Source organism: Petromyzon marinus, chromosome 19, assembly GCF_048934315.1.
Source record: "Petromyzon marinus isolate PM22_M1 ecotype Great Lakes invasive population chromosome 19, UKy_Petmar_22M1.pri1.0, whole genome shotgun sequence".
Taxonomy (NCBI): Eukaryota; Metazoa; Chordata; class Hyperoartia; order Petromyzontiformes; family Petromyzontidae; genus Petromyzon; species Petromyzon marinus.
In genome coordinates, this window is record NC_133685.1 from 2,228,197 (window position 1) to 2,355,000 (window position 126,804).

At 49.4% G+C, this 126,804-nt stretch overlaps 2 protein-coding genes, 1 long non-coding RNA gene and 1 pseudogene across 3 annotated transcripts; 3 read left to right on the forward strand and 1 right to left on the reverse strand.

The window, feature by feature from the left end:
* Positions 1–3,402: 3,402 nt before the first annotated feature.
* LOC116943933 (uncharacterized) lies at positions 3,403–13,401 on the forward strand (annotated as a pseudogene).
* A 5,930-nt stretch (positions 13,402–19,331) lies between these two features.
* On the forward strand, positions 19,332–45,891 carry LOC116943932 (uncharacterized). The gene is made up of 2 exons (XM_032957296.2): positions 19,332–20,404; positions 32,738–45,891. The coding sequence occupies exons 1-2, from the start codon at positions 19,804–19,806 to the stop codon at positions 32,974–32,976; spliced, it is 840 nt and encodes a 279-aa protein (XP_032813187.1). The 5' UTR covers positions 19,332–19,803; the 3' UTR covers positions 32,977–45,891.
* A 17,187-nt stretch (positions 45,892–63,078) lies between these two features.
* On the reverse strand, positions 63,079–67,819 carry LOC142925133 (uncharacterized). The gene is made up of 2 exons (XR_012942221.1): positions 67,729–67,819; positions 63,079–63,227 (listed from the first exon to the last, which is right to left on the reverse strand). It is a non-coding gene; the product is annotated as an uncharacterized LOC142925133 (long non-coding RNA).
* Positions 67,820–80,878: 13,059 nt separating this feature from the next.
* LOC103091810 (homeobox protein Hox-A5) lies at positions 80,879–94,121 on the forward strand. The gene is made up of 2 exons (XM_032957295.2): positions 80,879–82,222; positions 86,920–94,121. Exons 1-2 carry the CDS (start codon positions 81,568–81,570, stop codon positions 87,171–87,173), a joined length of 909 nt encoding a protein of 302 aa, XP_032813186.2. The 5' UTR covers positions 80,879–81,567; the 3' UTR covers positions 87,174–94,121.
* Positions 94,122–126,804: the final 32,683 nt, after the last annotated feature.

The following is a 126,804-nucleotide window of genomic DNA, read 5'->3' on the forward strand; positions in this document are numbered from 1 at the left end:
GGGCTGCCCACGGGGTTCGCCACCACCCGCCCCCCGTAGTGCCGGCGGTCATTGACTGGATACGCGAATTAATGCGTAAGATTAGAAATTATTGTTCTAATAATATATCGATTAATGAATGAATTAAATGCCAGACTGTTTATTGCTCATTTAGTGACCGAGTGAATGATCCAATAACCGAATTGATACAGTACTGGCCAAATTAATTACATAATTAATAATCCACTTATATTGTTTGACATTATTTAAAAATGAATTAATGAGCCATCGAATTGATGATTGAATAAGGATGATAATATGCTATTGGGTTATGTAATACCAATTTAATGAACGCTTTAATGGGTCCATGAATGAGTCGAACCATGAATGAGTGACCCATTGGCGGCTGATCATAGCCTCTCGGTTTACAAGGGGGAACAAGACGGCTCTTGAGTGCTTTCTGCTATAAAAATGTCAATCGTCTTTCTGATCAAACGAGTTTGGGTGGGGCGGCGGTCATTACCTTCGGCGGTGGAAATTCCACATTCCTATGGCAGGGGCGGGGGGGGGAGTAATATATCAATATGAAAACTACAACTGTTCACGTTTCAAGTTGATTTTGTGTAACCAGCTAGGAACTCGAGAGACCAGGGTGAGTCGCATTTGTGGCGTTCGTCTGCCAGTAAATGTGTACCCTGACTTCGGCACGCAACGATGTCACGGGATCTTTAACGTCACACTCGGTGAACCGGGCACCTGCCGACTAGCATGGTGGGCCGTTGTACGGCGCGAAAGAAGTTCAACATACGCACGGTGTGTGTCATCCGCAGTGCCAATGGGGCTGTCGACTGGCACAATGTGACACTCAAAGACGATCAATCCGCTGCTGGATGAAGCCCTGCTGGGGAGAGCTCGCGAGAGAGAGACGCGGCGAGAGATGGCGAGAATGAGGCACACGGTGAGGTCGCGTTGGGGTCGAGGCAGCGGCTCGGCAAGCAGATGGGGGCGGTGTCGGCTGAGCGCTGCTCACCTGGGGCAGGTGAGGTCTCTCGCCGCCCGCTGATTTACGCCCCCCCCCCCCCCCCCCCCCCCTGTCTGGCTCTGTGCCCGAATTGCGGCCTCCAGCGGCTGCGAATCGACGCACGGCGACGATTTCCGACTCCGCGCCGCTCGGGGGGCCTCGCGGTGCCGGGCCCCCCAGACGTGAGCAGACATCGCCACGTGCTGACGTCACGGTCACGAACAAAAGACAAAGGTGCCCCCCGTGTGTGGCCTTTAACAGACTGTTGGGGCAAGTGCTGTTACGGGTGGGTAACCCAGAACCGCGCCCGCCCGCCTTTGTCTCCCCAATGGCGATGCTTATACACCGCACCGGGTTTCCATTCTACTCAGTTGAAGCGGAGTCGACCTATGGGAGACCCCAGGACCGGTTCAGATATTCGCCACTGTTATTGAGCGGGAATCGAACTCGTGTCGCCGGGTTCGTCGCGCAGTGCGCTAACCGTTGCGCCACCGCTCCCCACGTCGACGCTGTCACACGCACCGCACTGCGGTTTGTTCTGATCAAAGGAAGGGATGCTCGTGTGTGTGTGTACACACAGATGTAAAGTGTAAACAAATACGTGTGCAAACACGTGTACACATACGTTATGTGTAAACATAGACCGTGTGTGTGTACTTATAGACACGCGTCTGTAAACATAGCAACGCGTACACGCGCGTGTGTACATATAGACACGCGCGTCTGAGTAAACAGGTACACACGTGTGTGTGTACGCGTAGGCACAGATGTGTGTGTCTGCGGAGCGATAGTTGTGGTATAGTTCCCTTCATGTGTCTTCGTGTACACACACAGTACGTGTGTTACACACAGACACATTTATATACACAAACAAACACACATTTGTGTGTACACGTAGGCACATTATCATACATCTAAGCGTATTTGTGTGTGTCTGTACGTCTCCATATACATTTTGTCGCTGTACATTTGTGTGTGGCTGTATTTATGTTCCACTGATAATTTTCCATTATTTTTTTTAATCAGACTCACGGACTCGCAAACTTGTGTAGACCATTCTGGAAGGCAATTCCGATTAAAGGCGCAGCCCTGTAATTGCTTGCTCGCGTTACTGTCGGCCGATAGGCGCTTCAGCAAGACAGCCATCCATGGGGCGTTTTGGCCTACTCTTCCCCCCTGGCCGGTGCGTCTCAGAGGAGGTGGGAGTACCCACACTTTACCCCACCACGGGCGACCGGTCTGGGGATCGAGTAGCCATCGTGTGGCGCCCGCTTCTCTCCGTATTTGTGTGTAAACCGCTGTGTGAGACGAGAGGCGACGGAGAGAAGTGAGAAGCTGGGTGGAGAGTGCGGTGCGCTCGCCCCGTTACACCGCCACGGCCACATCCCCTTGGGCGAATCTACCAGACAATTGAAGACCCGTGTTGTTATTACGTTGTATAACACTGCGCAATATTACATAGGTAGGCTTTCGCGACCAATATTATTCACAATAAAGGTGCTTGGGCTAGATCGCGTAACTATAGATGTGTCGTAACCCTCCACCACCCGACACAGCCAATTAGAAAGGGATTTGTCACGTAAACAAACGCCAAGTCTTTTGATTTAAAGCTTTCGTAACTGCAGGGATTCATATTCTTGGTTCTTTCGGTAAAGTCACGTAGAAAGGAAAGAATAAAATTATAAAAATATAAAACAAAATTCTCACGACGTTTCGACTGCAACACAAGCAATCATCATCAGGTGTGAAACCCACAGCAAGAAAATGTTGATAAAAGTGGCCACCTTTTTCAAATTTTGATGATTGCTTGTTGTTGCAGTCGAAACGTCGTGAGAATTTTATTGTTTTATACTTTTATTATTTTATTGTTTCCCTTCTACGTGGTGACTTTACCGAAAGAACCAAGAATACAAACGCCAAGTAGTTACTACTTCAGCCACCGGTGTGTTGGAGAGTAAATCCACAACGCTATCATTTTGACTGCGACGTTCGCCGGTAATTTTATCCCGATGATGCTGGATTAAGTTACCAGCGAAACGACACATTTATACTTACGCGATATAACCCAAAAACCTTTATTATGAATTACATATTGTAGTGTGTGCAACAATTAAAGGTTTGCTTTGCTGGAGGGACTGACGGACGCGTCCAAGGAGACGTGCGGGCTGCGAGATTTTCGCTGTCAAAGATGAACCACGGTCCGAGATCCAAACCCTTCAACTCCAACTCCGCGGCTTCCCCAAATCCACGAATTTCATCATCGGAGTGGCCGGAGGGGGTGGGGGCTGAGTTTGAGGGGGGGGGTATCCCCCACACACCCTCCTGCCCCCCCCCTCCCGGCGCATCGTCACGTGGCGGCGCGGAGCCAATGGGGACGCGGTGCGTCGGCGGCTCGCGCCGATATGAAGCGGCGCGGCGATAGGCACGCACGCGCTCGCACGCGCGCGCGCCCGGCACCACGTGACCACCGGCACGACGCGTGCACAGGTGTACACGCGCGTGTCTGTGTGGCTTCTGTGTCCACGTGTGTACATCGGGTCGCCCAGGGTTCACGTTCGCCACTTCCCACCCTCCCTTCCACCTCCCTCCATCCCCGCACTTATACCTGTGGGACCCAGGTGTACGCGGGCGTGCGTACGCGAATGTGCACAGGTGTTCTCACGTGTATACCGGGGGCTGCTGTGTCCACACGTGCATAGCTTCCCCCCCTCCGCCGCCCCCTCCCAGGTTCTGCGTAAGCGCTGTCCACGGTTTGCACGCGTGTACATAAGTTGTACACGCGCATTAGCACTCGTGTCTACACGGGGGGAGTTGCTCCTCCGTCCGCTGGAAACGATGTTCCTGCATGGCTCTGGCGGTGGCGTTGGAGGTGGCGGCTGTGGTGTTGGTGGCGTCCTCTGGGACGAGTCGAGGAGGCTCGGCGAGCACGATCAGGGATTTCCTGACCCCAGTCGCAACCCTTGGGCGTCCCCGTTCGCCGAGGCCCCTACTCCGAGCTCGCCAGGAAGGCGCTGCATAGCGAGTCACCTGTGCACCTGCTATATCGCTCATCAAAGTCATCAAAATCATCAGCATCAACAGCAGGACGGAGCACTGAGCAGATGTGCGGATGTCCAGGCGGTTCAACCACGCGGATACATGGGGTTTGATGTGGATGTTGTGTCCGAACAACAACAACAACAGCAGCAGCAGCATCATCCGCAGATCGGCACCACTCCTGCCCGACAGCTACCGCCCTGGGCTGTGTACGCGCCGGGTACCTGGCCGGCCCAGGTGTGTGGTGGGTACAGGGAGCGCGCTCAGCCGTCCCACCTGTGGAAGGCCGCCATCACCGCAGGTACACACACAACCTGTACGTGCGCTCACCGGTCACCCACAAGAACGAAATAAACACTCGCAGCGACTGTCTGCTGCTCAAATTGAGCCACATCGAGGCGTGTGTGTGCTCCGTTTCTGTTCACAACTCCATGCAGGGCCAGTCGTGGACATTCCGCATTCCTATGGCGGGGAGCGAGTATCTCGGTTTGACAGCCGCTGCTGTTTCCTCACCCACAATGTATTTAAGTATTTTATCGACCTTGGCGGAGTGGCGTATTTGAACTCGCAACCTTGCGATGATTGTGAGCCGCTCGCTCTGCCGCTCACCTCGTGTCCCGGCCACCGCGACACAAGCTCCTTGCACACTCCACGTGCCAGCTTAAACACGTGCCACTGCATTGATAATACTGCACTACCGTATCGATATTGTAACGGTAGCGAGATGTTAACTCCCTCGCCCGGTATACAAAATCAGAATATTTCTACTGGAGTAATCCCATGAGCTGTAAAGCTCCTTTTCACAGATGTCTAGTTGCGGCGGATAAGAACGTTACAACAACAACAACAAACAAATTACAAGAAAGGTAAACATCAACCAAAAACATCCACATGAAGTCACCTAAATAGGTTCAAAGAAAAGAACAAAAAACTACGACGTTTTTCCCCCCTATCCTGATGACGACCGCTTATGTTGCGGTCGAAACGTCGTAGTTTTTTGTTATTTTCTTTTAATCTATCAACGTGACTTTACCGAAAGACCCAACGAATATGAATTCCTGCTGTCTCGAAAGCTTTAAGTCAAGATTCATACACATAAAACTAAACCATCCCCATCCTACCAGGAGGTCGTTGGTTAGATCCAGATTCTGACGCCTGTGTAATTGGAGTTTGCGTGTCTCTCATCACGTGGTCGCTTAGAGTATTTGGCTGCTATAAATGTTGACACGGCAAGCCAGGTCGCTTCTGAAAAATAGATCTGTAGCTAAATGGGTCTTTCTTACCTGGTAAAATAGAAAATAGTTTCTAGTTTAGTATTACAGTTCTTACCACCGCAGTATTAATCAGGGCGGCCGTTGGAATTAGAACCGCGAACTTATGTCACGTCACTACATAGTTATCGCTTTACAGTAGATAACACATCCAATACTTTAATTAAAGTTCTGTACTGTACAATTGGTATACTGCAGTACAGTATTGCGTGTGTATATATTTAGTATATTTCTCGCGAAAGTCCACGTGTTAAGCCTATGAATATACCGTAGACATGAGGAGTGTTTACGAAGTGCGTTTCCAGTCCACTCCCAAATATATAATATACACAAAAAAATTACAATCATTATTAAAAGCGCAGTAAACTAAAAAAAAATTATCAAACGTAAACTCTTTTTAAAAAAACGTAATTTTTCACAATTGGTTTTATTTTGGATTAGGTTGCGGTAGTAAAAAATAAAATGTCGTGTAATAAACCCTCCACCACCCGACACAGCTAATTAATAAAAACTCACTCGCGATCTGAGCTCCTGTTAGCAACCTGACGATGCTGGCTGTAATCTCCAGCGAAACGTCGTTACCCATTTAAACGTTGCGAGATGCCTCCCAGAGCGCCATCGATTGTGCTGAAACCGAAGGTTTATTTTTACCACGGTTTTATTCGCGTGGCCAATTTTTTTACGAATTGGCTCTGTCGGGTCGAGGAGGCTTTTTAACGACGCGCCTTTATTTTACACGACCTCCGATTAGCCCCGCACCTCCGATTTTGCACGGTTGGCTACGCACGGTGCAAAAAATAAGTTCTACACGTGTACGAAACAAACCAACTGCGAATCGTAATATTGGTAGTGAAATCCTACGCGTAAAATAAAATGTAAAAACACTTTACATGCGAGCAGACTGCTTGCTTGATGGTCCAGCATAGCTTAACCTGAATTCGGGTTTGCAATGAGACATTGGGAATGAGAGTTGATGCTGTGTGTCCATTAGTATTTTCTTAAGGCATATTTCTAGCAAGTTATACCTGTACTTATTTTACAGGGGTTTAAAAAACAATCAGAAAAAAATAAATTAACTTCATAGCAGTTATTCTGTTCATCATTTCCGATTCTCGAGACGCATTTTCAGGAGTGACCTGCGTTGATATGTTAGGCAAATGTCTTAATTTAAAAGGCAAGAGCTATTAGCGAGTGACATGCATACAGGCACGCGCACAGGCAAACAAAGATCCCCCGTATAGCCTTCGACAGACTCTTGTGGCAAGTGCTGATAGCGAGCACCTACGAAGGCCGGCACAGCACTCGAGGGGGTGGGTGGCCAGCACCACGCCAGGCTGCCTTTTGTCTCCGAGTGGCGATGTTCACTACACACTGCACAAGGTACTCATTTGAGGCTGAGTCGACCTAGGGGAGGGCCCAGGACCCGTTAAGATAATCGTCACTGTTGTTGGTCGTGAGTGGGAATCGAACTCGGGTTGCCGGGTTTGTAGCGCACCGCGCTAACGACTACACACACACATATATATGTATACACACAGAGATACAGATACTGTGTATAACACACACACATCAACTTGTAACAGTTAACAAATACAGTATCTTCATGAAATATATTCAGGAAAAGCAACCTTATCTGCTTATATTATGGTTTTGCTGATCTTTTTTTTTTAACGTAGATCCTCATATTGATAGTCACACATCCTTTGGATCTGCTTCACCCTTACGGTGTGGTTACTATTCATATTTATATCGATAATATTCTCATGCTTCCTCTTGCTGTCTACCGTGTTGTAATCCCCAACACGTGCACCCCTCTCCCTCTCTCTGTGCGTGTTTCTTTGCGCACTCGTTCAGCTGTCGATCCAGTCTCTCTAGTCCAGTGTTCGCGCGCCTTCTGACCCGTGTCAAAGCGAAAAGCGACAATGCTGACAACGCGATTCGTAATTTACTATCGGGGGTCGGATCGCCGTCCAAGTAGAAATGTGTGTCGTGCACCCCTCCTCCACCCGACACAGGCCATTGTCACTTAAAGGTTTCGGCTTTATAAAATAAAAATGAAAACTTTAATCAGCATTGTCCACTCCACTCGGTCTACCCTGATATGCCAAATTAATGAACTAAAACTAAACTTTAAATTTTACCAGCTAAGGCCCACTGAGCTATGGAAAGCTCTTTTTCAGAAGCGACTTGGCTATCACAAATGATAGCTCAACAAAGTGGGCTTATCGCGTGAAAATGTCTAGCAGCCAAATACTCTAAGCGCGTGTTTCTAAGTAGACTGGGCTCTGCCATGGGAAGGTGGAATGCCTCTGCGCAAACGAGCATGGAATGGTGCTCAACCCCGTTGGCATCTGAGTCAGTTGTGGGCATTCCATGTTTCCACGGCAGGGCCCAGTATATTAATTAGACGAATAAAGTGATCGAGTGAAATGGAAAATGATGACACTTTTTTTAAAACCTCAAGAGTAATGTGTGTGTGTTGAACTTCTTTCGCGCCGTACGTAGCCAACCGTGCTAATTGGAGTGCGCAGAGAAAGGCAGATAGATGCGCGCTTGGACTTGGTTTGAGAGGCCCAACTGGGAACATAGAAACACTGTACAACAATAGGAATAATAATATCGTATCCTCCAGATTATAAGACGCACCTCAAACTTGCGCCCCGTGTCAATAAAGTTATACAAATCTGATCACGCGCACCCACGCATATACAGCTACCGGATTATAAGATGCTTTAAACACACATGGTGAAAAAAGTGCGTTTTAATTATAATTGAGAATACGATAACGGGATTTCAGTTTCTAATAATAATATTAATCCCAAATAGTAATCTCTCGAGGAATAATATCGGTTGTAAAATTGGTCTTGGTGTTTTCAATCCAAATTGTATTCAGATTGCGCTATCGGCGTCCATTTGGAACTCCCATGGCCATAAATGGGCCGCGGAAGATGAGACCGCAGAACTGCCTTTGAAGTTCCATCTCAATGGACCTCTTTATCTGCCATTGTGGGGACACGCCCTTAAATGCCCTTCGCAGAAGAGTGCTCATTGCCTGTCAATCAACCCCTAATGTTTCCCCATCAGAGCTGGAATAACCAGAAATTTTTACCCAAATTTACTGAGTCCATCAACTCGTTACACTCTAGAATTCGGTTTCATGCCAACTCTATGTAAGTCTAGGTTTCTACGTAAGTCTGTGGGTCTCTAATGCCAGTCATGTGTGACTGCGCTCAGACCAACTCGCTACGATTGATAACTCGGTTCAATCACTCTGCTTGGGCGGCTGAAACTCGGATTCGAACCCAGGTCCTCGTCCATGCCGGCTCAGTGTCTCTAACATGGCCATTATGAACACGACTAATGAGAGAGAGAGGAAGGAACCCAGAACTAGGGCTTGGACCAAGGTTCTCAGCCGTTTTCGTGTCTGCGTCTCTGACACGGTCGTTAACGACCTTTAAACACGTCCATTATGAACCTGGCACTGCCATTGTAAACCTCCTGAGAGAGACCCAGCTAAGGGATTTGAACCCAGGTTTCAACGGCGTCTTGGACACGCCCATTATGACCCCCCCCCCCTCTTGAGCCCACGTGGCATCGTGCATGGTGATGGTCAGCAGAGGGCAGTGAAAACCAACTCCATTGTTGTACTGCACTCCTGTGCCCGCCTTCGCCAGCGCACACGGACCAGCGCGTTTGTAGTGTGGAGGATCCAACCCCGTTGGGTGGAGCGGTGGCGCAGTGGTTAGCGCACTGCGCTATGTTTCCCGGAAGACCTGAGTTCGATTCCCGGCCACAGGTGGAACGTGAGCGGAGCAGAGTTGGCCTCGGAACCGGTCCTGAATTCCACGCCCCCTCTCATCTTCACTCACCCCAGACGTGGTGAAGCATGGTTAACATGACCACTGCGAACAACACGACTCTCATCTAGCAGTGGAATTGCGCGAATTCAGAGGTGGCCGGTTTGATCTCCCGTCGCGGCAGTGGAAACAATGGGCACTTGTTAACCCCCCCCTCCCGCCTCTGTCCACACAGCAGTATACTTGGGTCCTCCACACTGACTCGATCGACAGGGAGCATCTGGTGGGGGTAAAGTCTAGGTACTCCCACCCCCGTCAAGACGTCTGGACATCGTGGAAGAGTAGGCCAAATTGCCCTCGAGAGTAGCTCTCGTGAACTGCCTCGTGGAGGACTTTCCGCCAGCATGAGACGACGTTTCGGACAATTGCCTTATTATTACATATACTGTACACGAGCCATGTGCCACGGTGGCTAGGAGATGTTACTTCCCTTGCCTGGTGTACAGGAGGTCGTGGGTTCGATCGCGACCCTGACGCCTGCTGCTGCTGTATATTTGGAGTCTGCGTCTCTCTCTCCCCGTGGTCGCTTGGATTTGTCTCCGGGTCCTTCGGTTTTTCCCTCCACGCGTTCAGGCTGTTTGGCTGCTATAAATGTCCACGTGATAAGCCACTTCGTTTAGCTGTCTCATTTGTGGCAGCCAGGTCGCTTATATTAAAACAAACCAGCTACATAGCTCAGTTTGTAGTTCCCCTCCTAACGCCCCCCCCCGCCCCTTCCCGTACGTTCCTCGCAGGGGAGGAAGGGTTCCCTGTGTTCGCGGGGGTCCAGCAGGAAGGGGGTCTCCCGTACCCCGCGGACCCCGTGCCCCGGCGTTCCCGCAAGAGGCGGGTCCCCTACAGCAAGGCGCAGCTGCGGGAGCTCGAGGCGGAGTTCGGGGCGAGTCGCTTCGTGAGCCGCGAGAGGCGGCGCGGCGTGGCGGCCAGTACCCAGCTCAACGAGAGGCAGGTGCGGAGTGGCTCCAGGGCGGCCCACGGTCTTCAGGGGCGACGGACAGCCTGTAGTGGCGATGGTTTATAGTCCACGGGGGCGACAGTCAAATACTCTGTAGGGGCGATAGTCTTTAGGGGGCGACGGTCTATAGCAGGAGTAGCTAAACTCCGTTTCCATATACCAACAATATTGATATGGTCGAGAGTCGGGATGAGTTAAGGATTTTAAAACATCGAATTTTTTAAGGGATATTTTTGGACCATTCTCGTTGTGCGGTAACTCGACGCGTTTCCGTGCTCACAAAACGTGCCGCCGCTTTTGTCAGAGAACAGTCGTAGCGCGTGACGTCATAACAGAGTGGTCTTCAGGTAACGACACATTTCATTGGTTCAATCAGAAACAACCACAAAAAGAAACGTGATCATCCACAATGCGGGTTATGATATTTAGGCCCGGAATTTTCGGAACAACCCGAACTTCTAGAGGCACGCGTGGGGTGGTCACGCGGTCGGGTGGGTTAGCGCTGCAGCCAGCTGTGCAGTGACGCATTTGGAAATCTGCGGCAGCGCCCCGCAGGCGATTCGTGTGCGGCTACGCTGCCAGGGGCGAGTGTCCCGTTGGTGCTCCAGGGTCCGCAGATTATTCCCGTGTGAAATAGAGTTATGTTGAAGTTATCTGGGACAGTGTTTGCTTTTTTTTCAGGGTATCGTTGCAGATGCAATTAGGAGGTGGAGGAGGTTGTGATGGAGGAAACGTGTGTGCTGGATGGGAGAGAGGCATTGGAGTGGTCTCCACATACTCTGACCACCACGGGGAAAGAGCGAGGTCGCTGTGTGTGGGACCATCTGGCCAAGGGTCGACAGTGTAGGCGAGAAGTGGTAGCATCAAGGGATTTGGCCACGATGACACCTTGTTTGACGTGTGGTCATCATGATAATGCGATTCAAATTAACGATCACATTTTAATCGATGATATTCCAACAGGTCACCATCTGGTTCCAGAACCGGCGCGTCAAGGAGAAGAAGATTGCCGTGCGACGAGTGGGGTCCGCTTCCGGGGTCAAATCGAGTTCCCAGGGAATCGGGTCCCCATGAAACGGGGGTCAAGCAGCCAAGCCCACCATTCAACTACCTTGACGTTGTGTGCCACGTGGTCGCTCACCTGTGTGCCACGTGGTCTCTCACCTGTGTGCCACGTGGTCTCTCACCTGTGTCACTTGGTCTCATCTGGCATGTCGTCACACCTGTGCGTGACGTGTTCACACGTGTGCCACGCGACCTGTCTCACCGATGTGTCACGTGGTCTCAAACGTGTGCCACGTGACTCGCCTCGCCTGTGTAACACGGCAACCTCACCTGGGCGATGGTCACGTGACGCTGCAAGAGAAGGCTGTTGTTTCCAATGGTTGTCTGGATGGGAGCTGTTTTGCATGTATAATTTATATTTATTTCAGGTATATCACAAACATTAGTCCGCTTACCAACGTCTGCATAGGCATTTTATGTTTTATTTTTTTAAACGTACAATGTGTAAATGGTATTGGTCAAATATCCGAATGCTTAAAAAATATGACAGCGCACATTACTCAATTGGGATCACACAGCAGCAGCAACATCGCCTTCTACTGCAAAAACTCGGCCAGACCCTCCTGAAAACGAGACTTGAGACTCAGCGAGGGCTTTCCTGGGGTAAATGGGCATCACAATAATTACGAAAATGGTATATGTGTATGTAACTATGTACGTATATATTTTATTTTCCATATATTCTTCCTATATGCGGCGGTTATGCCGGTTCATTGATTAATCGATTCTTCCGCTTGATGTTACGCGCATGGTACTGCGCGTGTGAGTACCTATTATTATCGATTTACATCCTTTAGGATAATAACAAAAACCTAACAAGTATCACTGCGTTTTAAAAAGTTAGAAAAATACATAATAGGCGACTTTACGGGCAATGACCCTGATGAGGGGCCATCGATGGCACTTATGGAGACAAACTATTGCCCGAAACGACGCCGCTTTGTTTAATTCCATTCGCTTCAGGGTAATGATCAGAACGAAGGGAAACAATAGACATGAGTCGGCCGAAACAAACGATATCGAACGGTGACGATCACGTCGCCTGCGGGGTGAACGAGAGACTGGGTCGTCCTCCCGGGGTGCATTTCCGATCGTTTGACTGCCACTCTGCGGTTAGCCTCGACCCACGGGGCCATCCCTCAACTTCCATAAGCCGCGGGTGTCTTGCGTGTCGCGGTCGCGAGGTGAAGTCGGTAAAACGTCGCCAATCCAAGGGATGATGACCGGCGGTGGTCTCGGGCAGCGGTTCTCGGGAGGACGATCCCCGCCACCACCAGGGACTCCGCGACGCTCCTCCACGTTGCCCGCGGTGGCTGTGATGCAAATGCGGCTTGATCCGGACATTAATGACAATGCCAGTGCCTTTTTTGTGTCGGGCATGAATTAATATTTAACTTACTATATTTTATTTTATAAATGTTTAAGTTAGGTAAACTACTTTGATTCAACTACCCGAATCGTAAGTTCTAAATGTCACCCGTAAAAAAAACAACTTATGGCTGTGTAAATATAACAATGATTTTGATTTAAAGCTTCCGTGACTGCAGAGATTCATATTCTTGGTTCTTTCGGTAAAGTCACGTAGAAAGGAAACAATAAAATAATAAAAATATAAAACATTAAAATTTTCCAAATTGTTCTTGCTGTGGGTTTCACACCTGATGATGATTGCTTGTGTTGCAGTCGAAACGTCGTTGGGATTTTAATGTTTTAGATTTTTATTATTTTATTGTTTCCCTTCTACGTGACTTTACCGAAAGAACCAAGAATATATAAGAATGATGTTCCGGTAATATGAATACTTTGCTATTGGTGGTATTTAGAGAGAGAAGTGAATGCGTTTTGTCAGGGCTGTAGGCGCTGGCTGGGGCGGTCCGCCGGCCCAACACAAATTTGTGCGACACCGCTCGAGATTCACGACGGAGTGGCGGGCAACGGAAGTGGAACTCAGCTGAGCCGGGGGACGTTCACGGGCGGAGATGGAGCGGTGAAATCAGCTCCGTGTGCAGGAGGGAAATTGATCGCGGCCTGGCATGGCACGGCAGGGCCGCGAGGGATGGCGACAGCTGTGGAGGGGGGCTCTCGTCCAGCAGTGGAGAGATTATGGTTGACGATGATAATGATGGATAATGACTTTGTGGATACTGAGGGTCACGTTGAGGAAGGCCAATGTTGTGCGGCACTAACCCCATTGTCTCTTTAATAAACGATTTGCTTTGGGGTTAGATCACGTAAATGTATAAATGTGTTGTTAAACCCGCCACCACCCGACGCAGCCAATTAGTAAGGGCTGCACACCGGTGCGTTAGAGGGTAAACCCACAACATGTATATGTATCATTTATTTTTACGCGATCTAACCCAAAAACTAAAACCGCTTTATTACGGATAATATTTCTCGCGAAAGTCTACTACGATGTGTTAAGTTGTCTCTTTGCCGATGGCAAAACCGCCGATATGTCTGCTGACCCAGGAGGATTCCGATGAGCTATTAAGCTCTTTTTAACAGATGTCCAGTAGGTGGCACGGGGTCAGAACGTAACAACAATACATAATATACAAATAAACACGGTAGAAGTGCAAAGTATACAGAAGGTAAACAAATCACTTAAACAAAAATATCCAAATTAAACTAAACTTTTTTTTTCTTACCAAATAAACCCCACTGAGCTTATTTTTCAGAAGCGACCTGGCCACAGATGAGAGCTCAACGAACATTTAGAGCAGCAAAATATTGCAAATAAAACGGGGGGGGGGGGGGGGTTGGTCCGCTTTGATCTCTTATCCCAATAAGTGCCGCTTACTTGATCACACAACTAGTTTGGTGATGCTGATGCGTTGGCAGCGGTGAACAAACAACAACAGACACTCCACTTTCATCAATAATAACACTGCCTCAAGACGCTTGGTACGTTAATGGTAATAATAACTTTAAAATGTTTAGTTTTATATTCAGAATTCTAGATTTAAAGCTTTCGTGACTGCAAGGATTCATACTCTTTGGTTTTTTTCGGTAAAGTCACGTAGGTAAAATAAAATAAATGAAAACAACTAAATTAAATCACGACGTTTCGGAGGCAATTTTGCTGTGACGGATTTCCACCTGAAGACGGAAGCTTGTGTTGCCTCCGAAACGTCGTGATTTAATTTAGTTGTTTTCATTTATATTATTTTACCTACGTGACTTTACCGAAAAAACCAAAGAGTATACATCAAGAATTGTCGGCGTCGTTCAAGGAAGGCGTCTCTCACAATCGTTGAGGAAAGGCGGTGGCGGTAGCTGCAGCCAGGCGGTGAGGAACCGACACCACCAACAATTGTCCGAGTTCTGCGATCCCCTACATAAGTTCTGATCATTTTCAGCCAATTAAAACAGCGTCCATATATGTTGGAGGAACCCGGAGCACGCGGGGGGCGGGGGTGGGGGGTTAAACACTTACTTAGACTCAGCGCCACGGTGGCTAGGAGATGTTAACTACCTCGCCTGGTATGAAGGAGGTTGTGAATTCGATCCTGACCCTGACGCCTGCTGTATATTTGGAGTCTGCGTGTCTCTCATCATCACCATGATGGCTAGGAGATGTTAACTATCTGGTCGGGTATGCAGAAGGTTGTGGGTTCGATCCTGACCCTGACGCCTGCTGCTGTATATTTTGAGTCTGCGTGTCTCTCATCATCACCATGATGGCTAGGAGATGTTAACCATCTGGTCGGGTATGCAGGAGGTTGTGGGTTCGATCCTGACCCTGACGCCTGCTGTATATTTGGAGTTTGCGTGTCTCTCCCCGTGGTCGCGTGGATTTTTCTCCGGGTCCTGCGTTTTTTTACCCTTCACATTTAGAATCAACGTCATCGCGTTCACAGTATTTGCATGCTGGACATTGCCACGTGATGATGATGATAAGCCACTTCATTGAGCTATCATTTGTAATAGCCAGGTCGCTTCTGAAAAATAACTCTGTAGCTCAGTGGGTACCTTACCTGGTAAAATAAATTTTTTGGTCATAATTAATAGATTCACACAGAGATTTAGACAGGCACAGTCGCGACGATTCACCACTCCGCTACTCCTGACGCGGCCATCTGGGACTCGGCCATCGCAATGTCGAATGACAGCTGTTGCTCTATACATCAACATCAGCCGCACTGAGAAGAACGTGGAAGGCACAATAATTATTATTGTTTACTTGTGTATTTGTTTGTTGTTGTTGTTTTATGACCCGCTAAACACGAGCTCCTCCCCGCGCTCCGAGTCAACAAAAGGGAGCCAGGAAGCGTCGCTTGGCTGAACACGTGATTAGGGGGCCCTAAAACAGCAGCCAGAGTGGAGATGGCTCCATAAAGCAGGGGAGGGGTTGGGGGGCTGGGAAGGGGAGGGGGGGTGCTGGAGGAGGTGTGGTGGTCATCACGGAACAAGGGGCGGAATGTGGGTGGTGGTAGGGGGGACAAAGACAAAAATCCCCCGTATAGCCTTAACAGACTGTAGGGACAAGTGCTGTTGACAGTCCTTCCATGCACCTCTGATTAGCACGGTTGGCATCGTACGGTTGTGAAAGACGTTCGGCATAATACATACAAGGCCGACACGGCACACCAGGAGGTGGTTGGGCTGCACCTACGCCCGCACGGCCGCTTTTGTCCCCCAAGTGGCGATGCTTAAGACACCGCACCAGGTACTCATCTGAGAATGAGTCGACCTAGGGTAGGGGGCCAGATCGGGTAGGGGGCCGGATATAATCGTCTCCGTTGTTGGTGGCCGTGAGCGGGAATGGCACACTGGTCACCAGCTTCGTGGCGCAGCGCGCCAAGCGCTGCACCACCGCTCCCCACAAGTCGAGCGAGCGATTCCACGTAGGCACGAGGAGACAGAGAGGGAGGTGGCGAGAAGGGGGAGGGGGTGTGGGCATCTTTACCGAAAGGGGGGGGGGGACAGGTAGAGTCTTACAGATCATGAATGGGGAGAGAGAGGGGAGGCACGTTCTGTTGACGTGACAACCCTTACTAGTTGGCTGTGTCAGGTGGTGGCGGGTTTTAACGACACATTTATATATTTACGCGATCTAACCCAAAAAACCTCGACTATGAATGATATTGGTCGCGAAACCGTTCCACGTGTTAAAGAGAGGGGAGGGCGGAGGAGAGGGGAGGGGCTGGAGGAGTGGGTGGGGGCTGTTTGGGGGATGCAACTGGGACCACTGCTGCACAAAGACGTGCGGTGGGAGGGAGGGAATGTTGGGGGCGGGGGGCGGGGGTGGGGAGGGGGTTGCGAGGAACGAGGGGAGGGGGTGACCGTACGGACCTGGCAGTTCTTACGGCAACAACACAGCAGGCGGGTAGGGTGAGAGCGGCGCTGCAAGGTGTAGTCATCATCAGGCTGGTGGAGCGTTGTGGAGAGACGATTTATCAATTTCATGCCAAGATTCGCTCTTCTCCTCCGTCCATGCCCACCTTGGCTTCAAATGACTCGCGATTGTAAGTCGATGTCACCCCGGGGTCGAACCTCGCTTAAAAAAACAACAACAACCACAACAACAACCACAACAACAACAACCACAACAACAACCACAACAACAACCACAACAACAACAACCACAACAACAACAACCAAGAGGCGAGGTCGCGAGTCTCAGCGGACCGCGTTGACTCCGTCCCCACGGCGAAGGAGGACGCGAGGAGCGGCGCTGCAGCGGAGGCGGCGACCCCGCGCGCACCTGCACGCATCATGGACAGCAGAGCGGATTGGACGACTGAGCGGGGAGGATTTGGGGACGGGTGGTGTGGGTCGAGGTGGGGGGGAGTCGCCCCTGGCTAGGGGGTGGCCACTCGAGACTGCCCACGGGGGCCTGAAGCAACCAGCGACTTCATTTCATCTGCCCCGCGACTCGCACGGGGACCCACGGTGACATGGAATCGGCCAGCTAAATTATTTTTAGTGCACGCAGCTTAGCCGCACTTTGTTGGGTACGAGAGAAGGGACATTTCCGATGGTAAAGATTGTTTTTGGATTAAATTGCGTAAATGCAATAACACGGACGCGATCTAACAAAAAAAAAAGATTTGTGACAAAATATTGGTCGGGAAGCCCACGACGTGTTAAACATATTTTCGACCTGATAGCAACGCTGTGTTTATAATTAAAGCGAGCTCAGTCACTTCTGTCACGGGCTGACGAGGTGTCTCTTGCGGTCGCTGAGGTCTCGCGTGTTCGTGCGTGGTGCTCGCTCAGAGCGCTTGCCCGCACGGGGATCTTGGTCTTTACTCTTTGGTTCTATCTTCTTTGGTTCTTTCGGTAAAGTCACGTAGGTAAAAAATGAAACAAGACGTTTTACCTACGTGACTTTACCGAATAGAACCAAAGAGTATGGACCCTTGCAGTCACGAAAGCTTCAAATCTAGAATCTTGGTCTTTGGTTTGTCAGTCACACCGCTTTGTTACTTTTCAAAATCATCATCATCATCATCGTCGCCGTCGTGGGCCCTTCAAGAGCGCTCCAACCTGCTCTCGTTCGCCGCTTCATTCCATCGACGAGTGGAATGAAACAAAGAGCGCAGCTGACGCTTGGATGAGATGCGCGTTGCTTCGCAGTGGCGTTGAGAGGCGGACTGAGGAACGTGGCGGGCCTGGGGCAGGAGGCGTGCTGGCGAGGAGAGACGATGCCATGGCGGTGGAGTGAGGAAGTCCGCGTAGCGATGGTGCAAGGTTCCAGCGTGCGACGGCTGGTTGGAGTGTGAACATCGCAGGCTCGTGAAGATGCGGCCGTCGGATTGGGGAGATCATCCAGCAGTGGATTGGCCACGACAGACGAGAATGTTGATGATGAGTGGGTCCGAACCGAAATCAAACCACGTGCAATCCTAGTGGCCCTTTGGAGAAACAAAAGGGGTACAGTTAGCGAGCGCCTATTGATGCCCCCCCCCTATTGATAAACACAGTCACCCACAGCGTGTGCCCCCCACACTCGTGTTTTATCGCCACTGTCGGTGATCAAATTCCAGTTGAATTAATTTAGCGCGGCCTTTGCTGGGGACGCAACTACTTTGCATATATGCAAATGGTGACCTTATATGGGACATCTCTGCTGATTTAGCGACGCGCTTAACGAGCGCCACGTGACCTCGGTGGGTGGGGGGTGGGAGAGTGGGACGGGGGAGGGGGGGCAACCAATTTCCCCCCCCCATCCCCCAACCCCCCACCCTCCTCCCCCTCTTCCACCGCCTCCGCCCCTCGGTCCCATAAAAAATAATGGGCGCATTGTGGTCGGGAACGAGACGCGTGAACGGGAGACGGGACTCACACGGACAGAGTTGAGTGGGGTTAGTGTTTGACACATTTTACATGGTATACATTGATCCTCGTACACAAGGCAGACATCTACATGCAGCGTTAGAGACGCATGAACACAGCAGAGTTAATTTATTTCAGTTGTATTTATTAGGTATAACCCTGTGAGCCATGCGGCTCTTGACTCGGGTGCATCCGCAACAAAACAAAAACAAGACACATCTTAAAGTGACTACACGCAACAGAAAAAAAATCCTGGAAAAAACAGCAAAAGTCTTCCAGAAAAAAACCCACCGCATTTCAACGCTGTGTCCGATAATCCCAGTGGGATGCAAGCCAAACAAAACAGAGCAGGCGAATGAGTTCAGATTCAACGTGTGCGCGTGTGTGTCTATATATGTGTGTGTGTATAATACACGGGCAGGTTTCTAACCGAGTGAGAACGTAGCCAGGTAAGTTAGTGATGTGTACACAAGGACTAAAACAAACATGATCGGAGCTTCATTCCCCGCTCGATATTTTCCGGAACGCTGCCGAGGCTGGCCTGGCTTGGAGTATGGATTTTTGCCGGCGTAAGGCACTACCACGAGAGTACAAAGTGCACCTATGCATAATAACCCGAACACCTTTATAACCCCCATAGTCCTACAATTCAATTCACGCGTTTAACATGCATACCAAAACAAATAAACAATTTGTAATTGCGAGAGAAGGCCTGGCAGGAGATGGGTTACGCGCTGGGTGTCAAACGACTTCCCGACTGAAATTAAGCATGGAGTAAATAAATAAATAACCACATCCCGGTAACCCCCACCCCCCCTGTAACCCCCCCACTCCACCCACCCCTGCACGGGGGTGTAAACGAGGGGCTGGGAGCGTTCGTTTCTTAGTTGGGCAGGCGCGAGGAGCCCTGGGCGGAGTCGTTGGGTTCAGAGTCGCGCGCGCGTGCAGCCAGCGAGTGGCGTCCGTGCCGCCGGTGAAGTGTGGAGGAGGCGCGTGCTGCCGCCGTTGCCGGAGCGCTCGGTTCGGGCAGCGTTTGTGCATCGGGGAAGAAGTGTTTCTGTCTCTGCGGTTATACAACGCGAGCCCCTGGCTCGTGACGAGTAGGGCGTGCGAGCACAATTGGGAGCGAGTGCTCGTGAGCAAAGAGCGGCCATCGTCATCGCCATCAGAGGGGAGGGGGGCTCGCTCCAAAAACACTCCACCACGCTCCTCTCGGATTAGTGGGTCCGACCTGAGCCCCCACCGCCCCCCCCCCACGGCCACATCCCCCTTGCCCCCCACCCAGACCCCCCCCCCCCCACTTACTCGTGACGGCGGTGTCACAGGAGTCCCGCGACCATGTCCGGACCCCTAAAGGGGGTCGGCCCCCCCCTCCACGCTCGCTTCTACGCGGACGCTGCACCCCGCGGGGACCCCTTGGACAGCATCTCCCTCCCGGCGCTCCTCCAGTCCAGCGAGAACCGCCGCATCGCCGCCTTCCAGCTGCCAGACTTTGAACCGCCTCCTCCTCCTCACGCGGCGTGTGGCTTCCAGCAACACAAGGGGGGCCCCCCCTGGACTCAGCCGGGGCTCTACGGACCCCCGGGAGGAGGTCAGGACCCCCCCGGGTCGTCGTGGCTCGAGTCTCTCACGGGCGGCGGCGGTGGCGGCGGCGGCGGCCTCTACCCCGGGGTCGGGATGGGGTCCCCGCAGGGTTCCCTGGCTCCCTACGGGCTGGCGTGCCGGCCGGGGGGATGCGGACCCGCGCCGGGACTCCTGCAGGTCGGCTCTGACGGAATGAGCGTGGGCCGCTTCGACGCGGAGTCGCTGCTCTTCCGTGGGGTCGTCGCCGAGACCCCGGACCCCGTGCTGGGGTCTCACGGGGACCCCTACCCCGAGCACAAGGGGGACCTGGCGGGCCCGGACCCCGGAGAGGAGAGCCGGGCACGGCTACAAGCGAGTACGTCAAGCGGCCCGTGCGGTGGTGGTGGTGGTAGTGGTCGTGGTGGTGATGATGGGCGACGGAACGTGGTGGAGTGTTGTGTGTCCCTTATGTAGATCGTGTGTCTGTGATGTAAGTCTATTACGCATCTGTTGTGTGTCTGGAACGTGTTGCCATGGTGTGTGCGTGTTGTGTGTCTCACTGGCGTGTGGATGATGTCGTCTGTGTTGCGTGTCGTTTCTGCTGCATGTCTGTTGTGTGTGTTATGTGCCTCGTGTGTCTGTTGTTTATATATTATGAGTGTGGTGTCTATTGTGTACATTGACATATATATGATGTAGGCATGTATAGTATGTATGTGCATGTCTCCTTTGTGTATATGTAACTATTGCACATTCGTTATATCACGTGTCTATATGACTATATGCTTGTTGTGTGTATTCTGTACTGTTATGTGTTTGGTATTATGATGATATACATGATGTGTATCTGATTTGTGCTTGATATGCGCTTGCGGTGTGTGAATCATGTTTCTGTTATGTATGTGTCTGTGATCAATCCATCATAAATCTCGTAAATGTCTGGCACACGTCTGCTGTGTGTCTATTAAGTATTTGATGTGTCTTGTTATATATGTGTGTGTCCGTTTTGTGTGTGTTGTTATGTCTCTGTTATGTAAGTATGTGTCTGATACGTGTCTCGCTATTGTCTATTGTGTTTATGTTGTGTGTCTGTTGGTCTCATTACAGAACTCGGATGCATGTTACGTGCCTTCGATGTGTACGTTATGTCTTTAGGTGTGTTCATTGTGTACATGTATCTGTTGTCTGTCTGGTCTGTGTCGGGATTATCCATCCGTATCTGTGTGCGGCTGTCTGCTATCGCCATGTACTGCCTCTGGTGTGCCTTCGACTTCTCATGCCGTGCATGTATCGGGTCTGTGTCTGCTTAGTATATCATGTGTATTATCGATCTGCTGTACGTCGATTATGCTTCTGGAATTGCCTGTTGTAAATCATGTTTTGGTGTAAATAATCGATACGTTACGTAACGATCATGGGTCTGGTTTTGGAATGGTTTATGCAGCAGTTTCTGTGTGTGTTATGTATAATACCCAGTGTGTCTAATGCTTCTATTTTATATTGATCTGCTGCGTTTCTGCTTTGTTTTCGTTCTGTGTAAGTTGTTGGCTGATCTATTTGCGTATATTGTGTACGCTTATCTTATTGTCGATGATATATTATGAATTTGCTATGTATTCCATGTATATATAAAGTATTGCGTGCCTGTTAATTCACATGTCGTATGTATTGTGATATGTATATCTGTTGTTTTGTCAAATATTAGCGTGGTATTCGGTTGCGTCGAATTTATGCATCGAATATATTGATTGCAGTACAGTATTTACCTTCATTGTATATCTTATATATGTGTCTAGAAGGTGGCTTGTGCATATTATGTTCCTTATCGAGTGTATTTGTCTCTTATGTACTTCGTATCTCTCGTGGATCTGTCGTGTATTTGGTATGAATTTTGCCCGAGCGGTACATGTTTGCTGTATTATGTTTGGTACTGTACTCAGTAGCTACAATCCTACTATATTCAGAATATTTTGTTTTTATCCTGGAGGAATCCGATGAGCTGTGAAGCTATAATGTCCAGTATTAGTCGCTACTTACACGTGGATTATAAAGAACACAGAGAGAGGGGTAGAAAGAGGAGCGCGTGGATGAGAGAGAGAACACGCGCGCGAGTATGCGAGATCAATCGATAGAGAAAGTGTAGCGAGCCGGTGCAGAGCACGTCGCCCGAATGGATAATGATGGTGGTGGTGATGATGGTGGTGATTATGGCAGTGGTGTTGGTGCTAGTGATGATGATGGTGGTGATGATGATGCTGGTGGTGGTGGTGATGATGATGGTGGCGGTGACGGCGGCATTAGTGATGATGGTGGTGATTATGGAAGTGGTGATGGTGCTAGTGATGATGATGGTGGTGATGATGATGCTGGTGGTGGTGACGGCGGCATTATTGATGATGGTGATGATGATGAAGGTGGTGATTATGGTAGTGGTGATGGTGGTAGTGATGATGGTGGTGATGGTGGTAGTGATGATGATGGTGGTGATGATGATGCTGCTGGTGGTGGTGATGATGGTGGTGGTGATGATGATGGTGGTGGTGGTGACGGCGGCGTGAGTAATGATGATGGTGATGTGGGCAAGCGGCCGAGACTAACAACGGAGTGGCGGTCAAAGGAGTGAACGCGCCCAACAAGACGTGCCCCGCGGAGACGGAGCGTTGAGATCGTCTCAACGCGCGCCGGTCCACGAGTTTGAGAGACGGCCACAACAATGGTGGTGGGGTAGAGAGAGGGGGAGGGGGATCATCCAACAGTGGATAGAGCAGGCTGTTGTTGATGATGATGATGGCGACGTGCCTATCATGCATCTGCTCGTTCACTTCTATTTGGCGTGCCCGCTTCTCGTCATGCACATGCCACGTAGACGTTGTGTATCTACGATCTGTTACGCAGCGATTTGTGTCCTTTGTGTATCCGTTACATACCAGCTGTTTGGATTGCGTCTATTTTGTATGTATCTTTTGTTCCGTTTGGTACTTGCAACGCGTCTGTTGTGTATTTGCCATGTGTGTCTAGTGTACTTCATGTATTAGTTGTACAATAACGAATATATATGTGTCTATTTGTTATGCATCTGTTTCCGTGCGCTGTTTGATAAGGTTATATTATGTAATGGAGTGTTAACTACCTCGCCTGGTATGCAGGAGGGCGTGGGTTCGATCCCGATCCTGATGCCTGCTACTGTGTATTCGGAGTTTGCGTGTTTCCCTCTCTCATAATCATCAGGGTGGCCAGGAGATGTTAACTACCTCGCCTGGTATGCAGGACGTCGTGGGTTCGATCCCGACCCTGATGCCTGCTGCTGCCGCTGGGTATTTGGAGTTTGCGGCGTTCTCGTGGTCACGTGGTTCTGTTTCGCGTTTAGAGTGTTTGGATGCTGTCCACTTCGCTTCTGAAAAAGAGGTGTATAACTCAGCGGGTCTTAGCTGCTTAAAAACAAGGTTTAAATAGTTAGTTTACATGTTACATGTCCTGTATGTGTCCATTATATAATTGGAATTGTTATGTATCTGGAATTTGCTATACGTGTGTATAGTGTATGTTGTAGAATGCTTGTGTGCCTACTACGTGTCCTCTGTGTATCTGTTGTGTATAAGTTGTGTATATGATGTGTATATGTTGTGTATGTGTTGTGTGCTGTATATAGGGGAGATATGGAATCAGCGGGTCTTAGCTGCTTAAAAACAAGGTTTAAATAGTTAGTTTACATGTTACATGTCCTGTATGTGTCCATTATATAATTGGAATTGTTATGTATCTGGAATTTGCTATACGTGTGTATAGTGTATGTTGTAGAATGCTTGTGTGCCTACTACGTGTCCTCTGTGTATCTGTTGTGTATAAGTTGTGTATATGATGTGTATATGTTGTGTATGTGTTGTGTGCTGTATATAGGGGAGATATGGAATGCGTTCATGACCACCATCACTGACGTGGACTTAGAAGGGGACTATTCATTGCTATTATTATTATTAAATACCGGTATGTCAAGAGTGAAGTCGGCTATATTGGTACTCGCGGTTAGAACTATAGCAGTGTGGGAGTAGCGGATAAATATAAACAGAAGTGACACTGAGTCCGCTGGTCAATCTTCATCAACTTTGGGTGGATCTCCATCAACGTGGAAGTTCCACTCATTGGTTCCTCCGCCCGTGTTGCGAACTCGGTCAAGCAAACTCTGTTACGTCTCATCCACTACTGTGTGTTCAACCACCACACACTGAAGCTCAAAACACAATCACTCACCCCTACTCACTCACCCCCTTACTCACTCACTCCCCTACTCACTCACCCCCTACTCACTCACCCCCCTACTCACTCACCCCCCTACTCACTCACCCCCCTACTCACTCACCCCCCTACTCACTCACCCCCCTACTCACTCACCCCCCTACTCACTCACCCCCCTACTCACTCACCCCCCTACTCACTCACCACACCAACACGAAACAAAGATTCCCCCTTATAGCCTTAAGAGACTGTTTGGGATAAGTGCTGTGAAGACCGGAACAGCACACAGGGTGATCAGCACAACGCCCGGCTGCCTTTGTCTCCCGAGTGGAGATGTTTGTACACCGCACTAGATACTTATTTGAGGATGAGTCCACCTAGGGGAGGTCCAGGACCGGTTTAGATAATAGTCGCCGGTGTTAGTCGTGAGCGGGAATCGAACTCGCGTCGCCGGGTTCGTAGCTTACCACTACACTACCGACAACACCTCACTCACTCATGTACATTCTCACCTACTCACCACACTTCCGGTCGCAACAATACACTCACTCACCCGCACACTCACTCACCCGCACACTCACCCACTTACTCACACACGCACTCACCCACTCACTCACCCGCACACTTACCCACACACTCACCCACTCACTCATCCACACACTCATCCACACACTCACCCACTTACTCACACACGCACTCACCCACTCATTCACCCGCACACTCATCCACTCACTCACCCACCACACTCACCCACCACACTGCCGGTCACCTCACTTCTTCTTTCTGCGTCTTCACTTCCATTGCTCCACTCTGGAATTACATCTTGCCACCATCGTCTCTTAGTTTTCCCCAAATTATTGTAGGAATAATAATAAGAACCTTGCGCTATTCAAGACACCTATTAACGCATATATACCAACTTTAATAGTGCTGCTTGTTACTGGTCGCTTAGTGTTTTTTTTATAAATGAATCCAAAAAAGATTTGGGAATGTTTGGAAACCCAATTGTTCTGTCAAATACTCAGTGCAAGGAACCCTTAACCCTGAAAAGGAACATGTAGGGACATTGTACATGTATTTGTAAGGCGCCTTCCACCAATGTCTCAAGGCGCCTTGTAAGATCAAGGATAAGGAAACATCAAAGAGGGCCAGAGAAGTGAAGGAGAAGAAACTGACTTTACAAGATGCAGTCTTAAGACGAGACATGTTGCTCTGTGCCAGATATTAGTTGACAGATCTCACGCATGATCCTTGGTTTAAATAGAGCACGCAAGTAAACACACATGTGAACACAAGTAAATACACAACTAGACACACAAGTAAATACACAAGCAAACAAACACGCAAGTAAATACGCAACTAAACACACAAGTAGACACAACTAAACACACAACTAGACACACAACTAGACACACAAGTAAATACACAAGCAAACAAACACACAAATACGCAACTAAACACACAAGTAGACACAACTAAACACACAAGTGGACACACAAGTAGACACACAACTAGACACACAAGTAGACACACAACTAGACACACAAGTAGACACACAAGTAGACACATAAGTAGACACAACTAGACACACAACTAGACACACAAGTAGACACAACTAGACACACAACTAGACACACAACTAGACACACAACTAGACACACAACTAGACACACAACTAGACACACAAGTAGACACACAACTAGACACACAAGTAGACACACAACTAGACACACAACTAGACACACAACTAGACACACAAGTAGACACAACTAGACACACAACTAGACACACAACTAGACACACAAGTAGACACACAAGTAGACACAACTAGACACACAAGTAGACACAGAAGTAGACACACAACTAAACACACAACTAGACACTAAACTAGACACACAACTAGACACACAACTAGACACAGGAGTAGACGCAACTATACACACAACTAGACACACAAGTAGACACACAACTAGACACAAAACTAAACACACAACTAGACACACAAGTAGACACACAAGTAGACACACAACTAAACACAACTAGACACACAACTAGACACATCTAGACACACAAGTAGACACACAGGCAGACACACAACTAAACACCAATGTAGACACACAAGTAGACACACAACTAAACACACAAGTAGACACACAAATAGACACACATCTAGACACATCTAGACACACAACTAGACACACAACTAGACACACAACTAGACACACAACGAGACACACAACTAGACACACAACTAGACACACAACTAGACACACAAGTAGACACACAACTAGACACACAACTAGTCACACAACTAGACACACAACTAGACACACAACTAGACACACAACTAGACACACAACTAAACACACAACTAGACACACAACTAGACACACAAGTAGACACAAGTAGACACACAACTAGACACACAGCTAGACACACAACTAGACACACAACTAGACACACAACTAGACACACAACTAGACACACAACTAGACACACATCTAGACACACAACTAGACACACATCTAGACACACATCTAGACACAACTAGACACACAACTAGACACACAACTAGACACACAACTAGACACACAACTAGACACACAACTAGACACACAACTAAACACACAACTAGACACACAACTAGACACACATCTAGACACACAACTAGACACACAACTAGACACACAACTAGACACACAACTAGACACACATCTAGACACACAACTAGACACACAACTAGACACACAACTAGACACACAAGTAGACACAACTAGACACACAACTAGACACACAACTAGATACACATCTAGACACACAAGTAGACACACAACTAGACACACAACTAGACACACAACTAGACACAACTAGACACACAAGTAAATACAGAAGTAGACACACAACTAGACACAACTGAACACACAAGTAGACACACAACTAGACACACAACTAGACACACAACTAGACACACAACTAGACATACAAGTAGACACACAACTAGACACACAACTAGACACACAACTAGACACACAACTAGACACACAACTAGACACACAACTAGACACACATCCAGACACACAACTAGACACACATCTAGACACACAACTACACACACAACTAGATACACAACTAGACACACAAGTAGACACACAACTAGACACACAACTAGACACACAACTAGACACACAACGGGACACACAACTAAACACACAACTAGACACACAACTAGACACACATCTAGACACACAACTAGACACACAACTAGACACACAACTACACACAACTATACACACAACTAGACACACAACTAGACACACAACTAGACACAACTAGACACACAAACACACAACTAGACACACAACTAGACACACAACTAGACACACAACTAGACACACATCTAGACACACAAGTAGACACACAAGTAGACACACAACTAGACACACAACTAGACACACAAGTAGACACACAAGTAGACACACAACTAGACACACAACTAGACACACAACTAGACACACATCTAGACACACAACTAGACACACAACTAGACACACAACTAGACACACAACTAGACACACAAGTAGACAAACAACTAGACACACAAGTAAGCACACAACTAGACACACAACTAGACACACAAGTAGACACACAAGTAAACACACAAGTAGACACAACTAGACACACAACTAGACACACAAGTAGACACACAACTAGACACACAACTAGACACACAACTAGACACACAAGTAGACACACAACTAGACACACAACTAGACACACAACTAGACACACAAACACACAACTAGACACACAACTAGACACACATCTAGACACACAACTAGACACACAACTAGACACACATCTAGACACACAACTAGACACACAAACACACATCTAGACACACAACTAGACACACAAACACACATCTAGACACACAACTAGACACACAACTAAACACACAACTAGACACACATCTAGACACACAAGTAGACACACAAGTAGACACACAACTAGACACAACTAGACACACAATCAGACACATAACTAGACACACAACTAAACACACAACTAAACACACAACTAGACACACAACTAAACACACAACTAGACACACATCTAGACACACAAGTAGACACACAACTAGACACACAAGTAGACACACAAGTAAACACACAAGTAGACACAACTAGACACACAACTAGACACACAAGTAGACACACAACTAGACACACAACTAGACACACAACTAGACACATAAGTAGACACACAACTAGACACACAACTAGACACACAACTAGACACACAAACACACAACTAGACACACAACTAGACACACATCTAGACACACAACTAGACACACAACTAGACACACATCTAGACACACAACTAGACACACAAACACACATCTAGACACACAACTAGACACACAAACACACATCTAGACACACAACTAGACACACAACTAAACACACAACTAGACACACATCTAGACACACAAGTAGACACACAAGTAGACACACAACTAGACACAACTAGACACACAATCAGACACATAACTAGACACACAACTAAACACACAACTAGACACACAACTAAACACACAACTAGACACACATCTAGACACACAAGTAGACACACAACTAAACACACAACTAGACACACAACTAAACACACAAGTAGACACACAACTAGACACACAACTAGACACACAACTAGACACACAACTAGACACACAAGTAGACACACAACTAGACACACAACTAGACACATAACTAGACACACAACGAGACACACAACTAGACACACAACTAGACACACAACTAGACACACAACTAGACACACAAGTAGACACACAACTAGACACACAACTAGACACACAACTAGACACACAACTAGACACACAACTAGACACACATCTAGACACACAAGTAGACACACAACTAAACACACAACTAGACACGCAACTAAACACACAAGTAGACACACAACTAGACACACAACTAGACACACAACTAGACACACAAGTAGACACACAAGTAGACACACAACAGGACACACAACAGGACACACAACTAGACACACAACTAGACACACAACTAGACACAACTAGACACACAACTAGACACACAACTAAACACACAACTAAACACACAACTAGACACACAAACACACATCTAGACACACAACTAGACACACAAACACACATATAGACACACAAGTAGACACAGCTACAAGTTTGCCCAGGATCTATGTGACCGAGTTAGTTCTTCGCCGTGGTGAATTTCCAGCCGGAACAGTCCAGAAGGCTGCTCCATCTCCTCGCCTGTAGAGCTCCGCAGGTTTTGTCGTACGTGTTATTATATCGTTTATTGTTAAATGTAAAATCACAGGTCCCATGATTACTGTTGTTACATTGTTTTATAGCTTTATTTTGGTGATTCGAGAACATATGGTTAATCTAAATTGTCTGATGGTTGTTGTTGTTGGCTTGCACCACATTGATTTTTGCACACAGCGTTTTAATAAGGTTTTTTTTTGTGTTGAATCTTTACTGGTTTATTCCACTATGTTTCTGTTACACGTTGTCGCTTTAAGATGTTCTGTGTTCAAATTTTGTTTGTTGCAGTTGCACCCGACTTAAGAGCCGCATTGCTCACAGAGCTATACCTAATAAATGAAACTTGAAAACTGGAACCAAACACGCGCTTCTTAAGAGTATTTGGCTGCTATATATTTACACGCGATAAAGCCACTTCGTTGAGTTGTCATTTGTGATGGCCAGGTCGCTTCTGAAAAATAGCTGCATAGCTCAGTGGAGCCTTAGCCAATAAAATCTAAAAAAGTTTCGTTTCTAGTTTCGTTCTCACTGCACCAAATATTCCCATAAACCTGTTCGTTTCATGACGATGACGATACACGTATGTGTATATGTACAATCATATAGGATCATTATGTATAACACAGGCTTTAGCGACCAATATTATCCATAAGAGGTGTTTTTGGATTATATCGCGTAAATATATGTCGTTATACCCGCCACCACCCGACACAGCCAACTAGTAAGGGTTGTTACGTAAACAGAACGTGGCCAATTCGTCACGAGTACAGCACTAACCGGTGTGTTGGAGAGCAAATCCACAACATTTACAATCTGAGTACGACGTTTCTCCCAGTAATTACAACTTGCTTCATCAGGCGACAGCCAGATTTGTGGAGAAATCCTCTTGTTAGTGTTATGTTACGGATAGGCGTACCTTGTGCTGTAGGTTGAGTTTATTTTATTTGTTACACAGATTATTTTAATTATTATAATCCCGTTGCCGCCACAGTTTCCCGACTCTTTGAAACGGGGAGATCCGTGGCGCTGCGTGAGTGCAGCAGCAGCAGCAGCAACACGAACGAAGACATCGACCTCGCAGAGAACGAGTACGCAGAATCCTTGGAGGAATATTGTGCAGAGAACAAACGAGGTGTTTTTATCCATAAGAGGTTTTTGTTTGGTTAGATTTAACCCAACAAAAATATATATATTATGAATTATATTGGTCGCGAAAGCCGACGTGTTAAACGGAGGCGTTTTGGACATTCCGAAATGAAACACACGCGAATCTAAAAGGAAGAGTGCCAACATAAATATGCGAGCGAGGGGAGCAAGAACAAGAACGTTAGGTACATGTGCAAGTAAGCGCTGTGTCGGTCTAATAGGGACGTGAACAATGGGGACTGAAGGGAGGGAACGAAGCTGTAGTGGTCGTAGTAGTAGTGCCTTACGCCGATTACATCTTACTCCGCGGCAGCCTAGCAGCAGCGTCAACGTGAAAAAATGTCGAGTGACAAAATAATCCTTTGTCCAGGAATAAATCGAATGCACGGGTTAAGGAACGAATACGTTCGGATTTTGTGGACAGGGGGCAGGGGGATGTGATGTCCGATGCTGCTCGTAAAGCGATGAGCACAGTGAACGGTACCTCCAATCGAGCACGGCTGGCTACGTACGGTGCGAAGGAAGTTCAACATAACACGCGGACCCTTAATGTTCGCGGACATCCGGGCAACGCGAGACGTCGCGAATATTAAGGGAGGTGTTTGCGCTCGTGTGTTCGCGGATAACTCGTGCGTCGCACTCGCCAGGGCGTGAGAACAAACGAACTTGCCAGATTCGTCAACACAACGGTGGCTTGATTAGGTGAGCAATGCTATGAAGAAGGGCCATTGCCCGAAACGTCACCCTGTTACATTCGTTTGCACTTTAAGCCCCCCCCCCCACCCCCCAACACGCACGCACACGGCAGTGGCATTGACACGGAGCGTGTTGGGTTTATTTCGTCGTCGTTGTTCGTCCGTGCTTTGTGCACCACCACTGCCATCGCAGCAGCGTCATTAAATATGTTTGTGTACTCGGGTTAGTGGAGTATTACAAAGACGAAGATCTCCCCTATAGCCTGCAACAGCCTGTTGGGGCAAGTTCCGTTGGCGAGTAGCACCTATGAAGGCCAGTATCACGCTCGGCCGCCTTTGTCTCCCCAGTGGCGATGTTTACACACCGCAGCGGGTACTCATTTGAGGCTGAATCGACCTAGGGGAGTCCCAGGACTGATTGAAAATATCGTCACTCGGATAATGAGTCAAAAACACGACTGCCTTCACGTGGTTGTCTGTCCACTTAAATCGCTAAGTGTTTTGTACACACCCCCTTAGAATCTCAGCAGCATTGGTTCAACACGAGCACACTCGGCACGGGTTTTGACTTTCAGCGTCTCATCAGCAGCGTTAGGCTTGCTTGAACCAATGCCGTGTATGGTGAACTACCACATGGATTGACAGGGGCTCATCTCTGTTCGATGTCGGTCCCATAGCTTGACAGATGGACACACAGAAAAACCACGCACTCACAGAAGGTCCGTGGGACTGATGGGATGTCTAAAGATAGGTTGGTTTGTGTCGAGGGACAGGTATGTGAAGGCAGTGTATTGTCCATTTATTTCATAGTATCAGCAGGCGATACTCCAGTCCTCACGGTATCCGCCTCGCCTGCCCGTGTACCATCTCGCCAGAGAGTCGGTAGTACAATTACCATCACTACCACCGGTAGTTCATCAGTGTGGCACACGGCAGGGTGGCTGGCCATTGTGATGATGTACCACCGGTGGTTCATCAGTGCGGCACACGGCAGGGTGGCTGGCCATCGTGATGTACCACCGGTAGTTCATCAGTGCGGCACACGGCAGGGTGGCTGGCCAGCGTGATGTTGTACCACCAGTGGTTCATCAGTGCGGCACACGGCAGGGTGGCTGGCCATCGTGATGTACCACCGGTGGTTCATCAGTGTGGCACACGGCGGGGTGGCTGGCCATCGTGATGTACCACCGGTAGTTCATCAGTGCGGCACACGGCAGGGTGGCTGGCCAGCGTGATGTTGTACCACCGGAGACTCCCGGTCCTCACGGTGTCCGTCTGTCCTGCTCCCTCCTCCCCACAGGCGACCCGTCGGCCCACTGGCTGCACGCGCGAGCGGGCCGCAAGAAGCGCTGCCCCTACTCCAAGCAGCAGACGCTGGAGCTGGAGAAGGAGTTCCTCTTCAACATGTACCTGACGCGGGACAGGCGCTACGAGGTGGCGCGCGGTCTCAACCTCACCGAGAGGCAGGTGAAGATCTGGTTCCAGAACCGGCGCATGAAGCTCAAGAAGATGAAGAGAGATAAAAGTGATGATCTGTAAACAACAACAAAGGGCCCACGCCGTCGTGCGGCGCTCACTCCGCACTCACTCTCCACTGCTACCCTCGACGATGATGATGATTATGGTGGTGGTGATGGCGAGGAGGAGGAGGGCGGCAAAGGCGCGGCTCTGCAATTGCAGGGCTCGAGACACTGCTGGTGGAAGGGCCTAACACCCGCGCCAGTAGCTCTAAGAGAGCGAGAGAGAGACCCGCCAGGGAGGGCATGTGCGCGTGTTTTGGCCTAGGCTTCCACATCTTATAAGGCGTGGGAGTTACCCACACTTTGTCCCAACACACGCAACCTGCCGATCGACTAACTATGGCGAACCCGTTTGTAGAAGACTGCTGGATGGAGAGGGTTGGGGGGGGGGGTTAAGAAACTCCCTTTAACTGCCGCGTCCGGAGATAGAACCGCACCGAATCGCACTGGATTTGCAAGTCCACACTGCGCGACAACCAACCATTACACCACACAGCAGCGTTCCGGTATGATCCTCGTTGTCCATATACCGTAATGACACGGATTTAGTACGACTGTTATCAACTGCAATTGCAATTAGCGATACGGCAAATTACATTCTGAGCGTTATTCTCATGGGGGCCCTTCTAAGAGCAGCGCGCGAGCCAGGCAGTTGCAAGTGCTGCTCCTTTGCCACCTGCTTGTAATTGATATTAATAGTCGTAGTTTTATTGTTGTGGTTGCCGTTGTTGTTGACGAGTAGAGTGCTGAAACTACTGTCGCTGTTTGTTTTGTTTACCTGATCTCGACTAACTTATTCCGGCGTGTCTACGAGTGGCCTGCGCGAGTCGTCTGTGGCGCGGGGAGCGGTGGCGCAGTGGTTAGCGCACTGCGTTCCCACCAGCCCGCGGCGACGCGAGTTCCCCTTCTTCCCCGGTCAGGATTGACGCGAGTGGCGCGACTGATGTCTGAACCGAGCATGGGCCACCCCTACGTCGACTCAGCCTTAAACGAGTATATGTGGATGTGTGATTCTGTGTGTTTATGTTTGAGTATATGTGTGCCTGAGTCTGTAAGTGCATACGTCTACGTGTGCGTGTTTGAATGTGTTAGTGCAAGTGCGAGTCTCTGTGTGCGGGAGTTTTTGTGTAAGTATGCGAGTTTGTGTGCGTGAGTCTGCGTGTGCGCGTGTCTGTGTGTAAATGCAAGAGTGAGTCTGTGTGCGCCGGAGTCTGCGTGTGTAAGTGCGTGTGTAAGTGCATGTGTGGGTCTGTGTGTGGGTCTGTGTGTGGGTCTGTGTGTGGGTCTGTGTGTGGGTCTGTGTGTGGGTCTGTGTGTGGGTCTGTGTGTGGGTCTGTGTGTGGGTCTGTGTGTGGGTCTGTGTGTAAGTGCATGTGTGGGTCTGTGTGTGGGTCTGTGTGTGGGTCTGTGTGTAAGTGCATGTGTAAGTGCGCGTGTGGGTCTGTGTGTGGGTCTGTGTGTGGGTCTGTGTGTGGGTCTGTGTGTGGGTCTGTGTGTGGGTCTGTGTGTAAGTGCATGTGTGGGTCTGTGTGTGGGTCTGTGTGTGGGTCTGTGTGTGGGTCTGTGTGTAAGTGCATGTGTGGGTCTGTGTGTGGGTCTGTGTGTGGGTCTGTGTGTGGATCTGTGTGTGGGTCTGTGTGTGGGTCTGTGTGTAAGTGCGTGTGTAAGTGCATGTGTGGGTCTGTGTGTGGGTCTGTGTGTGGGTCTGTGTGTGGGTCTGTGTGTGGGTCTGTGTGTGGGTCTGTGTGTGGGTCTGTGTGTGGGTCTGTGTGTGGGTTTGTGTGTGGGTCTGATTGTGGGTCTGTATGTGGGTCTGTGTGTGGGTCTGTGTGTGGGTCTGTGTGTGGGTCTGTGTGTGGGTCTGTGTGTGGGTTTGTGTGTGGGTCTGATTGTGGGTCTGTATGTGGGTCTGTTTGTGGGTCTGTGTGTGGGTCTGTGTGCGTGATTGTCGACGGAGTGAGTGGTAGAGAATTCTATCGCTGCTGCCAAGCGCTGCGCAGAACCGTGACAGCTCACGGCCCCTAGCGACTCCCCCCACCCACCTCCCTACTCCGCACCTTCTCAGAAATACCACGACTCGGAGATCGATATTAGATTTTTACTTTAAAAACAAATATCCGTCTCATTTGTACCATCGGTATCGTTGTGTTTTTGTGCTACCGTCTCGTTAACGCCGTTTCGTTTGTATTGTTCGTCTCGTTCGAACCGCCTCGTTTGCGTCCTCCATCTGTTGTCTCTCGTCTGTCTGCCTCGTTCGCACCCCGTCTCGTGTGCATCGTTCGCCTGGCGAGCGAGGGCTCTTTCGTTTCTTGTGTCACCTCTCGGTCTCTCGGTCTCTCCCGTGCGCTGCGCATCTCCCAGCTCGTCGACTCCTTCATTCGTTCCACCAGCCTCGCCGTAACTTGATGAGCGCGCACAATAACCCCACGTCTATACATCGGCTGCAATACGTCGCAATATTCGATAATCCGCGCGATTGTACCACGAGAAAGCGTGTGAAGAGGAATGCTCGTCACGTGCCTACCGACAACCCGCAAGGCCTCTGCGCCTCCAACTCCACGTGGCCCGGCCGTTGTACCGCTCCACGTGGGCACCACGCTCGCTCCTGATTGGCAGAGGCCTGTGGTTTATTTCACGGAGCCGGTGTTTGTTCCCATCGTGAACCGGGCGCGACCCGGGCTCGGTTTACATGCGGCGCGATGCTGTTTGTAACGACGCTGAAAGTCCTCGACTCAAGCGCTTGAATGATTCACAAACGCCTCCTCCTACCTCTGTCACCGCGTGGAGCCAAGCAGTGGCGGTGGCTCCAGAATCCAAGTTGAGGAGGCTTTGAAACTAAAAAAAACTTCACTCCGGGTTTTCCCCGGTCTCGGTTGATAATCAGGCGGGCAGGTGGATTCAATTGAGAAACTCCAAATGCGCTTCGGCACCGTGGATTCGTCACTGACGCGTGCAGGTTACTACTCGCTAACAGCACTTGCCCCAACAGTTTGTTAAGGCTATACGGGGGAGATCATTGTATGTATCTTTGTGCATGCACAGGTGTGCGCACAGGTGTGTACGTGCACAGCACACACGTGCACAGCACACACGTGCACAGCACACACGTGCACAGCACACACGTGCACAGCACACACGTGTGTGCACACAAAGATACATACAAAGATCTCCCGCGTATAGCCTTAACAAACTGTTGGGGAAAGTGCTGTTAGCGAGTAGTAACCTCTGAAGGCCGGGACGGCACACGTGGGGGGGGGGGGCACCACCACGCCCGGCCGCCTTTGTCTCCCCAGAGCTAATGTTTTTACACACCCCACCAGGTAGTGGTTTAAGGCTGAGTCGACCTCGGGGAGAGCCCAGGGACCGGTTCAGATATTCGTCACCGATGTTGGCTGTGAACGGGGATCGATCTCCGGTCGCCGTGTTTAGTAGCGCAGTGCGCTAACCACTGCCCCACCGCTCCCTATAATATACAAAGATCCTCTTATAGCCTTACGTACACACACGCGCACCTATCCTGTATACATAAAGAGACATATACCTATATATACACGTACACACACATACATGTAGGCACTCTACTGCATACATTGCTATATATATATAAACTAGGGTTGTTCAAATCGATGTTTTTGTTGTTGCATTAGCGGTAACCGCATGAAAAACCGGTAAAAAAATCGGTTACCGGGTTTCCGCATATATAGAGTAAATATAACATTTGTACCTTTTGAACGTAAAAAAAACTAGTGGGAAACATTTTTTACCACTCGGCGACTTGGGCCGCCGTGCGGTTTGTCCGTTCGCGCGTGCCGTTTGGGGCACTCGCTACTAACATTCCACTGGTAACGGTTACCGGTTCGTGACTTTAAAAGAGCGGTAATCGATTATGAAAAACCGGTTTACCGGTTATCTGATAACAACCCTCAAATAAACTAGGTCACGGCCATTGAGACAAACATCTCAGTGTTTTGAACGTCTTAACTTTCCATATATGTGTGCTATGAAGGAGAGCCATTTATATATTTTATAATTTAAAGCCACGCAGTGTTATTGATGAACGCGTTGAGTTTTTTTTAATTGTCAACTGCGCTTTTACGATACTGCTAATCGCAGCATCTGCAGCAATCATCGCCAGGTTATTTTGTTTACATTTTCCAAGGGTCAATCTGCAGCGAGTTGCTCGCAACTCGATCGACTGGAGCCGTTCGTGAGACGCCGAAAGGGCGCGTGCTGACGAAAACGATGCATCGATCGGATTCGATTTTGTTTTTTTCTTGCTCGCGATTAGTCACATCCATTTGTTCGTGCGTGAATCGATTCGTTGCGGTTATATAAGAGAACCGCATACTTATTCGATGACGGTGATGATGATATCACACAGAACACATGACGAGACGGAGGGGGCAAAAACGATAACGATTAAGTAATCTATTCTTCCAACCAATCGCTCGCCGGTTCATCACCAACTCTGCAGGCGATGACTTGTGCTCAGCTCAATCTCGATCCTTCGATGTGACAGCGTCGATTGCACTGATCCCTGAAGGAGCTCCTCCGTGTGCACACGGATGCTCTATTTATAATCACGTGACAGCTTTCTCTAAGAAGTGATGACATCACATCGCACTTATTGCGCACAAAGTGGTTGCCACAAATGAACCCATAATGCCTTTGCTGAACTCGTCAAGGGACATAAACCATCAATCACTGCGAACTCCGGTGATCATCCTCGCAGTGGCTGTTTTTGACGGTCACCGCATCGCGCGGCGCTTTCAGATGCGCTTCTGCGGCCGTCTGTAACGCTCTTCCTTCCGATATTAGGAGCGATGCACTTTTAAATCATTTAGACTGAAAACTAATTTATTTAAAACTGCTTTTGTGTTTAGTTTGTTGTCATTCCCCGCACCTCCGATTAGCACTGTTGGCTAGGTACGGCGCTCAAGAAGTTCATACATCACGGCGGCTGCCCCCTGGGGCTCGCTGATGGTTACCGCAGGGCAGTACTGTGTCAAAGGTCATACTGGCTGGCCACGATGATGATGATGATGGTGTTAATGATAATGATTAAGATGATTTATATCATGAGTTTTTATGAAAAGGTCTCTGTGTGAAAACGAAAGCAATACTGGCTTTTAGCTGTCACTTCGCGTTCCAATGTGGTATAGCCTACAGCACATTGTCGTGTTTGTGTTGCCGTTACGTGTCTTTTACGTGTTGCCGCACGTGGATAATGGCGGCGTGTTTGTTGCGGTGTGGTTGGTGAGCGGCTGGTTTGTCGTGTTCTATCTAACACCAGCTGTTGTTGTGTTACTGTGTTGTTGTTGTTAGTTTTGTTTGTATTGTCGAGTTTTGTGGTTGGTCGCGAGGACTGTAGTTTGGGAAGCTCTTGAGTTTAAAGGGAGACACAACCCAATACATTAAACAGGTCTTCTCTAGTAGCTACACACTTAGACTGTCACAATATCAAGACAAATACTTTGAAGTCAAAATCAGTTGCGCCTCCACATCACGCTGTGGCGTTGCCGTCACTAAAGCGAGACTGCTGTACACTTTAATACAATGCATTGTGGGAGGCAGCTCTAACATGGCTTACACATGCAGATTCGTGATATTATTTTAACAGAATCAACTTCGCTGCCATAGAACACAGTTAAAGTTGAATTTTTAAAATATATTTCCATGTGAATCTTGATTTAAAGCTTTCGTGACTGCAGGAATTCAAACTCTCTGGGTCTTTCGGTCAAGTCACGTAGATAGAAATAATAGATCGCGACGTTTCAATCTCTTCGATCGCAACACAAGCAATCGATGATTGCTTGTGTTGCAATCGAAATGTCGTGATCTATTATTGCTATTTACGTGACTTGACAGAAAGACCCAGGGAGTATATATTTCCATATGGTTCAAGAATCAATGTATTGCCAATACTATCCGGGTCGCCGATTTCAATATATTTTAAATATTGTTGCAACCCAATATATTTTAAATATGTATTGAGTTGCAACAATATTGGGTGTCGCGGTTGTGTTGTTTAGTCATTCGGTGTTTTTGGGTTGTACTGCGCTAATCTTTGGCATGATGTCCGACGTTTCGATCGAGAGGAGGTGAGCTTCTTGGGTCAGCTAACAAAAGAGCGTCCCATCACCTGTGGCACAATCCGAAAGCACGAGGGGGAGCGCCATTTTGGGTTGCGTCTCTGACTCGTATGGACCAATGGGAGCGCGTTTCACTGCGAGCAAAAATGGCGGCCGCCACAGCCCCTCATTGCGCGGCAACAAAGCGATTTCTTTAAGACCCTTTTTCAATCCACTGCTGAATGAACGTCTCCCCACGACTGTATATATATCTACACACATATATCACAAAATGATCATCAGCGTCGATGTGAAGATAATTTTGTTACTTATATTCTCTCCACAACGACGCTCATGATTATTGTACGTGTTGTGTTTTGTCGGGTGTTGTGTCCAACTTAGGACCTGTGTCTAACAGTGCCCTTGCCTACAAACAAACGGTAGTTCAATTTTGATTTAAAGCTTTCGTGACTGCAGTAATTCATATTCTTAGTTCTTTCGGTTTCCCTTCAACGTGACTTTACCGAAAGAACTAAGAATATAAACGGTAGTTCGTCAACATTGGTTTAAGCAAGCCTCACTCTGCTCCCGCTGGTTTACACGAGACACTGAATTTCGAAACCAGTCGAGTGGTTGCTCGCATTAATCCGTGCAAATGCTGTTGAAAAAAAATGTCACTCGCAGAATACCGTGTGCTCGATGAGATGGGTAAAAACACACACACACACTTGCCATTGTTACAACTGTGGGATGGAGACTTATTGTAGTCGTATTGTTATTTATTTGTTGTAATATATGTGTACGTGTGATCGCTTTGTTGCTGAGCAGTCAGCTGAGAACGTCGGCTGTATCGTGCATGACCACCCAGTTGATAATAATCGAGCCTCGACCAATCAAGTGGTGCCTGGCGATAATTGTTTTGAGTCGCCGGGTGGATTTGAACGGGTGACCAAAATTAGGTCCGGAACCGCTCTCTACAAATGGATTCGGAAGCTGTAACCCTGACCCCATAAGCCCAGGCGTCGGATGCTGTGTGTTCTGTACTGGTGTTTGTCTATGACTCTACGTGTTTGTCTCGTGCTGTTTGTTGTTGTCTCCTTCATGTTAACCAGGAGATGAAATAAACCCATTGAGCACATGTGGAACAACATTGCCTTCTTTTTGCAAAGGGCGACCTGAGTTGCACCAACAACTATTTAAGGGCCCAATATTTATAAAATGTGTAAATCTAACACACGTAGGCTAAAGTCATCAATAAAGTCATATCGTGACAATGTGTGTGTTTGTTAATGACGTGTTCATGCCTCGGTGTTTGTTTAATAATGATGTGCGTGTCGGTTATTGAACCCATGTTTTATGTATCATGCCTTATATATTCGTGTTTTTGCTGTTACTGGATGCGTTTATTAGCTTACATGCCTTTGTTTATGTCTTTATTTGTTCGTGTTTATTTGCTAACCTTTCTATTGTTATGTGTTTGTGTGTTTAAAATTGTAATTTTTTGGTATGTTTCAATATTCATTTGTGTTTAGACTCGTGTGTATCTTTGTTTACGTGTTCGTTTTGTTTACAACTTTATTTTGTTTACATATTTGTGTACGCGTTTATACCCGTCTTTGTTTATTTGCCTTTGTTTTGTTGACTTGTTTATCTTCCTCCGTATTTGTTCCATATTTACTCCTTTAATTCCTTCATGTACGTGTGTGTGTGTTTATATTTGTTTGTGCATTTATTTATGAGTGTGGTTATTGACTTGTTTACTCGATCATTCCACGAACCCTGCAGTCTTGCTAACGCCGTAGCTCCAGACACCCAGTGGGGTCCTAAATGGGGTCTGCAGAGGTCTGAATGCGATCTGTATCGGGGGTGTCGGGGTCTGTTACTAGATCCCTGTCGGGGGGAGGGGGTTGTATGGGGTTGTCATGGGATATGTGAACGGGCCTGTAGGAGTGAGTGGGTCTCTCGGATTGAGAGGGGTCATTAGAACTTCACGTGAAGTCTGTCGGGGATATTTGTAGGAGTCTGTATGGGTTTAAGGGGTAGCCCCTACAGACACATATAGCCTATACTCCCGTGTACGTGAATACATACGTGCGTGTACGACATAGTAATATGTACCTCCAGTGTTACGTATATGGCAGTATATATATACAATAGTAGTATTTATAACCGCGGAGCTGATGAAGGGAGAGCCACCACTGGTCCAGATATCACTCGCTACTTTTGTTATATCCGTGACCGGTAATCTAACTCAGGTTGCCGGGTTCGAAGCGTAGTGTGCCAACTACTTTGCTACGGCTCCACCCCACAGTTACTTGACGGATATATATACATATATATCTTATTCTTTGAGCGTATGTCATTACAGTACAGTATATATACACAGAGTATACAAAAGACAAACATTCCGTGTATATAGCCATAAAGGCTGCTGGGGTAATTGCTGTTAGCAAGCACCTATTAAGGCCGGGACGGCACACGATGGACCGAGTGGTGTGGCGAACACAACGTGCATTCAAAGACACCCCGTATAGCCTTTAACGGACTGTTGGGGCAAGTGCTGTTCGCGAGCACCTATTATAGGGCCGGCACGATGCACGAAGGGGTGCGTGACGAGCACCACACCCGGCCGCCTTTGTCTCCCCAGTGGCGATGTTTACACACAGGCGAGAGAGTGACAGTCATTTCGGAATCGGGTCGGCCTTCCAGTTCACCTTTCTATCCGAATTCGACAAGAATGGCATTCGACCACGAGCTATCTTGTACAAAAATCAATAATTACAACAACAATAAAAAATAACACGCACGTATTTATATAAGACTTTCTAAAAATAATAATCTTTGATCAAAGTGGCGATCAGAATAAACATTATTGACGTTTTGATTTAAAGCTTTCGTGACTGCAGTAATTCATATTCTTAGTTTTTTCGGTAAAGTCACGTTGAAGAGAAACAACAAAATAACAAAATATATATAAAACAATAAAAAATTCTCACGACGTTTCGACCGTTTGAGTTATGGTCGAAACGTCGTGAGAATTTTTTATTGTTTTATATATATTTTGTTATTTTGTTGTTTCTCTTCAACGTGACTTTACCGAAAAAACTAAGAATATTATTGACGTTCTTTATAACATAGCGGCGAATAATCATTGCGTGAAGGGACGCAGTAAAGTGGCATAACAATGGCGATACGCAACGACACGTGACCAAGTCCATCCAATCACAGCCACGTATCATTGGCCCCATCTTCTGCGGTAACCTACTGGATTCCATCCAACAGTAGATAGAGATAGTGTATTTATTTCAGCAGGAAGGGCCCAAAGGAGTTGTGAAGTTATATTGTTTCATGGGTGCCCTGCGACGGTACACAACTTAGTTACACAATCGAGGTTCAAATAGGTGGCGATACAGAGATCGAGTATCGGTACATCGGAGAATATCGGTACAAAGATCAAGTATCGGTCCGTGTGTTTTACAGGTTTTAGAATTTTTGGGGACCGCTCGAAAACGTAAACGACAACAAAAATACACAAAGCATGGTGAGAATGTACTCTTTCACGAACAAAACTACATTATTAGAAACAACAATGTCACTTCACAAAGAAAAAAAACTGAATCAGTAAACATGAAACTTTAAGTGCGATCCACACACAAGTGACGCGGGCTCACTATTCTCTTGCCCAGGGGTTGGAAACCAAAGTAACAAGAGCATCCATTATTTTCTAATTCGGTAAAAAAAAAATCAACCTCTATATTTCAACAGCCGCAATGTTACGGCGGTGAATACGAGACGGTAGTCCTTCACAAATAACTCGCACGAAGAAGTTCTTCATGAGCCGCATGCGGTTCCAGAGCCGCAGGTTGTCGACCCCTACCAATGGGAAACTGGATTTCCATGGTAAACTGGACTTCCATGGTAAACTGGACTTCCATAGTGAACTGGACTTCCATTGTGAACTGGACTTCCATTGTGAACTAGACTTACATGGTAAACTGGACTTCCATGGTAAACTGGACTTACATGGTAAACTGGACTTCCATGCTGAACTGGACTTACATGGTAAACTGGACTTCCATGGTAAACTGGACTCCCATGGTAAACTGGACTGCCATGGTAAACTGGACTTACATGGTAAACTGGACTCCCATGGCAAACTGGACTCCCATGGTAAACTGGACTCCCATAGTCAGGAGTTGGCAACCAAAAACACAAGAGCAATTTGTGTTTTGTTTTAGTCTTTAAAGAGCCACGGCATGCGGCTTCGGAGCCGCAGTTGGCCGACCCCCTTGCTCCTCCCCGATGGCCTACGAAGGCTACGTCTTGCAAGGACGCTGAGCTTGAGGAGTGAACGTGGCTATGGGGGTTTTACTTCCCTCTGGGGGGGGGGGGAGCGAATTCGTTGCGAGAGAGCGCGGCCCTAACAGAAAAGGCGTCGTGGCAATCTTCCCAACAGATCGAATCAGACGCGGGGATTTTAAAGAGGCATTCTATCCCGCACCTCCGATGAGCACGGTTGGCTACGTGCGGTGCGAGATAAGTTTAACACACAGCGCATACATCCAGACAAATGACTGGAGTTGCATTATTGGCATGGTTATCATCATGATCATCACCATGGTTATCATCGGCGGTTTCCGAACAAAATGTTTGTCAGCATCAGCAGCCGTTTTGAACCGGTTTCGACTCATCGGGGTCTCGTCAGCAGAATCGATGGACCTGTTGGCAGTCTGTGTGGCGGTCAGCGTGATGTGGATATCGGTGTTCTCCGGTTGAACACGCATGTCAGCACCCCGTATCACTTGCACAGCATATACTGGACCTTATGCATGTGTTTTTGTTACACGTGTGTCTACTCACGATACTTTAACGTTCGTACGATATGTATGATGTGTATACGCAGTACGTAAACGTGTACCCACTACTGACGTGTATACAGCACCATATAACACCATTCATATATATACACATTGTAGTTCTATATTTATACACCAGTTATACGACAATAGCCTTGCACACAACCGCGCGTGTGTATATATATAGGCCGTGCATTTTACCGATGGGCACATCGCGTCGGACGCTCGGTTCGCACTCGGGCTAGAGACGGCCTAGCGTCGTGGAGATAACGCGCTGCGAGGTGGCGGCACGCCAATGTATTCTTGAATCCATCTGTGCGGAGCGTTGAGTGTTACCCCCCCCCCCACTCCGCGTGGTCACATCAGTGCGGTGCTGCGAGGGTTTCCTCCGGGTCGTCCGGGTTTTCTTTGTGCGTGAAGCTAAAACTGTCGATCGTGCGATTTGTGTTTTGCCAAACGGCTCCAATGTGTAACATGCAGTCGGCTTTCACCACCAATGTCATCCATGATACAGTGGGTTGGTTTTTTGGGGTTAGATCGTGTAACGCCTTTTGGCGTCCTCTGGTCTAACACCGTTTGAGACGAGGCTCAAAAGAAAGCTGTCTCTGATGTGGACCAATCAGTGTCAAAGATAATGCCACATATACTATTAGAGTGTTTTTTGTTTGCATTTTGACCACAAGTATTGTGGTTAATGCAGACATGATTCCTTGTAAAAGGTTTCAGTTTGGTGTTTTAACATCTTAACACCTGTTTTGTTGCCAGAAAAAAGGGGAAAACCCTATTATCATATAAATGTGTCGTTAAACCCGCCACCACCCGACCGCAGCCAATTAGTAAGGGTTGTCACGTAAACAGAACATGCCAATTTGTTTCTAGTACAGTTGGAGAGTAAACCCACAATATTTGCAACATTTACAGATTGGCATGTTCTGTTTACGTGACAAACCTTACTAATTGGCTGTGGTCGGGTGGTGGCGGGTTTAACGACACATTTATATATTTACGCGATCTAACTCAACAACAACAACAACAAAACTGCATTATGAGCCCCAATGTAGCGCGACCCCCAGGCACAACAACGAGTTTTGAGCCTCGATGGCCCTTCCCAAGATGAACGTGAGGCATTGTTATTGTGAATTATGACTCGTGGTGTTGTTGTATGTGCCAGTGGTGCTCTGCGCCGTACAGTACATATACACTGGACGGTATCTAATACAGCGTGCACATAGACCGGGTGAATGATATACATTGCATGTAATGTTCTGGAAGGATTTGAACAAACTTTATTATTTGCCCTTAAGAAGAAAATACGAAAACGACAACTTTAGAATGAGGACATGATAGTGGTGTACGTTTTTTCTAGGGTACAAGAATCCAAATATGGAATTTTAATTGAAAGCACTTCCACCGTGGAGATGGAACAGTGAAACGAGATCGCGGTGTAGGAATTCGCCGGGAGGAATTTTCCCCATCGGACGATGCTCGGGGAGATGGTGGAGGCTTGGGGAGGCATTCATCCAGCAGTGGATTGACCCTGGCCGATGATGATGATGATGTTATTGTTGTCTATGCGTATGGACCCACCGAAACATTTCAGGAGATATTTGTCCCTTTTGTAACACCCCCCCCACCTCCCCTCTTTTAGGAAATGTTTGTAAACAACAGTTGTTGTGAAGTTCGTGTTTTAACGAGAGTGTGACCCTAGAGTCGAGCGAAAGCACAAGCCGGTTCCAGCCCCGTGCTATCGGCACGATGTCAGTCGTTTACGCTCCACGCGGGCGCGACGGAGAGCTCTCTGGTTCGGGCTCGCGAGGACAACAACGCCAACATCTGTGCGAGAACCCACCGCACGCCACACACCACCCGTCACCCCCCGTGTGTGTCTGTCACAACCCTGCATGGGGTTGCTCCTCTGATGAACTACGAGCTGGGCGGTTCTGCCTTGTTGGTGGTGTACTCGCGCGCGCGCGTGCGTGCCGACAATAAACGCTCTTCCGAATGTTATCCGCACGCTCGACTCAGTTTAAGAGAAGGAGTGGGGGGGGGGGGGGGTGTGAAGCGAGATGGAGGCGGAGAGGCGAACTCTTTGCACGCACAGGGAGAGAGAGAGAGATGGAAAGACACGGACACTCACATGCACAGTTATAGATCAACACACGAGTGATGTATAACACTGCAGATCCACAGGGACACTTATACATGTGTAAAGATACACACACAGTAAATTTGTCTCGCATTTATATATACAAATGTCAGCTGTATATAGCATTAACAGGCTGTAGTGGCAAGTGCTGATAGCGAGTAGCACCTATGAAGGCCGGCACGGCACACGAGCCGTTGTGGATGGCCAGCACCACGCTCGACCGCCTTTGTCTCCCTAGTGGCGATGTTTACTCACCGCACCAGCTACTCGTTTGAGTCAACAATATGGGATGATGCCCGGGCCCGGTTCAGATAATCGTCACTGATGTCGGCCGTGAGTGGGAATCGAACCATTGCTCCCCCCTCCTCCACACACACGGGCTAAGAACCCGAGAGACAGAGACTTTGACTTTTAAACAACTTTTATTGCCGCCAGCAGCAAAAGCACTGGAGGCGACTTCGATATCAAAATACACAAAGTCACCAGCAACACAAATGAAAATAAACGTTACAAATCCACGCGCTGTGGCGCTAAAAAGCACTGCGCACAACACGAAAGAAAAGTCACGTGGTGGTGGTGGTCATCGCGCACGCCACGGTGACGAGCGAGCGCTTTCAGAAGGTGAACACGAGGAGGGTGCCGTCCACGCTGGTACAGAGAGGGGCTTGTCCCGCCTCCCCAGAGACAGAGAGAATGCGCTGCTCTGGCAGAGTGCGTTAAAGCACCTTCATCCGGCCGCCGATCCACGGACTGCCGGAGATCAACGCGAGTCGCCACTCGGATTCTTTGTTTGGACTGCAGGAGGAATCCGATGAGCTCCGAAGCTCTTCGTCAAACAGATGTCCCAGTATGGGGCGAGTCAGCAAGGTTACAACTGCAAACAAAACCAAGGAAACGATAGGAGCGCACGATCGATAAAATGGTACGCAAGCCACTAAAACCATACATACGTAATCAATACTTGACTTATATGAGTCTGATTATTTTTTTTTATCAACCTTGGGGCAAGGCAGCAAAACAAGAAGAAAACAGTTCCCAGGCCACGCCAAGAGCACCCCACGCAGCAGTCACAACGGTACATCGACGTGGAAACTGATCCATACCGCTCTGCGGATCGTGCGCGAGGCACGGGGCGGGGGAGGGACTCTATTGTGCCAGCCAGCCCAATACATCATCGGGGTCTATCTCTCATCTCAAAGGGTTCATCTGCCCATTATTATTTACGAGGTTTTTTCTCCCCCCCCCACCCCCCTCTCTCCCGTCAGTGAGTGCGCGCCATCGATTTACGCGCGGGCGCGTGGGGAGCGGTGGCGCAGCGGTTAGCGCCGCGCTGCGCTACGGAACCCGACGACCCGGGGTTCGATTCCCGCTCACGGCCCAACACCGGCGATGTTTATTTGAACCGGTCCTGGGCCTCCCCTAGGTCGACTCAGCCTCAAACGAGTACCCGGTGCGGTGTGTATACATCGCCACTAGGAAGATAAAGACGGTCGGACGTGGTGCTGGCCTGTACCGGCCCTCGTAAATGCTCAGTAACAGCACTTGCCCCAACAGTCTGTACAGGCTATAAGGGGGATCTTTGTATTTGTCTCGAAGCCATGTGGGGAGCGCTGCACTACGAACCCGGCGGCCCTTAGTTCGATTACCGCTCATCACCAACATCAGTGACAACGAATATATGAACTAGTCCTGGGCCTCCTCTAGGTCGACTCAGCCTGAAATTATAACCCTGTGCAATCTATCAATATTAGAACTGAGAGATAAAGGCGGCCGGGCGTGGTGTTGGCCACCCCACCCCCGAGTTTGCTGTTCCGGCCTTCATAGACGCTGCTACTCACCGACAGCACTTGCCCCAACAGTCCGTTCAAGGCTATCCGAAAGGTATTTGACTTTACAGTCTTAAACGTGAATCATATCTCGAACATGATGGGAAACACCCATAATGTTAGCAGAATCATAATTATAACAATGCAGGCTGCAAAACTCTACGTTGCCAAGACGATACACACACAACACACACACAACGCACACACAACGCACACACACACAACTCATACGCACACAACGCACACACACAACGCATACACACATAACGCACCCACAACGCATACACACACACAACGCACACACACACAACGCATACACACAACGCACACACACAACGCACACACAACGCACACACACAAAACACACAAAGCGCGCACACACACACAACGCGCACACACACACACACAACGCGCACACACACAACGCACACACACACAACGCATACACACACAACGCACACACACACACGCGTGTTCTGTGCGCTTCCTACAAAACTGAGTGCCTCGTTTGAAGCGTAGCTGTTGTTAAAGTTGCGTAGCTGTTAAAGTTGCGTTAACAAAACCCCCGTAAAGTTTTACGATGCTGCTGCTGCTGTGACCGTGGTGCACAAACACAGTACAACAACACAACTCTCAACCACAGTACAACAACACAATTCTCAACCACAGTCCAACAACACAACTCGCAACCACAGTACAACAACACAACTCTCAAACACAGTACAACTACACAACTCTCAACCACAGTGCAACAACACAACTCTCAACCACAGTACAACAACACAACTCTCAACCACAGTACAACTACACAACCCTCAACCACAGTACAACAACACAACTCAATCACAGTACAACTACACAACTCTCAACCACAGCACAACTACACAACCCTCAACCACAGTACAACAACACAACTCTCAACCACAGTACACCAACACAACTCTCAACCACAGTACAACAAAACAAATCTCAACCACAGTACAACAACACAACTCAACCACAGTACAACAACACAACTCTCAACCACAGTACAACAACACAACCCTCAACCACAGTACAACAACACAACTCTCAACCACAGTACAACAACACAACTCTCAACCACAGTACAAGAACACAACTCTCAACCACAGTACAACTACACAACTCAACCACAGTACAACAACACAACTTAACCACAGTACAACTACACAACTCAACCACAGTACAACACAACTCAACCACAATACAACAACACAACTCTCAACCACAGTACAACACAACTCAACCACAATACAACAACACAACTCTCAACCACAGTACAACAACACAACTCTCAACCACAATACAACTACACAACTCAACCACAGTACAACACAACTCAACCACAATACAACAACACAACTCTCAACCACAGTACAACAACAGAATTCTCAACCACAGTACAACAACACAACTCTCAACCACAGTACAACAACACAACCCTCAACCACAGTACAACAACACAACTCTCAACCACAGTACAACACAACTCAACCACAGTACAACTACACAACTCAACCACAGTACAACTACACAACTCTCAACCATAGTACAACAACACAACTCTCAACCACAGTACAACAACACAACCGTCAACCACAGTACAACAACACAACTCTCAACCACAGTACAACAACTCAATCACAGTACAACAACACAACTCTCAACCACAGTACAACAACACAACTCTCAACCACAGTACAACAACACAACTCTCAACCACAGTACAACTACACAACTCAACCACAGTATAACAACACAACTCTCAACCACAGTGCAACAACACAACTATCAACCACAGTACAACAACACAACTCTCAACCACAGTACAACAACACAACTCTCAACCACAGTACAACAACACAACTCTCAACCACAGTACAACAACACAACTCTCAACCACAGTACAACTACACAACTCAACCACAGTACAACAACACAACTCAATCACAGTACAACAACACAACTCTCAACCACAGTACAACAACACAACTCTCAACCACAGTACAACAACACAACTCTCAACCACAGTACAACTACACAACTCAACCACAGTATAACAACACAACTCTCAACCACAGTGCAACAACACAACTATCAACCACAGTACAACAACACAACTCTCAACCACAGTACAACAACACAACTCTCAACCACAGTACAACAACACAACTCTCAACCACAGTACAACTACACAACTCAACCACAGTACAACAACACAACTCTCAACCACAGTACAACTACACAACCCTCAACCACAGTACAACAACACAACTCTCAACCACAGTACAACAACACAACTCTCAACCACAGTACAACAACACAACTCTCAACCACAGTACAACTACACAACTCAACCACAGTACAACAACACAACTCTCAACCACAGTACAACTACACAACCCTCAACCACAGTACAACAACACAACTCTCAACCACAGTACAACAACACAACTCTCAACCACAGTACAACAATACAACTCTCAACCACAGTACAACAACACAACCCTCAACCACAGTACAACTACACAACTCTCAACCACAGTACAACTACACAACTCTCAACCACAGTACAACAACACAACTCTCCACAGTACAACAACACAACTCTCAACCACAGTACAACAACACAACTCTCAACCACAGTACAACAACACAACTCTCAACCACAGTACAACAGCACAACTCTCAACCACAGTACAACAACACAACTCTCAACCACAGTACAACTACACAACTCTCAACCACAGTACAACTACACAACTCAACCACAGTACAACACAACTCAACCACAGTACAACTACACAACTCTCAACCACAGTACAACAACACAACTCTCAACCACAGTACAACTACACAACTCAACCACAGTACAACAACACAACTCAACCACAGTACAACAACACAACCCTCAACCACAGTACAACTACACAACTCTCAACCACAGTACAACACAACTCAACCACAGTACAACAACACAACTCTCAACCACAGTACAACAACACAACTCTCAACCACAGTACAACACAACTCAACCACATTACAACAACACAACTCTCAACCACAGTACAACAACACAACTCTCAACCACAGTACAACAACACAACTCTCAACCACAGTACAACAACACGACGCACCTCAACCACATTCCCCAATAACACGGTCGTGAACATCGTTGCGAGGTTTTCAGATTGTTCTCTTGACGTTCTGCTGTGTAAGTTATCGGTTTAAGCGCAAAGATACAACGACACCGCATTGCAACTCTAGATGATTGCCCTCCTGTAATAACACCCTTGTCGTTCCACTGCTGGATGAATAAACTCTCCAACGTCGTGTGGTCGTCGTGGGGGATTGTTGGAGCGCACCTCACCACCCTGGTGCGGGCAGCTTCGTGAAGACGACAGAGCCGAGAGAGTGGAAGGTCCAAGATAGGTTCGGATATCTCTCGCCACTGATGTTCGCCGGGAATGGGAATTGAACTCAGTGTTGCCGGGTTCGTAGCGACCCACACTCACTGCATTCCACGTTGTTCCGGCAAAATAAAGTGTTAATTGCGTTCATTCATTGATTAATCTTTGTCATGCGTGCAGACGCGCCTTTGCTTATGTCTGTATTTGTTTAATGATGCATTATGTGTATATATGAATGTGTCGATATGTATTGCGTTTGTTGCATGTATATATCGATAATACATATATAGACCATCACGGACGACTGATGCACAATACAATTATATACCAGAAGGGCGAAACATCTGTATTTATCGGTGCAGGTATAAATAATCGAGCTTTTAACTGCAGGAAAATCCGACAACCAACATGTACTTACAACCAGACAATTATATTGTAAACAAAACATGGATTTAAACTAAAATGTGAGATAGCCGACAAATGCGATATCTGCGAGAGCGAGCGGTGTCACTCAAGGGGACAGGCCCTGCCGAGACTTGCACGGCACACTCACGCGCGCGTCATCAAGTGGACAGAGTAATTCGCCTCTCGTTGAGTGTGACGTTAAAGCCGACAGAAAGCGGGCGTCGTCCGCTTTCAGTTACCATTCTTCTCAAATGCATCTGTTTGTAGGCATGTATGTACAGTACATGCATCGGCATTTTGGAGACAAAGGCGGCCGGGCGTGGTTGCTGGCCACCCATCCACCGCTTCTTGTGCCGTGCCGGTCTTCATAGGTTGCTCGCGAACAGCACTTGCCCCAAAGGTCTGTTAAGTCTGCACGAGGGATCTTTGTCTGTGTATATGTGTACTTTATGCGACGATAACCAACACAGCACAATCCCAACTTCTATTCGCAGACCCACGTACACGTTCATAGTGTTGTACATATGTACACGTGTGTATGTGTGTTGTGTGTACATATACAGTGAGGGGAAAAAAGTATTTGATCCCCTACTGATTTTGTACGTTTGCCCACTGACAAAGAAATGATCAGTCTATATTTTTAATGGTAGGTTTATTTGAACAGTGAGAGACAGAATAACAACAAGAAAATCCAGAAAAAACGCATGTAAAAAATGTTATAAATTGATTTGCATTTTAATGAGGGAAATAAGTATTTGACCCCCTCTCAATCAGAACGATTTATGGTTCCCAGGTGTCTTTTATACAGGTAACGAGCTAAGATTAGGACCACACTCTTAAAGGGAGCGCTCCTAATCTCAGCTTGTTACCTGTATAAAAGACACCTGTCCACAGAAGCAATCAATAAATCGGATTCCAAACTCTCCACCATGGCCAAGACCAAAGAGCTCTCCAAGGATGTCAGGGACAAGATTGTAGACCTACACAAGGCTGGAATGGGCTACAAGACCATTGCCAAGCAGCTTGGTGAGAAGGTGACAACAGTTGGTGCGATTATTCGCAAATGGAAGAAACACAAAATAACTGTCAATCTCCCTCGGCCTGGGGCTCCATGCAAGATCTCACCTGGTGGAGTTGCAATGATCATGAGAATGGTGAGGAATCAGCCCAGAACTACACGGGAGGATCTTGTCAATGATCTCAAGGCAGCTGGGACCATAGTCACCAAGAAAACAATTGGTAACACACTACGCCGTGAAGGACTGAAATCCTGCAGCGCCCACAAGGTCCCCCTGCTCATCACATATACATGCCCGTCTGAAGGTTGCCAATGAACATCTGAATGATTCAGAGGACAACTGGGTGAAAGTGTTGTGGTCAGATGAGACAAAAATGGAGCTCTTTGGCATCAACTCAACTCGCCGTGTTTGTAGGAGGAGGAATGCTGCCTATGACCCCAAGAACACCATCCCCACCGTCAAACATGGAGGTGGAAACATGCTTTGGGGGTGTTTTTCTGCTAAGGGGACAGGACAACTTCACTGCATCAAAGGAACGATGGACGGGGCCATGTACCGTCAAAATCTTGGGTGAGAACCTCCTAACCTCAGCCAGGGCATTGAAAATGGGTCGTGGATGGGTATTCCAGCATGACAATGACCCAAAACACACGGCCAAGGCAACAAAGGAGTGGCTCAAGAAGAAGCACATTAAGGTCCTGCAGTGGCCTAGCCAGTCTAAAGACCTTAATCCCATAGAAAATCTGTGGAGGGAGCTGAAGGTTCGAGTTGCCAAACGTCAGCCTCGAAACCTTAATGACTTGGAGAAGATCTGCAAAGAGGAGTGGGACCAAATCCCTCCTGAGATGTGTGCAAACCTGGTGGCCAACTACAAGAAACGTCTGACCTCTGTGATTACCAACAAGGGTTTTGCCACCAAGTACTAAGTCATGTTTTGCAAATGAATTTATAACATTTTTGACATGCGTTTTTCTGGATTTTTTTGTTGTTATTCTGTCTCTCACTGTTCAAATAAACCTACCATTAAAATTATAGACTGATCATTTCTTTGTCAGTGGGCAAACGTACAAAATCAGCAGGTGATCAAATACTTTTTTTCCCTCACTGTATCCATGTGTGTGTGTGTGTGTCGTGAGCTATCTGCCTTCCTCTACCGTGATATATACATATGTACGTGTGGTTCGTATATAATTATGCTATCGTATGCTTGTTGATAGCTACACAATGTGTCGTGATAATGTCCGCATGAAGCACACGTCATGCGCGTGGTAAAACATGCAAATAAACGTGCTTTGATGATAATGCACGCGACGTCCTTGAATCTGATTAGTGTGGGCCAATCAGTTTCAAAGACGACGCGTACATTGTCATCAAGAAAACGTGTTTCGTGTCGCAAGCATTTGTCCAGTTAACGCTGACTCGATGACTTGCAAAAGCCGGCGTCTATCTGGTGTTCGCACATCTTAGCATCTCCTATATTATTAAGCGAGAGGGTGTAAAGCATCACTATTGTTTCAGCGTCTCGATCCCGGCAAGAAAGGGTCCCATAGGCCGCAACACGCTCGGCAATAACACCGCAGCCTTTCTTCGTAACATATTCTATTTTAAGGCTGCAGTGTTATGAAAATAATAGAGTATTTTTTTTGGGTTAGATCGTGTAAATATATAAATGTGTCGTTAAACCCGCCACCACCCGACACATCCAACTAGTAAGGGTTGTCACGTAAACAGAACGTGGCCAATTCGTCACTAGTATAGCAACACCGCTGTCTGCTGTACACTTTTATATATTTCTATATTTACGCGATCTAAGCCAAAAAACCTCTATTATGGATGATATCGGTCGCGAACGCCTACGTGTTAAACCGGCCACAGTGTTGTTGACTAAAGTGTTGAGTTTAAGTTTTTTTTTTTAAATATGTATAATAGACTGATGTTTTTGCTGCTGGAGATGTAAGTTCACATTGTTGGGGGGTTAATAAAAATAACAATTGGGACATTCCAAGAACATTTACCAAATGCACAGTTAGTTTTGAATTGACACGTGAGAAAGGTTTCTCCGAATATACGAGTATAAAGAAACAACTTCGGTAAGTAAAACCAAAAATATTGTCTTCATAGATTGATTAAAAATAAAATGTAGGTGAAAATATCAAGCGTATGTTGAACTTCTTTCACGCCGCACGTAGCCAACCGTGCTCAGCGGAGGTGCGGGGGTAGGACAACAAACTAAACATAACAAGCAGTACTAAAGAAATTAGTTTGCAATCTAGGTGATTTAAAAGTGCATAGTTCTAGAGGATTCCTCCGATTAGCACGGCTGGCTACGTACGGTGGGAACGAATTTCAACATACATGCATGCAATGTAGTTGTGGTGTACAGGCTTTCCTCGCTTTGTGCGGGTTCGGTTTGTGCGATTTCGCGTCAATGCGGCTAACATATTTATACCCAAAATTCGCAATATGCGGTTTGAATTCAATCATATGCGGCCATGCGGTTGGACGCGTGACATCTTTGTGTAGAGTACTGCACGCGCTACTCGGCAGACAGCTGTCCGGTCGTGCGGTTTCGCTTCGTGCCCTTTTTGGAACGCATCTACCGCATAAAGCGAAGGACACGTCTATTAGATATTCATTATCACTATCAGCCATGATCTAGCTACTGCTGGATGAAGGAATCTTCACGCCGTCACCATCTCTCATGGTCTCGCGATGCGACTATTGGGCGTTAACAAAATTTTAAAAAGTGTATAGTTTAAACAGTTTAGTTTAAATCCTCACGGACGTGTTCTCTCCCCGGGCTGTCATTCCGTCCTTAGTCTCGACCACCGACGATCCTCCTGCCCAAGGCCACTCACCCTCTGTGTCTCAGTGGGATTCCACGCGTGCATCTCTCTGCTCGCTTATTTGCGCACTCTCCCTCGCTTGTATTTCATTGTCTTCGCAAGCGTCCACGTTTTCTGGTCGTATGTGTTCACGGCAAATTAATTGGCGATCCTCCGTTGGCAGTGATGTAACAGGCATGAATAACAAAAACCGTAGATATTCGTGAGTAACATTGTCCTAAAAGGAAAATAAATATATCATGTGCGACGTTTCGGGCAACGACCCTCCTTCATAACATCTTCATGGCCCTTTATCCACAGCACATTTTCAGAAGTCGAGACCCAACCATCGCACCTCCTGGTTTTGGCATTCCACCTCGAAGACACCGCTGTAAACCATCAATCCGCATCACCCGATCAGCATCATCAGACCGATGCGTACATCTCCTGCATAAATGGACAATAAAAGACACAAGCCACTGGAGTGCGATTTGCGGCCATGCGACCACAAACTATGGACCGCACAGTAAACCCACCCATAGAGATGCACACAAACCAATAGAAATACGTTAAAGACAAAGGCCACAGTGGTGCGATCGCGGCCATACAACCCATGCTATTGATCAGCAGAGTTGAACTCACTGTGGCCTGCGCTGCTTTAACGGAGGTGGAGAAACAGCGACACGACACAACAATCTCTCTCTCTCTGCTCAAGTCCTTCCGTCGTGGCCAGCAGCAGCAGCAGCAACCCTCGACATTGACATCCCTAGCTCCGGAACATCTCGCTGCCCATTATACACAAGAATGGAACAGCATAACACATTTGTGTGCAATGTAGAATGACATTTATTCGCAACGGCGCCTTTTAAAATATATATATTTTTAAATTCCGTTTTAAATTCACATCGTTATTGACGAATGCGCCGGGTGTTTGGTTGTTCTCGCATCATGCCACAACACGGAGATAGCATTCATAACATAAGGATTCCGAGGGAGGACTAATGGATTTCGGAAGAGCTTTACAGAATCCATGCGTATGCGTTATTTTGCTTCCTTATTTTAATTAAAGGGGTGGTCGGGGGGGGGAGTGGATCGCTGCGTTGTCAGCATCTGTGCCTTCGCTAATTAAAATATGAGGGACATTTGCTGAGCAGCAAAGGCGATATCTCACCCGTGCGCGTTTTATTGTGTTCTTCCAGCGAATTTTATGCTTACTAAATTACATTGTGCGCGCACACACACGCGCGCGCACACGTACAGACAGACACACAAAGACGAGCACACCATATATCAAGGACAAAGATTTCCCGTGTAGCCTTAACGGACTGCTGTGGCAAGTGCTGTTAGCGAGGAGCACCTTTGAAGGCCGGCACGGCAAACGAGCGGGTGGGTGGCCTGCATCACATGCGGCCGCCTTTGTCTTCGCACAAGGTGCTCGTTTAAGGCTGAGTCGATCTAGGGGAAGCCCAGCACTGATTCAGACTGCGTTGGTTTGCCGTGAGCGGTAATCGAAATCGGGTCGCCGGATTTCGTAGCGCTCACCGCTACACCGTCGCTCGTCATAACAAGACAAAGATCCCCCGTGTAGCCTTAACAGACTGTAGGGGCAAGTGCTGTTAGCGAGCAGCACCTATGAAGGCCGGCACTGTGGCACACGAGGGGGTGGGTGGCCTGCTACAGACACAACTCACACGCGTATACACACACATCATACATACGCAACGCAAACATAGGGCCATTGCCCGAAACGTCGCATATTAAATATGCACTTTGAGGACACGGTGTTATGGACACGAGAGCATGCCTCCCTCCGCGCGGCCCCAAATGGTGGCGTCCTATAAATAGAGCGACGGGGATGGGAGCCGCGCTCCCAAATCTCGACTCCCGTCGGACGCCGATGGCGCTTTGACGGGGAGCCGGGAGAGGCGCCCCGCTTGGTCGCGGCCACGCCACTCCCCAGAAGCCCTTCCACGAGCCACGGCGATGCGAAGAGGTGAGGAGGTGGGTGGGTAGGGGTGGGTGGGTGGGTAGGGGTGGGTGGGTGGGGGGTGAAGTGGGGGAGGGGAGGGAGGGGGACGTTCAATTTGGGGGGTGGGAGCAGGAGGTGCTGGCGGAGGGGCGTGATGGGGATTCCCTCGGGCGGTTATGACTCTGCCATAAAACGGAATTGCCGGAGAGTTTCCGGAGTGGCGGTGATGGTGAGGGGGGCGGGGGTGAAGAAAGGGGGAGGGATGGGGGGGGGTAAACAGCGAGGGGCCATTGTGGTGATCCAAAGGCGGTGCTGGAGAACAGCCGCTCCATAAAGAAACATTTGGCGCAGGGAGAGAAGAGACGGGAGGGTTGAGGAGAGGGGGGGGGGCAGGCGGCCCCTCCCCTGCTCATGCCCCCTACTCGCCCGCTTCATCAGACCCTCACTCAGCCCCCCAACGCGCGTCACCTCTCACCAAAGCCTCATTCATCTCACCCACGGCCCAACACACCTCCAACTCGCCTCACCCCAAGCCACCATTCGCCTCCCATCAGACCCTCACCTCTCACGTCACCCCCACCAACACACCTCACCATCGCCTTTCTCACTCGTCCACTTCCCTGAGACTCTCGCACGATCACCATTCAAGCTCAATTCCCACCACCAACATATCCACTCACGTCTCTCTCTCTCTCTCTCGATGTACACCAAAACTCCACATCATCATGTATCCAGGCACCTAGCCATCTCTCGCCTCTCAGGCATTCACGATCACCAACCTCAACATTCTCATTCACATCCGAACCTTCACGACGCAGACCCTCCCCATGAGTCCCCTAGACCTTAAATCCACCAGATCCTCATTTGAACGATGTATCTGGCGATACTGCTGCGTTGGCAGAGCTACAACAAGCAACGGCAACAAATAGCAATTTTAAAATATTCGTGTCCTTTAAAGGAAACGCATTTTACAGGTCGACGTTTCGGGTAAATGGCCCTTCTACAAAGCACTTATTGCGTAAACGTTCGCCTATTAATCTTACTTTCCATATATATTTTGTAAAGTCCGCAACGAGTTGAGATCCTCAGAACGGCCGTGCGTGCGTGTGGGTGGTCTCACGCGGACCCCACAGCCAGGACGTCCTCTCTCCCCTGCCCGCATCTCTGTGTGCCAAGTGTGGTGGTGGTGGTTGTTGATCAATAAGAAGAAGACGACTTTAACGTTACGGGCTGCCATGCCATTCCAGTGACACAGTTCCCAACGTCGACAAGACAGAGGCACAAATCCGCACACCCTCTTTGGGAATTGAATATCCGTCCCTCCGCGTGAAAGGAATGAGTGTGTGTTTTACACATCACGTCAGCAGCACGGCCTTCTGTGGATTCCTCCAGTCTAAATGTTCAGATTCTGATCATTGCAACAGCATGGATTGAACAGAGGCACAACTCTGGACAGACGCGTCCTTTCAGATGCAGTTCTAAGTAAATTATTTCGAGTACGGTTTGTATATACAAATTGCAATCGTGTTTTAATGCGAACATTCAGTCACGTCACGCAAAACGGCGATGGTGGAGCGATTTAAGCCCAATTTGACGACGTCTCGCTCCTTAAAATCTAAAAGATGCCCACTATCGCATCTCCGAGACGGTGAGATATAGCGACGACTTGGGGAAGTCTCCATCCAGCAGTCGATAGACCACGGCTTGGCAATGATGACTACGTTCAGCGGGGAACATACGCCAGGGTGGTTTTTGTGTTCATCTGTGAAAAAAAGAGCTTCAAAGCTCATCGGATTTCTCCGGGATAGATATTCTGATCACGGGTTTGAAATGGAGTCAGCTCGTCACTTCGGGCTAACGCCAGCGACTCGTTAAGCTCTTGAATACAAAACTAACTTGCACACATTTCACTGTTTTAATAATGATAATAACAACAAACGTTCTATTTTAAACGTAATTATAATTCCGTTTACATATTTCAAACATCGTTTGAGACCGTTTGTTATATATATTTTTTACCCTATCTGGAAAACGCCATGGGCGTTTGGTCGAATCTTAACAAAACATTCCCACCCCCCACGGACTTTCCTTGGATCCTTGCACGGTAAGCGCGCGCCCTTCCGGGGGTCAAAACTAGGCCGCATGGGGTAGGCAGGTAACTTGACCGGTATCGGCACTGCAAGGGTCGGGTCCGCCTTTTAACCAGCTCACGGTGGCATGAATCATTAAAATCAAATACCGTTCTGGTTTACTGTGATTTATACGAGTCAAAGGAAACCCCCCAAATGTGTAGAAAAGTGTTCACACACACATTCATTGGAAACCTACGGCTCTTTAAATGGCTTCTATTTGACATATTTTTTCACGTGCATTTGAGGCACTTGTAAATATTGGTTGATTTTTTAAAAATAACCTAAATCGAAAGAAAAAAAGTTGTCACTTCTTGTTATTTTTGTCGCCGGCTCCTGTTCATAGCTGTCACGTCGGCGCAGTGCACCACAGAGCGTGGCGTGTGAGCCGGTTAGAGGGCACGTGGAGGTCGTCCGGTGGTAGGATTCCATCCCAAGCCACCCCTGGCCCGGCTCCCCTTCAGCCCGGGAGACGATTCATATACTCGCTAGAGGTCGCTACCGCTCCACGCACAGCCAGCCGCCGACAAACCACTTCTTGGCCTTCGTGTAGGGGGTAATTGAGCGGGGCAAGGGTAGTGTTACACTCTCACCAAGTCTAACGCAGTCTATTAACAAAAACAAACTCTAAACTAATTTTTGTATTTTACCAGGTCAGGCCCACTGGGCTACAGAGCAATTTTTTTTCTTTTTCAGAAGCGACATGATAGCTCAAGGAAGTAGCTTCCTTAATGACGCGATCTAACCCAAAAACATCTATTATGGATAGCTTACTTATTATAGTAGCCAGATACTCTAAACGAAAAGTTCTAAATGTGGAGGGTAAACCGGAGGACCCGGAGAAAAAAATCCACGCGACCACGTGGAGAGAGACATGCAAACTCCAAATACACAAACGTCAGAGTCGGGATCGAACCCACGCTCTTTACAGGCGAGGTTAACTACCTCGCCTGTATACCAGGCGAGGTAGTTAACATCTCGCCACCGTGACAACCCCAAATGAAATTCCTCCCGAGCATAAAACGCATTTAATTCCATTCCAGGCTCATCCTTCCTCTGCTGGTGACTGCTCAAGCGATCTCACGCGGAGTCTGGAAAATCTCACGCCCTCCGCTGGCCAATGTCTCGCAATGGACATTCTCCAACTTGGGAGGAGCTGCTCTCTACAAAGCTCCTCTTTGTAGAGAGGAGCTCTACAAAGACAAAGACCATCCTTCCCCCCCCCCCCCCCCGTAAAGTCTGAACAGAATGTTGGGGCAAGTGCTGTTTATCACCTACGAAGGCCGGAATGTCACACGAGGACGTGGGTGGCCAGCACCACGCCCGGACGCCTTTGTCTTCCCAGTGCTGATGTTTAAACACCGCACCCAGGTACTGCACTCATTTTAGGCTGATTCAACCTAGGGGAGGTCAGGGATTGATTCATATAATCGTCACTGGTGTTGGTGGCCGTGAGCGGGAATCGAACTCGGAACACAGGGCTCGTAGCGCGGCGCACTAACCACTGCACTACCGCTCCCCACAAAAGCTACAACACAGGGAGTACACACATGTGCGTGTTCGGGATGCTCGTAATGACGTTTGAAAGATAGAGTAAGCAACTTAGAAGGACGGAATGTTGCCTACTCGGTCTTTCAGAGGTTTCGGAACGTGGAAGGAACGCGTTGTAAATGTCATAGGAAGGGCAGGTTGTGATGAGCGAGACACGCGTGTAGGGTGGAGGAGAAGGAGGGATTGTCACCTGGGCAGGCATTGGAGTGGCACCCACAGGTAGGCGACCAGAGGTAAGAGCTCAAGCGAGACGGCAATGGTGGTGATCAAACTATCAGAGATGTTCTTGAAGAACGTGTAACAAGGTGGTGGTGGTGGCTTCATTCAAAGATCAAACTTTGGAGGTTAGGTGTTGACTTTGCAACAACAAAAAACCCGATGTCTATCAGAAGAGATGACCGAGTGTGTTGACATCAATGACCTTGGGCGCCATGACACATTGACCTTGAAGTTCTCGCCATGATAGAAACTGACGTATACTGTCTACAGCTGTTTAACCCTAGTTCACTATTTGAGTTCAAGTAAATACAAATGCCCCTATTTTTTGGGGGGTTTCTCCAAGTTTAATTCCAGTTTTGTTCGGGTGTGTCCGTTAACAACTCACGCACATCACATCGTAGCCAAATTAGTTCAACCCCCCCCCGGCCACGGCTAACGATCCTTTATTTTAATTTCACCTGCACATGAATTAAAGCTATGAGATACCTGAAACGTTTCCCCTTTTTGGAAGGGCGACCTGGCTCAGATAGCATTCGCCTCGACCTTTGACACCTCTTGTAGCCACCAGTAGTGCACGGCATTAGTTTATGATGCAACTCCATCTCTAATGCAACCGTTTACACATTGAATGGGAGTTTCATTCTCTGCTCTTACAATGAGTGGATTGCATTTTTGTAAATAAAGTTAATTATTAATATATACTTTTTAAACTAGAACATTCGTTACATTATTGACGGATAGAACTAAAAACATTGAATTCATTAAATACCTATTGAAAGAATTTGTGAATTCATGACACAGGCAATGCCTTAATGAATGCAATAATCACCTGCTGTATGAATGATCGATATGGTTAATGAATACTTGAAATAAGCTACTAAATTCACGAATTATACATTGCATGGACATACCATATTGGACAAATGACAACATTCACAAATTAACCACTGATTGAAAAAACTAACACATTACGTATGTCACAAGCGAATGGCAACATTCTCAAATGTCACAAGTGAATGAAATAGTCATGAATAACCTCTACAATCAATCGTTTAATCAATACCCTATACTGAATGTAATGATCGATTGCAAGAACGAATACAATGAACGAATGGCCTATTGAATTAATGATTGAAGTAATAAAGTGAATAATCAATTGAGTTCACTGACCATGGAAAGCATGAATGAATTTACGTTGTGTTGTCAGTGGTGCACAAGCACAATTGACATTTTCAACACATTCGTCAATAATAATGTGGTCTTAAAAGGAATATATAAATATATAATGAACGTTTCATGAAGAAGGGCCGTTGCCTGAAACGTCGCTCATTAAGCATTGTTCCTTTTAGGGCCACAGTATTATGCAACGACCGTGTTGAGGTTTCTGTTGGCGTTATTATTATTATTGAACGAATTTTAATAATGTAAAGATTACAGAAGACGAATAGGTGAAAATATTAAATAAAACACGAATGAGTGCCCAATTGAATGGATAGATAACATATGTGTTATCGTCTGTTGATTGGATGATTAAAACAACGAATGTACACAGATTTTTAAAAAATAAATTACTGGAATGAATGAATGGATCGTTGAAAGATCAAAGTAACGCACGCCCCTGCACTCATTATTTAATGCACGCGTCGTTGAAATAACAACATTAACAATAACGGATCGTGTTAATAGACCATTTAATGACGGTAATTCACCGCAGAAACAGAGAACCCATGACCGAATGACCGAATGAATGACAGAGACGAGAGTCGAGCTTGAGAGGTGTAAGCAGCAGCAGCCTTGGTGCTGAAGATGGCGGCGGACTGCAGCTACGAGGAGCCCGGAATGGAGAGGGGGGGGGGGTAGAGAATGAGAGAGAGGGGGGGGGGTGAATCCATTGCCGCTTTTATGAAAATTTACAACTTTGCGATAAAACTTTACGAGTCTTCTTCGCGTCCCATTGGCTGTCTGCCGCCGCCTGGCTCGCCCCCCCTCCCTCCTCCCCGAACGCGGAGCCCCCCAATTTGGCATCCCACGCGGGTTCCTTCCTCGGTGCGCGCGCTCGCGTGAGGTTCCACGACTCTCGGCGCGGGACCAAACACACACAGACACACAGACACGTAGATAGACATGTAGATAGACACACAGACACACAGATAGATAGACACACAGATAGATAGACACACAGACACGTAGATAGACACACAGATAGACACACAGACACACAGACACGTAGATAGACACACAGACACACAGATAGATATACACAGATAGAGAGCCAGTAGATAGACACGTAGACACAGACAGACACGTAGACACACAGACACGTAGATAGACACACAGACACACAGACACACAGACACGTAGATAGACACACATATACACAGATAGATAAACACAGATAGAGAGACACGTCGATAGACACGTAGACACACAGACACGTAGACATACACACAGACAGACGCGTAGATAGACACGTAGACACACAGATAGATATAGAAAAAAACACACAGATAGATATACAGACACACAGACACGTATACACACAGACAGACAGACACGTAGACACACAGACAGACAGACACATAGACACACAGACACGTAGACATACACACACACAGACAGACAGACGCGTAGATAGACACGTAGACACACAGATATACACACAGACACACAGATAGATAGATATACAAACAGATACATAGACACGTAGACACACAGACAGACAGATAGACAGACACGTAGACACACAGATAGATATACACACAGACACACAGACACGTAGACACACAGACAGACAGACACGTAGACACACAGACACGTAGACATACACACAGATAGACAGACGCGTAGATAGACACGTAGACACACAGATAGACATACACACAGACACGTAGACAGACAGACACGTAGACACACAGACACGTAGACATACACACAGACAAACACGTAGATAGACACGTAGACACACAGATAGATATACACACAGACACAGATAGATAGACACGTAGATACAACGATAGATAGACACGTAGACACACAGACAGACACGTAGACACACAGACACGTAGACATAGACACAGACAGACACGAAGACACACACCCACAGACACACGTAGAAATAGACACACATACATAAACACACACATAGATACACAGAGACACACATAGACATAAAACACATACATAGACAGACACATAGACATATCGGCACACACATAGACACACACATAGACAAAGACAACTCCCCCTTATAACCTGAACAGACTTTTGGAACAAGTGCTGTTAGCGAGCACCTTTGAAGGCCAGCACGGCACACGAGGGGGTGGGTGGCCAGCACCACACCCGGCCACCTTTGTCTCCCCAGTGGTGATGTTTACACACCGCAGCAGGTACTCATTTGAGGCTAAGTCGACCTAGGGGAGGCCCAGGACCGGTTCAGATAATCGTCACCGGTGTTGGCCGTGAGCGGGAATCGAACTTGGGTTGCTGAGTTCGTAGCGTAGCGCGCTACCACTCCCCCCTACATAGAAACACACAAAGACATGCACACATAGACACACGCGTAGACATATACGTAGAGACATGCAGATACACGTTGACACACACGCATAGACACATACAAACATACACATAGCCATACAAAATAATAGCAGCCATTCGCCACTAAGTGGCGGTGATGTCACCGCAAAGCATGTGCCAGGCAGGGTGCACCTGGAGGTCACACAAAAACACACGCACACATAGACAAAGACACACATAGACAAAGACACACACATAGACAAATACACACATAGACAAAGACACACACACATAGACAAAGACACACACACATAGACAAAGACACACATAGACAAAGACACACACACATAGACAAAGACACACATAGACAAAGCCACACATAGACAAAGACACAGACAAAGACACACATAGACACACACACATAGACAAAGACACACACATAGACAAAGACACACACACATAGACAAATACACACATAGACAAATACACACACATAGACATAGACACACACTTATACAAAGACACACTTAGACAAAGACACACATACATAGACAAAGACACACACATAGACAAATACACACATAGACAAATACACACATACATATACATAGACACACACACATAGACAAATACACACATAGACAAATACACACACACATAGACATATACACACATAGACAAAGACACACATAGACAAAGACACACACACATAGACAAAGACACACATAGACACACACATAGACAAAGACACACATAACACACACACATAGACACATAGACAAAGACACGCACACATAGACAAAGACACACAGACAAAGACACACACAAAGACACACTCACACATAGACAAAGACACACACATAGACAAAGACACACACACATAGACAAATACACACACACATAGACAAAGACACACACACAGACAAAGACATACACACATTGACAAAGACACACATAGACAAAGACACACACACATAGACAAAGACACACACACATAGACAAAGACACACACACATAGACAAAGACACACATAGACAAAGACACACAAACATAGACAGACACACATAGACAAAGACACACATAGACAAAGATACACATAGAAAAAGACACACACACATAGACAAATGCACACACACACATAGACAAAGACACACACACATAGACAAAGATACACACACACATAGACAAAGACACACATAGACACACACAGACAAAGACACACACATTGACAAAGACACACACACATAGACAGACACACATAGACAAAGACACACACATAGACAAATACACACACATAGACAAAGACACACACATAGACAAAGACACACACACATAGACAAAGACACACACACATAGACAAAAACACACACACATAGACAAAGACACAGACAGAGACACACATAGACAAAGACACACACATAGATAGACACACATAGACAAAGACACACATAGACAAAGACACACACATAGACAGACACACACACATAGACAGACAGAAGAGGGACGAAGATGATGACGAAGATGATGATGAAGATGATGACGAAGATTATGATGACGAAGGAAGTTCCATGGGGACGAAGTCTTCTCGACTTGGCTCGCGACCAGTTCGGATTACACCTCCTCACCTACTCACCGACTCGCCGACTCGCCTACTCACCGACTCGCCTACTCACCGACTCACCAACTCGCCTACTCACCAACTCAAAACTCGCCTACTCACCAACTCGCCTGCTCACCAACTCACCGACTCGCCTACTCACCAACTCACCGACTCGCCTACTCGCCAACTCGCTGACTCGCCTACTCACCAACTCACCGACTCGCCTATTCACCAACTCGCCTACTCACCAACTCGCCTACTCACCGACTCACCGACTCGCCTACTCACCAACTCACCGACTCGCCTACTCACCAACTCACCAACTCGCCTACTCACCAACTCACCGACTCGCCTACTCACCAACTCACCGACTCGCCTACTCACCAACTCGCCGACTCGCCTACTTACCAACTCGCCTACTCACCAACTCGCCGACTCGCCTACTCACCAACTCGCCTACTCACCAACTCGCCGACTCGCCTACTCACCAACTCGCCTACTCGCCTACTCACCGACTCGCCTAATAACCAACTCACCGACTCGCCTACTCATCGACTCGCCTACTCACCAACTCGCCTACTCACCTAATCACCAACTCACCAACTAACCGACTCGCCTACTCACCAACTCGCCTACTCACCAACTCGCCTACTCACCGACTCGCCAACTCACCAACTCACCGACTCGCCTATTCACCAACTCGCCTACTCACCAACTCGCCTACTCACCAACTCACCGACTCGCCTACTCACTAACTAACCGACTCGCCTACTCACCAACTCACCAACTCGCCTACTCACCAACTCGCCTACTCGCCTACTCGCCTACTCACCAACTCACCAACTCACCGACTCGCCTACTCACCAACTCGCCTACTCACCAACTCGCCTACTCACCGACTCGCCAACTCACCAACTCACCGACTCGCCTACTCACCAACTCACCAACTCGCCTACTCGCCTACTCACCAACTCACCGACTCGCCTACTCACTAACTAACCGACTCGCCTACTCACCAACTCACCTACTCACCAACTCACCAACTCGCCTACTCGCCTACTCACCAACTCACCAACTCACCGACTCGCCTACTCACCAACTCGCCTACTCTCCGACTCACCAACTTGCCAACTCGCCGACTCACCAACTCGCCTACTCGCCTACTCACCAACTCACCGACTCACCAACTCGCCTACTCGCCTACTCACCGACTCGCCCGCGGGACAGATGGACACCCACGGGGGGGCCGTCAGCCCCCCCCCACCTCCTACTTCCTCCTTCGTCAACCAGCTCCCCCGCTACCCCAACTCGCGTGGAGGTGTGAAGAAGGTAAGCGGATAGCGCCGGACAGGTAGACGCTTAGACAGCGGTAGGCACTGAGCGGTAGGCGCCTAGACATCGGTAGGCGCTTAGACAGCGCCGCATTGGCGTGTCAGCCTACCTGTGACACGCACGACATCAAAGCGGTAGCAATGAGCTCGCGCGCCTCCGATCAGCGCGCTCGGCTACGTACGGCGCGGAAGAAGTTGGAAGTGCGCGCGCGCACAAAATGTAGCGGCGCACGCGGACCCTGCGATCGCTCTCTCGCTCGCACGGAGAGAGCTCGCCAGGGCGGAGGGGGCGGTATTTGTCCTCCTCTTCCACGCTCACCGTGGCCACGTCGCGAACGAGGGTCCGAGTCATCCACGGGGGCTCTGGGTAGCTCTCTCTCGAAATCGGCAGGCGGGAGTGGGTGCCGCGCTCACACGGTGTCTGCCTCGCCAGCACGCAGCTTGGTCGCTGCTGTTCTATAATGCGGGGCGTGATTCGTTTACTCTGGATGGCACGCGCTATTTGTGAACGTTTGAGGCTGATATGTCTTACACACATAGACACTAAACAACATCGCCACTGACACCACAACACACACACACACTAAACAACATCGCCACTTACACCACAACACACACACTAAACAACATCGCCACTGACACCACAACACACACACAGACACTAAACAACATCGCCACTGACACAACACACACAGATACTAAACAACATCGCCACTGACACCACAACAGACACTAAACAACATCGCCACTGACACAACACACACACACTAAACAACATCGCCACTGACACCACAACACACACACAGACACTAAACAACATCGCCACTGACACAACACACACAGATACTAAACAACATCGCCACTGACACCACAACAGACACTAAACAACATCGCCACTGACACAACACACACACACTAAACAACATCGCCACTGACACCACAACACACACAGATACTAAACAACATCGCCACTGACACCACAACACACAGACACTAAACAACATCGCCACTGACACCACAACACACGCAGACACTAAACAACATCGCCACTGACACAACACACACACAGACACTAAACAACATCGCCACTGACACCACAACACACACACACTAAACAGCATCGCCACTGACACAACACACACACACTAAACAACATCGCCACTGACACAACACACACTACACAACATCGCCACTTACACCACAACACACACAGACACTAAACAACATCGCCACTGACACCACAACACACACATACACTAAACAACATCGCCACTGACACCACAACACACACACATGATACATACACAAACCAAACAACAGCCACTATTACCACAACACACACAAACCAACATGGTCACTATAGACATAACACACAGACACGATGCACACACCAATCAACAAAGTCACCACAACGCACACAGGATGTCCATGCACACAACATAGTCACACAACACAGGTGCATATATTCGCGTAGTATATCGTTACAAACGCAAAGCATACACGCACAAAACACACAACATCAACCGCAATTCGACACCAAGTGGCGGCGGCGATGTCACCACGGAGATTGTGCCAGGCTAGGTGCACTTTGAGGCTGCCACGTGAAGTCTCGAAGGCTCGCTACTTCCAGGAAACGGTCAAGGGACAGACTCAAAGTGTCATGGGTTGACTGCTGTGCCAGGCTAGGTGCAGGAGGTTACGGGACGGACACAGATACAATGGGTTGGTTGACTGTATCCCGTCGCTGCATTTTATCCGCCCGGCGCTCCGCTCGTTGTTGTAAGCGTCGCTCCTCTGCCCTCCGCTGTTGTAGGAGGGCGACTGCCTCCAATTGCCCTGTAGCAGCGTCCTTCACGAGCCTCCCTGTTAACACAAAGCCAAAAGGTTCCCGACAAAGTGTTTAACAGACTATTGGGGCAAATGTTGTTCGCGAGCACCTATTAAGGCTGGCAGGGCGCAAGGGGGAGAGTGGTGAGCACCACGCCCGGCCGCCTTTGTCTCCACATTGCTTATGTTTACACACCGCGCCAGGTACTCATTTAGGACTGAGTCGGTCTGGATGATGCCCAGGACCTATTCAGGTATCAGTCGCCACTGATGTCAGCCGTGACCGGGAATTGAACTCGAGTGGTCAGGTTTGGAGCGCAGTGCACTAACCACTCACAACACTGCCGCGTTCCACTGTTACACACACGTACAGCACACAAAGACCTCTCGTATAGTCTTAACAGACTGTTGGGGCAAGTGCTGTTAGCCAGGACCTATAAAGGCCGGCACACGAGGATGACCATGACTATGCCCGGCCGCCTTTGTCTCCCTGCTGATTAATGCTTTGCCGTTGCTGTTACAAGGTTTTGAGCAGGGCTGTGACGATGAATCGAATTCACATCGATTGTTAAGATCACGATAAATGGTAGCGGAATCTAGCGCGTCATAAGCCACGTCTTCCCACGCGAAGGCGCACGAGATCACGTGCCCCCCTCCAGCCACCAGAGGCCGCTACCTTCACGATAACATCGCAAACAATCGATTCTTCTCTCGAGCAATTTTATGGGTGTGAATCATCGCCTTACCCCCACCAATGTAATGGTCTCGTGTGGGGGGCCGGGTCGGTTCGCGGGATGCAGGGGCGGAAGGGAAGTGGAGGGAAGGTGGTGTGTGGAGGGGGGGGGGGGTCTCTGAGGTGGTGGGGGCGGAGTAGGCGCGGGAGGGGTCTCAGTGCTGCCCTCTCGCGTCCTGCCCGTGTGGGGAGCGGTGGCGCAGTGATGATGGGTCGACAGCCTCAAATGAGTAGGGTGCTTGGTGCGGAGCGTCGTAAACATCGCCATTAGGGAGACAAAGACGGCCGGGCGTGGTGCTGGCCACATCATCCATCGCCTTTGCGTGCCGGGCCGGCCTGAATAGGTGCTCGCTAACACACGCTTGCCTCAACGGGCCACTCGGGCTATACGAGCGATTATCTGAAAATCTGAATTTTTATTTTATACTGAAGGAATCCGATGAGCTGTGAAGCTCTTTTTCACAGATGTCCATTATATGGACCGGCCTCGCCTAATATCGGCCCAGTCTTAAATGAGTGCCTGGTGCAGTGTTCAAACTTCATCACTGGGGAGACAAAGGCGGTCTGGGTTTACCTGGTATGAGAAAAAATAGTTTTCGTTTTATTTTTATATTTGTTTAAGTGATGTATTTAACTTTATTATACTTTACAGTCATATCGTGTTGTTGTACTGTTTGTTGTTGTAACGTTCTGAGCCCGTGCCCCTTGCTGGACGTCTGTGAATAAAAGAGCTTTATAGCTCATCGGATTTCTCCACCGTAAATAAGCATTCTCATTCTGGTGATGGGTCGGTCACACGATCGACTCATTTGTCTTGTCGAACATAATAGGCGCGCGCTCAGAGCACCCGTCTCAACGGTGTACGAGGCCAGACTGGCATCTTTGTCCGTGTGTTGATGTGTACATTGTTTTTTTTACGATACAGCTACACTAAAGGCCTGAAAACATGTTTTGCCTAAATTGTTTGAAAGTGCCCCTGGCGGACAGTGAATAATTTGTCATGATGAACGCAGACTTGTCAGAGTCTGCAGCGCGCAGGCGGTCTCGGAGTATTCGTCGTGCGGTGGTGTGTGGCTTGCGCGCGTGTTCGCCTTCGTCTTTGTTACAAGTCCAGACACACACAGGGCCATCAAGGGCTTACTCACACGTACACAGAGACGCGGGTCCCTTCGTATAGCCTTCAGCAGACTGTTGGGGCAAGTGCTGTTCGCGAGCACCTTCAGCAGACTGTTGGGGCAAGTGCTGTTAGCGAGCACACTTAACAGACTGTTAGGGCAAGTGCTGTTCGCGAGCACCTTCAGCAGAGTGTTAGGGTAAGTGCTGTTAGCGAGCACACTTAACCGACTGTTGGGGCAAGTGCTGTTCGCGAGCACCTTCAACAGACTGTTAGGGCAAGTGCTGTTAGCGAGCACCTTCAGCAGATTGTTAGGGCAAGTGCTGTTCGCGAGCACCTTCAACAGACTGTTAGGGCAAGTGCTGTTCGCGAGCACCTTCAGCAGACTGTTAGGGCAAGTCCTGTTAGCGAGCACCTTCAAGAGACTGTTAGGGCAAGTGCTGTTAGCGAGCACCTTCAGCAGACTGTTAGGGCAAGTGCTGTTAGCGAGCACACTTAACAGACTGTTAGGGCATGTGCTGTTAGCGAGCACCTTCAACAGACTGTTAGGGCAAGTGCTGTTAGCGAGCACCTTCAGCAGACTGTTAGGGCAAGTGTTGTTAGCGAGCACACTTAACAGACTGTTAGGGCAAGTGCTGTTAGCGAGCACCTTCAGCAGACTGTTAGGGCAAGTGCTGTTAGCGAGCACACTTAACAGACTGTTAGGGCAAGTGCTGTTAGCGAGCACCTTCAGCAGACTGTTAGGGCAAGTGCTGTTAGCGAGCACACTTACCAGACTGTTGGGGCAAGTGCTGTTCGCGAGCACCTTCAACAGACTGTTAGGGCAAGTGCTGTTAGCGAGCACCTTCAGCAGACTGTTAGGGCAAGTGCTGTTAGCGAGCACACTTAACAGACTGTTAGGGCAAGTGCTGTTAGCGAGCACCTTCAACAGACCGTTAGGGCAAGTGCTGTTAGCGAGCACACTTAACAGACTGTTAGGGCAAGTGCTGTTAGCGAGCACCTTCAGCAGACTGTTAGGGCAAGTGCTGTTAGCGAGCATACTTAACAGACTGTTGGGGCAAGTGCTGTTCGCGAGCACCTTCAGCAGATTGTTAGGGCAAGTGCTGTTAGCGAGCACACTTAACAGACTGTTAGGGCAAGTGCTGTTAGTGAGCACCTTCAGCAGACTGTTAGGGCAAGTGCTGTTAGCGAGCACACTTAACAGACTGTTGGGGCAAGTGCTGTTAGCGAGCACCTTGAGCATACTGTTAGGGCAAGTGCTGTTAGCGAGCAGACTTAACAGACTGTTGGGGCAAGTGCTGTTAGCGAGCACCTATGAAGGCCGGCACGGCACTAGAGGGTGGCCAGTGCTTATTATGTTAACACACCGCACAAGGTACTCATTCAAGGCTGAGTTGACCTAGGGGAGGCACAGAACCAATGTTGTTGGCCATGAAAGGGGATCGCCACCAAGTGGTTGCGAGGTCAGCACGGCACTTGCGCCAGGCTAGGTGCACTCTGAGGCCACGTGAAGTGTCGAAGGCTCACTGCTGGCTGGAGGACAGACCCAACTGACATGAGTTGACTGACTGAGATGACTGGAAGATGAACCAGCTGTGATCCTTACTGTGCCAAATTGATGTCCGTTTTTTTTCGCCCGGCGCTCCGCTCGTTGTTGTGAGCGTCGCTCCTTTACCCTCCGCTATTGTTGGAAGGGCGACTGCCTCCAACTGCCCAGAACAATCTCCATCGAGGCTGATTTTGACAACGCTGGCACCAGCCATCGGCAAGTCCACTCAGCTCCACATTCTCCTGTACCGCATCAGTCCATCTCTTCTCCAGCCCGTACCGCGCCCCCTCTATCCATCGAACAAAGACGCGTGGTTTCAGATGCGCCATCAGCGGCCGTCTGAATCGCTCTTCCTTCCGATATTAGGAAGCCGATGGAGCGATGCACTTTTACATCGTCACGATGGAAAGCTCAGTCTTTAGAACTGCGTTTTGTGTTTCGTTTGTTGTCCTTCCCCCGCACCTCCTATTAGCACGGTTGGCTACGTACAGCGCGAAGTAAATTCAACAGCCATATACATACACCACGCCGCTTGTGCCAGACGAGGTGCACTATGTACGTTGAACGTCTTTCGCACCGTACGTAGCCAACCGTGGGCTAATCGGAGGTGCAGATGCATGTATACATCCACACCCGCTCACATTTACACACCTATGTACAAAACGACAGAGATAAAGATCCCCCTTATAGCCTGCTGGGGCAAGTGTTGTTTGCGAGCATTATTAAGGCCGTCACGTTATCCGTCACTTCGTACAACAAAGGAGTTGCGTGACAGCACCACGCCCGGCCGCTTTTGTCTTCCCCGGTGCTGATACTTACTATGAAACATACTAACGTGTGTTTACCCTGCCTGGAAATACAGCAGGAGCTATGTTAAGATGTTCAAACACAGAATGGATACCCTTTTTCAAGGAATCAAGCACTGCATTAACGACAGTACTTGCGGTGAACATTGCAAACGAACATGCTCTGATAATGAATATATGATGCATTGCCTTTGAAACTGTTTGGCCTACACCAAACACAGCAGCGGCGTTCTTTATGGACTCGTCTCACGAGCAGTGTCAGACCAGCGACCAGCGACAAAAGGCGAACAGCACAAAGACAATGCCACACGTGTCAGAGAGCATTGAGAGCTCGGGACGAGCAGCAGTATCATGGGATACCTTTTTGGGCAGTATCAAAATAATAAAAATAATAATTAGGTTTTACCTTTTCTGTCAATAGAACATTTGTTAAGGTGTTCAAACGCCTGTTTTATTGTCAGAAAGGGTAAAAAAAACATATTTTTATTTTTCATACTTTGAACATTGGCAAAACATTCCTATGACACTGACCGCACGACATTCAAGACGCATAAAGCGAATGTACAAACAGTGTACGCACACATTGTCAACGAAGACAAAGATCCCCCGCTTAGCCTTAACAGACTGTTGGGGCAAGTGCTGTTAGCGAGCACCCTATGAAGGCCGGCACAGCACACGAAGGGGTGGGTGGCCAACACCACACCCGGCTGCCTTTGTCTCCCCAGTGGCGATGTTTTTACGCACCGCACCAGGTAATCACTTGAGTCTGAGTCGACCTAGAGGAGGCCCAGGACCGGTTCAGAGAATCGTCACCGGTGTTGGCCGTGAGCGGGAATCGAACTCGGGTCGCCACGTTCTTAGCGCAACGCGCTAACCGCTACACTACCGCTCTCACATGTACATTGTAAGCATACACATATATACACAGTATACAAAGTCAACGTATTAAAATCATAATCGCACACCATAACGCGCGATAATAAACACATTGATCATATAAACACGCAATATACACACACGCACCATAAACACGATGTGGACACGATACTAATTCACACGACCGATGCACAATAATAACAAAACAACATGTACACACTATAGTCAAACAGAATAAGCACAATAATACACTGTCTATATTAATATACAACAAATATTTGCATACACTTGACAGGCTGCACACGTTATTCACAACACATACTTTTATATATACAAAATGTAAAGGCACTACCGTTTGTGTGCACACAATACGCTCGCTATATATCACACGCGACATTGACACAACATCCACAAGAGACCGACACAGTTTGTATCAAGGCCGGCAGACGGTACGCAACAATCTCACAATCTTTACACAACAACCGCCATTCAGTGGCGGTGACTTAACCACGACGCTTGTGCCAGGCTAGGTGCACCTGAAGTGCCACGTGAAGTGTCGAACATCCGCTGGCAGGAGGTCACGGGACAGACCCAGGTGCCATGTGTCTACTGACTGAGATGATACACAATAAACAAAGATCCCCCGTGTAGCCTACACAGACTGTTGGGGCAAGTGCTCTTCGCTAGCGCCTTTGAAGGCCGGCACGGCACACGCGGGAGTGGATGGGCAGCACCACGCCCGGACGCCTTTGTCTCCCGAGTGGCGATTACTACACACCGCACCAGGTACTCATTTGAGGCTGAGTCGATCCAGGGGAAGCCCATGACCGGTTCAAATAATCGTTAACGGTGTTGGCCGTGAGCGGGAATGGAACTCGGGTGGGCGGGTTCGTAGCGCAGCGCGTTAACCACTACATGACCACTCCCCCACAATACACACACACAGACACGATATAAAACACTTCACTTGTGTACGGGGACGTGACACGCGCCAATAAACGCTCTCATATGCAACGTTAGAATGTGGGCGAGAAACGATTGTTTGAGAAGGGCTAAACATTGGTAGACATTTGACCGAATTTCGTTGCTTGTAAACTAAAAACATCACACACACAAAAACGAGTCCCATCATCAGTGAACCAAGCAATTCGCCTCGATTCACCGCCAGTGAAATAGCATCCCGCTGCGGGCGAATATTACCGTATAATAATAGTCGCGTGCGTGTGCGCGCGTGTGTGGAGAGGTCATCACGACCGCTAAGCTATGCAGTGCCGGATTATCCGAGTAGCAAAAGTAGCTACACGCACATGTAGTAGCTACACATGTAGTAGCTACTACATTCAGCTACACATGTAGTAGCTACTACATGCAGCAGCTACACGTGCAGCAGCTACTACATGCAGCAGCTACTACACGTGCAGCAGCTACTACACGTGCAGCAGCTACTACACGTGCAGCAGCTACTACACGTGCAGCAGCTACTACACGTGCAGCAGCTACTACACGTGCAGCAGCTACTACACATGTAACTACGGGCCTCGCACTTTCAAGGGCCCCGCGCTAAATGCTTTCAAGCTATCACTTCCGGTTCAGGGATTCTGCACTTGCTCTATTACTATAGAACTATACCGCCTTCGACTTTTATGAACGACTGGGTGTTTAAGGTTAACGATTTGTCGTATTCGCTAGCTGTATAGCAAATGAAAAATACAATTACTTTGTTATGCAAGTAAAATAATTGTGTTTTAATATTCGTATTTTTTAATGTAGGGCCCCTTTATAACATATGCTAGAGCCCATGCACCAGCTTAATCCGGCACTAAAGCTACGTTAATAAGTTCAATGCCTGATCACGCACGTCAATCACGTGACTGCTGGCACAGGAACCCGGCACGCGGAGTATTTGTTTCACAAGCCTGGCCCTGCTGATGAGTCCAGAAGGTCGAAACGGGTCCAGGGTTCGCTTGCTCACCCAGACGACGCGGGTCAATGTCAGTCCCTTTAAATTCTCGCGCGCTACACAGAGACAAAGATCCCCCGTATAGCTCGAACAGACCGTTGGGGCAAGTGCTGTTAGGGAGTAGCACCTGTGAAGTCCGGAACGGCACACGGGGGGCGGTGACCAGTGGCTAGCACCACGCTCGGTCGCCTTTGTCTCCCTCGTGGCGATGTTTTTTTTTTATTATACATCGTACCAGGTACTCGTTTGAGTCGACCCGCGGGGTGTGACGGACACTAAAGCCGGTAGAAAGCGGATATTTGACGGGCTTAGAGGTGTTACTGGCGTCCTAAATAATGATAACAACAACATTATTATTACTTAGAAACGTGAACATGTTGACGGCCCTTGTGGTGCACGGATGAGCCGTATCATTACGGCGTCACGAGGGTTGCTTGCGCGTGCATCCTTCCCCACGCTGGTCGTCAGTGCGGGCTGCTGAAGAGGAGGAAGGAGGAGTTGTTTGGCTCTGTAGGGGCCATAGGCCCGGTTCAAAAATACAGTACAACTCACTCGTCACGAAGTCACTGTTGATGTTAGCGCGGTATAACGTGTACACAACCCAGTGTGGTGTACACAACGCTCTGCAGTCTACAGGCATACTGTTTATGTAGCTTTTGTGTTACCCTGTGTACCACGTGTGTACACACAACCGTTCAGTGAGTACTATGCGTGCACTCGCTGTGTCCCCCGTGTGTGTAAACACACGCACACAAATAGTGTACACACAGCCATGCGTACACTGTGTGTGTGCGCACGTGTGTGTATGTGTGTGGGGAGCGATAGTGTAGCGGTTAGCGCGCTGCGCTATGAACCTGGCGACCCGGGTCCGATTCCCGCTCACGGCCAACACCAGTGACGATTATCTGAACCGGTCCCGGGCCTCCCCTAGGTCGACTCAGCCTCAAATGAGTACCTGGTGCGGTGTGTAAACATTGCCACTAGGGAGACAAAGGCGGTCGGGCGTGGTGCTGGCCACCCACCCCCTCGTGTACCGTTCCGGCCTTCATAGGTGCTCGCTAACAGCACTTGCCCCTACAGTCTGGTAAGGCTATATGGGGGATCTTTGTATGTGTGTGTACCCGGCGGCCGTCTGTTCGCGCCGTGCGTCGCGAACATACAGCGCGAACCCCGGAACCTGAGAATCGGAGCCTTGACTCGGGTCAGGGGTTAATTGGGGCTTAATGTCTCAATCGGCTTAACTGGGATTGGAGTGTTTCTCGCGGTGTCCCGCGTCCCTTAAATTGGTGTTAGTGCCCTACTTGCGTGTCTGATTGAATTTGGGGGTGTGATGGGGGGTCACGGCTTAATGTGTTTGCGTACGATTTTAGTGACACCCGTTTAATTGGAATCGCAGGCTTTTTGTTGCATGTGGCGTTTGTGCCTTAATTGAGTCTCAATTCCGGTGACGAATGATGTTTGAGTGAGCTTTGGCGTTTGATATGTATTTGTTCTCTAATATGGGCTTAATTACTTAAGCTAAGTGATAAGACAGCACTTTTGTCACACTCCACTGCTGGATGAATATGCCTTCTGGTGCCGGATCGCCCGTGTGGGCTGTTTGACCATACTTCACCCCGCTCGTCAGTACGGGTTGGTGGTGGGAGGGGTAGGGACACGGAACCGGTTTAGACGAATCGCTCGTCACTGATGTTAGCCGTGGCCAGGAGTCAAGCTCGGTTTGACTGGTTCACAGCGTAGTGCGCTAACCACTGTGCCACCGCTCCATCCTTCGACTGGGTTAGGCGACTTTTACGAAGGTTGAGGTGTTGGCGGTCGTGCTGTTCATCTGAAGGTTTTCGGGTTGTATCGCGTGTTGTTCGGTATGATGCCCGACGTTTCGCGCCGCGTGCCGCGGAACGAATGGCTCGGGTTCATGGTTCAACGGGGCTGTAATGTCCACGTGCATTCATGTCAAGGGGTGACATCTCGCCTTGAACTCTCGTTAAGATTGCCATCGTCAAATAGCGTGATTCGACAGCTTCAATAGATTAATATCATCAACAGAAGTCAGCGGGCAGGGTCAATCCACTGCTGGATGAAGGCCTCCCCAAGCCGTCGCCATCTCTTCACGGTCTCGCGGATGCAAGGGCCCCACATCGCTGATGCGGCACGGGGATGAACCCCTCGCTCCGTCTCCCCTGGGCCCGTGAGCGTTCGCGCGCCCCCCTGGCCGACGCTCCGTCGACACGGGCACTGGCCACTACCACTGCTCGACCCTCAAGGTGATGTCTAACAACTCGGGGTGGGGGTGGGGGGAGACGAAGGCGGCCGGGCGTGGCGCTGGCCACCCAACCCCCCCCCCCCCCCTCGTGTGCTGTTCCGGCTGCTACTCGCTAACAGCACTTGCTCCAAAAGTATGTTGAGACTATACACGGGGGATCTCTGTCTTTATCTTTGTGTGTGTGTGTGTGCTACGAACCCGACCACCCGAGTTCGATTCCTGCTCACGGCCAACACCATTGAAGATTATCTTAAACAGGTCCTGGGCCTCCCCTAGATCGACTCAGCCTCAAATGCGCACCTGGCACGGTGTGTAAATATCGCCACTAGGGAGACAAAGGCGGCCGGGCGTGGTGCTGGCCACCCCACCCCCTCGTGTGCCGTGCCGGCCTTCATAGGTGCTCGCTAACAGCACTTGCCCCAACAGTCTGTTAAGCCTATCCGGGGGATCTTTGTCTTCGTGTGTGCGCGCCGTGGAGAAGCGGTGGAGCAGTTTGTCGGCATAGTGCGGCGTGAACCCGGACCACACGAGTTCGATTCCCAGCCACGGTCAACGTGAGTGGAGAGTGCTAATCAGTGCGGTGTGTTAGCACTCCCCACTCACGGTTAACGTGAGTGGGGAGTGCTAATCAGTGCGGTGTGTTAGCACCACCACTGAACACACAGCATCACACACACACACACACAACCCGAGACAGACGGTACAAACGGGGCAAACACGACTTTATTTCGACTAAAAATCATGATCTTGAATCGTAAACATACATCCAAATCGCCGGTACGTGAAATGTTGAAGTTTTCGTGACTGCAGGGATCCATACTCTTTGGTTCTTTCGGTGAAATCACGTAGGTAGAAAATAAAATGAATTAAATCACGACGTTTCGATTGCAATACAAGCAATCATCATCAGGTGGGAAAACCACAGCAATATTTTTTTCTTGTTGTGGTTTTGTTTCCATTATCAGTGCACTTGTGTTGTACACAGGTGTGTTGAACTTCTTTTTCACCGTACGTAGCCAACCGTGCTAATCCGAGGTGCGTGTGGACAAGGTGAGGGCTAGGACCGAGGTTCGGGTGAGGGTTTCGTGGGATAAGGGAATGGAGTTCGGGAAAAGGGGTTTGGGATATGCTTGGGGTTAGCTTTATTGACAGTATTGAGGTCAAACGTAGGGGTAGATATGAGGTTAGAGTTAGCGATAGGTTGTTAAGGAGACGGTCCAACTCAATGTTTATTTGCTACACGGAAAATCCCGTTTCGCCAGTTACCCAGCTGGTTTAGCCAGTTGCTGGTTCGGGGACACGGTTTGGGAAAAGGGTTTCGGGGGTTCGAGATAAGGGTTATGGGGGAGTGCTGCTGCTGCATCATCATCGTCGTCGTTCTTCGGTATGTCTCGAGTCCTCACGCCGCTCTCACCTCGCTCCTGGGGACTCAACCACAAACCCCAGCGGAGGGTGCGCGTCCAGTCACCACAGCTGCCGCCGCCGCCGTAACGAATCGACGGCGCGTGGCCATCATTGGTGGGGTTTTGTTTGTTTATCCGGAGGAGCCTCGCCGAGTTTTGCGCGAGGAGCCCGCTGCTCCTTACCCCCGCACCTCCGATTCGCAGGGTTGGCTGCGTACGGCGCGAAAGAAGTCCAGCGTACACACCACGTACCACGCGTACCGTAACATACCGTAGCGGTGGCTCCCTTTGCCCTGTCTGGCTCCTTGCTGCCCCGGTAGGGGCCGCTACGCGCTCGGCGTTGAGGCTGCCCGGGGGCTGAGCGGGGCAGAGGGGTGCCCCCACCCCATCCTCCTCCACCTCGTCTCCCCGCCCCGCCCCTCCAATTCCCCCCCCCCATACCCCTCCCCCCCATACCCCTCCCCTCCCCCCATACCCCTCCCCTCCCCCGCTGGGGGCGAGGGGGAGGGGGCACGGCCTCGCAAACGCCACGCATCTCGAGCGCCCGGGCAGAGCGCTAGTGGCCAGAGTGGCGCACGTGATAGGGAAGATTCACCCCCCCCCACCGCCCACCACCCCCCCCACCTCCACCCTTGCGCCTGCCGTCAAAACTAAAAAGCGACTCGCATGGGTGCAGCGTTCACAGCCATAATTCATAGCCCGCGCCGAGCACAGCGCGGCGGTTTTTGCACAGCGCGGCTGCTGCTGCTGCTGCTGCGGCGGCGGCGGTGAGAGCGCGAGTCGACGAGCGAGTGAGTTAGTACCCGAGGTAGTAGCCGAGGGTCGGTACCGGTGGAGTGAGTGGGTGGGTGGGTGGGGGGACACGCGAGCCAGACCTGCTGGGGGAACTCCGCCAGCTCGCGTCGTGGTCGTGGCGCGACCACAAATCACGGCTGTGCGGGGGAGCGGAGGTGGTCAATTAACGAGCGGAGTAGCGGGGGTCGCGCTGAGGACGATTTACACACTCCCCCCCCTCCCCCTCGCTCGCTCCACGCGCACTTCGATTTACACACTCGGGCCGTTTTTACGCACTCGCCAGATTTACGAGACGCGCGCGCACACTCACGCTCCCCGAGCGCGCACGCACGGGCACGCGCACGCGCGCACTTACGCACGCAACTTACGCACGCAACTTACGCACGCGCGATGAGTTCGTATTTCGTGAACTCGTTCGCTTCTGCGCGGTACCCGAGCGGGGGTCCTGACTACCCCCTAATTCCGGGGTACGGGGACCCCGGTGACCCGGGTGACGCGGGACCCGCGGGACCCGCGGGAGAGGGGTCCTACGGAGATGCGAGGTGCGGGTTCGACTACAGTGGCATCGACCTGAGCTTGCGGCGACCGCACGGAACTCCGCTGTGCGGCGCGGGACTCGCCAACGGTGTTGGTGGCGGTGGTGGTGGTGGGGACTACCACAGCCAATCCGGGCGACACAGGGACCGACTGGCTTGCGGTGGCATCGGCATCAACAACAACAACAGCAGCAGCAGCAGCGGCGTCAGCTGTACGGACATCAGCAGCATCAACAACAGCAGTAGCAGCAGAAGCAGCAGCAACAGCAGCTACATCAGCAAGGCGGAGAGCTATTCGCGGAGTCCGGTGAGCGGTGGTGGTGGCGGCGGTGGTGGTGGTGGTGGAGTTGTGGAGACTCTGCGAGATTCTGCCCTCCCGGCAAACGGCGGCCCCGTGGTGCCTGCGGCGAGGCAGCAGCAGCAGCAGCTGGCGGGGGAGAAGCCTCCTCGTGACGGCGAGGAGGCGCCGCAGATTTACCCGTGGATGAAAAAGTTGCACCTCAACCACGGTGAGGGCGCGTGGAAGACGGTGGCTGCCGCTGCTGTTGTTGTTGTTGTGGAGGCTGTTGGTTATTGGCGTTGCTGTTGCTGTTTTATTGGTAGTGTTGTTGGTGGTGGAGTTGTGGGGAGCGGTGGTGTAGCGGTTAGCGCTACGCTGCGCTACGAACCTGGCGACCAGGGTTCGGTTCCCGCTCACGGTCAACACCGGTGACGATTATCTGAACCGGTACTGGGCCTCCCCTAGGTCGACTCGGCCTCAAATGAATACCTGATGCGGTGTGTAAACATCCCCACTGGGGGAGACAAAGGCGGCCGGGCGTGGTGTTGACCACCCACCTCCTCGTGTGCCGTGCCGGCCTTCGTAGGTGCTCACTAACAGCACTTGCCCCAACAGTCTGTTACAGGCTACACGGGGGACCTTTGTGCTTGTTGTGGCTGGAGGGTGTTTGTGTCTGTGTCGATATTGTCGCAGTGTTGTGGGCAGTGTTTATAAATGTTGACGATGTTGATTGGTGGTGGTGGCGATGATGTTGTAGGTGTTGTTAATGTCGTGTTTTGTATTGGTGTCGGTTGTTGTTGTTGTTGTTCGTGATGTCGTTTTCGTTGTTGTCGATGTTGCTGTCAGAGTTGTTGTCGATGTTGCTGTTTGCTGGGGTTGTCGATGTTGGTGGTGTTGTTGTTGGTGGTGTTGTCGATGTTGGTGGTGTTGTTGTTGGTGGTGTTGTCGATGTTGGTGGTGTTGTTGTTGGTGGTGTTGTCGATGTTGGTGGTGGTGTTGATGTTGGTGGTGTTGTCGATGTTGGTGGTGGTGTTGATGTTGGTGGTGTTGTCGATGTTGGTGGTGGTGTTGATGTTGGTGGTGTTGTCGATGTTGGTGGTGGTGTTGATTTTGGTGGTGTTGTTGTTGGTGGTGTTGTCGATGTTGGTGGTGTTGTCGATGTTGGTGGTGGTGTTGATGTTGGTGGTGTTGTCGATGTTGGTGGTGGTGGTGTCGATGTTGGTGGTGTTGTCCATGTTGGTGTTGTCCATGTTGGTGGTGGTGGTGTCGATGTTGGTGGTGTTGTCCATGTTGGTGGTGTTATCCATGTTGGTGGTGTTGTCCATGTTGGTGGTGTTGCCCATGTTGGTGGTGTTGTCCATGTTGGTGGTGTTGTCCATGTTGGTGGTGTTGTCCATGTTGGTGGTGTTGTCGATGTTGGTGGTGTTGTCGATGTTGGTGGTTTTGTCGATGTTGGTGGTTTTGTCCATGTTGGTGGTGTTGTCCATGTTGGTGGTGTTGTCCATGTTGGTGGTGTTGTCCATGTTGGTGGTGTTGTCGATGTTGGTGGTGTTGTCGATGTTGGTGGTGTTGTCCGTGTTGGTGGTGTTGTCCGTGTTGGTGGTGTTGTCCATGTTGGTGGTGTTGTCGATGTTGGTGGTTTTGTCGATGTTGGTGGTTTTGTCGATGTTGGTGGTTTTGTCCATGTTGGTGGTGTTGTCCATGTTGGTGGTGTTGTCCATGTTGGTGGTGTTGTCCATGTTGGTGGTGTTGTCGATGTTGGTGGTGTTGTCGATGTTGGTGGTGTTGTCCGTGTTGGTGGTGTTGTCCATGTTGGTGGTGTTGTCGATGTTGGTGGTGTTGTCGATGTTGGTGGTGTTGTCGATGTTGGTGGTGTTGTCGATGTTGGTGGTGTTGTTGTTGGTGGTGTTGTCCATGTTGGTGGTGTTGTCGATGTTGTTGTTGATGAGAGGCAAGGCGGGCATGACACGTAAGCAATGGTGTCCTAGGAGGCTCGAGGGGTATATCGGCTCATCCTCTACAGCCCCACTCTCTCCTCTCTCCAGAACTCCGTGACTCTCGACAACTCTCGACAACTCTCCAACCCTCTCCAACCCTCTCTATCCACCTCGACTCTCTAAACGTCCGTGCCTCGTCGCGGACTGACTAAGCTATCTCTCTTGGACTCGTCTCTCGCGGAGATACTCAGCCTCCACTCTCTCGACGTCTCTCTCCCGGGGGGCTCTGAGCTCGGGATACTGCCCCCCCCCCCCCCCTCTGTATCCCACTCGAGGTGGCTGCGTCCACAACCTCATCGATTCCCAACTTTCTAGTTTGCTGTGGCCTAGAGACCCCGGGGTAGGCAACACGCGGCTCTTTTAAGGGCTGCTTCCTGACGCTATTCGTGAAGGGTCACCGTCTCGTGATTCACCCCGCAGTGCAATGCGGCTCTTGAACCACTGAGTTGGGTTTTTGTGTTTTAACGAATTCGCAACAAAAAATGTCACGTCTTGTTATTTTGGTTGCCTCTGACCCCTGGGGGTTATACGCTGCTCCTCTCGATCGCACTCTTTTTTAAATCTCTCTCTAGCTCAGAACTTTATCTCTCGAGCACAAAATGCCCGATAACATCCGTTAAAATCGCCGTGGCCTTTAAAAACAAAAAAACACATTTTTACTAGGCAACGTTTCGGGCAATGGCCCTTCGTCACAACCTATAGAGAGGCACTCTCGACTCCACCCCACCCACGCTGTGTCCCACTCTCTCTTATCAACCTCTCAGGAGTCCACCCTGCTCTAGACCTACCTCTAACCATCAAACACAGACGACGGTGGTCACCGCATCGCGCGGCGCTTTCAGATGCGCTTCTGCGGCCGTCTGGAACGCTCTTCCTTCCGATGTTAGGACGCCACTGGCGCTGTGCACTTGTAAATCAGCCAGATTGACGAACTCCTTCCTTTAGAGCCGCTTTTTTTTGTCCTTCCCCCGCACCTCCGATTAGCTCGGCTGGCTACGTACGGTGCCGAAGAAGTTCAACATAGCCCACTGTGTGTCTCTCACTCGTACCCACCTTCTCTGAACTCCTCTCAGTGACCACCGCGCTCTGTGCACCAGCCTCGGTCATCACCGCCCAACACTGCCCCGAACGCCGCTCACCGCCTTCAACGTCGTTGTCACCTCGCCTGGCCGTGCCGGAACTGCGCGCTCCATCTCTCACCACCGGACCGCCTCACCTCATCCCCCGCCTCATCCCCTCATCTCATCCCCTCACCTCATTCCCCATCTACCCCAGCTCCACCACAGTGGGCCAGCGGCGGGGCAAAGTGTGGGTATCACCATTTAGATGGACGCCACGGTGGCGAGGAGATGTTAACTACCTCGATCCAGACCCTGACGCCTGCTGCGGTATGCTTGGAGTTTGCGTGTCTCTCTCCCCCGTGGTCGCGCGGATTTTCTCCGTGTCCTCTGGTTGGCCCGATGGTGTCAACGAGTCTACAACGTTTGTTATCCACTGTCTCTGAGGTCTGTCTGCGTGCGAAGAAAAAAAACGGCCATTCCCCGAAACGTCGGCAGTTATATATTTATTGAAATTTCGAAAATATACAGGGCGCTTCAAAAAAATGTTGACACTTAAGCGGGACTCGTTTTGTAATGGAAACAAGAAGGGATGATACTACCACTGTAACGTGATAGCAAATGTAATGTTAATAGCTTTTCAAAAAAGTCAAGGAGTCTCCACTTGTTCGCCATCGTTGCCAACGCGTGCCCTGGAATCTTCTCCAGGTGATCTCCAGAGCCCGGTGGCACATTTCTTGTGGCGTTGTTACAAATCCTCCGGAGTGTTCACATTTTTTTGAAGCGCCCTGCATCGTGTCAGAGGGCAGCGTAATGAGGAGCGGTGGCGAAGTGGTTAGCGCGCAGTGGCTGTTAGCGCACTGCGCTACACCAAAGTTCGATTCCCGGCCGCGGCCAACATTCTCATCAACCCGCACACTGACCAGACGGGGTGAAGTATAGTCAAACAACATCCACAATTGTGGGAAGGCCTTCATCCAGCGGTGGATCGGCAAGGCGATGTAAATCGTCACAACGATAGATGCCATGTGTGCTCTTGTTACGGGGGATTTGCTAGCTTAGTGCTATCGGGTGTCTAAGTTGGTACACCGCCGCTGACTACTTTGTTACGCAGCAGGTAGAACGCGAATTTAAAACACTCAGCACCACATTCGTCGTTAACACTGTAGCCTCACAACAGGACATTTAATAATTGGCCGACGTTTCGTGGAAAGTGCCTTCGTTCACGTGTACACGCACACGTCTACACACCGAGGTTTCCGAACCTCCAGTCCTTGCCACCACCACCACTCTGCTCCGCCTTTCCGCAGTTACAATCAATTACCCATTCGAATACGAATTAAGTCTCTTTTCACGCTGCACGCGCCCGATGATTGTTGTTAAAACACGTGCCACGTGACCCGCCGAGCAATTATCGCCGTGTGTGTGTGCGCGCACGCGCTCGCATCCACACGTGGATCACGTGGTATACGCACAGCCTGAGAGCTCAATCTTAATTTGGATCCTCTCTCTCTCTCTGTATTTCAATCGGATCTCTGCAGAGCAATAGAGCGGGAATCGAACTCTGGTCGCTGGATTCGGTAGCGAAGTGCGCCCACCACTTCGTCGCCGCTCTACATATTCGCACACGCGAAACACGATTATCTGAACCGATCCTGGGCCTCCCCAAGGTCGACTCGGCCTCGAATGAGTTTACCTGGTATGTTGTGTAAACATCCCCGCGTGGCGCTGACCACCCACCCCCGCGCGTGCCGTGCCGGCCTCAGTAGGTGCCGCTCACGGACGGCACCTGCACCCCAACGGTCTGTTGAAGGCTACACGGGGGACCTTTGTCTGTGTATACAAACTGCCTTTGTGACGTGTCCGCGCAGACGGGATATCCGGCTCGGAAGGGAAGCGCTCGCGCACCGCCTACACGCGCTACCAGACGCTCGAGCTGGAGAAGGAGTTCCACTTCAACCGCTACCTGACGAGGCGACGCCGCATCGAGGTGGCGAACGCGCTCTGCCTGAGCGAGCGGCAGATCAAGATCTGGTTCCAGAACCGGCGCATGAAGTGGAAGAAGGACAACAAACTGAAGAGCCTGAGCATGGCTGCCGGGCAGGGAGGCATGTACCAGGGTTGATGGGGAGGAGGAGGAGGAGCAGCAAGGGAGGAGGAGGAGAAGGAGGACCCGGACTAAGAACTTCGGTAGAACCCTCTGGTGTGCGCGCCGTCGACTCATTCGCACCTTCGTTCATTCGTTCATCCGTCCATTCATTCATCGATTAACTTTATTGAGAAGCAGGCGAGAGAGAGAGAGAGAGCGACTCATGACCCAGGACTTTATTTTGCTCACTCGATTATTATTCTTTTTATTCCCGAAACGCTTCTTGCTTGGCTGGCTGGGTTCGAGTCGGGATTCTCGGTGTAAGGCACTACCACGAGAGTACAGGGTATGGCCGGTGGAATATATAATAATCATATTATTCTACCCTATAGTTTTTTTTTATAATACGATAAAAAACAGGTTCATCGAACTGTAGGGGGTATGCAATGGGGGCAATGTCAGGCGCGGTGGATGTGGCGTGCCCAAGCCGAGCTCCTGGGACAGCATTGCGGACTGTGCGAGCTGCAACGAAGCGCTGCTTTGTGACAGCGTTTCCCTGAGACACCCAGCTCCAGGTGCCATCTGGGATAACGCGATTTCCTGGTTTGTTGTCAACTGGAGTTTTTTTTTTGCTGGAGAGTGAATTCGATCCGAAGTCTGCATTCTCTTGGGCCCACAGGCTGAATAATTTATCTGGCCTGGTCTGCATGAATTATCTGAGCCAATCTCGTATCTCGGGTCCACAGGTTGAATTCATTATCTGGGCCAATCTCGTAGCTGGGGGGGGGGGGGGGGGCAGGCTGAATGAATTATCTGGGACAATCTCGAATCTTGGGCCCCCAGGCTGAATTAATTACCTGGCCCGGTCTGAACGAATTATCTGGTTCAACCGGATATCTGGGAACCAATGGCTGAATTCGTCCTGGAATAATGGTAACTACTTTTATTTTCGGGCCACCCAGAGTCGCCTTCAGTCGCCTCGAGTTGGCTATCCCATGGGAACGCGGTGTTCGTTTATTTTGTAAGGTAGACCTGGGCTACAATGAAGATGTATTATGCATGTAAAAAAAGCGTCGCAAAAAGATTATAATATAAAACAATATATATGAACATGACACGAAGTGTAACAGTTTACACTTTAGCAATATACGACTTAGACATGTGGGTAAGATTTCAAGTTGCATTGTGGCAGTGAGGCGTGGGGCATGTGATAATAATACGCATCACTTTCACACTCTTCCAATAATGAGATAGACTCTCGGCTTTGAATCGTGAGACTTAGTGACTAATCTACTGAGTAGGTCACTTGAGGACCAACACATATATATATACCAACACAGGATACTAAGGATACAGAGACACACACAGACAACACCTGAATAGACTGTTGGGGCAAGTGCTGTTAGCATGCACCTATGAAGGACCGCACGTGACACAAAGGGGTGGGTTGCCAGCACCACACCCGGCCACCTTTATCTCCCGAGCGGCGATGTTTACTACACACCGCACCAGGTAGTCATTTTGGGCTGAGTCGACCTAGGGGAGGCCTAGAACCGGTTCACATAATCGTCACTGGTGTTGACCGTGAGCAGAAATAGAACCCCGGTCGCCAGGTTCGTAGCGCAGCACGCTAACGGCTACACTACCGCTCCTAGATAACAGCTACACTGTCGCTCCCCACAAGACATACAGATACCAGGACACGCACACAGATACCAAGACACTTAAGTGGCGGTGACGTCCCCACGACGCTTGTGCCAGGCTATGTGTACGTTGGATATATAGAACACACACACCCACACACAAATAACACGAATACTTACAGATATCAGCAGAGATAGCAAAGCAGTTAGCAATACACACGCAGATACCAACCCAAGATAAGATGCACAGATACCAACACGCACAGATAGAATACTCACACATGCAGAAACTACACGGATACCAACATAGAGATACCAGCAGATATAACAAAATAAATATATCAATTACACACACAGATACTAAGATATACAAACAGAGCTAACAACATAGACGAAGACCCCCTATATAGCCTGTAACAGACTGTTGGAGCAAGTGATGTTGGCGAACACCTATGAAGGCCAGCACCACGCCCGGCCGCCTTTGTCTCCCCTAGTGGCGATGTTTACAAACCGCAGCAGGTACTCATTTGAGGCTGAGCTGACCTAGGGGAGACCCAGGAGCCGGGTCGGATAACTGTCACCGGTGTTGGCCGTGATCGGGAATCGAACTCGCCGGGTTCGTAGCGCAGTGCGCGAACCGCTGCATTACCGTGCGTGTGTCAACACAAGAGCCACACACACCGGCTCGGAGAGACACACACACACTGGCTCACAGAGAGACACACACACTGGCTCACAGAGAGACACACCGGCTCACAGAGACACACACAGGCTCATAGAGAGACACACCGGCTCACAGAGACACACACACCGGCTCACAGAGACACACACACCGGCTCACAGACACCGGCTCACAGAGACACACACACACACAGGCTCACAGAGAGACACGCACACTGGTACACATATACACACACACACAGGCTCACAGAGAGACACACACAGGCTCACAGAGAGACACACACACTGGCTCACAGACACACACACACAGGCTCACAGAGAGACACACACACACAGGCTCACAGAGAGACATACACACACGCTGGCTCACAGAGAGACACTGGATCACAGAGAGAGACACACACAGGCTAACAGAGAGACATACACACACTGGCTCACAGAGAGACAGACACACTGGCTCACAGAGAGACATACACACACACAGGCTCATAGAGAGACACACACAGGCTCACAGAGACACACACAGGCTCACAGAGACACACACACAGGCTCACAGAGAGACACACTGGCTCACAGAGACACACACACAGGCTCACAGAGACACACACACTGGCTCACAGAGACACACACACTGGCTCACAGAGAGACATACACACACACAGGCTCATAGAGAGACACACACACTGGCTCACAGAGAGACACACAGGCTCACAGAGACACACACACAGGCTCACAGAGAGACACACACTGGCTCACAGAGACACACACACAGGCTCACAGAGAGACACACACTGGCTCACAAAGATAGACACACACAGGCTCACAGAGACACACACATGCTCACAGAGACACAAACTGGCTCACAGAGACACAGGCTCACAGAGAGACACACACACACTGGCTCACAGAGAGACACACACTGGCTCACAGAGAGACACACACTGGCTCACAGAGAGACACACACACACTGGCTCACAGAGAGACACACACTGACTCATAGAGAGAGACACACACACAGGCTCACAGAGACACACACACACAGGCTCACAGAGACACACACACCGGCTCACAGAGAGACACACACCGGCTCACAGAGAGACACACACCGGCTCACAGAGAGACATACACACACTGGCTCACAGAGAGACACACACACTGGCTCACAGAGAGACACACACACTGGCTCACAGAGAGACACACACACTGGCTCACAGAGAGACACACACCCTGGCTCACAGAGAGACGCACACTGGCTCACAGAGATACACACACAGGCTCACAGAGACACACACACTGGCTCACAGAGAGACACACACACTGGCTCACAGAGATACACACAGGCTCACAGAGAGACACACACATTGGCTCACAGACACACACACTGGCTCACAGAGATACACACACAGGCTCACAGAGAGACACACACACTGGTTTATAGAGAGAGACACACATCACATTACATAGTCTGTGTAGGCCGAGGTCACCCGAATTTATCTTCTGCTCTTCGATACGCGTGAGTGTGTGCGTGTACATTGAGCACGTGTATGTGTGTATGCTGTGAGTATACACTGCCCTGCAGTCTGGGCTTCATGTAGCCTGCGTAGAATACTTGTGTACAGAGGTGCACTATTTATGTATACCTAATACCTACTCACCTACTCACCTGCGCACCTCACCATCCACCTGTACCTACCCAGCTACCCACCCCTTGCTTACCTAACTACCTACCTGCATGCTCACCTACCAACCAATCCCCTACATATACAACTATCTATACACCTACCCACTCCCTAACTACATAAACACCTACCTACTCACCCATGCCCCTACCGAATTACCTAACTACCTACCAACTTTCACACCACGTATGATGTATACATATCGATCCACTCAGTTTCCCACCTGCCTCTTACCGATAAAAAATATCTACCTACCCCCCCCCCACCTACCCACCTACCTACCCACCCACCTACCCACCTACCTACCTACCCACCTACTTACCCCACCCACCTACCCACCTACCCCCCCCTACCTACCCACCCCCCTACCCCCCCCTCACCACCTACCCACCTACCCGTACACCGACACGCCTTGCCGAGCCAGCCGTGCTAATCGGAGGTATGGGCGGATTGACATGGTTGGTTACGTAGGGTGCGAAAGAAGTTCAACATATATACAGCCAGCTACCGAGCCACGTCTGCACGTGTATACTCTGCATTCCGATCCAACCTCCTAGACCTGCAGACCTTGACAACCTACCTAAATACATTGACATCTGAGAACATACCTATCCACGTGACCCATTTACCAAACGTCCTATACGCCCACCCACACACCTACTCACCCACCTACCCATCTACCTACTTACCCACCTACCCACCCACCTACCCACCCACCTACACACCTACCCACCCACCTACGCACCCACCTACGTGTAAATGGGCCGTGCTCAGAAATTCAACAAGTGCATGCACCTTTGTTGCCAGAAAAAAAAGTGAAAAACCTATTCTCATATTTTGCTGGCAAAGGAGATCCCATGATGAAAGTGCATGCACCGCACATGTTTTAATCCAAATGCGAGCTGGCGGGCGTGTACCGCTCTCTCCACACAAAGACTAAGCCGAAGATCCCCCGTGTAGCCTTAACAGACTGTTGGGGCAAGTGCTGTTAGCGAGCACCTATGAAGGCCGGCACAGCACACGAGAGAGGGTGGGTGGCCAGCACCACGCCCGGCCGCCTTTGTCTCGTGGCGATGTTTACACACCACACCAGGTACTCATTTGAGGCCGAGTCGACCTAGGGGAGGCCCAGGACCGGTTCAGATAATCGTCACCGGTGTTGACCGTGAGCGGGAACCGAACCCGGGTCGCCAGGTTCGTAGCGCACCGTAGCGCTAACCGCTACACCACCGCTCCCTCGCACATACACAGACACACACACAGACACACACAGACACATACACACAGACACATACACACAGACACATACACACAGACACATACACACAAAGACACATACAGACACATACACAAAGACACATACAGACACATATACACACAATATGTAGATGAACTCCCGAGTCCTTGAGTCTCGTAGTACTGCCATGAGTGATGTGACTACCCAGTACCAATCCGCCGTGCAGGCGCCAATGGAATGTGTGTACATTGTATATGTACGATTATAATTGATAATGTTAATAGTTACAATACCGTTGTTGTGTAATTTACTGTTCGTAATCTTATTGCATTGTATTATTACTGTGGTGATTCGATATTATGACGATCGTTTAACGTTATTCTTCTTATGCGATGGACACTTGACATAGTGGTAGCCAATCACCGGTTGTCGTTAAACAGGGTGTTTCTCATCGGGATGTGTGCGCGTGACAATGCATCGATTACCATCGATTTATATCGACGGAGTCGCTCGCACGTGGACGTGCCTGCAACCGGTTACTCGCAGCAGAGTACAAACCGTGCGCTGCAACAGGATGATAATGTTACAGTCGTAACAGGATAAACGTCTTCTTTGGGTCTTTCGGTAAAGCCGCGTAGATAGAACACATACTAAAAATTATAAGTATTATTAATAATAATTATGTTTTTTATTATGTGTATTAATAACGCGGCTTTTACCGAAAGACCCAAAGAATATGAATTCCTGCAGTCACGAAAGCTTTAAGTCAGGATACACGTAATTAATTATAAATTATGATTATTTTTTAGGCCCATATATGGAGTAATGGAGCGTGGATAAGGCATACTGGAACGACGTGTTTTTAGCGATTCAGTAAGCGATTAAACGGGAATCGACCGATGTTTTTGGTTGATCGGCTTTCTTTTACATTGACAATAATGTATCCATCATTCTCTCGCGGATTCATTGTATCCTGTTTACAACTCTGTTTACAATTGTAACATTTTGTTCCCTGGTACAGCGCGCGTGGTCCTTTTCCGCCCTCGATCTGCTCGGCCAATCGAATCGACGCGATTCGTCACCACGTGACGGCACGCGCGCGGCCGTGATTGGCCGCCGTTGCAAATGCGCAACTGCTCGCTGAGATGCGGACAAAGCGGTTGCAAGCAATTCACTTTTTTTTGTTGCAGGCGATCTCAATCGCTCAGGCGTTGACCTGGATTAAGAATCGATTATTATTTTTAGATTCTGTCGACGCTCCGTTCTAAGGGGGATCGCGTGACCCCGGCAGTCGCTAGTGGCCGCTACAATCGCCACACAACGTTCAAAACAATTATCGCATCGAAACTATTAAATTAATTGGTCGCTGGTGTTTGGCGTGGGCGGGGGGGGGATTATTATACCCCTGATGTTGAGTGAGACTCCATCAGGCATTCGGTGTCATGATGGTGCAAGTGATTGTGCAGTGATGGTGGAAGTGATGGTGCAAGTGATGGTAATTGATGGTGTTGCATTGATGGTAATCGACAGTGTTGCAGCGATGGTAATTGATGCTGCCGTGATGCTTCATTAATGTGGCTTCTGCGAGACTCCCAGATCTCCACGACCCCCTTTCCTTTAAGCCATTAATTTAAATCGCGAAAAAGAGCCGCCGACTCTGGGTTTAGACTCGCCTGCGCCGTAGCGAGAATTCCTTCCCTGTCCTCGACATTCGTTCAATAAAAAAAAAACGATTTCAATTCAAGTTTCCAGACCCTCGTGTGATCTCTTCCCTTTTTATATATTTTTTGTTTGTTTCGCTGCCGTTCAATTTCCACTCCGTCGCCGTCACCACGTTGCCCGCTCCGTTCTGTGGACGCGGGATGTTTCTACGTAGCCACCGATGCGGTCTTCTGTCGACGAGCCGCGGCTGGAGTTGTTGCTTATTGTTGTTGTTGAGTATCCACAAAGACAAAGATTCCCCCGTGTAGCCTTAACAGACTGTTGGGGCAAATGCTGTTAACGAGTATCATCTATGAAGGTCGGCAGGGCACACGAGTGAGTGGGTGGCCAGCAACCACGCCCGGCCGCCTTTGTCTCCCTCGTGGCGATGTTTACGCACCGCACCAGGTACTCATTTGGGGCCGAGTCGGTGAGTATCAACACACACGACACTCGTCAAAAAACAGTGTGTGGCCTTAGAAACAAAAATATATAATAGCCGACGTTTCGGGAAATAGGCCTTCATAGCAAAGTACCATTGCCCTAAATTATAGCAATGCCTTACGTGTACCTGGGTGCGGTACGTAAACATCGCCAGCACTCGGGAGACAAAGGCGGCCCGGCGTGGTGCCGACCTTCGTAGGTGCTACTCGCTTACAGCACTTGCCCCAAAAATCTGCATAGGCTATCAGGGGGATCTTTATCTTTATTGGGTTGTGTTTTCGGGAAGCGGTGGCCCAGTGATTTGCACACTGCGGCCTAAGTTAAATTCCCGACAACGGCTACGATCAGCGGCGTGTGATATCTGTAACTTGGGCCACCGCTAGTTCGACTTGGCCTTAAAATGTGTACCTCGTGTGGCGTTTACTCGGCAGCACTGGGGAGACAAAGGCGGTCGGGCTGGGTTCTGGCCCAACCGTCTGTACGTCTACACAGAGGGGGGGGGTGATCTTTGACTAATAATGTGTAAATGTGTTTTATAATGTGCAAATGTGTGTTTGTATTCAGAGTGTGTGCCCGTGTCAGAAGTAGTGTGTATTTCTACAATATACAAACAGACGTTTATATATATACGTATGTTGAACTTCTTTCAAAAGTATATATACATAAAGTATACACACACATATATACCCTACGCACACAAGATACGAGCTGGCTGCTCACCGTTTTTGTTGAAAAATCCCCATTTAAAAAGCGACGTCATTGTTGTGAAAAGTAAGACATTCTTTGGGGGAAATGTTGCTTTTATAATGACGGTGAATAAACGTGGTAGTTTGAGGAGCGGTGGCGCAGTGGTTAGCGCACTGCGCTGACCTCTGGCCAGAGGGGTGAGTCAACCCACGTGGTGTGGGGAAGTCGCCATCCAGCAGTGGACTAACACACGTTTGTTTACGTGTTATTAATTTAAATGTTTGTCCACAATAAATGTTTGCCGTTTCAATGTGTGAGTGTGTTAGCGCACTATGCTTCGAACCCGGCCACCCGAGTTCGATTCCTGCTCACGACCAATAATAACGGTGGTAATGATTAGAACCAGTTCAGGGCCTCGCCTACGTCGACTCAGCCTTAACTGAGTACTGTATCTGATGCGGTGCGTTAATATCAGCACTGGGGGATACAAAGGCGGCCGGGCGTGGTGTTGGTGGCTGTGCCGGCGGGCGGGCTTAGTGCGAACCTAACCACTCTCTCGTGTGTCGCTTCGCCCTTAATAGCAGCTCGCTAGCAATGCTTGCCCCAATAGTCTATATTTGTATGTAACTGTTGATGCGTGGCTCTGTTAGCGTGCGCGTGTTTTGTGCGAGGTTCTATGTGTGTGTCTATGTGTGTGTGTCTGTGTGTGCGTCTGTGTGTGTGTGTCTGTGTCTCTGTGTGTGTGTCTGTGTGTGTGTCTGTGTGTGTGTCTGTGTGTGTGTGTGTGTCTGTGTGTGTGTCTGTGTGTGTGTGTGTGTCTGGGGAGCGGTAGTGTAGCGGTTATCGCGCTGCGCTATGAACCCGGCGACACGGGTCCGATTCCCGCTCACGGCCAACACCCAGTGACGATTGTCTGAACCGGTCCCGGGCCTCCCCTAGGTCGACTCAGCCTCAAATGAGTACCTGGTGCGGTGTGTAAACATCGCCACTGGGGAGACAAAGGCGTCCGGGCGTGATGCTGGCCACCCACCCCCTCGTATGCCGTGGCGGGCCTTCAAAGGCGCGAGCGAACAGCACTTGCCCCTACAGCCTGGCAAAGGCGACATGGGGGACCTTTGTGCTATTGTATGCAATTGTAATAATACACGTTAAGTAATGCATGTATTACATTACATTGATTTCCACTAATTACATTAGTTTATACGATATCGTTCTACACACAGGTTTTTATGTATTTTATTCAACACGATTATTATACAACTCCACGTGTGTACACACACATACAAAGCCAAAGGTCCCCCGTGTAGCCTTAACAGACTGTTGGGGCAAGTGCTGTTAGCGAGCACCTATGAGGGCCGGCACGGCACACGAGGGGCTGGGTGGCCATTACCACGCCCGGCCGCCTTTGTCTCCCCAGTGGCGATGTTCACGTATCGCACGAGGTACTCATTTGAGGCTGAGTCGACCTAGGGGAGGCCCAGGACCGATTCAGATCATCGTCACGCACACAAACTTAATGCGCCATTGTGACGGCAGCCAGCAATGGACCTCGTGACGGTATGGCGATGTCGTCGTCGGCCGCGATCGCTCTGCTGATGGGACTCAGTGATGATGGCTTGCGCGATGGGGCCCTCTCCTCGTGATTCACTGCAGAGAGCAAAACATTGATCAGCCCCCCCCTCCACTTAGCCCCCCCCCCCACACATCCCTTTGAAGCGCGGCGCGTTGATGATGATGGTGGTGGTGGCGAGGGTGGTGGTGGTGGTGGCGAGGGTGGTGGTGGTGTTTGTGGTGTTTGTGCTACGCGAGGAATCGCGATTTCCGATTGAGCAATAAAAGTGCGGTCACGGAGCGGGCAGCTCCTCCCCTCGACCCCCCCACTCCCCCTTCTCATCCCCCCCACCACCTCGACCCCCCCCACTCTCCCTTCTCACCCCCCACTACCTCGACCCCCCCACTCCCCCTTCTCACCCCCCACCACCTCGACCCCCCCACTCCCCCTACTCACCCCCCACCACCTCGACCCCCCCCCACTCCCCCTTCTCACCCCCCACCACCTCGACCCCCCCCACTCCCCCTTCTCACCCCCCACCACCTCGACCCCCCCCACTCCCCCTTCTCACCCCCCACCACCTCGACCCCCCCCCACTCCCCCTTCTCACCCCCCACCATCTAGACCCCCCCCACTCTCCCTTCTCATCTCCCCACCACCTCGACCCCCCACTCCCCCTTCTCACCCCCCCCACCACCTGGACCCCCCCCCCACCAGCTCACCCCCCCCCACCGCCGTACATGCACACATCCGCGCTGCTGATGAGACATAACGAGGTCGAAACAGGGCGAGAGGAAGCCGCCTCTGTTTTGTAGAAATTTGTCGTCAAGATGCACGGCCTGATGGACTGGAGACATGTAGACTGTATGTATACTGTAGTGTTAGAGACTGCGCGTGTTACCTGTAATATTAATATAACACAACACCGCGTCATCTAGCCTCCAAAGACAGCTATCTCTGGTGTGGACCAATCAGTTTGAAAGACAATGCATCATACTATCAGAGTATTTTTTTTTGCATTCTGACCACAAGTATTGTGTTTAATGCAGACGTGATTCCTTGTAAAAGGTTTCAGTTTGGTGTTTTAACATCTTAACACAGCTGTTGTGTTGACAGAAAAAAGAGGGCAACCTCTTATCACCGCAGGGTTTAGTTTTAATTTGGTACTTGAAGATTCGCAGCTATTTTGTCGATTCACTACTAGACGTTTGTGGTCGGGGTGAGTTAATGAATTGGGGGGCTTGGTGGTGATCTCACTCACCACTGATGTTAGCCGCAGCCATGGATCCAACTGAGGATGCAACGAGGTTCATAGCGCAGTGCGTCAATCACCGCGCCACCGCTCCAACACACACACACAACAACACTGACAGTGACGGTGACGTCACCGCAACGCCTGTGCCAAGCTAGGTGCACTTTGAGGCCTCGAAAGCTCGCTGACACACACGAAGACACCCCCCCCCATGATAGCCTGAACATACTTTTGAGACATATTACACACACGTGTAATATGACACATATTACACACACGTATGTACACGCATACACACGCACATGCATACATACATGCACGTACATACATGCATTGGCAGACAGACATTCACCCACACAGATACGCATACAGAGTACAATAAAGACACGTCACGCAGTGCGCTAACCACTGCGCCACCGCTCCGCCCCTGGTGGATTGCATTTGAGGTCACTGTCGCTGTTATTGTTATTATCATTCTTTGTTGTTGTGGTTGCGGTTGTTATTTTTTATCGTGCGGCGGCTCCGTGGGAGGTCGGGCCGGTACGCCCGGGAGAGAGGGCGAGAGAGAGCGAGAGAGAGCGGGAGAGAGGGAGAGAGTTTTATGGCCGCTTCCAGAAGCGATTGGGTCGCATTCCTTGCGAGTGAAGTTTTATGACCAGCGCCAGTCTGACCCCGCCACCTGCCCCAACGCGACCCCCAACTCCCTCCTCCTCCCCCTCGACACAAACACATAAAGCTCCCCCCCCCCTCCGGATAGCCTGAACAGACTGTTGGGGCAAGTGCTCTTGGCGAGCAGTAACCTATGCAGAATGGCAATAAAGGCGCACAAATGGGATGGTATGGCCAGAATCACGCCCGCTGCCTTTGTCTCCCCAATGCTGATTGTCGAACTTTACACACTCCTGCACCGCATCAGACACTCATTTAAAGCTAAGTCGACTTAGGGGAGGCCCAGTACCGAGGCATATACTAATGTTGGCCGCGGTTAGGAATCAAATGCGAGTTTGTCGGGCTTGTGCCGTTACGCTACCGCTCTCTCCACGCAAAGACTAAGACGAAGATCCCCCGTGTAGCCTTAACAGACTGTTGGGGCAAGTGCTGTTAGCGAGCACCTATGAAGGCCGGCACGGCACACGAAAGGGGGTGGCTGGCCAGCACCACGCCCGGCGATGTTTACACACCGCACCAGGTACTAATTTGAGGCTGAATCGACCTAGGGGAGGCCCACGACCGGTTATAGATAATCGTCACCGGTGTTGGCCTTGAGCGGAAATCCAACTCGGGTCGCCGGGTTCGTAGCGCAGCGCGCTAACCGCTACACCACCGCTCCCCACGAGCACACACAGACACACACACACAGACACACACACACACACAGACACACACACACACAGACACGTGCGCGCGCGGCCTGTGTCATACCAACTCACGATGATCTCCGTCCGTCGGGCGGTGGCCGGTCTACAGCCCATATGCCCCCCCACCACCACCAGCAGCAGCCCCCTCCCGCCACTCCCTCCGGATCAAAAGAGAACCCACGGGGAAGCGGGAGGATGGCGGCGGGGGGTGTGGAAGGAGGGGGGTCCGGTAGACGCTGGGATGCTGGGGGTCCCGCCATGACTTTACTCTGCACGGCCTCTCCCCGCAAGTAAACGCGAGCGGCGACCTCTCTCTGTCGGAGTAAGTGCTCGGGATTCGTGCGCGCGTTGCGTTGCTATGCCGGGGCCCAGGATGTCCGCGGGGTTTCCGGAGAGATGGGTGTTTGTGTCGGCGGAGGAGAGCGGGGTTGTCCCCGAAGCCCCCCTTGTTGCCTCTAGGGGGTCTCGATCTCCTAATCAGACCCCCATCGCGGGGTCAAACACTGGCGTCTGCGGCCTGGGGTGTGCGTAATGTTTCTGACGTGTGTGACATGTGCGTGACACGTGTGCGTCTGTCTGGAGAGCGGTGGCGCAGTGGTTAGCGCACTGCGTTACGAACCCAACATAATTTGGTTCGATTCTCCTTTGAAGGCTGATAGAGTATCACGATATTAGAACTGGCCCAGCACCTCCACTAGGTCGACTCAGCCTCAAATGAGTTCCTGGTGCTGTACGTACAACAAGAGCAATGGGAAGACCAATGTGGCCGGGCGTGGTGCTTGTTGGTCGTGTGTCGTTCCGGTCTTATAATAGGCGCTCGCTAACAGCCCTTGCCCCGCCCGTGGTCGCTACAAGGGGGTCTTTGTCTTTGCCGTGTTTGCGGTATATACAGTGCGGTATTAGCGCCCCGTTCAAAATCAACAGCATCAGCCAAGTGCCAGGATCAGGATGCCGGCGTGCGTATAGGTCAAGGAATTCATTCGCCTCGATTCATCTGAAGTTGCTGAGGTGGCCGAGTCGCCCAGAGGTCAGAGACTCCGATGAGCTGGCGCTGCTCGGAACCTGGGTTCGAATTCGGAGTTTCCAATCCGGGTTTCAGCCGCTCAACCACGGCGCTGAGACTGAGATTTCTCAGTTTGTAGCAAGCGAGTTAATTATGAGGACATATACGGGTGTTCCTCGCTTTACGCGTGGTTCGGTTTGTGCGATTTCGCGCTGTGTCTTCGGCTCGCCAATTTCTACCCAAAAAACAAAAATCGCTATTTTTATGCGATCTGGACGCGGGACACCGCTGTGTGTGTGTTGTGTGTGTGCACACGTACTGTGTGTAACGCGCATGTGCTGTGCGTGTACTGTGTGTGTGTGTGCACCGTGTGCGCTACTCGGCAGGCAGCTGTCTCCTCGTGCGGTTTCGCTTTGTGCTTTGTTTTTGTTGTAACGCATCTACTACTACCGCACAAAGCGAGGCAAACCTGTCGCAAACCACTCTTAGTCTCCGCTACTTAAAATGGAGGAATATGGAAACGACACGAACTCTTTCTCTCTGTTTCGATTGAAAGCTTTCGCGACTGCAGGGATTCATCTTCTTGGTTCTTTCGGTAAAGTCACGTTGAATGGAAATAATGAAATAATAAAAATAAAACAATGAAATACAATTCTCACGATAATTTTATTTTATTATGTTTTATTTTTATTATTTTATTATTTCCATTCTCCGTGTCTTTCTCTCTGCTGAAGCCCTCTCGTCGTGGCCAGCAGCAGCCCTCAACATTGCCTGCATGTTCGCTGAACTTCTTTCGCACCGCACGTAGCAAACCGTGCTCATCGGAGCGAACCGTGCTAAGCATTGGCATCCATAAGCTCCTGAACATTTGCCCGCCATAGGCAGGAACATCAAACCAATGACTTCACACCAAACGAATGGAAACGCCGCGTCACGCACCGTTAGCTTTGCACTTTAATTTTGCATCCATATTTCGGCGCTGAGAATGTAAAACGTCGCCCTACGTCTGCCGTGCGATGGGACACCACTGCCCGTTCTCTCTCTCTCTCTCGATCGACGGCGGCGGCGGCGGAGCGGGTGGTCAAGTCCAGCGCGCTATAGATCGGGCGCGAAAAGTGGACCTCTGGAGTGGTTCTGCGATATCCGCTTCTGCGGGACTGTTCCTTCTTCATAAAAGCTGCGGGGGTAACCGATGGGCACGGCAGCGTCTCCGTGGGGGTGGGGGGCACGACATCTCCGTGGGGGTGGGGGGCACGACGTCTCCGTGGGGGTGGGGGGCACGACGTCTCCGTGGGGGTGGGGGGCACGACGTCTCCGTGGGGGTGGGGGGCACGACATCTCCGTGGGGGTGGGGGGCACGACGTCTCCGTGGGGGTGGGGGGCACGACGTCTCCGTGGGGGTGGGGGGGGGCACGACGGCGTCTCCGTGGGGGTGGGGGGCACGACGTCTCCGTGGGGCCTCCGAATGGCGTGTAGGTTTCTCGTGCCGCCGACTCCAGTTGAACAACAGGGTGAGGGGGGGCATTCACGGCGTTAATGTCTCACTGTTACTGACGGGGTGCCCCCTCTTGGTATAATTGAGCGTACAAAACGTGGCGGCCGATGTATCGTCGTAGCGTTAATTTACATGTCATCATTAGCTACGTATTTATATATACACACACATAGGCGAAGGAAGAACATGTCATCATTAGCTATGTATTTATATATAAATATTTATATATACACACACACAGGCGAAGGAAGAGGCGTGAAGCGGTTGAGTGCGCGGAGTTTGACGGACCTCACTCGTGCTAAGCCGTCGCACGAAAATAATCACAGGAGTCGCTGTCTACCGTCATGTGGCTATCCACGCGCGTTCGTGTCAACCGTGCGCGACCCTGCTGATGAGCCAACGTAATGTCGAACCCGCTGCCGAGTTTTCAGAATCAGAATCCTTTTATCGGAGTCTTTATTGAGGGTGGAAGAATCCGATGAGCTAAGAAGCTCTTTTTTTAACTGACAAATGTCCAGGGGTCAGGAAGCTACAACAACGAGCAATACGACAAACCCAACAGTACTGCAAATTGTATGAAAGCGAAGCAAGTCACTAAATTTCCACATTTTATTTAAATAAACAAACAAAAAAACCACTGTCAACGCGCATGGCCCCTGCATCACCGTCGCTTTTGTTGAACTTTTGGCCCAGATTGAAACAGCATCGTGGAAACATCGCCTTGCACACTCAAGGGACGCACGCTAAGTCCTGGACCGCGTCCCGACACTGCGACCCACAAGCAAGAAGGGCCTTGCTTGTGGGTCACAGGGCCTTGCTTGTGTGTCGCAGGGCCTTGCTTGTGTCGCAGGGCCTTGCTTGTGTGTCGCAGGGCCTTGTTTGTGGGTCACAGGGCCTTGCTTGTGTGTCGCAGGGCCTTGCTTGTGTCGCAGGGCCTTGTTTGTGGGTCGCAGGGCCTTGCTTGTGGGTGCCTTGCTTGTGTGTCGCAGGGCCTTGCTTGTGGGTCGCAGGGCCTTGCTTGTGGGTCGCAGGGCCTTGCGTGTGGGTCGCAGGGCCTTGCTTGTGGGTCGCAGGGCCTTGCGTGTGGGTCGCAGGGCCTTGCTTGTGGGTCGCAGGGCCTTGCGTGTGGGTCGCAGGGCCTTGCTTGTGGATCGCAGGGCCTTGCTTGTGGGTCGCAGGGCCTTGCTTGTGGGTCGCAGGGCTTTGCTTGTGGGTCGCAGGGCCTTGCTTGTGGGTCGCAGGGCCTTGCTTGTGGGTCGCAGGGCCTTGCTTGTGGGTCGCAGGGCCTTGCTTGTGGGTCGCAGGGCCTTGCTTGTGGGTCGCAGGGCCTTGCGTGTGGGTCACAGGGCCTTGCGTGTGGGTCGCAGGGCCTTGCTTGTGGGTCGCAGGGCCTTGCTTGTGGGTCGCAGGGCCTTGCTTGTGGGTGCCTTGCTTGTGTGTCGCAGGGCCTTGCTTGTGGGTCACAGGGCCTTGCGTGTGGGTCGCAGGGCCTTGCGTGTGGGTCGCAGGGCCTTGCTTGTGGGTCGCAGGGCCTTGCTTGTGGGTCGCAGGGCCTTGCTTGTGAGTGCCTTGCTTGTGGGTCGCAGGGCCTTGCTCGGAACGCTTGCATCACTCCCAGAATGAAGTCCGTGATCCTCACGACCGGGATAGATGTCGTTCTCTCTCTCATTCTCTCTCTCGTTCTCCCGCTCGCTCGCCACTGATGTGAACCGTGCTTGGGGATCGAACCCAAGGCGCGCCGCCGGTGATTATGACGCCTATGCGCTAACCGCTGCGCCACCGCTCTTCACTCACCCGGATTATATGAACTGGTTTCAACAGTTTTTGTCAACACTGCGTTACTCATCCGGTTTAGGTACGTAATTATTTTATTAGTAGAAGTAGTAATATTTTCTCCATCAGGGTTACTGAGCACAGGGAGAAGCCAAGCGGCCAGTAACAAACATCACTAACAAAGTTGTAACACTCGAAGGTATACGCGTTGACGTGGTTCTTAAATAAAGTAAAGGTTGTTGTTATTATGATAACAAGTTGGTCACAAAAGAGACGATGTTTGGAGGAAAGAGGCAGAGACAGAAACGTTGCGACCTGCAGTGTGATGATTATGGTGGTGGTGAAGAGGGAGCGGTAGTGTAGTGGTTAGCACCACGCTGCGCTACGAACCCGGCGACCCAAGTTCGATTACCGCTCACGGCCACCACCAGTGACGATTATCTGAACTGGTCCTGGGCTTCCCCTAGGTAGACTCGGCCTCAAATGAGTACCTGGTGCAGTGTGTGAAAAACAAAAACATCGCCACTAGGGAGACAAAGGCAGCCCATGCGTAGTGTTGGCTGTCCACCCTGTCGTGTGCCGTTCAGACCTTCGTAGGTGATCCTCGCCAAAAGCCCTTTCCCCAACAGGCTGTTAAGGCCATACGGGGATCTTTGTCTTTGATCGATGGTGGTGGTGATGGTTGAACGCGGTAACGTGAAAGTTAGATTCACGTCGTGGTCTAGCAATTAACATTAATTGGTTTAATGCCTTCAAGACGTAATCTTAGTTTTCAACCAAGAGGGCTCGTTGAGACTAACTGGGGTGATATGTGTTCCTTTTAAGAAGGCTTAAATGTTGTCATAATTGCCCTGCAATTGTAAAAAAAAAAGGTTTATTTTATTTTAAGATGTAAAGTGGGAGTCAGGTGATGTATGAGGCCGATAGAAAGTTCACTAATTACACACACGGTATATATGTGCAACACTAACTACCCATAGCATATATATGCAATACTAATTAAGTACAGCATGTAGGTAATAATACTCATCACCATTATATACAAATTATTTTTTTCCGATATTGCCGCTGGCAGTGGTAACACACAAGTACAAATCACAAAATTACTTCTTTTGAATGGAAGAAAGGCCAGAGCCCGAAACGTCGCCTATTGTACTGCCCTGTATATATCCCTGTTGGGCGAGGTTATTGAGTAATGATGCGTCGAGAGTTTGAATGGTTATCGCCTAGACACGGGACACGGACTTCGTGCCCTCGTGTTGATACACTGCCCGGTGCAGAGTTCCCCCGCTCCAGCTCGGCCACGGCGGTTGTTTGACCATACTTCACCACGCTCGCTCGACCAGGTTGATGATCAAGGGGGGGGGGGGGGTGTGGGAGGAGAGGCGTGAGAGGGAGAAGGGGAGTGGGGGGGGGCTAGCAGAACCGGTTCCCGAATCACTCTTCACCTTTACAACTCCGTAGGCCGCAGGGTTTCCCAGACTCCAGTCCACGCGTGACCCCCCACCACCACCACTATACCACCACGCTCCGTCTTTACGCCGCTACAAAATTGACTCGAGTACAGGTTCACTCGTTCCACGCTGCCGCACGCGCCCGATGATTGTTAAACGCGTGCCACGTGACGCGCTAAACGGTTAACGTTGTCTGCGATCGGAGAGCCGATTCACAGTACGCCTGAGATCTCAGTGAGCGTGCGTGTGTGTACACGTGTGTCTGTGTGTACACGTGTGTCTGTGTGTACACGTGTGTCTGTACACGTGTTCCACGTGTGTGTGTCTGTGTACACGTGCGTGTGTACACGTGCGTGTGTGTACACGTGTCTGTGTGTACACGTGTGTCTGTACACGTGTTCCACGTGTGTGTGTCTGTGTTTACACGTGTGTCTGTGTACACGTGTGTCTATGTGTACACGTGTTCCGCGTGACTCAGACAGCCTTAACTGCTTATTGCGTCACGTGGGGCGTGTGTAACAATCATCGGGCGCGTGGTACAGCGTGGAACGAGTCAATTAGTGTTTGAATGGGGAGTGGTAAAGTGGTATAATCAGAAAAGACTGAACGTGGTGGTGGTGGTTGGGCCTCGAAATCTTGAGCTTGCGAAACGCCGGTGCAGGGGTTTCTCTGCCGTGCTGCGTTCTCCGATCTGACCGCTGTGTTGTTGGGTTCGGCGTTTGAAGTCCGACGTTTCGTACACGATTCCGGAATCGACTCCTGTCAACTCGTCGATTAATGGCAGCGGCTTCCCCTCGGAATCCAACTCGGGTTGCATGCCGGGTTCGTGGCGCAGTGCGCTAACCATTGCGCCACCGCTCCCCACCCACGCGTGACGTAGCGCTACTGTAGACGCGTGCGTGCGTGTATTATATATATAGGCACGTTCTATTTGTGACGGCGATATTTTAGAAAATCTACAAATAGATAAAAGTGTGCGTGTGGAATATTTATGTATGAAGTGGAATGATAATGTTCTGGAGGAGAGGTTTGAGAAAGTCAAGAAATCCTTTCCACGCAAGGCGTCGGGTGGTTTTTTTTGTAATTTTCGGCTTTAGTTCTAAATCACGGCGCACTACGCAGGGTTGACACGCGCCCAGTCTCAAGAGCAAGTATATCATGCAACTATTAATAAATAACAATAGCTGCAGGTTGTGTTAATGCTCTCGCCGAGATACCATTGAGAACATCGACGTTTGGGAAGATCGGCCTTCTTCAGGGAAATATAACAATCACGAAAAAGCTTCAAATCAAGATTGTGGTTATACCGTCAATGGAATTGTCATCGAGTAACACTGGCGTCTTATAGTGGTGACGTTACGTCGTTATATCTCTCGCGATATTGTTAGAAAGCTGTACTATTGTTGATATTCGTACAGTATTATTTTTTATGTTATTGTACAATTGATATATCGTTAGTGGTATTTGTGTAATAATGTAATGTATTATACGTGCTATTTTAAGGGCTGTATATGTGTACACGCGGTAACAATACAAACTCAATCCATTCTCCAATAGCATTGCCCAACAGGAGGAATACATCAATAAATAACATGCGACGTTTCGGGCAATGGCCCTCCATTATTCATAGCATAGATACTATTATAATGACCATTACATGCAAATATTTAATTTGGCGATATGGCATTAACAGTCGGTGCACAGATAACACACCAAGCCCTCGTGTGCCGTGCCGGCCTTCACAGGTGCTGCTCGCTAACAGCACTTGCCCCAAAAGTTTGTTCAAGGCTATATGGGGGATCTTTGCCTTTGTATATAAAGTGTTGTGGTGAAGTTGCAATGAAATAGTATAATGTAAATAAGAGCGTGGTAAGTGTTTATCATGTTCGTGTTGTCGACATGTCGTATTACCAGATTTAACATTAGTGTAATGTTAAAGTGTTGCATTGCTCAAGTGTGTTAGAATGTAATTGATAGAGTGGGTTACATCATGTGTGTACATTTTACAGTGTTTATACTCCGAGTACAATTGTTAGTCTTGTATTTTTCGTGTTATTTTTTTTATAATGTGTTACATTTCTAGCGTGCGCTAAATGTAATTGTACTATTGTGGGTGTGTACATTTTACAGTTTTATACTGAGTGAAGTTGTTAGTTTTTTAATCATTCGTATTGTTGTGTAATTGTTATAGCGCGTTTTTATATTGTTAAACCGTGTTTAATGCAACTGTGTAATTAATGTCGTTGTATATAGTAAAATGAGTAAAGTTATCGTGTGGTTATATTACAATGTGTTAAGTTGTTAGCGCTATTTTCTATGCCGTATTCTCCGGATTATAAGACGCACCCCAAACCTTCACTTTAAAATTACTGGGGTGTCAAGTGCGTCTTATTATCCCGAGTACACGGTAGATGTATGTTGTTATCGTGTTTTTATATTGATATCATGTTAGAGTGCGATAGTGTTCATGTGTTTTCTATCGGTAGTGTTAATATTGTTTACAATTGTAATATCTTTTTTAAAGTATCGTTCATGTTTAAAGTGTTATAACGTTGTATTATAGTGCTATATTGTTACAGCCTTATACTGTGAGTGTCATACTGTTTATATTGTTATACTATTCTACTATTAGACTGTTATAGTGTTAAACTGTTATATTGTAATGGTATTATATTGTTGCATTGTTAAAGCGTTATATTGTAATGGTATTATATTGTTGCATTGTTAAAGCGTTATATTATAATGGTATTATATTGTTGCATTGTTAAAGCGTTATATTGTTACGTTCAGTCCTCTGGTGGTCTCTCTCTCTTATCCCGTCGTCTGTGTTGCGTTCATTTAATAGTTAAATTACTTTTATACGAACCCTATATATAACGGCCGACGTTTCAGGTAATTGCCCTTCTTCGTGGCACACAAGGCCAGGGTAATGTTGACACCAGGTAAAAACTATTTTTTTTTATTTAAAATCGTTATGAAATGTCAAAGGCACTCCAAACGATTCCGTTGAATCACCAACACGTGTTTTCAATTCGCGTTGTTCCGTCAGACTAATCTGTCATGCATTCGCAATCATTAAGACCTCGTTTATACAGCCCTGGTAATTATCATCAATGTCAATACTGACGGGAGTGCATACATTGCGGTGGACATGTCGCACTAGCATGCACATATTATACTAATGTTCTATCTACACATATTATAATAATGTTATATCTACACATAATAATGTTATATCTACACATATTATAATAATGGTATATATGCAAATATAATAATGTTATATCTACACATATTATAATAATGTTATATCTATACATATTATAATAATGTTATATCTACACATATTATAATAATGTTATATCTACACACGTGCAGCGTGTTTCTATGGGGTATCCACATTCTGGTGTATTTAGTCTCGACTACACAACTCTTGTTTGTCCCGTTTTGTGTTCAGGCTCTGAGTTGTTGGGTTAGCGGCGCCCTTTGTCCACTTTCTGTCGGCTTTAGCGTCACACTCTGCACGGAGGGAGACGGCGGGAGGGGGGGCGGGGCGAATTACTCGATTCGGAATTAATCCGAGTCGCTACTTCGACTGCCGGAGGAATCCGATGAGCTATGAAGCTCTTTTTCATAGATGTCCATCAGGGGCACGTGGTCGGCAAAGTTACAACAACAACAAACAGTACAAACAACACGATAGGAGCGTAAAGTATGGAAACGGCGAGTAAATGCCACTAAAAATAAATAGGTAAACATTTTTTTAAAAAAGTATTTTAAAAAAATATGAATAGGTTTTTTTTACCCTTTGTGGCAATAAAAACAATTGTGTTAAGATGTTCAAACACCAAATATAAAACCTTTTTTTGTTGCAAGGAATCCAGTCTGCATTAACCACACGTACTTGCGGTGAACATGCAAAACAAACAACGTGCATGATCTGATAATGTGGGGCACTGTCTTTGACACTGATTGTCCTACAACAAAGACGGTCTTCCTTTTCTATACAAAATAATGGAAGCCCATAAATTCCTGCCGATTTTTCAACACTGAAATGCAAGCTCGGGCCAGACGGCAAAACAACAGTCGCAGGCCAAATCAAGACAGCGCAGAAGCCCCTCGATACAATTTCACACGAAAGTTCAACCATCGATAACACGGGCTAAGGGCCGAAAGTTGCAATTCGCATTGGCAAATGTGACTGCGTCCACAGCACTGATTCGCTAATTCTGGATGTTTTTTTTTTTAAAGGAGGATTTACGATTACGCTGGAGACGAAACAAAAGCGGTGTTGCCAAAACGTTGCTGCCGCAACGGCAAAGTCTTTTGTCACAGATTCCACTTCTTGTTCTAGGAATGGTTAAAAAGGAAATTGCAATGGATAACGTGCCTTGAGTGTGTGTGTGTGCTCGCGAACGGCACTTGCCCCAACAGTGTTGTTAAGGCTATAGGGGTGAGCTTTGTCTTTGTTTGAAGGAGAGGGAGCGATCGCGCGCAGTGGTTGGCGCACTGCGTTACGAACCCGGCCCTCCCGAGTTCGATTCCCGCTCAAAGCCACCAGGTTCTGCATGGGTCGCCCCCTGCTCGTGTACCGTGCAGGGTGCTACACTCGAACAGCACTTGCCCCAACAGTCTGTTAAGCCTATACCGGGAAAGGGGGGACGTAGTCTTTTCTAGATTTAAAGCTTTCGTGACTGCAAGGATCCATACTCTTTGGTTCTATTCGGTAAAGTCACGTGTTTTAGCACGAGCAGCGGCAATGTGGAACTCTCGTCTGAGCGTGCTCTGGAGTGAAACTGATCGACACACCTCCGCCCCGTCATTGTCTGGAGTCCCGGAGCCTACATTTGTGAGCCTTGGCAGCTTTCCATGCCCTCCCCGAACACAATTACTCGAGCTGGCATCGGTCGCGGAGTCGCCGCGGTCGTGTTTGTAAGTCGCCACGTGTGTTGGACGTGCACCCTATAACAACTACACGTGCGTGCGTGCCTGTGTTTATAAATCCGCAATATTGTGTTCGTTTGGGTGAATAATGATCAGATTTACAGCAAACACGTGGAGATGATGCAAGCCAGCTGCTGGTCCTTACATAGATAATCTTTGAACTCCTACGTACAGGGTTTGTTCTACGGAAAAAAAAAATATCTTTGCCGGACGTGTTGCGTGTGTTTTTAATGTGCACGTTAGGGTATTATTGTCAATGAATCTCACATATACATGGATAATTTACAACTATTAAAAAAAATATAAATCCACTGCTGGATAAAGACCAATATCGTACATCGTATCGGGCGCGAGGGTTGTTTGACCATACTTCACCACGCTGGTCAATGAGGGTAGGCGATGGTGGCGCCTAAAGACCGGTTCAGATATCACTCGCCACTGATGTTAGCCGTGCAAATCGGCGAGCTCTGAGCGCGGTGCGCTAACCACTGCGCCACCACTCTACCCCGTAATGTACTATGATGCAGACGCACAGCGTGTGCGTGTGTGCTTCGTCAATGTGGGGAGCGGTAGTGCAGGGGTTAGCGCGCTACGCTACGCGCCCGGCCACCCGAGTTCGATTCCTGCTCACGGCTACCAGCATCAGGTGACGATTTATCTGAGACGGTCCTGGGCCTCAAACGACGACTATGGTGCGATGTGTTAACAAAACAAAGGCGGCCGGGCGTGGTTGCTGCATGGTCACTTGCCCCGTCGCGTGCTGTTCCAGCCTCCATAGGCAGGCACTACCCGCTAACAGCACTTGGTAAGGCTATTAAGAGGGATCTTTTTTGTGAATGTGGAACATTGAATATGCCTCTCCTGCACCGGCACAGCTATAAGAGGGATCTTTGTTGTGAATGTGGGACGTTGAATATGCCTCTCCTGCACCGGCACAGCTATAAGAGGGATCTTTGTTGTGAATGTGGGACGTTGAATTGCCTCGGCTGCACTGGAACATGCAGTGCGCATAAAGACAAACACAAAGAAGCCCCCTGTAGCCTGCTATAGACGGTTGGGGCAAGTGCCGTTCGCGAGCACCTCGTCAGAGCTTTATCGTTGCGTGGACATGAACAAATACCAGATTGGAGGTGGTTGTGTTTGGGGTAAGTGGTGGGTGTATGGTGGTTACAGGGTGATGTTATGGGTGTTGCTAGGTGCCTTCTGGGTGTAGTGTGGGTGTTGTTGGCTGTAGCGTGGGTGTATTGTGATGGTTGCTGGGGGGGGGAGGGAGGTAGTGTGGCTGCAGCGTTGGGGGATACGTGAGTGGTGTTGCTGGGTGTAGTGTTGCTGGGTGTAGTGTTGGGGGGTACGTGAGTGGTGTTGCCGGGTGTAGTGTTGCCGGGTGTAGTGTTGTTGTTGTATTGTTGCCGGGTGTAGTGTTGCCGGGTGTAGTGTTGCCGGGTGTAGTGTTGTTGTTGTATTGTTGCTGGGTGTAGTGTTGCTGGGTGTAGTGTTGCCGGGTGTAGTGTTGCTGGGTGTAGTGTTGTTGTTGTATTGTTGCTGGGTGTAGTGTTGCCGGGTGTAGTGTTGCCGGGTGTAGTGTTGCTGGGTGTAGTGTTGCGGGTGTAGTGTTGCCGGGTGTAGTGTTGTTGTATTGTTGCTGGGTGTAGTGTTGCTGGGTATAGTGTTGCTGGGTGTAGTGTTGCTGGGTGTAGTGTTGCTCGGTGTAGTGTTGCTGGGTGTAGTGTTGTTGTGTGTGGTGTTGCTGGGTGTAGTGTTGCTGGGTGTAGTGTTGCTGGGTGTGGTGTTGTTGTGTGTGGTGTTGCTGGGTGTAGTGTTGCTGGGTGTAGTGTTGCAGGGTGTAGTGTTGCTGGGTGTAGTGTTGCTGGGTGTAGTGTTGCTAGGTGTAGTGTTGCTGGGTGTAGTGTTGCTAGGTGTAGTGTTGCCGGGTGTGGTGTTGCCGGGTGTGGTGTTGCCGGGTGTAGTGTTGTTGTATTGTTGCTGGGTGTAGTGTTGCTGGGTGTAGTGTTGCTGGGTGTAGTGTTGCTGGGTGTAGTGTTGCCGGGTGTAGTGTTGCTAGGTGTAGTGTTGCTGGGTGTAGTGTTGCTAGGTGTAGTGTTGCCGGGTGTGGTGTTGCCGGGTGTGGTGTTGCCGGGTGTAGTGTTGCTGGTTGTAGTGTTGCCGGGTGTAGTGTTGTTGTTGTAGTGTTGCTGGGTGTAGTGTTGCTGGGTGTAGTGTTGTTGTTGTATTGTTGCTGGGTGTAGTGTTGCTGGGTGTAGTGTTGCTGGGTGTAGTGTTGCTGGGTGTGTAGTGTGGCTGGGTGTAGTGTTGTTGTTGTTGTATTGTTGCTGGGTGTAGTGTTGCCGGGTGTAGTGTTGCCGGGTGTAGTGTTGCCGGGTGTAGTGTTGTTGTATTGTTGCTGGGTGTAGTGTTGCTGGGTGTAGTGTTGCTGGGTGTAGTGTTGCTGGGTGTAGTGTTGTTGTTGTATTGTTGCTGGGTGTAGTGTTGCTGGGTGTAGTGTTGCTGGGTGTAGTGTTGCTGGGTGTAGTGTTGTTGTTGTATTGTTGCTGGGTGTAGTGTTGCTGGGTGTAGTGTTGCTGGGTGTAGTGTTGCTGGGTGTAGTGTTGTTGTTGTATTGTTGCTGGGTGTAGTGTTGCTGGGTGTAGTGTTGCTGGGTGTAGTGTTGCTGGGTGTAGTGTTGCTGGGTGTAGTGTTGGGGGATACGTGAGTGGTGTTGCTGGGTGTATTGTTGCTGGGTGGTGTTGTTGTTGTAGTGCTGTTGTTGTTGTGTTGTTGCTGGGTGTAGTGTTGCTGGGTGTAGTGTTGCTGGGTGTAGTGTTGCTGTTGTAGTGTTGCTGGGTGTAGTGTTGCTGTGTGTAGTGTTGTTGTTGTTGTAGTGTTGTTGTGTGTAGTGTTGTTGTATTGTTGTTGTGTGTAGTGTTGCTGGGTGTAGTGTTGTTGTGTGTAGTGTTGCTGTGTGTAGTGTTGTTGTGTGTAGTGTTGCTGTGTGTAGTGTTGTTGTGTGTAGTGTTGTTGTGTGTAGTGTTGTTGTAGTGTTGTTGTGTGTAGTGTTGCTGGGTGTAGTGTTGTTGTGTGTAGTGTTGCTGGGTGTAGTGTTGTTGTGTGTAGTGTTGCTGGGTGTAGTGTTGTTGTGTGTAGTGTTGTTGTTGTGTGTAGTGTTGTTGTTGTTGTGTGTAGTGTTGTTGTTGTAGTGTTGTTGTTGTGTGTAGTGTTGTTGTTGTAGTGTTGTTGTTGTGTGTAGTGTTGTTGTTGTGTGTAGTGTTGTTGTTGTTGTGTGTAGTGTTGTTGTTGTGTGTAGTGTTGTTGTGTGTAGTGTTGTGTGTAGTGTTGTTGCTGGGTGTAGTGTTGCTGGGTGTAGTGTTGCTGGGTGTAGTGTTGTTGTTGTATTGTTGCTGGGTGTAGTGTTGCTGGGTGTAGTGTTGCTGGGTGTAGTGTTGCTGGGTGTAGTGTTGTTGTTGTATTGTTGCTGGGTGTAGTGTTGCTGGGTGTAGTGTTGCTGGGTGTAGTGTTGCTGGGTGTAGTGTTGCTGGGTGTAGTGTTGGGGGATACGTGAGTGGTGTTGCTGGGTGTATTGTTGCTGGGTGGTGTTGTTGTTGTAGTGCTGTTGTTGTTGTGTTGTTGCTGGGTGTAGTGTTGCTGGGTGTAGTGTTGCTGGGTGTAGTGTTGCTGTTGTAGTGTTGCTGGGTGTAGTGTTGCTGTGTGTAGTGTTGTTGTTGTTGTAGTGTTGTTGTGTGTAGTGTTGTTGTATTGTTGTTGTGTGTAGTGTTGCTGGGTGTAGTGTTGTTGTGTGTAGTGTTGCTGTGTGTAGTGTTGTTGTGTGTAGTGTTGCTGTGTGTAGTGTTGTTGTGTGTAGTGTTGTTGTGTGTAGTGTTGTTGTAGTGTTGTTGTGTGTAGTGTTGCTGGGTGTAGTGTTGTTGTGTGTAGTGTTGCTGGGTGTAGTGTTGTTGTGTGTAGTGTTGCTGGGTGTAGTGTTGTTGTGTGTAGTGTTGTTGTTGTGTGTAGTGTTGTTGTTGTTGTGTGTAGTGTTGTTGTTGTAGTGTTGTTGTTGTGTGTAGTGTTGTTGTTGTAGTGTTGTTGTTGTGTGTAGTGTTGTTGTTGTGTGTAGTGTTGTTGTTGTTGTGTGTAGTGTTGTTGTTGTGTGTAGTGTTGTTGTGTGTAGTGTTGTGTGTAGTGTTGTTGCTGGGTGTGTTGTGAGCGTTTCCTGGTGTCGTAGTGTGACTGTAAAGTGAGTGCGGACTCCGCCCCCCACCCCGCCCCCCACCCCGCCCCCCACCCCGCCCCCCACCCCGCCCCCCACCCCGCCCCCCACCCCGCCCCCCACCCCGCCCCCCACCCCGCCCCCCGCCCCGCCCCCCGCCCCCCACACGCGCGTGTGACTTCGCCAATTCGCGTGGAATCGGCGCTCGCAGCGAAATGAAAACCGCTTTCATTTGAACATCGCGGCGACGTGATGAGCGATCCGCGTGCCCCTCCCCTCGGTCACAACCCCCCCCCGCCCCGCCCCTACTCGCGGGGGACGGAGGGGCGGGGCGAGGGTCGCCTTCATCCCTCTGTGGGGTCGTTATCTGTAATGAAATCACTGACGAGGTGGTCTTCCCCCGTCCGCGGTGTATAAACACCTTGCGCGTGAAAACAGGTGGAGGGGTAGTTATCGCTGACGGTTATAGAATTATAATTTTACTGTGTGTGTTTTTATTTATAAAATCGAGTTTCTGAGCACGCACGTTCAATTATATAATTATCAACTCGATTGTAAATGTCGTGGCTAGGCTCTGCAACACACCGGTTAGTGCTGTACTAGTGACGAATTGGCCACGTTCTGTCGACGTGACAACCCTTACTAGTTGGCTGTGTCGGGTGGTGGCGGGTGTAACGACACATTTATATATTTACGCGATCTAACCCAAAAAAAAACTCTTAGCAATTATCCCCGCCCAAAAAAAACCCGCAACGGTCAGCAACAAACAGCACTATTGACGTTGCAATCGAGGATTTCAATGCGCGTCTCCCAATTGAGCGAAGTTCATTGGACAATTGTGGGCGAGAAGGCGACGGGAAGTGAATTCGGAAGAAGCGTTCCCCCCCTCCCCCCCCCCCGCTACTGGCAGTCTATCGCTGTCGGTGGTGCAGGCGTGATGTCTCAGCGCGTGCACCAATCTGGGATTGATTGTGACGCAGGCTGCGCGTCACTCGGACCCGCGCTCCCTCCACTCCCCGCGAGTTCGGTCTCTCTCCCTGTCTCTCTCTCTCCCTGTCTCTCTCTTACCCTGTCTCTCTCTCTCTCACCCTGTCTCTCTCTTACCCTGTCTCTCTCTCACCCTGTCTATCTCTCACCCTGTCTCTCTCACCCTGTCTCTCTCTCTCTCTCACCCTGTCTCTCTCTCTCCCTGTCTCTCTTACCCTGTCTCTCTCTCACCCTGTCTCTCTCTCTCACCCTGTCTCTCTCTCTCACCCTGTCTCTCTCCCTCCCTGTCTCTCTTACCCTGTCTCTCTCTTACCCTGTCTCTCTCTCCCTGTCTCTCTCTCTCTCCCTGTCTCTCTCTCCCCCTGTCTCTCTCACCCTGTCTCTCTCTTACCCTGTCTCTCTCTCACCCTGTCTATCTCTCACCCTGTCTCTCTCACCCTGTCTCTCTCTCTCTCTCACCCTGTCTCTCTCTCTCTCTCCCTGTCTCTCTTACCCTGTCTCTCTCTTACCCTGTCTCTCTCTCCCTGTCTCTCTCTCTCCCTGTCTCTCTCTCCCCCTGTCTCTCTTACCCTGTCTCTCTCTCACCCTGTCTCTCTCCCTGTCTCTTTCTCCCCCTGTCCCTCTCTATCCCTGTCTCTCTTACCCAGTCTCTATCTCACCCTGTCTCTCTCTCCATGTCTCTCTCTCACCCTGTCTCTCTCTCACCCTGTCTCTCACCCTGTATCTCTTACCCTGTCTCTCTCTCCCCCTGTCTCTCTCTCTCACCCTGTCTCTCTCACCCTGTCTCTCTCTCCCTGTCTCTCTCTCACCCTGTCTCTCTCCCTGTCTCTTTCTCACCCTCTCTCTCTCTCCCTGTCTCTCTCTCTCCCTGTCTCTATCTCTCTCCCTGTCTCTCTCTCCCTGTCTCTCTCTCACCCTGTCTCTCTCCCTGTCTCTCTCTTACCCTGGCTCTCTCTCACCCTGTCGCTCTCTCCCTGTCTCTCTCTCACCCTGTCTCTCTCTCCCCCTGTCTCTCTCTCCCTGTCTCTCTCTCACCCTGTCTCTCTCCCTGTCTCTCTCTCCCCCTGTCTCTCTCTCACCCTGTCTCTCTTTCCCCCTGTCTCTCTCTCCCTGTCTCTCTCTCACCCTGTCTCTCTCTCCCTGTCTCTCTCTCACCCTGTCTCTCTCTCACCCTGTCTCTCTCTCACCCTGTCTCTCTCACCCTGTCTCTCTCTCACCCTGTCTCTCTTACCCTGTCTCTCTCTCCCTATCTCTCTCACCCTGTCTCTCTTACACTGTCTCTCTCCCTGTCTCTCTCTCTCTTCCCCTGTCTGTCTCCTCCCCTATCTCTCTCTCCCTGTCTCTCTCCCTCTCTCTCTCTCACCCTGTCTCTCTCTCTCCCTGTCTCTTTCTCACCCTGTCTCTCTCTCCCTGTCTCTCTCTCTTCCCCTGTCTGTCTCCTCCCCTGTCTCCCGTCTTGCACCGAGGTCGGGGCGCGAACCCGTCCGATCGAGATCTGGGGGAGTCGGGGAGTGGAGGCGAGAGGGGGGGTGAAGAGGAGGCGGGGGGGGTGAAGAGGAGGCGAGGCGAGAGGGGGGGTGAAGAGGAGGTGAGGCGAGATGGGGGGGTGGGTGGTGAAGAGGAGGCGAGGGGGGAGGGTGAAGAGGAGGCGAGGGGGGGGGTGAAGAGGAGGCGAGGGGGGGGGTGAAGAGGAGGCGAGGCGGGGGGGTGAAGAGGAGGCGAGGCGAGAGGGGGGGGGGAGAAAGTCGTCGATGTTTAGGGTCGCGGTTTTGGAGTCACGATTCGTTCCACGCGTGTGACGATACCTCGATTCATCGACTACATCGATTGTTGCGCTTGGGATACACGCGTAGAGTCAAACGTGTGAGAGTCGATCGTCAGTGGTATGATGCGAATGAGGCATCATCGTGTTTAAACTGGGGTGGGGAGGGGGTGTGATGGCTCAGTGGTGTGATGCGACCCTGTGAGGTGAAGTATGGTCAAAAAGCCCGACGCGGAAATCGCTCATCCATCAACGGGGTTCACGAAGGGGCTGTAACGGAGCGGGGCAAAAACAACACAAACAACACAAACAACACAAACAACACAAACAGCACAAACAACACAACACAAACAACACAAACAGCACAAACAGTACAAACAACACAAACAACACAAACAAGACTAGCGACTACACAACCAGCATCGATTCTTCACACAGCGATATCGCTACGATGAATCGTGTCGATTAATCGAATCGCCGGACGTGGGTTGCCTTATAACGATCATGATCATTGTGATGATTTTTTTTCATGAACAAACATTCTTGGTCTGGGGGAGGGGCTGGGAGGGTTGTGATTTTGGGCAGGGAGTCAATATTCACCCCTCTCGGACACACAAACACACACATAGATAAAGATCCCCCGTATAGCCTGAACAGACTGTTGGGGCAAGTGCTGTGATTTAATAACACGGCACACGAAGGGGTGGGGTCGCCAGAACCACGCACGGCCGCCTTTGTCTCCCGAGTGGGGATTGTTTTCACACACCGCCCCAGGTAGTCCATTCTTTTCAGACTGAGTTGACCTAGGGGAGGCCCAGGACCGGTTCAGTTCACCGGTGTTGGCCGTGAGCGGGAATCGAACTCGGGTCGCCAGGTTCGTAGCGCAGTGCGCGAACCACTGCGCCACCCCTCCACACGCATAGCTATCACGTGTGCAGGCGGTGCATCTGCCCCGGAGTCTGCGAGCCCAGGCACTCGGGTTCGGGGATAAGACGACGAGGGGACCGGTAGACAGTGGAGGGGGGGGGGGGGTGGCAGGTAGACGGGGGGGCAGGTAGACAGTGGAGGGGGGGGTGGCAGGTAGACGGGGGGGGCAGGTAGACAGTGGAGGGGGGGGGGTGGCAGGTAGACGGGGGGGGCAGGTAGACATGGGGTGGGGGACGGGTAGATAGGGGGGGGCAGGTAGGCAGAGGGTGGGGTGGGGCTAGTGATAATTGAAATCCCCACGCATGGGGGGATGGGGGGGGTGCACGCCAGCTCCGCTCCACCACTGCACCGAGCAGCGCAATCCCCATGCTCCCTCCTCCCCCTCCTCCCCCTCCTCCCCCTCCCCCTCCTCCCCCTCCTCCCCCTCCTCCTCCTCCACTGTCCCTCCCCCAGCCACCCACACCCTCTAGGAGGATATCAAGTTCAGGTCAGAGAGCGGCTGCTGCTGCTGCTGCTGGACTTGACAAATGCCCCCCATTGTGCGCCGTATTAACACTCGCGACGGCGGTGCAGCAGCAGCAGATCACATATCGTAGATCCGCGCTGCTGCTGTTGGTGGTGCTGGTGGTGGTGCTGGTGCTGCTGGTGGTGGTGCTGGTGGTGCTGGTGGTGGTGCTGGTGGTGGTGGTGGTGATGGTGCTGGTGGTGGTGGTGCTGGTGGTGGTGGTGCTGGTGCTTCTGGTGGTGGTGGTGGTGCTGGTGCTTCTGGTGGTGGTGCTGCTGGTGGTGGTGCTGGTGGTGCTGCTGCTGGTGGTGGTGGTGGTGGTGCTGGTGGTGGTGCTGGTGGTGGTGCTGCTGGTGGTGGTGCTGGTGGTGGTGGTGGTGCTGGTGCTTCTGGTGCTTCTGGTGGTGCTGGTGCTTCTGGTGGTGGTGGTGCTGGTGGTGGTGGTAGTGGATGTCTCGCGCGGCCCCTCCCTGGCTCTGCGCGGGGGTCGCGGGGCCCCGGGGTCAAAAGTTGAGCACGGCCCAAGCGCGCGCCCGCCAGCTGCCGCTAATGGTGGTGCTGCTGCTGCTGTTAGTGGTGATGCTGTTGTTGTTAATGGTGATGCTGTTGTTAATGATGCTGTTGTTAATGGTGCTGCTGTTGCTGCTAATGGTGATGCTGTTGCTGCTAATGGTGATGCTGCTGACAAAGCTGATGCTGATGTTGCTGATGTTGCTGCTGCTAATGATTAGTGCTAATGGTGATGCTGTTGCTGACAAAGCTGCTGCTGACAAAGCTGATGCTGCTGCTAATAGTGGTGGTGGTAATGGTGGTGGTGGTAATGGTGGTGGTGGTAAAGGTGGTGGTAATGGTGGTGGTGGTAATGGTGGTGGTGTAATGGTGGTGGTAATGGTGGTGGTAAAGGTGGTGGTAATGGTGGTGGTAATGGTGGTGGTGTAATGGTGGTGGTAATGGTGGTGGTAATGATGGTGGTGGTGATTCCGCAACCACTGTTGCCAACAATGATGCTGATTGTGGTGGTGGTGGTTGACGATGGGAGTGATGTAGAGCGCCTGCCGCTTGTGCTGCTGTTGTTGACGGATATGCTGATGGTTGTGGCGGTGATGACACATGTTATTGATAACTACTTGGTGGTGGTGGTTGTCAGAGTTGATGGAGGGTGTGATGGCAATGATAGATTATATTTGTAACGAAACGAGAGAAAATTGTGTACCACGCGGTGAGCAAGGCCGCCGTGCGGCTTGGGCATTCGCCTGCGCCAAATCGGTGCGTTCATTGCAAAGGAATCGGTTAACGGTTTATCGTTTAACAAGCGAAGTTTGAATGCATACATTCGTATACTGAGTGCGTATCGTACACATACGCATTGAGAATATAGTACGTGCCTGCGTACTCAAGTTCTGCACAAATACACATGCAGTATGTGCTATACATGTACATTACTCGTCATTTGTGTGTGTGTGTGTTTTAACGTCGCGTTTAACGACGTGAATGTGAACATAATTGAGTATGTTCTGATTAAAATCAGATTCATCGCGTCCCGATTACTTCAGCGGGGAAGAGCCCTCCTCTCCAGACGGAGCAGACGCTTGCGTGATCAGTCCATAGCTTGTGTACAGGTAAAACTATCCATTGTCCGTCCGGTGTGCCCGATACATTATTCATTTACATCGCACGAAAGACAAAGATCACCCGTGTAGCCTTTCCACACGGTGGTGGGGGGGCTCTTGGGGCAAGTGCTGCTGTTAGCGAGCACATGCTTTTTGTGTCTTGGGGAGATGTTGGGGGGGGGGGGAGCGATGGTGATTGGGTCGCCAGTATCACGCCCGGGGCCGCCTTTGTATCTCCAATACAACCGGTAATAGTTTGCGGCTGAGTTTAACTTGGCAAGGACAAAGATCCCCCGGTATAGCGTCAACCGACTGTTGGGGGCAAGTTCTGTTAGCCAGTTGCACCCTATGAAGGCCGGCACGGTACATGAGGGGGTGGGTGGCCACCACGCCCGACCGCCTTTGTCTCCCCAGTGGCGATGTTTTTACACACTGCGCCAGGTACTAATTTGAGTCTGAGTCGACCTAGAGGAGGCCCAGGACTGGACTTGGCGACACACACACACGTGACTGTATGATATAGCTTACACGTACGGGCGAAAGTGACTTGGCGACTGATGTAACTTATTATGAGTAAGGGCTATAAAGTTCACATTTGGTACAGGTATAGTCGCGTCTGTGTTTATTATGACAACCTTACGAAATCCACGTTTAAATAAAAAAAATTGGGACTTTGGGTTCCATAAAATGACGTCTAATTGGTTGTCACTCACAAAGCCGGCCCGGGCTATAGAGTTACAAAGCGCTTGTCCGGGTCTCGCGCTCAACACTCTCACAACCATAACAATACTTATTACTATTATTCAAACAATAATTCAAATTTGATTTGATATGGCGTAATACATGAAAATGGCATCTCAAACCGCTGGACATTGGGAGCCAAAATCTTAACATTTCAACATTCTACAATCCTCCCCATACGTAATTATCAATTACAGGACTTTAACCCCCAACAGCCTCTATAGGTGTGCACAAAAGACAACATTGTGTGTGTGTCTACGTGTGTATTCATACGGTGGGGAGAGGTAGTGCAGTGTTAAGCCCACTGCGCTACGAACCCGACTTCGATTTCCGCTCGTGACAAACATCGTATGAACCAGCTCCTGGGTCTCGCCTAGGTCGACTCAGCCTTAATATGAGTACCTGCTGCGGTTGCGTAAACAACATCAGTACTGGGGAGACAAAGGCGGCCGGGCGTGGTGTTCGTCACCTCCACCCCCTCGTGTGCCGTGCCAGCCCTCATAGGTGCTGCTACTACTCGCTAACACCACTTGCCCCAACACTCTGTGAAGGCTACACGGGGGATCTTTGTATTTATACAATGTACACACAAACACGACGGCATAAAATATGTGCACAATTATATTGCGCATACCGTAGTTTGGCTTAAATAACGACAGTTATTGTGTTACGTTTTGTGTTACGTTAATTGTGAAAAAAATGCTTCAATGTAATTTACACAATAGTGCCATTTTACGTATAATTGCCAAATTATTACTACCATTGTAAATGCTACTATTAGCATTACTATTCACACATCGTGTGTCAAATCCCACGTGTGCTCTGTACAAGAGCTATTACCCGAAACGCTATGAACAAGTGTGTTGAGATGTATTTATATACAGTGTATGTGTATATATATACCTACATAAATCACTCTTTAAAAGCCACAGTTACATTTTAGTATAGAGCCCCACACACACACCTCGACGAGATTCCCATTGGGATGCATCGACGACGTGGGCAACATAACCACAGCGTTGTACCACATCGAGCACAACGATTGCAAGGTGCGCATTGTTGTGCTGCTCTGCCGCTCCGACGTCTATGGCTCCCCGGGCCGCTCCACCGCAACTCGAGCGAGCGAGTTGCGGTGACTCCAACCCGCATCGGCGTGGGGGAGGGCGGCCTCCATCGGGAAGTGCATTTGGGGACTGCGTGCGGACGAACAACAAACGAACAATGAACCCGTACGATAGAACGGATGCACAACAGACGGCGAATCACAGGGTAGTCATTACGTTGGCAGTGGTGGACTACCGCAAGTAGCAGCAACGAAACTCAACGCAGCTATCGCACCGTGGCCTTGCAATGATAGGTGTTGAAGAGACGTCGTATCGGGCAATGATGGCTGAGGACCATTGCCTGAAACGTCTCACTATGATAGATTTTTTTTTCATTTTAAGACCGCAACAACAACCGCCATTGGCCGCTAAGTGGCGGTGGCGTCACCATGGCGCTTGTGCCAGGCGAAGTGCACTTTGAGGCCACGCACACGCGCAGTGCTCGCGACGATCATCATGATGATGATTGTGTTGTTGCCTCAAGATAAACACGGCCTGGCCTCCTTCAGTCAGAGGAGTCGGAGTCATCACAAGGCCCGGCGGACGAGCTAAACACACACGCACGCGCGCCTACCCTGCGCACGCCGGTGCGAGGTGTCTGTGCACCTGTGTGTGTGAGTAACATTAGTACCTGGTGCGGTGTGTAAACATCACCCACTAGGGAGACAAAGGCGGTCGGGCGTGGTGCTGGCCATCCCACCCCCTCGTATGCCGTTCCGGCCTTCATAGGTGCTCGCTAACAGCACTTGTCCCAACAGTCTGTTAAGGCTACACGGGGGATCTTTGTGTGTGTGTGGGGAGCGGTAGTGTAGCGGTTAGCGCGGTTAACCTGGAGACGCGGATTCGATTCCCGCTCATGGCCAACACCGGTGACGATTATCTGAAACGGTCTTGGGCCTCCCCCAGGTCGATTCAGCCTAACATGAGTACCTGGGGCGTTGGTGTTGGCCACCCACCCCCTCGTGTACCGTTCTGGCCTTCATAGATGCTCGCTAACAGCACTTGCCCCAACAGTCTGTATCCTAAGACCCCCCCCCCCGCTAGTCGTCACATTTAAGTACCGTACAGGTTTCCCTCGGTTTTTGCGGGTTCGCTTTATGCGGGTTCGCTTTATGCGGGTTCGCTTTGTGCGATTTCGCACTGTATATAATGCGATTGACCTATTGCGACCTGAAATTTGCTAAACGCGGGTTAAATTCACTCACATGCGACTACGCGATCAAAGGTGGGACATTCGTGTGTGTGTGTGTGTGCTGTGTGTGTGCTGTGTGTGTGCTGTATGTGCGCCCTGTGTGTGTGCTGTGTGTGTGCTGTGTGTGTGCGCGCGCTGTGTGCCTCTGGCCTAGAGGGGGCGCTGCGTCCCAGTATTAGGTGCCATACGGTGTTCACAATGTCGCGTCTCAACGTATCGCTTGGTCAATCTAACTGCGGGACCAAGGCCGCTGTTGGTGTTCGGCGGTTGTTTGACCATACTTCACCACTTTTGGTGGGTGCGAGCATCCTCTGGACCGGTCTCCGCTTCTGCGAGTCTCTTTGGGCGCGGTCGTGTGGTCAGTTGAACCGAACGCGTGCCTCCTGTGTTATGAGATGTTGAACTTCTTTCTCACCGCACGTAGCCCACCGTGCTAATCGCAGGTGCGGAATGTTTTTAGAACCCTGTTCAGCTGAATCCCCCTCCCCAAGAGAACACGGTGTAAAGCCTGAGCATCGATAACCGATGCTCAGTCTTATGGGATCGTACACGAGACGGATCCTAGTGCACAAGGCGGACACAGGCAATGAGAGGGACAATGGGACGGTGACAACTACAGAACGGCGACGATGCAGACGGCGTGGGACCTACGAGACGAGCGAGACAGTAGGAAGGCGACGGTACAGACGAGACAGACAATACAAACGAGACAGACAATACAAATGAGACAGACAATACAAACGAGACAAACAATACAAACGAGACAGACAATACAAACGAGACAAACAATACAAACGAGACAGACAATACAAACGAGGCAAACAATACAAACGAGACAGACAATATAATCGAGACAGACAATAGAAATGAGACAGACAATAGAAATGAGACAGACAATAGAAATGAGACAGACAATAGAAATGAGACAGACAATACAAACGAGACAGACAATACAAACGAGACAGACAATACAAACGAGACAGACAATACAAACGAGACAGACAATACAAACGAGACAGACAATACAAACGAGACAGACAATACAAACGAGACGGACAATACAAACGAGACGGACAATACAAACGAGACAGACAATACAAACGAGACGGACAATACAAACGAGACGGACAATACAAACGAGACGGACAATACAAACGAGACGGGCAATACAAACGAGACAGACAATAGAAATGAGACAGACAATACAAACGAGACAGACAATACAAACGAGACAGACAATACAAACGAGATGGACAATATAACCGAGACAGACAATACAAACGAACTGGACAATACAAACGAGACGGACAATATAATCGAGACAGACAATAGAAATGAGATAGACAATACAAACGAGACAGACAATACAAACGAGACAGACAATACAAACGAGACAGACAATGCAAACGAGACAGACAATACAAAAGAGACAGACAATGCAAACGAGACAGACAATAGAAATGAGACAGACAATAGAAATGAGACAGACAATACAAACGAGACAAACAATACAAACGAGACGGACAATACAAACGAGACAGACAATGCAAAGGAGACAGACAATAGAAATGAGACAGACAATGCAAACGAGACAGACAATGCAAACGAGACAGACAATACAAACGAGACAGACAATGCAAACGAGACAGACAATAGAAATGAGACAGACAATAGAAATGAGACAATACAAATTGACAATACAAATGAGACAGACAATACAAACGAGACGGACAATACAAACGAGACAGACAATGCAAACGAGACAGACAATAGAAATGAGACAGACAATAGAAATGAGACAGACAATACAAACGAGACAGACAATACAAACGAGACAGACAATACAAACGAGACGGACAATACAAACGAGACGGACAATACAAACGAGACGGACAATACAAACGAGACGGGCAATACAAACGAGACAGACAATAGAAATGAGACAGACAATAGAAATGAGACAGACAATATAATCGAGACAGACAATACAAACGAGATGGACAATATAACCGAGACAGACAATACAAACGAACTGGACAATACAAACGAGACGGACAATACAAACGAGACGGACAATACAAACGAGACGGGCAATACAAACGAGACAGACAATAGAAATGAGACAGACAATAGAAATGAGACAGACAATATAATCGAGACAGACAATACAAACGAGATGGACAATATAACCGAGACAGACAATACAAACGAACTGGACAATACAAACGAGCCGGACAATATAATCGAGACAGACAATACAAACGAGACAGACAATACAAACGAGACAGACAATACAAACGAGACAGACAATGCAAACGAGACAGACAATGCAAACGTGACAGACAATGCAAACGAGACAGACAATAGAAATGAGACAGACAATAGAAATGAGACAGACAATACAAACGAGACAGACAATACAAACGAGACGGACAATACAAACGAGACAGACAATGCAAACGAGACAGACAATAGAAATGAGACAGACAATGCAAACGAGACAGACAATGCAAACGAGACAGACAATACAAACGAGACAGACAATGCAAACGAGACAGACAATGCAAACGAGACAGACAATAGAAATGAGACAGACAATAGAAATGAGACAGACAATAGAAATGAGACAGACAATACAAACGAGACGGACAATACAAACGAGACGGACAATACAAACGAGACAGACAATGCAAACGAGACAGACAATAGAAATGAGACAGACAATAGAAATGAGACAGACAATACAAACGAGACAGACAATACAAACGAGACAGACAATAGAAAGGAGACAGACAATACAAACGAAACAGACAATACAAACGAGACAGACAATAGAAAGGAGACAGACAATACAAACGAGACAGACAATACAAACGAGACAGACAATAGAAATGAGACAGACAATACAAACGAGACAGACAATACAAACGAGACAGACAATACAAACGAGACGGACAATACAAACGAGACAGACAATAGAAATGAGACAGACAATACAAACGAGACAGACAATACAAACGAGACAGACAACAGAAATGAGACAGACAATAGAAATGAGACAGACAATACAAACAAGACAGACAATACAAACGAGACAGACAATACAAACGAGACAGACAAAACAAACGAGACAGACAATAGAAATGAGACAGACAATACAAACGAGACAGACAATAGAAATGAGACAGACAATAGAAATTAGACAGACAATACAAACGAGACAGACAATAGAAATGAGACAGACAATAGAAATGAGACAGACAATAGAAAGGAGACAGACAATACAAACGAGACAGACAATACAAACGAGACAGACAATAGAAACGAGACAGACAATAGAAATGAGACAGACAATACAAACGAGACAGACAACACAAACGAGACAGACAATAGAAATGAGACAGACAATAGAAATGAGACAGACAATAGAAATGAGACAGACAATACAAATGAGACAGACAATACAAACGAGACAGACAATAGAAATGAGACAGACAATAGAAATGAGACAGACAATACAAACGAGACAGACAATACAAACGAGACAGACAATAGAAATGAGACAGACAATACAAATGAGACAGACAATACAAAGGAGACAGACAATACAAAGGAGACAGACAATACAAATGAGACAGACAATACAAATGAGACAGACAATACAAATGAGATAGACAATACAAACGAGACAGACAATACAAACGAGACAGACAATAGAAATGAGACAGACAATAGA

Coding starts and splice junctions, on each gene's coding strand:
- LOC116943932 (XM_032957296.2), top strand. CDS start 19,804: ATGTCCGGACCCCTAAAGGGGGTCGGCCCCCCCCTCCACGCTCGCTTC. Junction 20,405..32,737: donor CCGGGCACGGCTACAAGCGA/GTACGTCAAGCG, acceptor TCCTCCCCACAG/GCGACCCGTCGGCCCACTGG.
- LOC103091810 (XM_032957295.2), top strand. CDS start 81,568: ATGAGTTCGTATTTCGTGAACTCGTTCGCTTCTGCGCGGTACCCGAGC. Junction 82,223..86,919: donor AAAGTTGCACCTCAACCACG/GTGAGGGCGCGT, acceptor GTGTCCGCGCAG/ACGGGATATCCGGCTCGGAA.